Source organism: Natator depressus, chromosome 4 (assembly GCF_965152275.1).
Source record: "Natator depressus isolate rNatDep1 chromosome 4, rNatDep2.hap1, whole genome shotgun sequence".
Classification (NCBI taxonomy): domain Eukaryota; kingdom Metazoa; phylum Chordata; order Testudines; family Cheloniidae; genus Natator; species Natator depressus.
This window is the reverse complement of record NC_134237.1, coordinates 21102783-21246961: the sequence shown is the minus strand read 5'-3', so window position 1 is coordinate 21246961 and position 144179 is coordinate 21102783. Positions and strand designations below refer to the sequence as shown.

Genomic DNA, 144179 nt, shown 5'->3' with positions numbered 1-144179 from the left:
GGAAAATGGTGATTATTTACTCATTGAGCCCCAACAGTATGCTGAATAGAGCACAGACGGGTAGACTGTTGACCCCATGGGTTTATGATCAAAGTCAAAACCACAGACCACCTTCTTGCCGCAGGCCATGCCCTCATTTTCATCCTCGCTGCTCTTTCCCAGGCCAGCGTGAATTTAATGAAGCATTAGGAAAGATGCCCAAGTTGAATTCCCTCTACTTCTCCTTACCAGCCACTTTGCTTTCAGCATGGAGTTTATAACCCTGGCCAACAAAGGAAACAAACCTGCACCTGTGACTTGTTGATTTTGGAGCCAAACACCCATGCAATTCACCATCTTTTCCACTCTCCCTTTCCTTCCTTCCCAAGAAAACAAAAGGAAATGTCTCCACCACCACTGCTGGCCTACTGAAAAGTATTTGTTTTCTATGAATCTCATGTAATACTTCAAATCCCTTTCTTGCTGGTGCACAGCCTAAGGGCTCAATCCTCCAATGTGCTGAGGACTCTGTCTCGGATCCAGCACTGCACTTCAGCATGTGCTTAAATATAAGCCTATGCTGAAGTGATTTGCTGGATCAGGGCCAGAGTTATCAGCATCTTGCAAGACAGAGCACTAAGACCCCAATCCAGCAAAAGATTTCTGAAGCTTCAGCTTTTGGATGTTGGCTCTACCTATTCAGGAGAAAGGAGGACTTGATGCAGAGGGCCAATACCATACAAAAATGCAATGCATTGGGCTGCGTATTAGGGAGTTACAGTGCTACCTATAGAGAATAAAGTCTGTGTAAATGAGGGGTTTCTAAGGAAAGGTCAGGGCTTCCAGTGGTGCTAGAATATCCATAGTGTAATGGTGTTCTTATGTCCCGCTCTTGTCCAGATCAACGTAACACAGAGGATGTTATTTATTTCTATTGACAAATATTAAAAGTGGTAGAGAGAAGCCAAAGGTACGGGTTGGGAATTGGGAGTGGCAGCCAAAAGGAAAGTTTTTCAGTTTTTCCATTCTTGTCAGCTGTGCGTGTATCTCCTCTCAAGTGCCCAGCAGCCCTTCCCCGCACCCAGGGAACCTGCAGACTCTATCACTGCATTTGAGAGCCCTCCAAACACCTGTCTTTTTCTAGGACCCGTTCAATTATTGTCAGCAACTAATAATATGGGGACAGGGTAAGAATGTCATGCTCACTATTCCCATATTTTCCCTCTTCCCCTTTCACAGGCCCTCCATTTACTCTCCTTTTCTCACGCACAGGTAATGAACATGGGGGTGAGGAGAGAAAAGATAATATGACTGACTCTGCAGAGATTTCTGGAACTCCACGGTGGGCCGCATAAACTGTTGCTGCCCTCTCAGCGATAAAAGACCTGCAATAATATAAAAGAGCAATCGTTTAGGTAGGGAGCCATATGCAAATCAACCGATTAATTTTTTTTTTATTATTTAAGGGACCCACCTTGGTTGTTCCAAAATCCTGGTCAGGAATATCAAGAAGGCCATTTCAGAACATTAAAAGAGCAGAAATTTAGTTTAATATTTGATTTTTGTTACCTACCCTGAATGGAACTTGGCTATTTTATATTGTTATATTTCTTCTATCTCCCTTACTTCAACAAGTTGACAGGTGCAAGTGATGATAAACCAATGGGAAAGAGGCCAAAGGATCCAAATTAAGTCTTTTAAAACCTTCAGGTTCATTTTTTTATCACCATGTGTTGCTGCTACCGATGAACCAAATAGGTCTGCCCTATGCAACACAATTGTAGAGGCAAACCAGGCCAATCTTATTCATCACACTCACCATTTCTCAAAGAAGGGGAAAGAGAAAAGACTTTCTGGGTGTGATTATCAGGGAAATATAAGCTGTGGATAATATTTTTAATCATTGAAGGGAGAGAAAATTAAATGTGCTACCAAAAACCTTCGCCTAACAAAGGAAAAATGCATAAAAATCTACTGAATGTATTAACAGTGTGAATTAATTAGGTTTCTCCTGCCTCCCATGTTACTAACCTGCTCATTTTATCTAATTTTGTTTCAATAAATATACCTTTTCCTCCTCATTGATTCGCGAGCCTGCCACTTTCAAGCAGAACTGAAGTATTTATCTTCTCTCCTGCATCACAAGACAATGAACTGTATTTCACTGAGCTACAGTGTTTGGAAATGGTATGGCAGTTAGAGGAATAAGTGTAATTAAATACAAAGGTCTGTGCTTTAAATGACTTCATATCCTCAATGTTGCTTCCATGGAATTTATAGGCTTCTCAGACTGGATTACACAGGGTGCCCTTCACATAACCATGTCTCTTTTAATTGGCAGTTGAATTCCCTATTTTTAGATTGGTCCAGGCATTGCATTGCCTTTTGGAAACTATTCATTCCCCCAGCCAGCCCTGCAGTTGGGGATCAGGTGCCTCTGTAGCACTATCCCCTTCACATAGTACCCCGCAGAGGGATCTTAACAGCGGCTGGGGGAGCAGGGCGGCCTGGCATTTTTGGAGCTCAGAGACAAGGGAGCCAGAGGATTCTGTCTGTCTGCTCATCCTAGAAAGGAGAAAGGATGGTCTTGTGGTTAAGACACTGGACTGGGCTTGAGGAGATCTGCATTCAGTTCCCAGCTCTCCTAGAGGCTTCCCGTGTCACATAGGGGATGCCACTTAATTCAGTCAAACTAGAGTGTGTCAAAGTACACTATGGAACTTTTAGTGCACAGTAGCAGGGTCCACACAGCCAGTTAGTGCCTGGTGCTGCACATTCACATCCTGACATGCTGCTCACTAACTAGCCTTGTAGACAAGCCCCAGGAAGACCGTAAACCCTTCAGGGTAGCAGCCATGTTAGTCTGTATTCGCAAAAAGAAAAGGAGTACTTCTTTCCTTCAGGGTAGGGACTCTCTCATACTGTGTGTAAGAACATAAGAATGGCCATACTGGGTCAGACCAAAGGTCCATCCAGCCCAGTATCCTCTCTACCAACAGTGGCCAATGCCAGGTGCCCCAGAGGGAGTGAACCTAAAAGGTAATGATCTAGTGATCTCTCTCCTGCCATCCATCTCCACCCTCTGACAAACAGAGGCTAGGGACACCATTCCTTACCCATCCTGTCTAATGGCCATTAATGGACTTAACCTCCATGAATTTATCCAGTTCTCTTTTAAACCCTGTTATAGTCCTAGCCTTCACAACCTCGTCAGGCAAGGAGTTCCACAGGTTGACTGTGCGCTGTGTGAAGAACTTCCTTTTATTTGTATTAAACCTGCTGCCTATTAATTTCATTTGGTGGGCCCTAGTTCTTATATTGTGGGAACAAGTAAATAACTTTTCCTTATTCACTTTCTCCACACCAGTCATGATTTTATATACCTCTATCATATCCCCCCTTACTCTCCTCTTTTCCAAGCTGAAAAGTCCTAGCATCTTTAATCTCTCCTCATATGGGACCCGTTCCAAACCCCTGATCATTTTAGTTGCCCTTTTCTGAACCTTTTCTCATGCCAGTTTTTTCTTTTTTGAGATGAGGGGACCACACCTGTACGCAGTATTCAAGATGTGGGCGTACCATGGATTTATATAAGGGCAATAACATATTCTCCGTCTTATTCTCTATCCCTTTTTTAATGATTCCTAACATCCTGTTCACCTTTTTGACTGCCGCTGCACACTGCGTGGACGTCTTCAGAGAACTTTCCTTGATGCCTCCAAATGGTGCATTGTTCTAGATACCGGACTAGGCAGTGCATGTTGTAATTGTTGCTGGCTTTGGACTTACATCTTGCATTAAATTGTCTGTTTCTTCTGGTACTCAAGGAGCTGCAGCTCAACATCCATGTCAAATACATTCCTATCCATCATCACCAGTCCTACTTTACAAAAATTACCCACAACTTCCTGTTGTTATTTCATATATAAAAGACAATATCTCTGCTTTCAGGAGCTCTTAACTAGATGATGCTATTTGCATGCAGCTCCGAAAAAGTACAATGCCTCCCAGGGGGCTCCATAGATAAATTAGTAGGAAGTAACTTGTGGCATTCTTACTGTAGTGCAGCATATTCCCCACATAGCTCCCCAGATGTGGCTCCAACTGCTCCTTATCCTTTTCTGCCTAATTGGAGGCTACGGTAGTTCAGATGAGTTAGAGCAAAGGTGTGAAGCAGAACTTTAGCAGCAGGAACAGAAAGGAAGGGGCAGATTTCATGAAGGTTAGACTGATAAAAGAGACAAGATTTGTTGAGAGCTTAGATGTGATGGTTCAAGGAAAGAGAGGAACCAAATCCTACAGCATATATCAACTGTTTTCCTGCTTCACAATTAATGTTTCATGAGAGAAAAGCCACCAAAGTACAGGAAAATCATTCATTCCCTGAGAAACCCAGACTTATTTTATTCTCCTTCTTTTTCAATAAATGCAGGGTCTGCTCTTCCTCTGGTTTAAATAGGCATAGCTCCAATTAATCCATCCATTTCAAAGAAGCTATTTTAATTTGCTCCAGCTGAGGAGATCTGGCTGTCAGCCTCGAGTGTAGCTCCCTGACTGAACAGTATTAATATCAGAAAAGATGCATTTCTACTTTAATTAACAGAACATTAATTTTGCACTCTGCTAACACTATCCTAGGTTCTGTGCCATCATCCTGTAAACTGACACCATACTGAAGAATTCAGACTAGCATCCCAATGCCAAAGAAACTTCCGCGTTAGCTATGCAATAGCCGATAATGTATATTATTCTGTCTTGAACTGACAGTGCTCTGTAACACCTATTGATAGTAAGGGTAAACTGCTGGGAAAAGAGACTATACTTCTAAAAACTGTTGCCATTTAACAAGTTTATCAGGTAGCTACAAAATGTTGATAATATAATTATGGATTATTTAAATTCACCGCTGTATACAGCACACCACCAAAACTGATAAAGAACCACCTCTCTCTCTCTCTCTCTCTCTTTGCTAGTACAGAGGCTCAGTACTCAAAAGCAATATATCTGAGATGTGTCATGGTTGTGGGAGGCTTTTCCATAGGGGGCAAACTCTGCCTCCCCAGTGGGGTGATAGGAGGAATCTCCGCATGGGAACTTTGATGGAATGGTTGGAAAGGGACATTATTCTTCAGCTGGCATTGTTTTATCAGGGTTTATCTGCCATCCTGAAGTCCCATCCAGATCAGGGTGGAGGCAGCATTATACCTTATGTGATAGATTTCCTTTGGGTTATGTAAAAAAACAAAAATATTATTCCATTTCCATAGCTGTGATAATGGAATCATGCTGAATATCAGAAGGTGAGAACTTTTGTCCTTCTCAGAAACATTATTTCATTGTCCATGTAGTAGACTCTGGCACCAAAGTCCCTGCACATTGTTCTGTTTTCCTGTATATTTGCTAGGATCTTCCTTCCAAATCCGTCCCATTACACACACAGACCAGCTCCATCAGGATAACAAACAAAGGAGCCACTGTGTATCCTTCTAATAGAAATTACAGAATTATCTGTGGTCTAATATGTTTCTTAGAATATTTTTCATAGGTAGCATTACATTACAACTATGCTGTAGAGTCAGGGTGAAATCCCAGCCCCACTAAAGTCAATCGCAAAAGTCCCCTTGGGAAAGGATTTGCTGCCCTTTTAGTGTTTAATACAGTAAGAGTTCATATTTTAGATGCTAATATTATGATAATGCTAAGCTACATTTGATTTAGGCCTGTAGTGCACAGAATGACTCCCCACATTGCAGAATGGTACATCTGGAGCTGCAGGTGTGTTCTCACGCCCTGTTTACATTAGTCAGGAAACTGTATTGGTCCTTTTAGTGAACTATGCTTAAACATGGTTCTTGCTAGACAGGTGTTAGCATAGCCAATAAGGATCTCAGTCACTGTACAAATATCTCAAGTATGAGTTACTTTGTCAGAAAGCTTTCCAAGATTTCCAAAGGTTTGAAATCTTATGGTTTTTATTTTGTTGTCCTGCATTTCTTAAAATACTTTTATCAGCAGCAGCAACATTTTAGGGTGGGATTGGACCGACTGGTGGAGTCAGAGCAAGGGAAATGACATTTTCATGAGTGCCATCAATTGATCAGCTGGAGCAGCATGTGATAGTCAAGTAGGAGGTAAAATGTCGAAGGACTTTGCAGAGCATGAGGTAACTCTTAAAGTTTGAAAGGGAACCCAATGAGGAGTGCACACATAGGTCAAAACAGAACGACATCCAAAACTATGATTGGAAAGCTACCAAGAGGCTACTGTCTAAAAACACTGGAGAGCCTACAGTGAACAGTCCTATAATAAAGTATGGACCAAAGACATGGAATGAAGCCTATTAAAACAGACTAGATTATCCTAATGGTCCCTTCTGGCCTTAAAATCTTTGAATCTCTTAAAATAATCACAAAGAAAGTCTACATTCAGTAGAATTTGTTAATGAAGGACAGAGGTCAGAATCTATCCTCATTAACACCAGGGGTATTCTGGAGTTAATCCACTGAGGTCATTGAGCTTGGATAGTCATCTCACTTTGGTTTTGCAGAGGTGTAAATTAATAATTCCCAGGGTATCACCTCTGATTTACACCGGCTAGAGGTGAATCAAGCTATGAGAACTGTTTGGAAGATGCATAGCCCAAAATATTGACTGAAAGCTGTTTGGCTCCTAAAGATGCCCAATTTAAACTACTGAAACAAGACTATATAAACTGGATTAGGACTGTATACTGTGGGCTGGGAAAAACATAGGAAGCTTGAATACAATAGATGATTCACTAGACAATACAAGGTGTCGCCAGTAGCTCCTTATAAATACTACAGATTATAGACAGTAGTGCTGATCAAATTATTTGTTCAATAGTTTATGTGAACAAATTTCAGTTTGCGTTATTTGTGAGCGGTCCGCTTTGACCGTTCGCTAGTCAGGATTTGTTGTTGGTCATTGAAGTTGTATGGCATCATTTCTGCTCCTTGATTGGATGTCTGAAACTTTTTAAGAAGCAGAATGACAAATAATGAATAGTACACTTCTGGTATGAATGTCTGTATAGATATTTGGTGCTTTTTGGATTTGTGAACAGTTTGACAAGTAATTGCAGTGAGATGGAGGTTTATGAACAGCAAATAATATGAGCCTATCAATAACAGTGGCGTGAACTTGAGAAGTTCCCTCATGAAAACATTCATGAATCATTTTTTTTGTTAGAGAGGATCTCAAGCCACAGAATTTGGATCCAACTCAGTAACAGCCCGAAGCTCAGGTACATTCACCTTTATGGCTGCTGTGTGGCCATTCTCAAAACATGATTTTCTTAATGAATAGTAAAACATACATTTAATCAAATGTTAGCTGCAGTCTGAACCAGAATAAATGATATTGCACTAATAGAGGTGATGTTGTGGCTAGGATCTTGCTACATGTGTCGACTGAAAAGGCCACATTTTGGGGATGAGAGTTCTGGCTATGTTGAAAGAGGCCCCCTATTTAAAATTATTGAGTCAAACTCTTATTTAGTCAAACTGCACAGAACTGCACCTCAAATGCAGAACTACAGTTGTATGATTAAGTAAATATTAAAAGTTCCTCCCGGGAACAGGACTGTAACTCCAGAGCTCAAAATTATCCTCCACCATTTGAGAAAAATGTTACAGGAGCTCCTCTGAGCCAACTCAGAAACATATCGAGCAATTAGTTTTTGCAGTGGCTCTAGCTGTGCCCCTCTGGATTAAGCATTTATCGATGTTGTTAGCAATCCATTTCAATACTGGAGAAGCACAGCTGGTCTAGTCTTGCCAGTTTAGTATTTGAACTCCTAAACTGGTCACTAACAATTCTTTTATTTCTCTCCCTTCACACACACACACCCCATGAATGTTTAGCAAAGGAAACATTAACAACATATGGACTGTCCTGCAGCATAGCTGAGTTCACCTTCTGTTACTGGAACCTTGTATCTGTATGTGTGTGCATAGCTGGGCAGTGAACAGGACCACTATGACCGACATCTAAGAGTAGGTAGCATAATTTAGTGGGTCAGTGAACTTGGTCTTGTGAACTGCAAATGGCTTCCTGAGTCCAGCTCTCAACACTTTCCATGGATTATTTCTGTCTTCAGAGATAAGAGTGCATATCACAGGGCGCCTCAGTTGCGATCCAGTGAACCGCACCGCCTGGCTAGTTCCAGTAGTTTAACAGTCACAGACAGAAAGCAGGCAGTTTATCCTTCACCAAGGTGTGTATTTATTCCTCTCTTACATGGAAATACCATGCCATGAAGTTTACGGCTCCGGCTCCGGCTCCGGCTCCGGCTCCGGCAGCCCTTCCCCTTCCCCTTCCCCTTCCCCATCCTCTGAGCCCCTTTTGAGTTGCCTCTTGCTTTCTGTTTCCTCCCCTTATATTCTCCCCATTGAACTTGTTAGCTGAGTGATTGTCACCCAGGTGCTCACAACCCCACAACAGAAAGTGTATAATTGCCCTCAGGTGGGCCTGTAGCCTTCTGCAGGCTGCAGCAATGTCAGCGATCAGGGTGCTGCTGACGAGACGCCGCACAGTGTGCTTTGAAATTACTAGTAACTGAACCCGTATGCTGTATCACAGGGCAGAACTGGGATCCTCAGTCTCTCCTTTTCTTAAGTGGCAGGGCTGGGCAAGCTGCAGTGGCCAGCAATTTACAATGTAAACAGCGGGAGGGGAGAGCCGGGAATTTAGCTTGATTTTTTTTTTCCTGCTCAGTTTTAAGGCTCAGCTGTCAGACAAGATAATTGCTATACGTAGCTCTGATATGCAATCAGTAAAAAACTAATAGACAGCTTATCAGTGATCGCATATAATTTGAAATGGCCAAGGGAGCAATAGTTATCCAAGAAACCCATAGGTGCATGAAACTTTGCTGTCGCCCATCCTTTGCTTTTAGAGCTCCATTTGCTGCAAAATGATTTCCTAACTACAGCATTTAGATTTTTCTTCCTAGACATGGATGCAGTGAAGCATTGAAATTGAATAATGGGGAGTAATGCTCTGTGCAGCAGTGCATGCTGGCAGTGCTTCCTGCCCAGAGCACAGAACTCTGTGGGTGTGTGCACAGATGCCAACATTTTCATGTTTGAGCACCTACAATAAGGCACCTAAATCCATGTGCAGGTACTTCATAGGGAGCTCTGGGTGCTTAGCACCTCTAAAATTCTGACCCTTTTTTAGGTGCTTAAGTCTGAAAATTTTGGCCTGAGCCCCTGCTGTGGGAGCAGTGCAGGTCTCCAGCAGAACACAGGGCTGCTAGCTCTCTGCTCCCCAGTGCTTTCCTGACCCTCTCCGCAATAGGTGGAAGGGCAGGCTGCTAGGGAGGGCTGCAGACACCTGGATAAAGGGCTTCCCGCTAGTGTTGGGAGTGCTGGGTTTGTAGCCCACTAGCGGACACATACAAAGAAAAGTCTTCTGCTATGAGGAAGGACAGTTCAGCAAGGGTGCCCTTGTACCCTGTGCCAGCATGTAGGAGGACAGTGGGGGTCAGGAGCATCCCTAGCATGGCAGTATTTAGTTTTGGAGAGACAGGAGGTAGGGAATTCTCATATGCATTGGAGAGAATTGAGAGTTGGAAACTGCTCCCAGCGCGAGCTTCTAGCACCAGCTTTCCATGCAGACAGGCACAGCCTTAACAATGATCAATAATAGCAGAGGGAGAGGGTACAATGGAGCTATACCCCAAAAAGCAAAGGTTTCTCTGCATTTCTTGTCAGAAGCCACTAGATGGAACACGCCAAGTCGCATAGCATGCGGGGAGTATGCTGCCTGTAGAAGTCTAACCCCTCTACTCTAGCTAGGGCCAAATTTTGGCTGAGAGACATGCCAAGAACCCCTATTGAGATCAATAAGAGCTGCAGACACATACCTGAGGGCAGAATTTGAACCCTACTCTCTTAATCGTTCCTTTAGTGTTTGTTACCCAGGATACTGCCAAGGAATAGTGTAGTGGTAGAAGAAAAGGAACAAATGGATTGATGGGAGTTTAATGCCTTCCAGGCAGCCAGTGCTCTTAATCCTGCTTTTGTGGCGTGCCTGCTGCCAGCCCTGGTTATCATCAGACTAGTGAGTTAGAGCTAGGATTTAAATAGATTAGATTGTATTAAGGCTCAAACCTTGGAAAGATTCCTGTTTTTTTAAAGACATATTTAATGAAACAGAATGAAATTCAAGACCTGGTTTTATTTAATACTTTTGTTAACAGCAGAGTTGGGGTCTTTAAAGGAGTCTTGGGCTAGATTTACAAAGGTATCCAGGCTCCTCAGGATGCAGATAGGCAACTAGTGGGATTTTCAAAAGCCAAGCGCCTACCTTCCATTGAATTTCATTGGCCTGAGATCAGACCCCTAGAGAGCTCTGAAATACGGACAACAAATAATGGAGGTGCAGCTAAGAAAAATGAAAGCAAATGCATGCCAAGAAAGAGTGGTGGGAAATAATACAAACCACAGATATTAAACAGATGAATGGAAACACTTGGAAGCAGACCCTCAGCTTGTGTAAATCCATGCTTGCAATAACTGACTTTGAAGGAGTTATGTCAGTTTACATCAGCTACAGATCTGGAATTCAATCCTGCCTGACACCAAGTGCCCTCAACTTCCAGGGCCAGGCATCTAAGAAACAGGAATGCTACAAAAAACATTAGATACAATTATTACATTAGATACAAACATTAGATACAATGTGCTTGCCATGCATCTGGATGAACATCAAATGTGAATTGGGCCTTCAAACACAGAGGCCTACCATCATAAACATGGACCTCTTTGCTCTACACAACTCTGTGAGAGAGATCCTGGATTACCTCAGTACCAAAAGATGTAGAAAATTGATATTCAGAAAAAGGCAACAAAAATGATTAAAGGGCTGGAGGGAGTGACTTGTGAGGAAAGATACAAGGAGCTAAATATTTGTCACTGGGGCAGGGCACAGTTATGGTAACTGTGTACAAGTATTTGAGTGGCATTAACACTAAGGAAGGAGAAGAGTGGCATAGGGCGCTCCAGGACCAGATAGCAAGAAGTGACTAGGTGAAAATGGGTAGAGGAGATTTTAAGCTCCCTTTTGGGGAAGAGGAAGTGGTGTGTTGGACACAGCTATTCATCAGGAATTTGGCTAGGAAGGCGAACTCACTTCATTTCATTTCTGATTTCTGTGCAATATTTCAGCAGGACCCGAGCCTGTCAACACCACTAGAAGATGTGAGCAAGCAGTAAATACTGGATGGTTTGATTCAGTAATGCTCCTGGCTTCCATTGTGATTGACAGGTAGCAATCCTCATGGGGTATATCAACATCTGGAACACGGGGTGGAAGCAGGAAATGAAGTGAGAAGATCCGAGGAAAATGCAGGAGTTTCTGATTAGGGCAAAAGGAGAGTGGACTCTCTCTGGAAGGAAGACGTGGGACCTAATTCACCATGTCAATACTCCTGTTTTACACCTGTGTAACTCTATTAAAATGAATGGAGCTACTCCAGGATAAAGCTAGAGTAACACAGTGGTGAGTCAGGTTCATGATATTCATTTGGAATGGTGACAATGAGATGTCTGGCTGGCTCACTGAAATCTCCAGCATCACCATAGGGTTAGATTCATCTGGATTTACATGATCAATTTGATATTGTTCTTTCTGAGACCAAACCCCAAAAGCAAGTTATTTTAAAGCAGCTCTACAACACTAGGGGCCAGACTCTCAGCTGGTGTAAATCTTGCCCTCAGATCTGATCGCTGCATGTGCAATTGGCCAAAAAACACAGGGCAGAGAAAGGGATGGCCCTACAGGTGTCCTGCCTCGTTTTCCTGTCTTAGTACAGTAACAGGGGCCAAATAAATATCTATCTTGACACTTCACAATCTTTAATATAATTATCCTCACAGCACCCCAGTATGGTAGGGAAGTGCTATTATCCCCATTTTATAGATAAAGAATTGCGGCACAAAGACCAGTTGACTTGCGCAAGGTTATTGAGGGAGTTTGTGGCGGACATGAACCCTGGCCTTCCAACGCCTCAGCCAGGATTTTAAACACCCAACTCGCCGCCTTCTCTAATATAATAGTAACTTTTCTAACTGATATATGGGTCAAATTTTTGTGTAAACCTCCCCCCTCTTTCCAGTCAGAAGCCTGACTGTAGTATATTGCCCTCATAACTTTGTAGACCTACCCCACGTACCATAAGGAATACATCGTTCTGCCCAGAATGACTTTGACTTGTGGAAAACATGATTCCAATTTATCCAGCTGAGGATGGAACCAAATTGCGTCACTCTGTTACCAAATTGTGTTACAGCTCTGGTGTATTTTGCCTGGCCTTAAAATAGTGATAACTGATACTTTGAATTTCAGGCTCAAAGATGCTATGAATTTGTATCACAAACAAAAATGCAGCTTGGGGGATAAACGCAACGACAATTGTTCTTCTGAATAGATTTACAACCTCCAAATATAAACAGAGCAGCAGGATTAGAATTAGAACAGAGCATAATTTTTGCATTATATAACGAGAACAACCAGTTCTCAAAAGGATTTTTTTTTATAGTCAGTTCACATTAAATCCCAGTGTGTACCTTCCCCCAGCAAAATGTCTGTAACAGCATCTGGTACTTACAGATCTTCAATTTTATAGTGACACCTACAGTAGTAAGAGAAAAGTACCACTAAATGAGCCGTTCACCTCAGACACTAGCTGCCAACAAATTATGAAAACTATCCATATTGCCAGTTATATAATTATATGCCTTTAACCTATGCATGCACATGGAGATTTTCACGTTTTACATTAGTATGAGCTGCGATACGCTTTGAAGGTAGGTAATGAACCAATATAACATATGATCAATTTTTACAAATCTCAGTCATTACCAAGTCTTTGGGTAACATCCTGGCCCCACAGAAATCAATGGTAAATTCCTATTGACTGCACTGGAGCCAGGGTTTCACCCTGTATATCCTAAGGAGGTAACAAAGGTACTTCATGTGGAGAGGGTGTTCCATACGGCTCTAATCAGGCTATTCTGGAATATAGCAGACATATAGTATTGTACTGCCTGGGCGTTGGTGAGTTTACAATTAGAGGGGTTGGCCTAGAGGTCTAAGCAGTGGTGAGCTGGAGCCGGTTCGCGCGAACCAGTTGTTACATTTTTAACCAGTTTTAGAACCAGTTGTTAAAAATTGTTACGGCTCCCTGAGCTCCCAGCCGGGGAGGCTGCCCCGGCCTCTCCCCCGCCTTCCCCACTCTCGCAGAGCCTCAGCGTGCCGCACCACCGGCGCCAGGGCTCTGGACCGCTCCTGGGCAGCTCGGCAGCTCCTGCTGCTTGGAGCGGCATGGTAAGGGGGTGGGGCTGCGAGCTCCAGCGGGCCACACGGCATCCTTACACACTGCCCTGAGCAGCATGGTAAGGGGGCCGGGCCGGGGCTGGGAGAAGGGGTTGGATAAGGGCAGAGAGCGGTGGGAGGGGGTGGAGGTTCTGGGGGGGCAGTCAGGGGATGGAGAACGGGGCGGGGTTGGGTAGGCATGGGAGTTCCGGGGGGTCTGTCGGGCAGGGCCGGTGTAACGACTAGGCAGCCGCCGAGGGCGCCAAGTGGTTGGGGGTGCCAAAAAGCGGCACCCCCCAAATTCTTTTTAAACAGCGGAGCACAAGGCTGCCGCTGCTCCCCCCCTCCTGGCTCCAGAGGGGCTGCCCGTGACGCAGACAGTCCCTCCACCCGGGGGAGTAGCCGGTGGTGAAGCAGGGCAGGGGAGGGTCTAGCACTAGCAGTTGTGCCTTCTTCCCCGTGCCGCGGGCCGAGCCAAGCTTCCCGCCCCCCAGCCAGCCACGGTCACCTTCACCCCTGCATCAACCTCGGGACCCCCTGCCTGCCATCTCCCTCCTGCCCACTCCTCCCTTGTGCAAACCCTTCCCTGCCACCTTCACCCCCCTGCAAAAACCCTAGGTACATACACACCCCCGCCTGCCAGCCCCTTGCAACAACCCCCTCCTGCCCACTTCTCCCTTGTGCCACTCCCTCCCTGCCACTGCACCCCCTGCAACAAGCCCCTTTTGCCTCTGTGCAATCTCTTCCCTGCCACTACACCCCCGCCCTCTCCACCTCTTGGCACATCCCTTAAATCAGAACTTTTTATAGGGAACCGGTTGTTAAGATTTTGGCAGCTCACCACTGGGTCTAAGCATCAACCATGAACCATCTAGATTCTAGAATTCAGGTTCAAATTTTACCATCTTCAATTCAGCCCTTTGTTCGTCTGAGTGAGGGGAATTGTGTAAAATTCATGGAACTCTCTGGGGATTTCTCAGATGAAACCTTAAAAATGAAGGTCCTGTCTGCTTTGCGTGGACTCTATTTGTGCCAAATTCAGCCTTGACTTCCAAGGGTGCAATTCCTGTTGACTTCTGTGGTAGTTCCATCCATTGAAGACAGGCCTGATTTTGTTTCTGGAAGTAGGGGATTGCCCCTGTGCCTTTGGCAAACAGAGGAGGCTACATTTTAGTGGTGCAGTATACGTAATGGATTGGATTCACTGGAACACTCTGGCTGCTTTGAGCCACAAAGCCCATGTAAACCTGGCTTAACTAGCCAGTTAAAACATGTTTACAGCATCACCGTTCAAGGCAACTGCACCTGTATTTCCCCTCATGGTCTAGCAAGGGCACCCACTCTAGCCATCACCACTCTTGGGCAGAGACCCACATGTCTCTCCAACCTGACCACAGTATTTCCAGGCTACCCAGTTCCCTGGCTACCCTGTGATATTCCCCAGCAATGCAGAGTGCTTCAGCAGGCCTGCTTTGCCTTCCTTCCCCAGAGGGTCTAAACAGAGTGATTGCCCACAGTTTAGTTACCACACAGCTCTTTCTAAGCAAGCACATTTATTCTTCCGATAAAAGCATTACAGAGAAAAGATATTAAACAATAAAAGACTCTACATGCATGCTAATAATCTTACCTGAGATCGTCCCCTCTTCAGCAAGGGCTCTGGCAGGTGAACAGGCCTTCAAACTCCACGTAGGGGTTTTTGTGTAGTTACAAGTTCATAAACCACCTCAGCTCAGAACAACCACCCATTAATCTGGGAGACACTTTTTTATCCAATTTGGGCCTTTTTGATCCATCCTCATGTAACAGGCGATCCGCAGACAATAGGTCTCCTCCTCCTGGCAAAGCTTCAAAGGCTGAATTCCTACATACCGGGAGGCGTTTACATTTGCATACACCTCCCCCTAGAGACTTCCTGGGAAACCCATTTAACTTTAAAAAGATCACAGTGTTTAAAAGAGTTCTTTGAAGCTGATAACACTTCCCAGGATTTAACTTTAGTCAGGTCTCCTCTTTATGTTACCGACAACGCAACAATCACACATGAACTTTTGCATTGTAATACAATGAACGCCTAATATACTTAAATTTAATTCAATAAGGTTTGTCTAGGATATTGATGGAAATTGCCTTGTCACATAAAACTCCTTCAAATCCATGGTATTTAATACCCACTATAATGAACAGAATGTGGATATGCATGGATACAAAGTGAAAAATCTAACCCTGGCAATACATACAGCACAATAGATTCTGAGTCTAAAAAAACATCCCGAAGAAAGATGGGCTAGTTGCAAGTAGCAGCCCCCAGAAGCTGCAGGGTTATGTTTACTATTCATAGTGCATGTTCCTAGAAAGTCAATGCAAACTTTCAGAATTTCACTGCATAGATGTTGCTATGGATTTTTGTGCACACTCCAGCCAGAAACATGGCAGAGAACAGGAGAAAAATATAGATCCATGTATTAGAATGGCAGGGTGCCATTTGTGAAGAATCATTGCCTCTGACACACAGCGCTCCTTTTGGGAGTGGAAGGATGAGCCGGTGGTTAAAAGCAGAGGACTAGAAGTCAGGAGACCTGGGATCTCACTTTATACACTTATGATGATGCTATATTAAAATGATCATAATTAATCATCTCTTACTTGAGGTGCTCCAGGCTTTCACTTCTCAGTGCTTCAGTTGTCTGTGAAGATACTCACAGGTAAATAGCACATTATAAGTCTGAAGTCCTATTATCATCTCTGCCACTTAGCTGCTGTGTGATCTTGGACAAGTCACTTCACCTCTGTGCCTCGATATCCCCACCCTTTGTCTGTCTTGTGTATATATACTGTAAGCTGCTCAGGACAGAGACTCTTTCACACTATGTGACTTCACAGTGCCAAATTCAATGGGGCCCTGTGATAGACTGTACAAACCCTCACTGGAGAGAAAGGGGTTAAGGAGCTACTTTAGACCCAGGCAGCTCCATCCTGCCACACCTGCAATGCATACACAGGCTGGAGGAGGAACTTAAAAGGAGAATGGAGTAGCTTACTTTAGAGATAGCTGGTGCAGGTGAACAGGTCTGTGCTCTGAAGCACTGCAAAAGGAGCACAGTGGGAGGCCTAGCTCCTGGGGTCCCTGACTATTGGTGGTTTACCTGACCTGATGAGGAAAAAGGACTCTGACTGTTTGCACGGTTAGAGACTTCTTCTTGGATTTATTTTGGTTGTGTCTTTGCATTTCCTTCTTGTGTGGGAAGGATCACAGGAAAAGACTGAGGTAGGCAGCTGCATAGCACTCTAGGGTGCAGGACTCAGTGACCTATCTTTGGGCCCTGGGTTGGAATCTGGGGGGATTCTCCTACCTACCCTTGATGAGGCTGGAGGCAAAAAGCCCAAACCTGATACCAGAGACTCAGGATTGGGAAGACTGGATATCCCAGAAAATCCTGACTATGGGGTAGGGTGAAACCTGAAGCACCTTGCTGGAGGGTAGAACTAGCCTTTTGTGGGACTCTTTATGTATCCTGAAAGGAGTGGACACAACTTGTGGGCCAGCTCGAGGACGGAGTCCTACAAGGGGACAAACCACTGTAGGGCTAGAGCAGCTATCAATAGGGAGTACCAAGGACAGAAACGTGCCTGTCATACCCTCATCTGACCATTAGGCAGTGACTGGGGAGCAGGCCCTGATATCAGTTGGGGTCTCTAGGTGCTACTGTAGCAATAATCATTTGATAGGGCTTTTTTAAGGGTAAAAGGGACCATTATGACGCAAGATATAAATGTTAAACAATGAGGACAATTAACCATTGGAAAAGATCCTAAGGGATTTGATAGAATCACCATTACTTGGAAGCTCTAAATCAAGAATAAATACTATGGTCTAGTTCAACCACAAGCCGTTGGGCTAGATGCAGGCATCATTTGGTGAAATCCATGACTTGTGTTATGCAGGAGGTCAGGCTGGGTGATTCTTCTGGCCTTAAAAGAATCTTATGAATCCATGAAATTATTTAACTTCTGTGTCTCTATTTCCTTATCTTGACAACAGCGATAATGGTCATTACTAGAGTTGGGTGACTACTGGGGCAAAGAATCTGTGAACATCTTGCAAAATCTAAAACCAATAGAGTTTCGCATCATGTTTGCACCCCTTTCTTCCTGCTGTCTGTGAACGCTTGTGGCAATGAAGACTTTCATATAAATGTTAGTGATCAATGAATTCCAAGCCTGTAGCCAAAAGGGGTTTAATCATGAAATGAAATCCATTATGTGCCAGATTTGGCCCCCTTATGAATGCTGAGTAGTACCTTGCTCCTGACACCCATCTCCCTGACTTCCAAGTGTAAGGGGGGAGCAGGCCATATGCCAGAATGATGTGCAGGTGTGCTTTTGCACCAGGGAGTACACAGTGCCTCTCAATGCTCACCATGGTGCAGTGTGGCTCAGCTCTGCCCCCTATGCTAGGCTGTGCCCATGTGGCAAGCTCTAAGCTCCAGTAACCTATTGAGATATGTATATTTGTGGGAAAGACCCATGCCCTCTTCGAAGTCTTGTTCTGAGATTGTGGGCCTAATTCAGCATTGAGTTACTTTGAATTTAGAAGGAAGTAACTTTATTAAAATCAGAATAACACCGTGGATTTCACACATCTCACTGAGAGTTGAGGCCTGTGTCTCTGCCTTGGCCTGTCCCTAGGAGGGTTAAAGTACTGTCCTTTGAAGAATCCAAAGCAAGGGGTGTTCAGGATACCAATGCTGAGTGTGCTACAAACACATCTTTCTTCTAATCAAGACTTCTTTCTATGCAGCCTCATAGTAAATGTAGTAAGTCACTCAAGAACACCATCTTCTACTCTACGAAATAGAAGGATGTGTTAAACCTGGAGCAATTATCAGAGAACCACATATAGGTCTTTGTTTTTTCCAAAAGATCACTGGAGTAGGTACCTAGTCTCTTCGGCTGTGCACATAACTCTGCTGCCATTTGAGCTGTGGAGAATAATGGATTTGGCGGGTTGCTGTCAATTCTGGAAAGTACAAAGGTGGTTTTGTGTCAACTCCAAAAGAAAAACTAATCTGAATTTTTCGCAGATAGTCATATTTGTGTCAGACTTTTCAAATGAAATGTGTCATTTAACTCAAAACATTGTTTAGATTTTGAGCATTTTTTATATCAAAGGATGTTTCTGAAGAAGTTGTGTCGAATCAATCCTTTTGGATTTTTAAGGGGGGTTAGCCCAAACAAGTTACTGAAATTGACACACATTCACAAAATATTTTGGGCAACTTGAATCTGTTTTTTTTCCCCTCTGAAATTGTTTTGACCATAATTTCTCCCAGCACTAGTTAGCATTCAGTAGTCTGAAGGGGCAAGTGAGTGTAGAACTGTGATTAAGCCGTGCCAGGACAAAATTTGAATGATCCGTAGTATGTGACTTAAATACCAAACCTCTGTAGCAGGGAATATTTGGGTATTACCTGCCAATGAGGGCCCAAAACTGAAGCCTAAAGGATCTTGTGATCACCATAAATGAGATCTCTGAAAGATTAAAAGTGGAGACAAAACTTAGAGTCCTCTGTTAGATGGATCAGGACAAGAAGCGGAAGCTAGCTTAGAAATTGAGCTGACTCTTCCTGGCTAGAAGACGACAACATCTAGAACTTGCATTATCTAGCTGCTCAAGTTTCTCTAGAGGACTGGTATCTCACATGCAGAGGCAGTGTAGTCCAGTGGATAGATTCCTGGACTGAGACTTGATTGCTATTCTTAGCTGTGTGGCTGACCTGATGTGTGACATTGGGCAAGTCAACTTTCTGTGCTTCTGTTTTCCCGCTCCCACTTTTTGTTTGCCTTTTCTGTTTAGAAGCTCAACTCTTTAGGACAGTCTCTTTAGGTGTTGGTACATTGCCAAGCACAATGAGGACCTAATCATCTGCTGGGGCTTTTAGGTGCTCCCATAATGCATAATAATAATCTGAGGAAAAAGACAAAGTGCAGACACAAGACAGCAGTGGTGTGAGGCTGGGAGTTCCTTTCTCAGGTCTGAAGAAGATCTCCATGTAAGCTTGAAAGTTTCTGTCTCTCTCTAACCGAAGTTGGTCTAATAAGATATTACCTCACCCACCTTACCTCACAATTAAACGAGGCATGTTAGTGTCTAACAACCAGCTAAAAGATGATGGCCACCACTAAAGAGTCAATGTTTGTTCACAATACTATATACAGTGTTATCTGAGTTACCACAATCCCTCCCTGCCACCTCCATTTAGAATGATGCAGAACTGTTGTATCCCAGATTTGCTGCAGGGCAGCTTATCAGTGGCAGCTGGCCATCCTGATAAGCATAAACTAACTGTAGTCAAAATATTACTTCCTTTGTAAAATAGATGTGATGAGGTGTATCAACCCCAATGGGGATTGCTAAGAAATGGGTTAATATGAACTGTCTGGTTCAGAAAGTGACCATGGCTATATTTCCTACGTGCTGGGATTGTCATGAGAGCAGAGCTGGGCTGGCTGTGGTAAATTTAGTAACTTCAGTGGCAGTGGAGGATGCTGGGCACATTGCCAGATGGGGTTCTAAATAATACAACCACACATCTTGCTACATGAATGTCAAACGGTAGAGAATTTAAAGTCAAGTCCAGTCGCTTCAGTGTACAGTGCAACTGGCAAACTCAGAATACTGAGTGTAATTCATTCCTTGAGCCACACAACAGACTTGATGTACGAGTCAAGGGGCACATGCATAACTGGAAGAGATGACAAATGTAGTCCTGTTTATATCAAGCCCTTGGGGGTCGGGGAAGGAACAGTTTGTGAGCTAGGCGCTAATTTGTTTCTGGGCTAAGGCAGGGATAGCAACAGTACTAATAAAGGTTTGCTATTAAATTGGAAACTTTACTATGTTTGTAGAACGATTGCTTTCCTAAGCAGTCCTCTAAAACTAGCGGTGGGGAGAAGAGGAAGACCAACAAGTATTAGTCAGAATAGAATCCCACAGCAAGAATCCCCAAGATGGGCCAAGCTGAACAGAAGAGAACTTAGCATGGTATCTTCAGAAAGGCTTAAAGCCTCAGCTAAAGCAAGAAATTCCTTGGTAGCTAACAGTCATGAGGCTTCCTCACTTGGAAAAAGAGCTAGCCGTGTAGCAAAAAATATTAATGACTCTGTTCAGACTCTGAGCAAGTGAGATCTGATGAGTGTCCGGTTGCTCCAGAGGCTATGGCAGGGCTGTGAAATTCCCCACCTTTGGGGTTCAGTTCATGAAAGAGTTTACAAACTGAACCCCAGAGTGGCGTTCAGAGAGGAGTGGAAAGCAATCAACCAACTAGTCCCATACACCTTTGCCATCAACAGGAGTGTGCTCGAGAGCTTCATCCCTCTGCCAACCCCCAGCAAGCTTGCAGGCGAATATCTTGTAAGGAGCAGCTGCACCTATGAAATATATCAGACTGAGACAGATAGGCTAGGAATCAACTTTTCTAGTGATATTCAGCTTACCAAAAATTGCATCACTATTAATAAGCATTTCTTCAAGACCTTTGCATTCAGAATTTGCAAGACTATCTGAAATAGTGCTACCTGATTCCTATTTAGCTATCCACAGGGCCCCTATCACCAGAACATCTTTCTCCTCACTCCTGGGAGATAGGGAAGTTATGACTCCATTTTATAGCAGGGGAACTGAGGTACAGAGAGAAGTGGCTTGCCCTGGCTCACACAGGAAGCCAGTAGCAGATCTCCTGAGTCCCAGTCCAGTGCCTTAACCATAATTCCATCCTGCCTCCCTGGAAGTCCTGCTAATGTTATACTTGCAAAATTTAACTCACATGCTTGTCTTTGGCCAGTAAGCTTTCTGATGGGCTAGTAGAATATCATTAGCTTGGTTCCCAACATCATCATGGCAAAGGACAATCTAGTTGACAGACATGCCTGTGCAGGTAAACTTTCTATTTATTCCAGGGCTACCCAAGAACTTTCTTTTCTTCAGAGATTGATTTTATTTATATTTTGCAGAACTAATATTTAGCCAAATTTTCCTCCCTCATTTTCTTAGAAAGGGTTTCCTTCCATTTGGTCTTATTTCTGCTCATAATTTGTTTTTTCTGTGCTTGAATTACTATTGTGGTACAGTAATATGTGGGAACCCTATTGTGCCAAGCACTGTACAAACTAGAGACCGACTTGGTTCCTGGCCCAAAGGTTTATTCTTAGACCGCACGCTAAGGAAAGGAGGGGCTCCTTTTACATGGATTTTACTTGGCTTTTTGTTTGAGGTTTGGTTTGGTTTTTTGCTTTAACATACTGAGTCAAAACAATCCGTGTCCGGTAAGCCAATACCATTTGAACTTGCATTATCAAGACACTCCTGTAAATAAACAATGACGTGGTGCCGGCTGCTGCTTTTCCCAGCAGAATAAACTAAATGACTGGAACTTTTTTCAGGGCTGACTGGAGCAGCGCAGCTAGAGAGTATAGATACTATATACCCTCTAAAAGAACAGGAGGACTTGTGGCACCTTAGAGACTAACCAATTTATTTGAGCATAAGCTTCCGTGAGCTACAGCCACTTCATCAGATCCATTCCATTTCCACTGAATGCATCCAATGAAGTGAGCTGTAGCTCACGAAAGCTTATGCTCAAATAAATTGGTTAGTCTCTAAGGTGCCACAAGTCCTTCTGTTCTTTTTGCGGATACAGACTAACACGGCTGCTACTCTGAAACCTGTCTATATACCCTCTGATTCTGAAACTTGCATCTAAGTGAACGCAGATAATGTAGATTTGGAAGTTCACAGGCTGACTCAACAGAATGAAGTTTTGATGAGTCTTGCAAAGCTGAGACTTAATGAGGATTCTCCTGGTAATGAGGGGGAGGGGGTAAATGGTATTGGTAGCTGTGATGTTACACCCCATATTCTTATGATATGAATATGGTATAACGAAGATGTACTTTATGCAAGATGGGTCTTGTAAGATATCATTGGAAAAGTTATAATTTGCTGAATGTGTTTATCCAGTTTGTACGCATCTATCATTTTTGTATCTGAAGCTGGGAATATTGACCATGTCTCTGTATTTCAAATGTGCTATGTTGGATGAGGCCAAACAAGGGTAGTGGCTTATTGAAGAAATGCACATAAGCATAAAGATCACCCCAGGAACTGTGTGCACTAGAAACCTCTCAGATAGCTCTATACAATGAGAACTGTTTGACCCAAGTCATAGCAAAAAAGCTTTCCAGCAAGTGGGGGGAAGATATAGAAGAGGGACAATGACAACATGAGGGGCCCTCGCTCTCCCTACAACACACCTGAAAACACCTGAGGAACAAAGACTGAACTGTGAGAAGTGATGATCCCAGTCTAAGATCTTTAGCTTGTGTATGAAAACCTGGGAAAGCCAAGGCAACTTGTGCCTTAATAATCTGCCAGCCCGTTTATCACTCAGGGTGAGAATTTGCTAATTTGTATCCTACCCATCCAGTGTGTGTTTTGCGTGTTTTGTTTATTTATTAAGATAATCTGCTTTGTTCTGTTTGCTATCTCTTGAACCACCTAAAATCTACCTTTTGTAGTTAATAAACTTATTTTGTTTACATAAACTGGGTTTAATAATTTCACGGGGGCAGGGCAAGAAGTCATGCACATGTCTCCTCACATTGAGGAAGAGAGCAGATTTTTATGAGCTTGCCCTGTGCAGATTTTTCTACTCAAAGCAAGACAGTATTTTGGGTTTCTCCCAAGAGGGGTGTGCAAGTGAGTGCTGGGGGAGTCCTCTCACACAGAGCTAACTTCAGTCTGTGGCTGCAGCTGGGTGTGGCCCTGTATGTGTGTGTGTGTGTGTGTGTGTGTTGCAAGAGGCCAGAGAGCCTAATTCAGCAAAACAGGGAGAGGGAACCCAGGCAAGTTGAGCAGGAGAGGCTCAGTGAAATCCCAGTACATCAGGTGGCAACCCAGTAGAGGAGTCCAACCCATCACAGGAGCATTATCAATAATGCAGAAAAAGTAGAAGCTTTCAATAAACATTTCTGTATAATATTTGGGGGAGGGGGACAAATGATGTAATGACCTCATATGATAAGACACTTTTCCATTTGGCTAGCATCCTGGGAGGATGTTAAACAGCGGCCATTAAAGATAGGCATTTTTAAATCAACAGAGCCAGATAACTTGTATCCAAGAGTTTTAGAAGAGCTTGCTGGGGAGCTTGCTGAACAATTAATATTGTGGGGTTTTTTCAACAAGTCTTGGAACACCAGGAAGTTCCAGAAGACTAGAAGAAAGCTAATGTTTCAAATTTTAAAAAGGGTAAATGGGACAACCTGGTAATTATAAGCTTGTCAGCCTGACATAGATACCAGACAAGATAATGGAATGGCTGATATGGGATTCTTTTTACTAAAGAATTTAAAGGAAGTTAATATAATTAATGCCAATCAATGTGGGGGTTTATACAAAAATATATCCTGTCTAACTTGATATCTTTTTGTTATAAAAGTAAAGATGTTGATGTAATACTTAAACTTCTGTAAGACATTTGCCTTGGTCGTACATGGGTTTTGTTTTTAAATCTAAATTGATTAAAGGCTGGCTAACTGATAAGTTTCAAAATGTAATTGTAAACAGGGAATCATCAACAGGGGTTTCTAGTGGGATCCACAGTAACTTGTTCTTGGCCCTATGCTACTTAACACTTTTATCAATGACCTGGAACAACACATAAATCGCTGATAAAGCTTGCAGATGACCCACAAATTGGAGTGGTAAATGAAGAGGACAGGTCACTGATAGAAAGTGAGCTGGATTGCTTGGTGAAATGGTGCAAGCAAATGTAGGAATGAAGAGTGTAGGCCATGCTTACAAGAAGGGGATTCTATCCTGGATAGCAGTGACTCTGATAAAGACTTGGTGCTCTTGGTGGATTATTAGCTGAACATGACATCTGAGTGCTACACTGTAGCCGAAAGAGCTAATGTGATCCTGGGATGCATAAACAGAGGAATCTTCAGTAGGAGCAGAGGTTAGTTTGCCTCAATATTTGGCACTGGTGTGACTGCTGCAGGAATGCTGTGTCCAGTTCTGGTGCCAACAATTCAAGAAGGGTGTTAACAAATGGAAGAGGGCTCAGAGAAGAGCCACAAGAATGGTTCAAGGGTTATAAAACATGCCTTATAGTGATAGACTGAGGTCCTTGAGTCTATTTAGTTTAACAAAAAGAAGGCTAAGGAGTGGGTTGATTAGCCGATAAGTACCTACGTGGGGGTGAGGTGGGGGGAATAAATACTTGATAACAGGTTTTCAGTCTAGCAGAGAAAAGTGTAACACAATCCAGTGACTGGAAGCTACAACTAGAGAAATTCAAACTGAAAAGGTGGTACATTTTTAACAAGGCGGGTAATTACCTACTGGAAGAACTTAAAGGGTCATAGTGGATTCTCTGTCACTGGCAATTTTAAAATCAAGAAGAGATTTTTTTTTTCCTCTTCCCTAAAAGATGCTCTAGGGATTTTTGTGGGTAGCTTTATGGCCTGTGTAATGCAAGAGGTCAGCCTAAAGCACAATGGTCCCTTCTGGCCTTGGTATCTACAGGGTTTAAGGCAATAAAACAACAGTCATTGGAGCTCCCAAACTGAAGGTTAAGATGTGGTCTACACTACAGTGTTTTTGCAGGCCTGGGCTTTTGTGTGCCTAGAACGAAATGTGAAGAGATTTGGTTCTTAAGCAGCACCTATGTTTCCATTGTTCACTTCCTAGAATCATTTCTGTTCTCAAATATGGGATAAGCAGAGAAAATATTCTGTACATATGCTTCATTAACTCACCTATTAAAAAGCAGTTATTTTTATGGTAGCACTTCAATGTCCCATTTTGCTGGGTGCCTGACAGTCACACAATGTGGGAGTCCCTGCCTCAAAGCTTACAATCTAAATAGACAAGTAGCAAGGGAGATCACCTCAAAAGAGGTGAAGTGACTTGCCTGAGATCATACAACAGGTGATTAGCAGGCATAGCAACAAGGTTTCCTGGCCCTCAGTTCACTGCCTTGTCCACTAGATCACACTACCACACAACATGGCTTTCTGATCCCCTGGCTCTTCCAGAAAGCAGGACTTCAAAAGCCCCAGCTCTAATGTTTGAAAACCCAAAACTGCTCAGTTCAAGTACTACTCCTCCTCCACACACACACACCCTTAACTCTGGGCCCATTAGGATGACACTCTCTTGTGCTATCAGTCTTTCGGGGTGAGTATATTTCCCTACACTACAGGAACCCCCCTAATTTATTGAGCCTGCTCAGTTGTTGTGCAGCTGGAAATGGGAAAGGCAGCTTGGTGCCTACTAGCAGCAAACGATCACTCCATCATGGCTGCTCATAGATGATACTGAAGGTCCCACCAGCCTGTAAGAACTGGAGGTGTGGTGACATGGAAGAAATAACTCTCCTGTCAGCATTATTTTCCATGTGGAATCCCTTTCCCAAGCACTCTTAGCTGAGCACAGGCTGGGTTCCTTTGAGTCCAGTTCCTGAGGTAGCTTTGCAAATGAGGCTTCTCACAGATCTGAAGGGAGGGATGCAGAGTGAAGGGCAATGATCTCAGAGTATGGTGCCCAGCTTGTCTACCAAATGAAACAACTTTTCAACTGAGCTAAAGAGAATCGGGAGGATGGGAGGAGGAAAGTGTTCTGTGTAATGGTCTCTGCCTTATGACTAGATCCACAACGAAAACCTCTAAAACCAGTAATGTATGGTGCAGCTGCATTTTTCCTTCCATAAATGCCAACAAAAGGCTCTTTCCCAGCTACTTGATTTCCTGAATCAGAAGAAAAAACAGATGGATATTGGGGAAACTTCACCTCACCTATGCCCTAAGGGAGCAGTCTTGATAAGAAATCAATGGCAAACTGTTAATCTAGAGAAATGTAGGTAGATAATGCCTGATACTTAATGACTAAAGCATCAGGCTTGCTCATCAGCTGGTGTAAATCCGCATACCTCTAATTTCTCTAGTAAAGCCATTTACACCACTCTCCCTGAGATGGGAAAAGAAGGACTTAGTGTGCTTGCATTGTCTATGAATTGTGGTACCAATATTACTGTTGTGGTTGCTAAACTCCTGCACCATGGGAGGGTGAGAGGGGAATTCCAGCAGCTCTCCATGGAAAACAGCATATTGGATTTTTCTTGTGGAATCTAGAGCTAGCTTTTAAAACACACCCTTAGATATTTAACTCTCTGTGGACTCAACTCCTGAAGATAGTTGCCAAAAATCAGCTGGAAAGCAAGTTTGAGTCCAAACTCTTTTGTTTTGGCGCTTCTCTTGCCAGTCTTGGCCAGAGTCAGGAATTGCAGAGCTGAGCAAGCATGTAATAACAGGACGGGGGGGGATTAAATTTAAACTTCCTGTAAAGTCCATTTCAAGTGACAGATGAAGTTTTAGGTCACTTACTACTCTATCAGAACCAACTGTCTCACTCCAGTTCAAGTCCAGCTAGAAGTTTAGACCTTTGACCGCTTAGAAAACTGAAGTTGAGTGTGGCTTTTGAACACATGCTAATTTAAAAGCACCAAATGAAGCAATTCTAATCGATTATTTCTTGGAGTAGTAACACTTGATTTGCAGCCTTTTATTGTATCTAAATTACAAACTCTGCAAGGTGATGGCTCCGATAACATCTTCCTTGCTGATAGTTACTTGGTAACAATCACCTCCTGCCAGAGGAGACAGACCTCTTGCTGAAAGCCACTTCCCTGTTGATCAACCCATCAGTATTGCATGGGAAGAGAGGAAGGAAAAACAACCATAGAGAATCTAACTTTGAAACAATGATTAAAAATAAGTTAAAACTGCTTGTGTCAGATATAGCAGGTTTATTTTATAAGGACACTTCTGGGGTGGGGTTGGGGGAGACTGCAATTTTGCTGCTTAATGAGAAGTGAATCAACTCCGTACTAAATGTGGGGGAGGAAAGATCATTTTGAGAGGAAGGCGCAGGGCTGAGTAAGGAGGCCTAGGGTCAAATCTCACTGACAACAGTTTTTCATGTGAACTTAGGCAAGTTACCTAATCCCCTTGTGCCTCTGTTTATCTGCCAAATGGGGATAATGCTTAGCTTACACCATCCCTGTAACACTAAATTCATTCATGTTTGTAGAGCATTTGGAGATCCTCAAGCACTGTCACTAGCATTATATAAAAGGCGCTGCTTTCTTCTCTCTCCTCCATTTGTTTGGTTTTTTTTAGTTTATGCACCGATCTCTGAAATCCTCTTCCTTGCTACTTTTGTCATTAACCCCTTCAGTCACTGTAATGGGGCTGAACCTGGTGCACTTTTTGTCAATCAAGGCAGCTTCTCATATAGCAAGCGTCTACAATTGGTGGAGTGAGGTCATCTTGATCCAGGCACAGATATGTGGTGATGGATCATATCCCCATGCTGACATCACCACAACCACAGTACACTGCAGGTCCTCTTTCGAAGCATGACCAACCTACTCTCCATTTACATTGACTTAAAGGGGAACCTGGAGTCAGTGGGGAGAGGCTTGGGGTGCAGGGGAGGAATTTCTCATGATGGCCTTCTCTAAGGAGGGAAGCTCTGCTCAGCAACCCAGACACGTCTATATGCAGTGAAGAGGGCATTAATGTGCAGGACAATGAAGACTATTTGCGGGAGTGTGAAGTGAGTGCAAAGCAGATGTAAAGAGATGCCATTCTGACTTAGTGCCAATCTATACTCCGCACTGCTGAAAATGACTACAGAAAACGCAAGGCAATCAAGCATCAGCCCCACATATCCGTGGTGATATCACCCTCATCACATGGTGAAATATTGCTGGCACTTGGAAAGAACACCATCTTGATCACATCTACAGCAAAATATTCACAGAATTTCTTGAATGAGCGGAGCACTTTTTTCCCTTTACCTGCAAACAGACTTTGATTTTTTTACAGGTTTTTTCTGAAATTATTTGGTAAATGGCTTGTGCACATGGCGCCGCATATGGACTGCTCCTGATTTAACAGCTAAGTGTTTAGCTGACTCCCCCAGCAGGCACTCAGACTGGATTTTGACAAGCTGTCCCACGTTCCAAATAATACATGTGTAATGATGGAAAAAATTGTGTTGAGTAGGAAACCATTTCACAATGGCTACCTATTACAACAAAACTGACATTCACTGCAAAAATGGCTTCAGATATATGATGGTCTTAATTTGCTATTACCTTTGTGATTAGACACATGCTATTGTTTCTGATTCCCATGTGTGCAAACAAGTCTCTGAGAACCCTGTAAATGCTTGTCTGCACCTGTTCACTATACTTTCACCTTCTGTATACATTCTTGCTAACAAAATGTTTCTGTGGGGACACACTTAAGCTAAATCAATACAAGGCAGCTGTAAGCCAATTTAAGTTGATTCCTTACTCACTTAAACTAAATTGATGTGAGCCAATTGGCTCTCCCTTGTTTATCCAATATTTATAGTTTGTACTACAGCTGATCAGATACTAACTCAGTGCATGAGAATGGTGAGTCTGCATTCTGTCTAACTAATGGCCATACCATATCTATTTTTAAAGTGTCAGTCTAATTACTAGTCACCTAGAAGGCTGGGCATGACTCCCCACTGTCATGCAGCATATTTAGTCACTTCCACAAGTGTAAAGCAGTATCATTCTTATTGGGTAGTTCTTTACACTCATATTGCACATATGTGACTCTGTCACATGCAAGGTGAGTGGATCAGGCCCTTTGTATGCTAACTGGTGTCTCTTCTCCTTAACAACAGTCTATTCTCACTATACCTTCACTTTAATAAACTGGAGGTGGGTGTCACACATCAGGATTTATACAATATAAACTACAGTGGTTGACATCGTTGTAATTAGAACATTCTTATTTTTAAACTGATTTTAAAACCAAGTTTGGTTAAACTGATGCTGATCTGTATATTGAAAAGGCCTAACAGATCTGCTGGATCAGAGCTGGAGTAGACAGGCTGGCTGCCACAGGTGTCTTAAGCAAAGGATCACCTAACTCTGCTTAGAGAAGGTGTAATCAACCTAGTGCTTAAATCAGAAGTGTCAGTCTCCCCATACTAGCTCTCTCTCTCTCTGTTCCTGGCACCAGTGGAGCTGAAATTTTCAAATGTTTCCCTGCTCTTCTTAATGCATAAGTCCTCAAATGCAGACCAGGCTTGAGGTGTCTTGACCGCTTTTAGGAGGGGAAAACCCTCAGTAGGATATCAGCTAAGGATGAAGTCCCAGCCCTTGCTAATTCCCCCTGAATTATCTTCCCAATTAATTGTATTTTAATTTCACCCCTTGCCCCAAACCTTTTAAAGAGGACTAAGTTGTTTTATTATGTCAGCATGTTTTTGTCTCTCTCCCCAACATCTGTTGCCAAGGCCCTGATCCAAAACCCACTGAAGTCAGTGAGAAAGGGGGGAGGGTGTCTTCCATTTATATCAGCAGGCTTTGTATCAAGCTGTAAGCATGGTCCCATTAATCAAGAAGTGAGCTGTGTCATAGTTGGGGTGGGGTAAGACAACACATCTCAGCAGTATTTGTTCATTCTTATTCTGTGGCTTGCTTTTTTTCACTCGTGTTTGAATTGTAATTAACTCATTGCCAGATCCTGAGCACTTCTTCCCTCAAAACCCGGCTATCTGTAATGCTGACAAGCATCTCTCTCAGCCTTGCATCTTCATCAGGAAAACATTTTGTAAAGCCACTAGGTGGCACTATTTCCTCTGCTGCTGGTAGTGATGAGAAAGCTATTCGGGTACTGCCGTGCTGCATTCTAAACCATTCCTGAACTTGATGCTGCCAGGAAAAAATCTAATTAGTAGTTTTACCTTTGAGTAAAACGACCTGTAATAGGCACTCATCAGGGCCCACATTTAATTGTCTTCCTCCAAGTTTTTCCTTTCTCGCTACCTTTTTGGGAGCAGATCTTAAGCAGGTGTAAATTTGTATAACCCACTGAATTCAATGGAGCTATATTAATTTATGCCACCGGAGGATCTGACTCTTAGACTAGAAATTCTAGGACTTTTTTTATCTCACAGGAACTACATTTTTATCTCCGCTGAGATGAGACATTCCTGACTTAACAGCTAAGTGTTTAGCTGACTGCCCCAAATAGGTTGAGTCTAGATTTTGACAAGCTGTCCCACCTCCCCAAATACCGAATTTACAATTGTAGACAAAATTATGTAGGGAAAGGAAACTGTTTCATATAACTACTATAAACTGCAACTAAACTGACACACAGTATGAGAGGCTTCCAAAATATTCAGCATTTCCCTTTACCACAGATTATACATCAGATATTGTGATATGCACAGCAACTTGTGGGCCCAGATCTCAGCAATCCTTACTCCAGCAAAACTGTCCACTGAAATCTGCTTGGCTGCATTTCTAGCATGGAGGCTTCTATAAATAGAACTGGCCAAATTTTCTTTACCCAGGCCATGTGAAATGTGTTGGAACAGGCCTACAGCACTGTACCCAATGCATATTGAACACAACAGTATTTTAAGACGTAATGTTTTTCAAGGCACCATGAATTTGGAAGGGGAAGTGGGGGAGATCATTAACTTGTGATTGGTGTTGACTTAATCTGAGTCACTGCTTGTTAAACTGGAGACTCTGTGAACTGAGGTGAGTATTGATTGTGTCCAGTCTACTGGGGGGGCAGGGGGAAAGAGGGCTGGCTTTTTGGTTGGCGGGATGTTCCCTAGCTCTCAAGCCTATTTAAACTGGTGCAGCATCTCTAGATTAAGAGAAGGGGGGCCTGAATACTCGGAGGGTCTGTAAGGCCTTGTCTACACCAAAGAACTTTAGCTTTGCCACCACCCTTGCAGCCCCAGCAGGTCTCTGACTGCATTTGCAATAGCCTTTTTCCCTACACTGGTTAGAGAGCTGGTGGATGTAGAAGGCATCCAGAAGCTGCGGGTGTCCTAACCGCCATGGCATCAGAGCGAGGTCTAGCTGGCACAAGGACAAAATTTCAAAGGCAGTTAGGCACCCAGCTCTCACTCACTTTCAATAGACAGTGAAATGCCTAACTGTCCTTTGTGTGTTTGAAAGTCTCCTCGATTGGTTGAAAAGCCAACAGATCTCCACACCAGCACTGCTATCATCGCTACCATGAGTGGAACAGCACCAGGCTCAGCAATGATCAGTCTCTTCCAGAGAAAAGCACAAGTGTTAACCAGGCTTGACGGTGTCAGCCATTCTACTTGCATAGGTAGCCCTACTTTCTTTGCAATATTCCTTGCAATTCTGGGAACCCTGTGAAACTCTTGGCTTTGCACATAACTGCCTGTTTTGTGTGTACAGCTTGGGGGTAGGGAGTGTTTTCTATCTGGTTATTAAAGACCCTATCAGCTTTAATAAAAATCAAACTTCCACCAAGCTCTGTACTTGTTGTCACAAATAACTAGAATTGCTTTAATGTAGGAAGCAAGGTGGGGGGGGGGGTCCAGCAGAAGTTACAGCAGCCATGCCATGAACTGGGCTGGTCCCCAGCCAGCTGCAGGATCAGGTGAGCAGAGAGAGATGATTTCCAAGCCACACGTGTGCTTGCCTTGCACAGCTCAGCCAGACAGCAGGGTCCAGACTTTGTAACTCAGTTCTGTAAGGTGCTGAACACTTCTATACAGTACTGAGTGTCCAGCTCCTGAAGTGAGAGGGAGTTGAGCATGCTCAGTACCTGGCAGGATTGAGCCACAATGTAGTTGACGTGAGTAGTAGAAAGAAACATCGGTTGGGGTTTTTCAAAAGCGCACAGCATTGGCCTACCTCTGCTCTCATTAAAGTTAACTGGAGTTCTCCCACTGTCCAAAATGGGAGCAGAGTTATGTCTGCCCTGAGCAGTCTTGAAAATCCCACTCATAATGCATACTTGTGGTCTGAATCCTATGCTAACACCAGCAGCAGAGCAGGAGCAGGAAACTGGCTCCAGGCTAAACAAGATTGTCCTCTAGGAAGGTAACAGCTGGTCTCCATGGAGCCTTTATCACAAAATCAATAGTAGTCCGTTCTGATTTGCTTGGTGGTTCTTTACTTTGCACTGCTTTCACTGTTTATAAAAATGTTTATGAGGCTGGCTGTTGGACTGTAGTTAAAACAAAGAGGACTGACTGCAAAAAGGAATCCGACTTAAGGCCATATCCATAGATGTTTGAAACCTTGTGGTTTTGCTTTGCAAAAGGTTTAGCAGATCTTTGGTGTTGGGTCTTATCTTGCACCTCTCTGCGTTTCAGGGTCAAATGAGAAATTCAAAGTGAGACTCTATGCAAACTGACAAGTGAAACTTGGTTGATATGGAAAGTCTGCAAAATTTGAGTTGCACTGAGTTTTGTCCCAGAAACAATCACCTTGGACAAATCCTCTCTAGGATACTATTTTAGTGCTTCCCCATTGACCCAGGCAAGGCCACAATGAGCCCAGTAGAGCTAGGGAGGTGAGGATACTTCTGTACACACCACTGGTGAGGCCACTGCTGGAATACTGCATCTGTTTCTGGTGTCTAATCTTTAAAAGGGATGTTGAATGGAGAGGGTTTAGAGCGGTGCCAGACCTCAACTCGTTCTTGTGGAAAGCATAAGTGTGTTACTTTGTCTCATGGAAAATCTATTTGTTAAGACATGCCTTGATTACAGGCTGAGTACCGAGAAGCTGGGAGGGAAATATCTGATACCAAAGGGTTCTTTAATTTAGCAGATAAAGACATAGGAAGATAGAATAGCTGGCACTTTCAAACTGGAAATGAGGTACAGAATTTTAAGAGCGAGGGAGCAATTTTTGAAGGGATGTGGTAGTCAGCTGGAGCCCTTAAATCGAGACCTTTATAAAGGCTACTGTAGCTCCATTCCCCAAGTTATAGGCTTGAGATGGGAATTATTGGGTAAAGTTCTATTGCCCACATGAAGAAAGTGAGAGTAGATGAGTGTACAGGTCCTCTCTGGCCTTGAAGAGGAGAGGATTCAGATTAAGCTGTCTTCTGAGGTAACCATGGTCTACATCTCCATACCCTTTCTATGTGGTTGGGGATGAGGGAAAACGTCTCCAAGGAGTCGTACCCTATATTTATTCTTCATGGGACTGGCCAATTAAATCTGACTTTGCATCCCAATCCCTAGGATACCTACAGGGGAGTAAACTACTTCTATCCCCTTCCAACAACAAGACCAACAGGCTTGAACAGATCTCATTGCTGTGTAATGACTTTTTATCCCATGCAGATTATTTCCAAGCAGCATGATACATAGTGCAGCTAAGCAAGTCCCATTCCTTCCAGGCCTGATGCTACCCCACTTCCTACACGTTCACTGGTTTTTCCAGCTCCGTCTCACCTTGATCTTCAGGGCCATAACTGTAAGGGAGTTGGGGGTGGAGTGTGCTCCCTTCTGTGGTGGCTGCATCCAAATATGGCAGACCTGCCTGGGAACACTCCTTTAAGGGGTTCCAAGATGTCAACCCGCTACCTTCCGATGGCCCAGAGAACTGAGTCAATACTCCAACCTGTTTTCCTGCCCAACTCTAAGCAGCCAGTACAGGTGGGGGAACTCGACTATCCATTACATAACACTTGACCTAAACAACACGACATTCAGAAATCCTCTTTATCAAGGGGTGAAAGTGGTGGAGGGTAAATCTACTGCAGGGTTTATCTCTGGCACAGGAAAGAAACTCAACGGAAGTCTTTCAGCTATTGACGACAACCACTTGTTCCTTGTCAGTAGTGTTGGTAGCAACAAACTAAAGTGAGTGGAGAGCAGTAGTTCTTCTATACAATGTTCTGGACTCTTTTCCTATGGATCCTGTATTAGTTTTTCCCCTTACTGCTCGTAACAAAATGGGGAAATGAGATTAAAAATCCAATACTGAATGCAAACAGACCATTTAGGGTATACTTTGTTTGGGAGAGCTTTGTGTTTGCTTTATGGATATAACCTTTCCAGACATTGGCTGCTTCTGGTGTGATAAATAAATATTATCTTTTAAAATAGAAGCCTTGCATCACTGCAGACGTAATACAGTTGAAAACATGGATACTTAGTCACCATAAATAACAAATGGCCATTTATAGGCACTCAGCTGCCTGTCAAACTGTGTGCTTTTAAATACACAGGAAGATAGAGTGGGAATGCTTTGACTCAAAACTGCACATAAAAGCATAATTTTCTTGAATGTGGCAGATGATAGAACTGAGATTCCCTTTAAAAACCTGTCTGAAGTTTTTTGTTTCTCAGTGATATTTTTCTGCTCTCCCAAAGTAAGCACAAGCTTTTAGACTAGAGAAAACGTATGCACTTGCACATGATGTGGGGTGTTTTTTTTGTTTTGCACAAAAAGCAAGCTGAGCATGAGCAAAAAATGCCTGGATCAAAAGCCAAACTTCCCCGAAGGATGGAGACTGCTTAGTTCTGAGATTTTGAGCTTGCCCATCCCCCAGGGCAAACCTGTGATGCAAAAAAAAATACAGGGGGATGATACACAGGGCCAGCCCACAACATTTTGGCACCTGAGGCAGGGAGATCAAATGATGCCCCCCTGCCACCTCGCTTGGGCCAAAACTTTGAAAGGTCTTAACTCTGCCTTCTTCCTGTTCTACTCCTCTCATGGTACTGCTCTGCTAACAACTTAAAATGCCTTGTTCAAAAATTTTAAGTGACACTTAACTTTCAAATGCCTGAACAGCAAATGTAACTTTTCTTGTCTGCATACTAAACACTGGCATTTTTATTTGTTTGAATAATCTAAGTGGTGCTTTCCGTGCCTTCTCGGTTGCAAAGGTTTGAACTGCTTCCTGAAGGTCCACAGTCTGGGCCAGTTCATGCTCTATTGAGATGGTTGCAAGACCAACCAGCCTCTCCTGTGTCATTTGTGGAGCGTAGATGTGGTTTGTTTTTGTGTTTTTTTTTTTTTAATTAACTTCAGCTTGGAGGAGCTGCATTCTCCACTGGCAACTGTTACAGGAAGTGTTAGAAGTATGCGCAGAGCAACAAAAGCATTTGGAAAGAGGGTGGTCATCTTAGTTGTGCACATATTCCAGAACAGCCTTAGTAGTTGATCCTGCCAAAATGTATCTTGAAAGGGCTTTCAGTTCATCACCCAAATCACTCACATCAATATCGCGCTTGTCCTCGTGTGTCAACACTGTCTCTAGTGCCCTGCATTGCTGTTGTAGGCTTCTTCGGGTATAGTGAGGAGTTTTGGAATATCACACAACATCCCAAATATACCTCTGTGTTCCTTGAGCTGCGTGAAACTGTCTTCAGCTGACTGTATTGCACAATCTAGCACCTGGTTAAAGAATTCAACTTTGAATTGTTTGGGGTCTCTTATGGGATTATCCCGTGCCTCGTAATCAAAATGTCGTCATCTTCGGTGACTCTTGTATTTTTGAACGGGTGGGAAAATAGCTTCAGTGAGAAGTTCCTCCACCAACTTCTGTGCACTCTTCAGAACGTTTTGAAATCCCTCATCCGACCGGTAAGACTGTAGGTATGACTTTGCTTTGTCCAGTTGTTCCATTGCTCCAGATATATCGAGGTCAACCAACTTGGAGTCTCTTGCTTACAACATTTATTTCAAATAGTATGTCATGCCACAACACTAAGCCACACAGAAATTTGAAGTTGTGTGTGTTTCTGGTGATTCCATTTCCCTCTGCCACTGTTCTCCCACGAACAGTTCCTGTCATAGCATTATCCTCCATAATGGCAACTATAACATGATCTATCTTTCCAATTTGGTGTGTGTTAGGCTTTATCACCTCCACTCGACTTTCCCATCGTGTGGCACTCAGTGGTTTCAGTGTCAGAGAGGATGTTCCCAGATGTTGCTTCAAAATTTGTCATCGATGAGTTGTGGCAGAGAAAAATGCTTTGAATGACATTAAATTCAGCAGCCTCACTAGAAGTTGATGCTGCATCACTGACCACCAAGTTCAACGAATGAGAACTGCATGGGACAAAAAAAGCTCGAGGGTTTAACTCTCGGATCCGTGTCTGCACTCTTCTGTTCTTTCCTCTCATGTTGGCACCGTTATCGTAGCCCTGACCTCTCATGTCAGCTATCACAATTCCCGTATCTTCCAGCTTTTTAAGAAGCACATTTGTCATACCAGCTCCTGTAGTATCAATGTCAATAAAATCTAGAAAATGCTCTCTGACAGTCACCATTGCAGGGACATTTTCACTAGGTTCTGTTACAAAACGCACCATTAAAGTCATTTGTTCCGTATGGCCAATGTCAGGTGTGCAGTCCAGAATAACAGAGTAATATCTTGCTGACTTCAGATCTGCCACAATCTTCTGTTTGACATTTGTTGCCAGTAACTGTATGATCTCATTTTGAATTGTTTTTCCAAGGTAGTGGTGTGTGTCCATTTCTTGGGTGGTGACTCCTCTTAGAGGATCCTGGAGTACACCATCAAACTCCGCCATCAGCTCCACAATTTTAATGCAGTTTCCATTGTTTGGCACGTACAGCTGATCTGAAGTGCCACACAGTGCTAGGTTTTGGGTAGCAAGCATTCTCACAATGGCAATGAGCCCTTTCAGAACATTTTGCCAGTAAAGAGACTCTGATGCGATCTTCTCTTGATGCTGATCATCTATGGTGGCCTTTACCCTTAGTCTCATCTGAAGCTCTTTCCACCTATGGAATGCTCTCTGGTGATTTGCTGCCTTCTCATGGCATGCCAGATTTCTAGCCAGATTTTTCCAGTCCTTTCCATACAAAACCAGTATGCAGCATTCTGGGTTTTGGAGCACATAAGCCATGGCCTCTGCACTTTGTCACCATTGGGGATTTCACGCCAGTAATGTGGTGTTTGGAAACTTCTATTTTCATTGTCTTTGGGGAACATGAAGTTTTTCACTTGCTGTGGCCCATGCAGTACAAGAAAGTCCCTCAGGCTACTGCTCAAGTAGGTCCACAGTCCTGGATCATCTAGACTTAAGGAACTAAACTCAGCAGCAGCTGTTTCTTGTGCCTCCACCACTCTTCTCTGATCAACACTTCTTTCTATAGGAATGTGCATGGTTACAGCCATTGGAGATGGAGATATGGATGCTGCAGTCGCTGCCAGGTCACCTGCACTCTAACTGGAAGATCAGGCATCTCCTCACCATTCACATCCTCGCTGGGGCCAGAAGGCTCACCATGAACATTTGTCTAGGTATCTGAGGAGAGCTCCTTCCTGCTTAGATAGAAAAGCTTCCTTTGCTTGCTTTCTTTTTCTGAATGCTGCCCCAGAGGGGTGCTTTCTTCTTTCACTCATGACTGCTGTTCTGTGCCAGCTGTAGAGACTCTGAACACTCAGTTGAGGGGAACAAATAAGCAGGCTGGTAGCAGGGCCTGAGTGGGGGAAGATATCAGCGTCTTAAGGGCCTAACTGGCTCCTACTACTTCAGTGGACTGCCTGTTCTCCCCTGAACCCACTTGAGAAGTAGCAGGAAACAGGAAGCTCCCTGAGAAGCTGGTGTTAATCAGTCCAGGCTCCTGGGGGTGCTAGAGAGGTACATAAGAGGCTCCTCCTCCTCTCTCTCCCTGCTGCTCCTGCTGCTTTCTGTTATTCCCACTCACCTTTTCGCCTGCCTGTTAAGTCTCTTGTGCCCTCCTTCCTCCAGCACAGCACTCCACCATCTCTGTGCATCTAGAGCAGAGAGAATACTTATGCACCAACAGCAGACACAATTTTCTACACTCTGGGTCCTAGTGGTGCCCTGCCCCCCGTCTGTCACCTGAGGCAGCCACCTCAGTTCATCTCATGGGAAGGCCAGCCCTGACAAACCATCACCTTGGTTCTCATCCCAGGCATTCAATATTGAGCATCTACTTCCAACAAATACAAAACACCATGGGTGAAATTCTGGCTCTGCTGCAGTGACCGCAAAACTCCCGTTGACTTCACTTCAGTGGGGCCTAGGTTTTCACCCCAGGGTGTAACTCAGCTGAAGCTGAGTAATTGCACATGATTTCAGCTCAAGACAATAAATCGTCCATGGTTCTGAAAGCTTTGTGATGCTGGAATGAACTTTGCATTCCTAATGACACCCTGAACCCAGGCAACCTTTGCTCTTTTACAAGACTAGTGATAAAGGATTTACATGATTCTGTTTATAGTACAAACGTCTCTGGCTAGAGGGTGCTTTTTCAAGTGTTGTCACTTACATAAGGTAAACCATGTTAACCCTTTCGTGGTGAGCTATGCAGATAAAATACTGAGGCAGCATTGCCTGATATGGCAGGCTAGCTACTTCAAACTTATTAAGCTTGATCTCTTATATCCCACTGGGCTAAGTGGCAGAACAGGAGAAGAAAACAGGAACTGCATGTCCAACTAAGACATCGTTTTTTCTCTCTTCTTATTTTACAGAGCACCAATAATGCATGCACTCCTTGGAGCTCTGCATACACTGTAGTAAGTTGTTTGAACTAGGACTTGGGTTGTCTGGGAATTAATTTTGGACTTACAATGTGTAATCACCAGCTAATCTGTAGGAACAGGTGACTTATGTTTGGCTTGCTTATGTATATATCACATTTTGGTACCATTCCCATATATTGGGAGTATGAATCTTGAGCGACAGTCCTCCCTCTGTGTGGGTGGGTGGGGGTGGGGACTTGTGCCTTCGAGGCAGATGGCTTCCCCAACATTCCTTCTGCATGGGGAGAGGAATCCTATGGGGTGAGCTCTCCCCCTCCTCCCCCCCGGGGGGACAAGGTAAGGATCTGGCCTTGGTCAGGAGGTCAGTCTGTTTGCATGTCCTCCTCCTTTCCTTCCCCCCTCTCCCCCCATGTCTGCCTTATCTATTTAGGCCTTGTCCACCTGTAGCTCCATGCCACAGAGCAAGGCCTCTGGCAGCGGGGAAAGGCTCTGGGAGCAGGGAGTCAGTGCGGCATCACGCTTCTAAAAAGAGCCGAGTAGACTGGAGAGGCACTGCTTGGGCATGTAGAGAGCCGGGTAGGGCACATCTATACTCCTCTAAGCAGTTCCTCTATGTCTACACTATTTATCCCTGTGTTAGCTGGGTGTGCAGTGTCTGTACTCAACATGCTGCCACGAGTGTAGACGTAACTTTAGAGTGTAAGCTTGCTGGGGCAGGGACTGCCTGCTACTGCATTTAACAATGCCTAACAAAATAGGCCCCCTCTTGGTCAGTCCTTAAGCACTACTGTAATAAAGATAATATTAAAACTACACTCTTTATTCTCCTAAATCCTAGTTTACTGTAGACCTTGTGTATCTGGAGCATGTTAAGTGTGAATCTTAGACCTTTCCCTATACCAGGGGTTGGCAACCTTTCAGAATGGTGTGCCGAGTCTTCATTTATTCACTCTAAGTTAAGGTTTTGTGTGCCAGTAATACATTTTAATGTTTTTAGAAGGTCTCTCTGTATAAGTCTATAATATATAACTAAACTATTGTATGTAAAGTAAATCAGGTTTTTAAAATGTTTAAGAAGCTTCATTTAAAATTTAAATTAAAATGCAGAGCCCCCCAGACCCGTGGCCAGGACCCGGGCAGTGTGAGTGCCACTGAAAATCCACTTGCGTGCCATAGGTTGCCTACCCCTGCCCTATACTTTTACTACAAGGGAAACTTACTGCTCCAGGTCCTCTATTCCAGTTCTTCACCCATGCTGCACTCTTGAACCTTCCATTATCTTTCTTCTGTCCCTACCAGCTGGTCTCCCAGCACTCTGCAAACTCTTCCAAGCCTGCATCAGTTGTCCAGACTATGAGCAGAGTAATACCGAAACTGTTCATGACTATCAGCAGGAAGTCCTGACTCTTCACTACCAGATGGCTCATAAGAGACTCGCAGCTCACAGTAAGAGGGGAAAAGACCGATAACACCACCTAAAACTTGATTATGAGAATACATTTCTTATAACACAACAAACTTGCCTGGTCATTTCCAAGATCACTAATAAATGTTGTCTTAGGTAGATCACCTATTCAGATGATATCATTTTAGCTTCCTTTGGAACATCCTTGAACTTTCATTTCCCTATTCTCTGCATGAAAGCAGAAGCAATGTTGGTGTGAGGGTTTTATTTTTATGGCTTGGTCCAACCTCCTTTTCTAAGAAAACGAATGGAAATTTCATACCCCCAGCAAAATTGGATCGTGAAAGAAGCAGTGCAATGAAAACAGATTTTCTTTGTTCCTAGTGTTGTGGTGTTTTTCTGCCTATCATCACAGCAGTTTGTATTTAGCAACAATATGCCAGTGAGTGTTAGTTCTTGTTCCCTGAAAGGCTTTAAATTGCTTCCTCTCTTCCTTGCTCTCTTAACTGAAGATATTTTTGCATGTCCACTCTGATCTAACATGCCCCCCAAAACCCAATAATGCAGATTGTGATCTGATACAGTATTGGACAAATCTATTGAAGATGCTGAAACAACATGGTAATGCCATAGGGGTTCCACTTTCAATTAACTTAGAATGAGACCTTTGCAAGTTCATATACACGTATAAAGGACTTGTACCAGCTTTGTGTCACTCCAACTCCTTTCCAAGCATTTCTCCCTCAACCTCAAATTGCTATGGGCTCAGTTTGGCAGTGGGAACTGCGAAGCTCAGGGGGTGAGCACAATCTCTCATGGAGCTCCCATGAGAATGCCTACTGCACTGGCACTGGGGATAGTGCAACATGCTCCTCCCTGCATAACTAGCCAGCACTGATAGCTGGTTAGAAGGGGGCAGATTCCTGGTCCCCTCTTCTCCCCACACTTTTTGAGATACTTTGCATCCCAGAGCATGGTGGTGGTCGTGGTTTGTATTACTGCAGTGTGTAGATGACATACCAAAATCAGGGCACCACGATGCTAGGTGCTATACAAACATGTAATCCCATCCCTGCCTCGGAGTATACAATCAAAACAGACAGTGGGAGAAAGCAAGTAGTATCCCCCTTTTACAGATGGCATGGCACACATCATGCAACTTGCCCAAGGTCACAAAGGTGGCACTTAATAGAACCAGGCACTTGAACCAAGTCTCCTGAGGCCTACCCCAATGTCTTAATCACAGGGCCATTCTCCAACTCTTACCTATAAAGGTGAAGAATGAATTAAGAGGAGCTGCATGATGCAGCCCGCAGAGACTGCTAGAAGGAAACATCCAACTAATACCACAATAAAACAAGATTGTTTTTTTTTTCCCTGAGGTAATGCATATCCTTTTTGGCATGAATGCAAATATGTAATTGTCTCCACCTAAACTAGCGTTTAGAGAGATTTTCATCCATTTTCTATTTGCTGTGCAACCCTTATGCAGACATTTATGGATTCAATGGCACTTACGAGCAACGGGCTTTTCCCCCCCAAGACGAAGCCTCCCATGTGGCCTCCATAATTCAAACAGATATACTACAAAGAGCCAGACAGGTATTCAGTGTAATGGGCGCAATACTACAACAGCTGATAGCGGTCATGACAAGATGAAATATTAGAGATGCACATGAGCCAGAACCCAGTGAGCTGGAAGCCAAAATGTATTTGAATAAAGTGCGTGTTGAGCAGTTTAGAATAACACCTTTGTAAAAATCAAAGGCCATCCCTGGGCAACTTGTGAACAGACAAAAAGGGCAAATTCTATCAAACACACTATTGATTAGCAATAACTTGCCCAGCTCTAGTTTCCCTTTATATTAAAAAAAAAAAAAAAGCAAGGGGCGGGGGGGAAGGAAGCCCCTTTAAGACTTTCTAAAAGAAAAGGGGAATAAGTGAATGTTTGTCTTGTCTGAGTAGTATTTCTTCCTCTGAGTCCTTAAACAATCCCTTTTAAGGTATTTTCTCCTAAACTCAGTCACTTTGCAAAAAAATAAACCTCGTCACCGCTGCTTAATGTTGTAGTAGTAAGAAAGGGGAACGAACATCTCGGCTCTCCAGTTGGCTGCTAAGGATATGTCTACACTGCAATAGACGTGGCTGGCCCACTTCAGCTGACTCAGGCTGTGGGGAGGTCCCAGAACCCAGGCTCCAGCCTGACCCCAAATATCTACACTGCACTGAGCCTGAGTCAGCTGCCACAAGCCAACTGTGGTTTTTAATTGTGGTGTAGACATACCTTACTTTAGCTCTGTAGGTAGTTGCTTCATGGACTATGTTCCCCTAAACCTAAAGAAGGTTGAATTACTGGATGTGAAGAAATTTTACAATACGTAGTGGCTGATTAAATTATTTAAATGCAGAGGTTAAGACAAGGACTTTTAATAAAAGTAAATAATTATGCTGGACCATTCTGACCAGGAAATAATGTAAGTAGATCAGAATGGAAAAAAACACTTTGCATCTTGGTATCTAATGTTGCAAAAAGGTCTAATATTTATATGTGAGAACTAGCATGTGATTTAAGACTTAATACATTTTACATAGGCTCAATATTAACATTCCAAAAGCAGCCTTCCACAACTCCATCTTGACTTCTGAGACCATAACCATGCAATGTGTATCTTACTTGGGTATTTATATTGCCTCCGCTACTATCGTATGTGGACACCTCGCAATCTTTAATGCAGTTATCCTCACAACACCCCAGTGTGGTAGGACATTGCTGTTGTCCCCATTGCACAGCAGCACAGAGCCTGTGACTGGCTGAAGGTAACAGGGCGATTGTGGCGGAGCAGGGAAGTGAGCCCAGGCCTTCCAGGTCCCAAATGGGCAGCAGAAGTTTCCTTACACCAGTGCTTGAAGCGTGGCCCCACCCCTCATGCCACCCCACCCCCTGGTTGCTCTTCTCCACCCCTCCCCGCCAGCTCACTCTTACAGTCGGGGGAAAAAAGTGGGAGGGCATGCCCTTGATACAGAGTGTTTGGAGAACAACTGAACAGCCAGTGATTGAAAAACTACTCCAATTCTTTGAATGGCTAGTGCCCTGTCAAATATTAAGGAAGGACCCAGGCCAGTTCTGTATGGCAGGATCCTGCCACATGCAGAGCAATCTGACCTCAGTCCAACAAAGCACTCAGGCACATGAATAGGAGTGAAGAAGCAGACGGTTGTGGCCTGTGCACATTTCAGGTGAAAATCACCTTCTGTGTGAAAAGAGCCCCCACAAGGCCAGTGCGTAACATACCTCCCACTTAAGCCCTCTTTTCCAGGCTTAGGTTCTGTGTAAGCCTCATGCTGACCCTTGTCACAGGGGGTGAATTTTATCCTGGTGGAATAATCTGCTAGCTAGTGACAGAGCACTTCCGGTGGTGGTTTTTCAACAGGTAAAACTCAAATGAGCAGCACTGATGGGTCGTCCTCTTTCGAAGTCTTCATAGAGAGCAAAGAACAGTGCAGTTTAGGGCAGCATTGTTGACACCAGTTGTGAGGCACCAAATCAATCTGAAAAAGAGGAAGCACTACCCCACTGTTCCCTTGGGACTCTGTTTCCCTTCCAGTCTCTGAGTGTTCAGTGATTGTGAAAAGTGCCTTGAAAGTAACTACTTTTCCATAGAGTTATCTTGGCCTGGGGCTGTGGGGAGCAGCACAAGCTTCCCTGACATTGCTCTGTCTAAGGCTATGGCTACACTACAAGGCTTTTAGCGGCACGGGTGTGCCACTGCAGCTGTGCCTCTAAAAAGCATGCAGTGTAGCTGCTGTTTGTCAACAGGAGAGAGCTCTCCTGACAACAAGTAACTTCCACCCCTCACAAGCAGCAGCAGCTTTGTAGGCAGGAGAGTGCTCCTCCTGACAAAGCGCTGTTCACACCGGTGCTTTTCGTCAGTAAAACTTTTGTCGTTCAGGCTGTGTGGTTTTGGGGGTTTTTTAACAACCCTGAACGACGGCGACAAAGTGCCAGTGTAAACAAACCCTAAGTTCCCCACACCTCATCAGAAGGGACCATCTATACAGATAAGGTCATTCGGTCTCCTTGTCTAGTTTACCCTGGGCCTCTCGGCTGAGACTGCTGACAAAGGCCTGACTCCTGATATCAGTGAGCCCTGCATATGAAGGGCTTGCAGGATTTAGGGCCCCAACAACCCATTACAATGATTTTTGTGATGTAGATGTGTCTTGGCTCCCAAGGAGACTGAAACCACTGATGCATTTAATAAAGGCAACTAAACAGCCATCAATGACTTATTGATCTTCGGTGTATTTTTAACAAGTGACATAGTGATGAAAGCTCCTGCGGTCCATTACAATCCCCTCTGCTATCCAGCCTCCATTTTTATTTTTCCTTTTAAATTATTCAGTTGACTTTACTGTTACCAGTCCACCTGTGAGACCTAAAATTCAACATCTGTGAGCTCCTAAGACTGGAACTAAACTATGTAGGTTATATCAGGCTGGTAATGCAAGGATACTGTATGCAGTGACTAACCCAACTGCAGAGAAAATCCTCTCTACTACCCATGTTTCTCTGTAAGCAATGACTCTGTCCTCCACGGCTCCTTAGAATACTAGCATATTCCATACCTTATCCTGCGGGGAACTATAACTACCTGAGTCTGTTTTTTCAAACACGTACAGTTCAACACTTCACAAGCTCTTCTCTTGGAATGGCTTCTGACAGTGCCCTTCTCCCAACTCCTCTCTCAAGATAAAGCCAAGTGAGGGGCTCATTTATGCTATTAATCTTTTTATGACAGCGGAGAACTGGTTATTTGTACGGGGGTAGCACCTATGAGGCCCTCAGCAGACATCCAAGCCCTATTGTACTAGGCACTGTGTGACCATAACGAAAAGGTGGTCCCAGTCAAAAAGCTTAAATCTACGTATAAGATGAGACAATAGGTGGTTACAACAAATGGATAAGGGAACAAAAAGGAAACTGTGATATAGCTAAGATCAGCTGAATAACTGACCGCCTTGGCACACTAGCTGCCTTACCATTGTTGTATGGAATAGGTAGCATGGCAAAGGGGATTTTTAAAGGAGAATAATGTAACAGGCGGGGAGTTTTTTTATGGGGAGCTACTCCCATATGTAAACGGTTATTAACCCGACCATCTTTCTGGACGGAACAATGATACGTACTGGAGAGGAAGGGTGAGCATCCACATTTTGAAAATAACTAAAGTCTTGACTTCTCCTCACCAGAGACTGGGGTTCCTAGAAGATGCTGACACAGCATTGCAGTCCTAAGGCACCTTTGGCGCGGGGAGGGAAGGCTGCATGTCAGAAGTTCCTTACTTATGACGAGAGACTAAACCAGAGTCTCTCCTGCGTATCCAGCTAGAAGTTTACAGTGCTATGGCACTTCCCCAAAAGCTCAAGGGATAATCCCACTTTCCTGCCTAACACTGCCCCCTCTCTCTAAACAGGCACGAATGTTCAAGGCTGTTTGTGATGTGAGTTACTTCCGTGCCCATGATACCTGCCACATTTGTCTGTGCAGCCACTGCATTAACCCTTTCTAATGCATTGCTTTTGCCATGCACTTCGGGATACACTGGGTATGACGGATCCTCTATAAACCCCAGTCTCTTATGGCTGATCAGAGACTCAGTTAGAGCTAAACTGTGAGGGACTCGTACTCCCAGGAGCAATAAGAACACCATGGCTTTAGGTACAACTGCTGGATCCAAGCCAAGATCACTGCAGAAGCTGTTATTTTGCTTCCTGGCACTCTGCCTACTATAACTAAACAAACACTTAATCTTAAGAAAAATAGGACCCAACTAAGCCCCTCTTGTTTGTGAATCTTATAAACTGAAAGGTTTTTCCTCCTCCTGTTTTTAACACAAGTTGATGTAAAGCCAAAAGAGTATGTGGGAGTGGGTGTGGAGTCCAACTTCAAGCCTTAATATCTGATGAGGCTGTTACAAAACTAAAATGCCTGTGTCTTTGCATCCTTCATACTGTCTATAGGCAGGATGGAAGCTGGCAGTTCTGCTTTAATTTTTGACAGTTGATTTATATTAAGGCTGGATCACCTTCCCTGCAGAAACTATGCAACTTTTAAATCTTCAGCACTTACTGCTTTGGACTGATCTTTGGAATCAAGGCTTTACAATTTGATTTATTGCTTGCCAGTGTACCAGGCTTACAGCAGGTGAATGCCAGCAGCTATCTCTTTCCCTGCACTTAAGTCTGCTAAAGGGATACAGCCAACTAGATTTGTTTTATTAAAGGTCTTACAAAACCTGTAAGATGACCAGAAAGATTTTGATTTTCTTCTTTAATTGCAAAGAAACGTCTCATTACCACATTCCCCTGTAGCAAAACAGCATCATTTTCCTAGTGCGCACAAACCAAAAGCTGGAAACAAAAGTGAAACTGTTCATCTGGAATAATTAAATCCCCTTCTTTACTCCCCCTGCACAAAATGGCAGACAGCTTCCATGTGTTATATCTGAACTCAGTCTGAACACGCTGGGCCTACTTCCCCACTCATTTTCACCACCTTTACACTGCTAGGAAGAGGTAAATCCAACTCCTCTGATCCTAGCCAAGGAAGAACATGGCTGGTTAGAATGCTCTTATGCTAGTAGTTTTCCTACTTACTCTTAGGACAACAGTACAGAGTTGCATGGCCTTAACTAAGGGTTTGTTTGACACTTGTGTAACATACTGTGATTTTTAAACTGATTTAGCTAAAAGTGCAAACAGCTGTGTGCACGCTGCTGTTTTGAATCTACTTCATTTCAGGTCGCTCAGATCAATTAGGAATTGGTTTAAGCTCACATAGAACTAATCACATGGTTTAAAAATAAGCACCTATGTAAGCCTTCACAGGCCCTTAGCCTTCACAAGATCAAAGTCACAGCAAATATTTTGCTGCCGTAAAAATTAGATGGTCAAAATAGCATGCAAAAAATTCATCAGTGTTTAACTGAAATTTTAACCAACTTTGCGAAGAGTCAAAAATAGCAAATATTTCTAGCAAAAAACTTTTGTAGTCTCCTGTTCCTCTTTCCACCAGAACTAAAAATTTTGACTGAACTTGTACCAATTTTAACAAGTAATACATTTTTGGACCCAAAAGATGTCCATGTTATGAGCGAAGATGGTTTTGCTCAAAGTCAGATGGGGGGAGGAGTTTTTTAAATGCAAAAATTGTGCTCAGACTTTAGGGAGTAAGAAAACACTTTTTAAAAAAAAAAAAATTGCACTACATTCCTTACAACAAATTCTGAATGTCACAGTTTGAACGGTGTAAATATTCTCAGGTCACAGTGCCACTTCAAATAGCTCTTAAAGCTGCTTGTGGGAAAGTGTCGGAGTGAAAAGTTTGACTGACTAGCTAGGGGCAGGCAGTAGAGTAGGGATTTTCAAAACTCCTAGGAGATCTTGACACTCAGTTCCCATTAATTTTAATGGATCCTGGGAATCCAAATCCCTTGGGCAGCGTTGACTATCTCAGCATTAACTTTACCTGCAGCTCTCCAATCAGATACTGTTTGTGCCTGTCACTGCACAGGAAGAGGAAGTAAATGACAGGCAAGTGGTGCCAACATCAGGCACGCTGGTGGGAAACAAATGTGAGCCAAGGCATTGCATGTCTTGGCAGGCCTAGCAGAACGAATAGCCAAAATACTGCTGGTGGGAGTCTGAAAGAGACAACGGACTTCTAACAATAGCAGTCATGCAAGAGCAAGAGAGCAATGTCCCCAACATCAGAGTGGCGGGGGAGAGCCATGCAGGGCCAGGATTTCACCCAAGTTGTATAGCTTCCTGCTTTTTAAAAACCAACAGCTGAAGTCTCACTTTGACTCTCTGCTCTTGTAAAAGTGGCCGGGGACCTATAAGGACCTGTGGCGGTCAGGACCTCCATTTCATGTCTCATCCCAAAGACCGGAAAGCGAGAACAGCAGGGTGCAAGTTTACCACCCCTAGTCCCAAGTCCAGCCACCGTGTGAGGGGGAATGGGACTAGCCTCCTACTTAGGCAGCGGTCTTGTACTATAGCAGCCAAGAGACCAACTGTTTCTGTCAAATGCGGTGTACTGGGGAAGCAATCACATTCTGAAACCACAGATCACTGTCTAGCTGGAGGTTATAGGTGTACACTAAAAATTAGCAGTGCGGTCATTGCAGCAGGGGCAGCAGTTCAGGCCAGCCACCGGAGCTCAGACTCAAAGGGTCCAACAGGCTTGGAGTTGGGCAGTTAGCCTGAACTACTGCCCCTGCCACAACATCCACCCCATTTTTGGCATGCTCACTCAAGCACAGAGAATGCTCCGGCTGCCATGTAGACATACCTCCAGGGGCTCTCCCAGGCACGGTGAAGTCCTCTACCATATTGCCACAGGCACATGTGCCTGACAATCTCCTGCTCCAATACAGCAGATTGCAAGGGGAATGGAGCTATCGACAGTTTGTACATGGAAAAAGCATTTAACATCCCTTCCAAAGAACTTTGAAAGGGAATGGTTTGGAAGTCTGATCCCTAGTTTTAAATAAAAATCCCTGGGCCGCCCTTTCCACTTAGTGTGTGGTGTTTTGATGTGGCTGTCAAGACCTAAACCAGTCTGAAGTACATGATCTTTCTACAGTAGCTGTTCCTCACTAACAGGGCTCTGATTAGACTATGAATTCACATTTGCTGGTTAGTTTGACCAAAAATCAATTCCCTCCCCACCCTTTGTCCCTCTTGTATATTTAGCTTTGAAGCTTTTGAGGGCAGGGGTTGTCTGTCTCTTACTATGTGTATGTGCAGCACCTGGCACAATGGGGCCATGATGTTGATTAGAGCCCCTGGATGCTACTGTAGTACAGATAATAAACAACACTGTTGCTTTGATTCTTTCTATTTTCCTTCATCAGACCCCTCCCCGCTTTCCATTCTGAGAGCTGGGCAAGGCTAATTGTTGGCTTACAAGAGGCTGATAAAACAGTGACACGCAAGAAGCAGCTGTCACAATCTCTGTATCCTGTCGCCCTCTCTAAGCAGGTATCCTGATAATTGCCATGCTTCTGTCAGACAGGAAGCACCATGGGAGTGGCTGAGCATCAGAAATTTTCCCCTGTTGCCCTAGGCAACTCTGACCGAACTTGCTCAGACCTTTTCTTTGCAAGATGCAGCAGAAAAGACACATTTTTCTTTTTCATACCCCTCCATAACATCATGTCTAACTAGCTCACTTCAGTGAGAACCTCTTCCCACCCCACCCCCATTCTTCTTAAAACTCTCAAGCGACTGATTTGGTCTTTTGGAGTAGAAAAGGTCATGGGGGAACCTAATGCTAAATAACAGCTCGGCAACTTATTGCAGCTGCAGAGTCCCATGTAACAGTGGCTCTCAACCTTTCCAGACCACTGTACCCCTTTCAGAGTCTGATTTGTCTTCCATACCCCCAAGTTTCACCTCACTTAAATTATTTCTTACAAAATCAGACATTAAAAATACACAAGTGTCACAAGGAGTACTTGTGGCACCTTAGAGACTAACCAGTTTATTTGAGCATGAGCTTTCGTGAGCTACAGCTCACTTCATCGGATGCATAGCATGCATCCGATGAAGTGAGCTGCAGCTCACGAAAGCTCATGCTCAAATAAACTGGTTAGTCTCTAAGGTGCCACAAGTACTCCTTTTCTTTTTTCTTTTTACGAATACAGACTAACACGGCTGTTACTCTGAAACAAGTGTCACAGCACACTATTACTGAAAAATTGCTTACGGTCTCTTTTTTACCATATCATTATAAAATCAGTTGGAATATAAATATTGTACTTACATTTCAGTGTATGGTATGTAGAGCAGTTTAAAGAAGTCATTGTCTGTATGAAATTTTAGTTTTACTGACTTCACTAGTGCTTTCTATGTAGCTTGTTGTAAAACTAGGCAAATATCTAGATGAGCTGCTGCACCCCTTGGAAGACCTCTGTGTACCCCCAAGGGTATGCGTACCCCTGGTTGAGAACCACTGTCATAACACTGAAACTGGCAATCTCCTTTTGATCATTATAAATGACTCTGGTGACCTTCAAGAAGCTCTCACAGCTCCATTGTTTGCAGCAGGCCTTGAATATCTTGCAGGGGAAACACACTCAGGCTACAGATGTACCTTCTAAATTTTCCATGAAATTCCATTCAGCTGTTGCTGAGACATAAATTAGTTATATGCCAGCACAAATGTGTGTGGTGCTTTGCAATCACAAAGTTAAACAGGCCTCTGAGGCTATGTCTATACTGCAGTGTAAGCCTAGGGTTCACACTCTTTCTCAGACCTAACACTCACCCCTTCCATCCACATACAAATAGTGTTGACCCAGGGTCCCTGGACCCACGGGTGTGGAGGTTTCAGGCCCTGTGGCTCTGCAGTGTAGACACAGCCCTACTCAACTCGTGCTTTAGGAGTCTGCCAAAAGTATTCCCCAATCCTATGCGCTGACTTTCTCTGGCCTCTGGACCTGCAAGTTTTCCCACACTGCACCAGAAATGGAAAGCACTCCGCTGGTGTGTGGTTCTTTTCCCCTGCCCCCCCCATGTGGGTCAAATTCTCCATTGGAGTGATTGCAGTTACTCCTCCTTTACACTGGTGTGACTGACAGCAGAATATGCCCCCAAGTGGTTCGCAGAAGGTGTAAATTAAAGTAGTGCAGCTGATTCTATAAACTCAGGGGGAACCCTTGAAAAGAGATCCAAACTTAAGGGAATACAAGCTGTCAGGAACCGTATCCCTGATGATGCCACAGAACCTGGTTGCTGAGCTCTGTGACTTTATCCTGCCGCACAATTATTTCAAGTTTGGTGACAATATATACCAGTGGCACTGCTATGGGCACCCGCATGGCTCCAGAATATGCCAACATTTTTATGGCTGACCTGGAACAACGCTTCCTCAGCTCTCGTCCACTCACGCCCCTTCTCTACCTATGCTACATTGATGACATCTTCATCATCTGGACCCATGGGAAGGAAACCCTGGAAGAATTCCACCTGAAAGATTTCAGTAGCTTCCACCCCACCATCAACCTCAGCCTGGACCAATCTACATGGGAGATCCACTTCCTAGACGCCACGGTGCAAATAAGTGACGGTCACATTAACACCACCCTATACCGAAAACCCACCGACCGCTATGCCTACCTTCATGCCTCCAGCTTCCATCCCGGACACACCACACGATCCACTGTCTACAGCCAAGCACTGAGGTACAACCACATTTGCTGCAACCCCTCAGACAGAGACCAACACAAGATCTTCACCAAGCTTTCTCAAAACTACATACCCACATGAGGAAATAAGGAAACAGATCAACAGAAGCAGACGTGTACCCAGAAGCCTCCTGCTGCAAGATAAGCTCAAGAAAGAAACCAACAGAACTCCACTGGCCATCACATACATTCCTCAGCTAAAACCTCTCCAATGCATCATCAGTGATCTACAATCGATCCTGGACAATGATCCCTCACTTTCACAAGCCTTGGGAGGCAGGCCAGTCCTCGCCCACAGACAACCCGCCAACCTGAAGCAGAGTCTCACCAGCAACTACACACCGCACCATAGTAACTCTAACACAGGAACCAATCCATACAACAAACCTCGATGCCAACTCTGCCCACATATCTACACCAGCGACACCATCACAGGACCTAACCAGATCAGCCACACCATCACCGGTTCATTCACCTGCACGTCCACCAATGTAATATACGCCATCATGTGCCAGCAATGCCCATCTGCTATGTACATCGGCCAAACTGGACAGTCCCTACGTAAAAGGATAAATGGACACAAATCAGATATTAGGAATGGACACAAATCAGATATTAGGAATGGCAATATACAAAAATTTGTAGGAGAACACTTCAATCTCCCTGGACACACAATAGCAGATTGAAAGGTAGCCATCCTGCAGCAAAAATATTTCAGGACCAGACTTCAAAGAGAAACTGCTGAGCTTCAGTTCATTTTCAAATTTGACACCATCAGCTCAGGATTAAACAAAGACTGTGACTGGCTAGCCAACTACAAAAGCAGTTTCTCCTCCCTTGGTGTTCACACCTCAACTGCTAGAAGAGGGCCTCATCCTCCCTGACTGAACTAACCTCGTTATCCCCAGCCTGATTCTTGCTTGCATATTTATAACTGCCTCTGGAAATTTCTACTACATGCATCCGACGAAGTGGGTATTGAGCCATGAAAGCTTATGCTCCAATACATCTGTTAGGGTATGTCTACAATACAAAATTACTCCAATTTTACAGAAGTTGATTTTGGGGAACAGACCGTATAAAGTTGAGAGCACACGTCCACACTAAGCACATTAATTCGGCGGTGTGCATCCACAGTACCATGGCAAGCGTCGACATTCCGAGCAGTGCACTGTGGGTAGCTATCCCACAGTTCCCGCAGTCCCCACTGCCCACTGGAATTCTGGGCTGAGCTGCCAATGCCTGATGGGGCCAAAATTTGTCACGGGTGGTTATGGGTAAATGTCGTCAGTCAACCCTCCCTCCATGAAAGCAATGGCAGACAATCATTTCGCACCCTTTTCCCTGGATTGCCCGAGCAGACGCCATAGCACGGCAAGCATGGAGCCCGTTCAGTTCACTGCAGAAGTTATGACCATTGTAAACACCTCACGCATTATCGTACAGTTTATGCAGAACCTGAAAAACCAGGCAAGGAGGCGATGGCAGCACGGTGACAAGAGTGATGAGGACATGGACGCAGATTTCTCTAAAACCGCAGTCCCTGGCAATTTGGAGATAATGGTGTTAATGGGGCAGGCTCGTGCTGTGGAATGCCGATTCTGGGCTCGGGAAACAAGCACAGACTGTTGGGACCACATGGTGTTGCAGGTTTGGGATGATTCCCAGTGGCTCCAGAACTTTTGCATGCATAAGGGCACTTTCATGGAACTTTGTGACTTGCTTTCCCCTGCCCTGAAGCGCAAGAATACCAAGATGAGAGCAGCCCTCACAGTTGAGAAGCGAGTGGCAATAGCCCTGTGGAAGCTTGCTACGCCAGACAGCTACCGGTCAGTCGGGAATCAATTTGGAGCGGGCAAATCTACTGTGGGGGTTGCTGTGATGCAAGTAGCCAATGCAATCATTGAGCTGCTGCTATCAAAGGTAGTGACTCTGGGAAATGTGCAGGTCATACTAGATGGCTTTGCTGCAATGGGATTCCCTAACTGTGGTGGGGCTGTAGACGGAATGCATATCCCTATCTTGGGACCGGACCACCAGGGCAGCCAGTACATAAACCGCAAGGAGTACTTTTCAATGGTGCCTCAAGCACTGGTGGATCACAAGGGACATTTCACCAACATCAACGTGGGATGGCGGGGAAAGGTTCATGACGCTCGTGTCTTCAGGAACTCTGGTCTGTTTTAAATGGCTGCAGGAAGGGATTTACTTCCCAGACCAGAAAATAACTGTTGGGGATGTTGAAATGCCTATAGTTATCCCTGGGGACCCAGCCTACCCCTTAATGGCCTGGGTCATGAAGCTGTACACAGGCACCCTGGATAGTAGTCAGGAGCCGTTCAACTATAGGCTGAGCAAGTGCAGAATGGTGGTGGTGTGTGCATTTGGACATTTAAAGGGTCGCTGGCGCAATTTACTGACTCGCTCAGACCTCAGCGAAACCAATATTCCCATTGCTGTTGCTGCTTGCTGTGTGCTCCACAATCTCTGAGAGTAAGGAGGAGATGTTTATGGTGGGGTGGGAAGTTGAGGCAAACCGTCTGGCCGCTGAATACATGCAGCCAGACACCCGGGCGATTAGAAGAGCACAGCAGGAAGCACTGAGCATCAGAGAAGCTTTGAAAACCAGTTTCATGACTGGCCAGGGTACCGTGTGACACTTCTGTTTGTTTCTCCTTGCTGAAAACCCACCCCCTTGGTTGACTCTAATTCCCTGTAAGCCACCTGCCCTCCTCCCTTCGATCACAGCTTGCTTGCAAAGGAAATAAAGTCACTATCATTTAAAAACCATGTTTTCTTTATTAATTGATTATAAAAATAGGGAGAACTCACAAGGTAGCCCAGGTGGGATGTGGGAGGAAGGTAGGAGGGAAGGAAAAGGCCACTTCAAAATGTGTTGATGATGGCCTTCTGTTGCTTGGGCTGTCCACTGGGGTGGAGTGGTTGGGTGCCTGGAGCCTCCCCCCACCTCTCTCCCCAGCGTTCCTGGGCGTCTGGGTGAGGCGGCTATGGAACTTGGGGAGGAGGGAGGGTGGTTACACAGGGGCTGCAGCGGCAGTCTGTGATCCTACTGCCATTCCTGAACCTCCACCAGACGCCAGAGCATGTCCATTTGATCTAGCAGTAGCCCCAGCATTGCATCTTGACGCCTCCTGATTTTCCTGCCACCACCTCTCATCTCGATCGTCCCTCCTGTCCTCACGTCCATCGGCCGCTTTCCTGTACTCTGCTATTGTGTCCCTCCACACATTCTGCTGAGCTCTGTCAGTGCTGGACGACTGCATGAGCTCAGAGAACGTTTCATCGCATGTGCGTTTGTTTTTGTTTTTATTTTTGTTTTTTTGCTGCCTTATCTGAGAGAGCCTTTGGGATGGAGGAGGGAGGCTTGAAACATTTGCAGCTGCAGGAGGAAAAAAAAGGGAGTGAAGTATTTTAAAAGATACATTTTACAGAACAATGGCTATACTCTTTCACAGTGAACAACACTTCACATTACATAGCACATGTGATTTTTGGTACAAGGTCGCATTTTGCATCTTATATTAAGTGCCTGCGGCTTTGGGGGTAGATGTGCAGGTGAACATGCCCCTGATGGTGTGGCTGATGTGGTAAGGTCCAATGATGGTGTCCCTTGAATAGATATGTGGACAGAGTTGACACCGGAGTTTGTTGCAGGGTTTGGTTCCTGGGTTGGTGTTTTTGTTGTGTGGTGTGTAGTTGCTGGTGAGTATTTGCTTCAGGTTGGGGGGCTGTCTGTAAGCAAGGACTGGCCTGTCTCCCAAGATCTGTGAGAGTGAGGGATCGTCCTTCAGGATAGGTTGTCGATCTGTTACAGCAGCGAAGGTTCAGTTACTCCTACTTGCATCCACTTACTGATATATATCTCATACCATCTTCTATATTGCCTCTCCATTTGGCCTGCCAATTTAAATGGTAACAAGCTCAGACCCGTGGTCCCTGACTCAGAGCTTGCAATTTTCTTTGAAGAGTAAGGTACTAGGGAGAGCATAGATGGAGGTAGCAGCTGGAAGGCTAACTGCAATGACCATGTTTTAAGGAGAGATTTGAGGGATGCTGGCAGACAGTGTTATCACTGATCAACATAAAGCCAGGCAGCTATTAAAACAGGCTTTTGCCTTATCCCATTCTATCTCTATGCAACACAACATGCATTCACACCCTTGAAGAAAGGGACCTACACTATAGAGACCAATCACTGGGATGCGTCAGAGGCAGCCAATCAGGAGCCTATTCCATGTTGCTAAATTAAGCAACAGAACAGGGACCAGAGCAGACATGGAAGGTAGGCTTCATAAATCAAATTCCGGACAGTGTTACAGCCTTGCAGTTGAAAAGCAAACCGTGCTCGCTCAACCCCATTCATGTGGCTCCAGGCTTCACTTAGAGTTGCTGAACATTGCAGCAGATTTTTATTACACAGATGATGAGAGCAGATACATTATTACATATTTGCTAAAGCCAATTCATATTTTTGTACATTAAACAGGTGTTATACATATTGGACCCCTTTATCCCTGACCCTCGAGTCATTCCACTGACTGCAGTGGTGTTCTACAAGAGAAGAATTTGCACCATTATATTTATTGGGCTTAATAAACCACTTCATTATTCCAGTTTTATGCCAGTATGATGCTATTGACTTGACGGTGGTGAATCAGGCTGTGATGGCCTATGTACCCTCACACTGGCAGTGAAAGGGTTAATTGTAGCCAGAGAGCAACTAGTGCAGCTCGAGTGCAGGGGCATTAGGAGGAGCTGGTACCAGGTCAGGCAACTCATACAGAAGGGACTTCAGACAGCAGAAGGAAGGTGGTTGGGGAGAGTAGGAGTTTGGACCCTCTCCCAAGCACGGAGCTCTAGCAAAGGGTCAGGAGAGAGACATGGCCCTGCAGACTAGGAGAAAGCTCTGGGAGACATCCCAGGCTCTGCAGCGTTCTTTCCTGCTCTCATACACACGGAAGTGGTAACGGGCACATCCACAAAAGGCCCTTGGTACATAAAGCCCAGATTTAGTGGCCACTCCAATCCACAGAACTCCCACTCCATTGCCACCCGACCCCATGGGTCCCTAAATTCACTCCAGGCCTAAATTTTTGCTCAAAAAGTTATTTGGGGCCTAAGCTTCTGCTATCTTGGCCCCAGTTCTGTTTCACTTCAAACTCTGGGCTATAACTAGAAGTGATGGAACAGGAAGAAACTCAGAAAAGGAATATGTAGGCTGGCAATACCAGGAAACTTCCATATCAGTGGCATCAGCAGAATAGTCTCCCAAGGGAAGTAATGGATGCCCCAAACTTGAGCTACTTCCAAGTGGCCAAAGTACTGGAAATTACTACACGGAGAGGAATAATCCAGCCCTGCAAGGGATGGATTGTTAACAAAGCTGATGTTTTAATTTTCATCATTCGGCTGTTTAGGTCATATCCCCATGACATGAATGGAAGCAGTTCAAACCTTTTCTTAGGGCCAGACTGTGATACCCTTCCACAGTTAGTAACACCTTACCCTCACAAGATACGCCAAAGACTTCAAGGACATCCACTCCTCATATAAAATACTACTTCACAGGTGGAATCTGGCTTTTGGGGCTTTCAGGGCCAGATTCTGGCCTCATACACATTAGTGCACATGGGGAGTGAATCTGCTCAGAGTGCAGTATTAACTAGTCTTTTGTCATAGAGACGTTCATTCACATAGACAGTGAAGGATGCTCGGTCCTAGCCACTTCCCCTTTTTTGCAAAAGGCCTATGGGCTGCATATGCAGCCCAGACGAGACCCAGAAAGGGGAAGCCTCTCAAGAAGCTGCCTTTCCTCTCAGCACAGCCCTCTCTGCACCTTTCTGTTTGTGGTTAAGGTGGTTGTATGCATCTCAGCACTACACAGCCTAAGTGAGCACACACTCTGTGTTCTTCTTCCTTCCCCTCCCAATTCCTTCATCTGTATGAATCTTTCAGGAACTAGGTCCTGGAGGGTAATGGTTGGGGCAGGTTCAAGGTCACTCTCTATGGAAAGCAATCATACTTCTGCCTCCTAGGGAAACGAGATTAAAACAAGTTGGCAAACACCACACGCTGTGCTAGAAAGATTCCCACTGCTAACCCGTATGGAAAAGCACTGTGCTGATTACACTACAAACACACTGTATCACTTTTCTGTATGGGAAACTTCAAATTAACTCATTTATCCCAACTCACTTCACAATCTTAACATGAATTAATGTCTGGGTAGAATCAGTTAAAGCTATTCTAGCAAGCCTCAGCATATCCAATGAACAGGAGCTTTTCTAGAATTGTCCACATAACCATTACCCGTCCTCCCCATATACAGAAAGATGTTTTTCTTATCCAAGCTGAGTCGGTTACAGATATGGAAATTCAGTCGGAATATGTTTGGAAATTCAGTGTTTTCTGGGAAAAACTGCTGCTACTCTGTCTTTTTTGGTCAGGGAAGTATTTGTTTATCAGTATGTGGGTGTTGTAAAGAGATTGCTTTAGCGTAAATTGTAGCTGTTACGAGGAAGCTACAGAATTGTTATGGGGAAGTAACTTGTGCTCTAGCACTACTGTGAGACTTTCCTAGTGGTTGGGTTTTTTTATCCTGGGTCCAAACGTGCTCTCAATGGGAACAGGAGCAAAGCCTCTATTGTCTCTTTCCAACTTGGGATTCAATCTGGTAGTCTCTTCAATAACCTTTACTCCCAGAAGGCTAGAGTGTGGCAAGCTCTTACACCAGTGCATGGGGAGGGAACCATCTGAGGAGCTTTTCAGCCAGACTGTACAGCCCATGCACGGGCTCTTCAGAGTTGCAGCCACTATGCTCAATGGATCACAGGGACAGTTCCCTCAGAGTTCCCCAAGGGCCGTGCAGCTCACCAGAGGGGCAAGGAGGAGGCAAATTCATGGTCCTACACCACCTTCAACGCTGGCCCACAGAGCAGCCTGGCCACATGAGGGAATTAAGTAGCACCTTCCTTAATGGTCGTATGGCCTGTGCAGATCCTCATGAGGTGGTGTGATTCAGAATTCCCTTCTGCTCAGCCCACTGGCTGACCACAGTGAGGCCCACAAGCAAGTTCACTGAGGTCACTGGGACTACTTCTCTGAGTGAAGCTTGCAACTTGAGCCCGAGCGCTGCATTGTTTATCCCTTGGCATCACTACATGCACTCTTTGGAAACTCACTGGCATGGAAAATTAAAAGGGTGCCAGCAATAACACACATGCACACGTGTCACAGGTAACATGACCCAACAAACACTGGGAAAGCCCCAGATCAGCTGGGGTGTTCACTACCAAAGGTAACACTCACAAAACTCACGGAAATGAACGGGACAGAGATTTCCATTTGCTTTCAAGTGACTGGAACATGAGAGAGAGAAATAGAATGAGGGAGTGAGAGCTTTTTCTCACTGGGGCTCTGGTTCTGCTCTTAGTGCTCTGTCGATTTAGCACTGCCTGGAAGGTACATTCAGAGTATAAATCTTTTTATCTAAATGTAAACGTTTAGGCTATTTCAAAGAAGGCCAAATATAGACCCCAATCCTGCAAGGGTTAATTATGCCTACGGGGTAGTCCCAGCCTGAGACACCTCTAAGGCCTGATTTTCAGAGGTGCCGAACATCTGCTGTAGCCGCTGATTTCATTTGGAGTTGTTAGTGCTTTGAATAACCAGGTCCAAGGAATCTCAAGCCACTGATTTCCAGGGACTATATGTTTGGTACCGAGACCTGCTACTGGCCCTGGGCCTGCCCCTACTGAAGTAAAAAGCTAGATTCCAAATGACATAAATGCACATCTGGCTGTGACAAGTGTCTTTAAAAAAAAATAGATATAATGTGAATTTAGTGAAGGTGAAAGATGCCTAACGGAAAGACCTGGAGAAGGAATCCTCTGTTTCTCAGCACTGTATTGTGTTTAGAGCTCATGCATGGATATCTTACACCCCTATCTGCAGATGAGGTAAAGCATACACAGTCTCTCAGCCCTGCACTGGAGGGATCACCCCATGGGCAGCAAGGTCCATCTGTGCAATAATGGAATACAGGTGACTGGGAGACAGAATAACACTTTCATCAACCTGGCCTCTTTTGAGTCAATACTGGTAAAGGAGCAAAGAGGGCTTGGTTCTCTCTCCTTTAGACTGGTGTTCATCCATGAAGTTACCGCTGATTTAAACAGAGGAAACCAAGAGCAGAATTTGGCTCTGACTGTGTAAATCAGGAGTAGCTCCACTGAGATCAGTGGAGTTGCACCAGTGTAAAACCAGGGTCCGGTCACAATTGACCCCAGTTTTGTTTACAGATTTTAATAAAAAGCCTTAAGGGGATTTTTTTTAATGCAATGGAGGTTTTGTTTTGCTGTTTTGTTTCCTATTTTAGGAAAGTAAGTCAGTTCACCCTTAATACCCAGTGTATTCTTCCAGTTGTAAATCATATCCTCTGTGAGATACCCATGGCCTTTGGCAGAGGTATGAACAATTCTCCTGCTACCTGTTAAAGTAACTATGTACTTATACATACCACAGTAATATCCACTTTGCAGAAAAGTAATTGAATCTTACCAATATCTCATTGAATTGTTTAGCTAGTGCTTGATGTGTGCAATTTCTGTGGGCAGAAGAAGTTGAAGAGGCACCAGTGGCTAGAAGAGTGTATGCTGTATGCTCCTTTCATGTGCTAGAAGAGATGCTTCAGAAAGCCATCCTCAAGAAAAGCCAGGCTGAGAGGAAGATGTCTGTTTGCTTCATCTTACTTGGATCATGCTAGCTCTTAGGACTTCAGATTTCTCAAAATTTGCTTCCTGTTATGCATGCACAGCAGGACGTGGAAAATACTGTTTTCAAAAAATTGAGCCAGAACCTCAGTTGGCATAAATCAGCAAAGCAAGCTGAGTTGATAAATGGAACAATGCCAATTTACACCAGCTTAAAATCTGGCCCATTACTTTTAGAGTGGCCTAGCCAAGACACATTGAGTGCTATACAACAACTAAAACACACTCAGTACTACTGTGAGAAGAATTTTTTGAAAAACCCTGCATGCGCTTACAATGACACAATAAAAAGCAAATAGAGGGAATCAAACATTTGGGGCAGGGCGGGGGGGAGGGAGAACATGACTGGCCAGGCAGAAATATATTTCAAAGTTTAAACAAAGGGGCTGACTCTCATGTACATCCTTTCTACCACTTTAACTATGCCGGTGTGGTTAAAGTGATACAAGCCACCTAGTGTGGATGCAGTTACACTACCATAAAGGCTCTTCCCATACAGGAAGGGGAATAAGCTAAACCAGTATGAGACACCTTTATAGCACTGTGACTGTGTCCACACTAGGGATTGTACCAGTATAACAACTATGGTAAAAAGTTACACCCTTCACCAAAATAGTTACCCTAGTACAAAAACTGTGTGCAGACCAGGCCTAACGTCCCTTTACACAGCTACAATGTACATTACATGCCAGAGTATAAAGGGGCCTTAGTATAAATGAGAGTCAGACTCAACAAATGTAATGCTGTGTCACTTAAGACAGCTACTAGAAATTCAACTCAACTCAAACTTCAGACGTTTGCTCAAAAGCTTTGTGAATGTCCTAACAAATATAGACTGGGTCATATGTGCAGGGGGGCAGTTGTGAGTGGTTCAGACTCCTCCCCAAAGAAGACCAGTGGATTTTAACAGGGTTGGGGGTTTTTTGTGATGGAATGATCTGAGTGTGTGTTTATATCTGTCTACACATGGGCAATCCATAATGTTTCTGAGGGCCTGGACCTACCCCCATTCACATGAATGGCAAACTCCCATTTACCTCAACTGGAGTAAGAGCAGTCCTGACCTCAGTTACCACTGCTATTCATCTAAACAGAAAACTTCTGATGCTGAGTAGTCCGGAACTCAGCCATTAATATTGTTGTTTGCTTATTTATGCATTAAGTGTTGACGCTGTGTTTACCTTTTGTAGAGAGGGTAGAAAGGACAAGGATCGTGCCCTAAGGAACTCTCACGCTACAGATGGTGATGGCTTCATTATTCAATATGTTGCTTAAATAGCTGCATGCAGAGAGTTGCAGGAGGCTGACTTCCCAGCCCCTAGAATGAGCCACATAAATGCTAGCCAGCATTGCAGCTCCTGTTCTCAGGGGAACTCATAGACTGCTTCTCCCAGAGCAACTTGCCCCAGAGAGAGTGTGTAGTAGATTGCAAAGCCCTAGTACAAGTAGAGTCCCCAGCGGCGCTGTGTCTGAGATGGAATGGCTCCGGTGTCTCTCACTGGAAAGCAGGCAGCACCGCGTACCTCCTTTGCTTCAGGCTAAGTGCTCTCGGTACAATCTAGCTACTAGGGACGCTACTAGGGACTAGAACTGACCAAACAATATTCCTCAATTTTTTTCAGTTGATTCCACAATATTATTTGGGTAAATAATTCACACTGTTTTAAAAAAAAAATCGTATGCCCATCTGTAATATTAAACTGCTCTCTGCTGAACTAAAATGATAGTCAGACTGTCAAACATAATGGCACCGTGGGCTCTATAATATGGTTGTGGCAAAATAAATCGAACAGTAGAGTTGTATACAATATTTGCAACATTGCAGTTAGTAGCCTCTGGCTTGAAATAACTGTAGTTTAACTTACACCTCTCTCGTGCAAAAGGTTACTTGGTTTCTGAGGTTTTCTCAATGAGCTTCTTAACTTTAGCATGTTTCCCAGAAAGCGACACAGTAAATCTTTGGGTTTAAAACTGAGGAAGTGATAAGAATGTTAAGCCGTATTTATGCTTTTTTTTAACTGATTAAAAATGATTCATGTCTTGGACAAAAATTTGATATAAAAAGACCCTTGTACATTTGTTATTCCAGAGATAAGTGTACTATTTGCCTAGAAACAAGAATACACTCACTCTGTGTATTCCAAAAAGTGAAGAGCACGAGGGATTTACAATTTTCAATAGCATCTTTGAAACTCATAGGGACCTGATCCTTGGTTCTGGCTGAGCTGCAATGTATTTTGTTGGGAGCAAAGGTAGATTTATGCCACCTTTGCATTCCTCTGATCCCTATGGGTCCCAGGGGCCAGTTCAGTGCCCAACATAAAGTAAAAAGAAAAGAAGTACTTGTGGCACCTTAGAGACTAACCAATTTATTTGAGCATAAGCTTTTGTGAGCTACAGCTCACTTCATCGGATGCATACTGTGGAAAGTACAGAAGATCTTTTTATACACACAAACCATGGAAAAAAATGGGTGTTTACCACTACAAAAGGTTTTCTCTCCCCCCACCCCACTCTCCTGCTGGTAATAGCTTATCTAAAGTGATCACTCTCCTTACAATGTGTATGATAATCAAGTTGGGCCATTTCCGGCACAAAGCCAGGTTTTCTTCCCTCCCCCGCCAAACCCACTCTCCTGTTGGTAATAGTACTCCTTTTCTTTTTGCGAATACAGACTAACACGGCTGTTACTCTGAAACATAAAGTAAAGCAGTTTCAGGGCTACTCTAACTTATAGCACCTGCTTTGGTCCTCAAGGGGACACTGCAACAACCAAGGATTGCCAGAGAGCACTGTTCTTGGTCAATGCCCCTCCCCTCAAATAAGCCCCCAGCATGCCCCCTTTGAGGGAGTGACCTACAGCCAGCTGGGAGAGGTGGAGAGCAGTTGGGGATTTCCTTACCCCAAGGGCATTCCCAGTGAACCACTTAGGACAACTTTAAAGCTTCTGTGCATTGCTTGGGACAGAACCTCAGCTGGTCTAAATTGTCATAGCTCTGGATCTGTCCCTGGAGAAGCAAAAAGCAACCTTGTTTGGAGCACCAGTACGGCTCATAATGTAGGCCTTTTCTAAAAAAACAGCATGCACTCCAAGACCTGATTTTCCTCTAATTTACAGCTGTGTAAATCAGGAGCAGTGGCACTGAAGTTGCTGGAGTTGTATTGGTTTAAAGTTTGAGAGAGGGGAAAATCAGGTGTAGATTTTTATTAGCCAGACATTAATGCAACGTTAGGAGTTCTGCATGCAAATCAGGGGTGAAAGCGGGCCAGTATGGTGTACCACTAAGAAGCCGGTACCGGCCCGTATGCAGCCCATGTAAAAGCGCTGCCCCTTCCCTGTCAGTGGCCCTGCTGGTAGGGACCCTACCAGCAGGGCCACCAATGTGGGAGGCAAAAGGGGCAGCTGCCCCGCAGCCAGCAATTTAAAAGGGCCCAGGGCTCCTGGCTGCCGCCGCTGCTACCACAGCAGCAGCCGGAGCCCCGGACCCTTTTAAATCACCGCCGGAGCCCCCAGGGCCAGGGCCAGGCAGCGCAGATAGGCTGGCTAGGGGAGGCCCTCTGGAGCAACAGCGGGGTGAGGTGCACAAAAAAAAGGAGCAACATTAGAAACACTGAGCCTTAAGGTGGCTCTGAGTAATCAGACTGTTACTTTGATAAAGGGACATGAAAACTCTGAGCACAAAAGAAATAGTTTTCCTTATGTAAAAATTGATATGGCTAATATAATGTTATAGAAGTTAAACTATGAAAGGAATGTGCATTTTTCCCAGGCTATGTGCAGTGTATATTTTAGAAGGGGTAAAAGAAATGCAAACAAAACATGCTACTTAATTAAAATCCTGGTAGGGCTCTAAAGGGAGCCACAATAGGTTGTGTTGTCTTTTTCAGATCGCTGTGTGTTTTGGAAGCAGGAGTTGAAAGTGAAAAGAAATCAAAACTCAGGTGGAAGTTGATTGTGTCCCTTTTAAGACAGAGTCTCTGAACTGCTGATGGCTTTAGATCCAAAAACAAGCCAGAAAGCATCTGTTTTAATGCAAATTAACTAACAGATAGAGGAAGGAGAGAACTGCAGCATGGTACCATTGGCTGGCCCAATCTCATTTGAAGAAAACAGATAACCCAGAGTAGAAGTCAGTTACAGTGATTGGTGTAAGAAGGTCAGACCCAAAGCCTGACAATAAAATTCATATATTTATGGAGAGAGAGCGAGATCAACACTCAAAGACCATCCAGAGCTCTGAGATGATAATAGAGAGCCCCTGACTAATTCAGCCCTAATTACAGAATGGGCCCCACCTGAGAGAAATTAGGTGATTCCAGGTTTTACTACTGAGTGGGCGCAGCTGAGAAAGGGCTGGAGGAAAGAGAATGCAGGGAGTCAAAAGGTGCCTGCAGGGTCTTCAGTGAACACCCAGGGAGCAGATTGGGAGACCTAGAAGGGAAGTAAAGAGGTGAGGAAGGAAATGGCGCAGGGAAAACTGCACTATGGGTAGAGGATTTAACTTAGCTGTGCAGTACAGGGCCCTGGGCTGTAACCCAGAATTGAGGTTGGGACTGGATTCCCCTACCAACCCCAAGGAAGTGGCGTGCAAGGGGGCTGCAGGCTGAATGTGACCACGGTTTAGAACCGGTTGTTAAAGGGGTGGGCAAACTGTGGCCTGCAGGCCACATGCGCCCTGCGGGACCGTCCTTTCCATCCCGCCTGAGCTCTCAGCTGGGGAAGCTCCCCTGAGAATTTTTACTCACCCAGCGGCACCCCGGGCCTTCGGTGGCACGTCCTTCACTCGCTCCGGGCCTTCGGCGGCACTTTGGCGGCATGTTCTTCAGTGCCACTGAAGACCCTGAGCAACTGAATGACGTGCCATCGAAGTGCTGCCGAAGACCCGGAGTGACTGAAGGAACCGATTCTGGCAGCTTATCACTGGTTGATGGGGTAGGCCACGTAATGATTCCCTGTTCTCTTCATTCCCTCTGAAGCACCTGGCATTGGCCACTGTTGGAAGACAGGGTACTGAGCTAGATGGACCTTTGGTCTGACCCAGTATGGCCATTCTTGTATTGAATAAGTTTCATAAAGATGTATTCAGCTATTGAGGATCTAATCGTCCCAGAAGCAATGTAACATTTTCATGGACTCTCATTTTGCTGGCGCCTGACTCTGGCCACAAGGGTTTCACTACATAGTTTTCCTCATTCAGCTGCTTGATGACCTTAAAGGGCCCATCCTGGGCAGCCTGTAGTTTGTTCTTTCTGACGGGAATGAGAACCATCACCTGGTCCCCGGTAGCATAGGAGCAGGCACGCGCTGAGCGGTTGTACCAGAACTTTTGCTTCCCTTGGGCCCTTGCTAAATTCTCCCTGACCAAGTCCGGAGCTCAGCGAGCTTTTCCCGGAAAGTCAGTACAGACTCCACCTCTGATTTTTCATTGGGGGAGGCCTTCCCCTCCCATTTGTCCCTCCACAAGTCCAGAGGTCCCCTCGCTCTCCTCCCATACAGCAACTCAAAAGGACAGAACACAATTGATTCCTGGGGCACTTCCTAGTACGTGAACCAGTCCTGTAGGTGCTGGTTCATAAAGGTTTTCAGCATCATCTTTAGGGTCCCATTGAACCTCTTCACCAGCCCGTTGGACTGAAGGTTATACGCTGAGGCCCAAGTGTGTCGGACCCCACGCTTCTCCCACAAGCACCAGAGCAGAGCTGGCATGAAGTTGTAGCCCTGGTCTGTAAGGACCTCCTTGGGGAACCCACTCTGCTGAAAATGGTCAGCAGTGCGTCTGCCTCAACAGAGGACATGGCCATCTCCTCAGGATAGGGAGTAGTGAAATCTACCACCATCAGAATGTATTTTTTTTTCCCTGTCCGAGTTGCCTTGCTGACGGATCCCACTGCGTCCACAGCCACCTTCTGGAAGGTTCCTCTACGGTGGGCAAGGGCCTCAAAGCTGCTTTCCCCTTGTCCCGGGCCTTCCCCACCCTCTGGCAGCAGTTGCAGGACCTGCAGTACTGCTGGAGGGCATCAAAGATCCCGGGCCAGGAAAAGTTCTGTAGCAGCTTCTGCTCTTTGAGCAAACTGTCTCCAGGGCAAAAAGCTTCCACAGCTTCTACCTTCCTGGGTCTGACCTTGGAGCATTCAGCATCCCCTTTTCACACCGTGCGCTTCCCACAGTGAGACCACACAGGCAAGGCTGCTGGGGAATCCAGAGGGCCCTGCACCCCAACTCCGCAGTCTGAAGTGACTCTTAGCCAGCCGGTAAGAGAGAAGGTCTATTCGTCAACAGGAACACCAGCTAGAACAGAGCTCGCTATTACAGACATCTGTAACTTTCAGCCACATCTATCTTAGGAATCCAGAGGAGGGGGCCGGGCCAGCCCGCCGATGGCCGCAAGGCCAGTAAGAATTTAATATTGCTGTCACCCCTCATGCAAATCCTTGCACAATTTGATGGATGGTGTTGTTATTTCTTCTTACACCATAAGGAAGTTGTAAAGCACAGAGGGTTTTATTTTGTCTGGTTGCCTCTAGTTTTGTTAAGTGGACATTGTGAATCCTGTCTTGTGACAATGTGCAAGACCTTGCATCGTGTGTGATGAAAAGGGAAGCAAAGCCACCCCCAGATTTTTTCAGCTTGCTCTCACCAGGATGGGAGGGAAGATCTGACAGCAAGAGAGCTTGGGGAACTTTTCACCGCTGGGGCAAAGGTGAGGGAAGGGAGGATTTCATGAGGTGAGAGAATTCTCACTAGAAGCTTGGGGAAAATGGAGCCAGCTAGAGGGTCAGTGTGCTTCTGGGGTGGGGAAGGTTTTGGTAACTGGAGGGATCAGAGCACAGGGCAGGTTTTGTAGCTCCAGGAGATGGGGTGGGAGGCCCCAAGAATTTGGCACCAAGGGGAGCGGGGCTGGGAGTGTGTCCCTGTAGCTGCCCCAGAGGGCTCTGTAAGGTGGGGTCGCTAGTTTGGGCCACTTGGGTAGAAGGTCCAGTTTGTACTCCCGAGCAATCTAGTCTCTTCTTCCACTGCATCAAAGGGGAAGAGCTCTCATCTCCTTTATGCATGAATTTGAAATCTTCCCTGTCACCGAGCGGGGGTCAGTCAGGGCCCTACACCCCCACTTCCTGCGATTCACTGTGACTCTCAGCCAGCCAGTAAAATGGAAGGTTTATTGGACGACAGGAACACAGTCCCAAACAGAGCCTGTAGGTACAACCAGGACCCTTCAGTCAAGTTCTTCTGTGGGGCAGGGAGCTTAGACCCCAGCCCTAGGGCTCCCTCCATTTCCCCAGCCAGCTCCAAATTGAAACCCCCTCCAGCCGTCTCACCTAGCCTCCCTCTGGTTCCTCCTCCAGCGTTTGTCCAGTTTCCTGGGCAGACAGTATCACCTGGTCCCAAACCCCCTCCTGGGCTCTCATGTTACATGCTCGGGTATCTTCCCTCAAGGAAAGTCTCCCATCCCCAATGCAGACAGTCCCAGTCCCTGCAGCATTCCCAGGTCAATACTCCCCACTCCCTGCTGCGTCATATCCCGTTTGTAGAGCCCAGGGTGCAGCCTGTCTGTGGGCATGACAGCTTGCAAGAGGATCGGAGATGCTGCACAAAAACAAAACAAACAGTCCCAAAAATGTAGTCTCCAGTGGGGAGAGTGGAAATCGGAGCACGAGGGCTTTACTTGGAGGGAGCGGGAGAAGAAAGGGGAGTGCCACATGGGTCGTTATTAGCCAGCTTTTCATTAAGTTGATCACAATTAACCTGAAATATCCCCCTAGTCAGGATGTTCATGGTGAAGAGGGGTGATCGCAGCCTGATGTCTATGGCAAGCCAGCCTCCTCCCTCTGCAAGTGTACTGGGGTCAGCTGCTTTTCTGACCCCGGGCAGCCACAAACTCAGCACGTGCCTAGGTGGGTAAGAATTAATGATGGAGGTGCAAGTAATTTCATGCACATAACCGGTCATGTAGACAGTGATTCTGTCTCTGTGCTTTTCCCTACACTAGAAAGTGGCGTTTGTTTGGTTTGTTTTCTTCAACATTCACTATAACAAAATATTCACTAAAGGTTTTAAGTTGGAACATTTTACTCCTCACTGTCTTGCTCCTGAGCTTCGACACATCAGCCCTGAAGAATGATCCCTGGCTTCTCAGTGAGCCGGGAACTCCTTGTAACCTAAGGAGAGTTAACTAACCAGAGTAGTTTTCCCAATTCTTTCTCTAACACCAACACATTAAGAGAAAAGGAATAAATTACTGACCAGTGAGTGATATGCTTCAAAATGTCTCCAACGCATAGCGGTGTTAGAGGCCGGGCGAATCTGATTAAATGGAACTTCTAGTGGTGTCATCCCATTTACGAGAAGGAAGATGCCCTTTTGCACATGAAACAGGTCTCAAATGGTTTCCTTTATTCATATTGAACCTGCAGGTTCTCTAGAGAGTTAGAGGCAGCACAGCTGCCACTGATTTTCCCCTAATTGAGGAAAAAATATGATTGAACTAGAGAGAGAGAGACCATGCCATTAAGTTTCTGAGAAGTCTCTTGAGGCCACCGGAACTGTACTCATTTACAGCAGCTGAAGATCTGGCTCAGGAGACTGTCAGCTTATGTGCTGGCTGACTTTACACCATGCTTTCCAGGGATCATTAAGAAGATTTTCTTTATTTCAAGAATGACCATCACCACAGCATCTAGGCAGTAAGGCCAAAATTTTCAAAAGAACTCGGCATGCAAATACCTTTGCACCAGAACAGCAATGTGTTATCTTCCAGCATCTTATCTCCTGTGAAGACTTTCTGTATGTGTGAAGATGTACTACGGGAGTGTGACTTAGCTTGCGGGGCGGGAAGCTGACTTAATCAAACGTCCGTTTGCTCTTCATTTTACCATTTGTCTAGGTTCCTTTACTCCTTCCAACTGCAGATCCCAAAAATGGTAGAAATGTAAGTTAATCGTGATGATTTCAGTTTCAAATCCACCTTCACTCACTGTAGCATCCTAAAATTTAGTAGATGTAGGTGACCTGCAGAGTGTGGCTCATGTAGCTTATTCCAGTGAGTCTCCTCTTGATTTTAGATTCTCAAGGAGAGCATTAAAAAGAACAAGAAACATCACAAAGGTTCAGTCACTTCAAAACAAACAGTCTCTTAGCACTGGGCCAAAGGAAGAGATGCTGAGTTAATTGACTATTGACTCCCTTAAAGCCTGGGACAGTAAACTCCCATTGAAGGTACAGGAGGAAATGAGTTATCTTTCCTGTGCTGTGATGCATTCAAACTCTTATCCGTATATAAGAGAATAAAAGATTGGTGAAAGTCACTGAACCTAATCCCAAATCTCCCTTTGTCTGGTCAACTAGAGTCTACCTACTTTTTAGCTCAGAGATGAGATTAAACTGTACTAACATTATTGTAAGGGACTCTAGCTTCAAATATTCCCAAAAGTGTCCTGCTCTGAACACACAGTTCTGTTCACCTGGCATCTGAGCTACTAAAATGGAAATAGAATGTGTTTGCTTTGATGTCTTGCTTGATCTAGCTTCCAGTGAAGTCAGCAGAAAGACTCCTATTGATATGAATGGGAGTTGGATTGGGCCCACAGAAAGTGATCCGTGCTCCTACCCTGCTTAAAAAGGGGGAAAGTGTTGTGGCTGTGAGCCATCTAGCAAGCCTATCACAAGCTCAGTGAGCCTACTCCGCAGGGATGTCCTGCATCTCACAAAAACAGCACTCTAAAGAAAAGCTGGCAGTATAGATGATGATGATTGTGTCATTTTTGAATGCAGGGCTAAATTGATCTTGTCTGGCACAGCCCTGCATTGGGGATGGTGCAGAGATGCACCACAGATGTGCCATCTCAGTAGGGCAAAATACTTCCCACAGCTCCCTAGTGTGTGAGAGATTGCACAAACCCCACCACCCTTTGGAAACAGCTCTGCAGTCCCCCGAAAGAAAAGGGTGCAATTCAGGTCTGCCTTGAGTAAACCACGGAAAGGTGTTCAGGCTCCTTATTCTCTCCCCACTCAATGCACAGCCAGAATCTAACCTAAGACATGACCATTTTTCTTGTACTATGTTATATTAACTTGCCATGCTTCCTTATAGGATTTAGCATACCTATAGGTCACCCTATATGTCAGATACTCAAACTGCAGCGATTGGTGTGGTATAAAACTCTAAAGAAAGTAGAATTTTGATAGCTACCCCAAAAATAGTACTTGGCCCACTGTAAAGTTTAAAAACTAGACAATTAGAAAATATGTACTTTTATTCAGTTGAACCAAAATACAGATAAAATAGCAGATATGTTGACTACTGCAACACATTTAATGTAATCAGTGTCTGTTTCATCAGTGTTTTCATAAGTGTTAACATTCTAGAAAAGGGGGTCTACATAACAGTGTTTGCAGATGACATGAAATGATAAAGTTTTGTTCAAAGTAGAATGAACTGCAAAGAACACCGGAGGTGGCCTAACAAAGCTAGATGCGTGGTAGATAAAATTGCTGACTAATGCAAAGTAATCCACATTGGAAGGAATAATTTGAAGTACTCCTAAAGATTGCTGGGTTCTAAATTACCTAGCTACCCTGCAAAATGTCCTAGGCATCACTGTGGACCACTCAATGAAAACATCTGCTTGATTCACCATAACAGCTCTTAAATTGTAAGGATGTATAAAGAGAGAAAATATGTGTTATAATTCTACTTTGGCCAGGATGGTGTCCCTAGCCCCTGTTTGCCAGAAGCTGGGAATGAGCAACAGGGGATGGATCACTTGATGATTACCTGTTCTGTTCATTCCCTCTTGGGCACCTAGCATTGGCCATTGTCAGAAGACCGGATACTGGTCTAGGTGGACCATTGGTCTGACCCAGTATGGCCGTTCTTATGTTCTTATATTTTGGTTCCCTCACCTATAAATAAAGGTATAGCAGAAACAGAAAGGGTTTTTAATATTGTGGCACGTTTGGTTGGTTGCTTGTTGCGGATAACTTGTAAGCAGCAGCTACATCTAAATAAATTGTTCTTCATGAGAAAGACTCAGGCAGAACAGACTTTACTGCTTATATGCACAGTTTGTAAAAATAACTGCATCACAGCTGACAACAAGCATTTATCCAAGATCTAACTCCTATTCACTCAGATAAATAGAGCTAACATGACAAACACCAATAGCATTGTCTGACGACAATAATATTTTGGGACTGGACATAATTAAAGGCATGGAAAGACTTACCTACCAGAAGAAATTGAAAAGATTGGGTTTGCTTGTTTGGAGAGGAGATGAATAAGAGGGGACAGATGAGGTATACAGAATAAAGAATGGTTTAAAGAAGGTAAATGAGGCACATTCTCAGAATACAGGAACAAGGGAACATCCTGAGAATTGGCAATCTGAAAAATTAAAAAGAAATACTGTTTTACACAGTGCAGAATTATCCTGTGAAATCTTGCCACAGACACCACTGAGCCCATAGCTTAGTAGGATTCAAATGAGGATTAGACATTTGTATGGTGAATAAGAACACCCATAATTACAACAGATAGGATAAAGTGTTCTGAAGAATGTAAAGCTTTATACTTCAGGGCACTAATTGATGGGGTTAGGAAGAAGCCTCACATCTGGACAATTTATTTTATTCATTGGTCTTTCATCTTCCTTTGAAGCAGATGGTTCTGGTATCTGAGACGAGATACTAGACTGAATGGGTCATTGCTTTGATCTGTTACGCCAGTTGCTATATTTCTGTGCTTAGCTCCTCCTTCCTCATGCCAGATATGGTTTTTGATTGTAGGATATAGTTTAGCTCAAACTCAAGGGGTTTTTGCTGCAACAATTATCACTGGTATTTACAAATCAAGGTTGATGTGTGAGCATTGCCTTGGGGGAGGGGATGGCTTCTAGTAACCTGCACATGCAGTCTTCTCCCTGGCCTCACCAAGAGCCTCTGCGCCTGTTCAGATCTTTCATTCTCATTCCCCCTTTCAGGTCCCCTCTCCCTACTACTCATGGATTTTTGTCCTCTATGCTTCCCCTACGGTATTTTCACCTATATGTTCACCCTTCAGCATCTGCTCTGGCTCCTTTCCTCGCAGGGTGTAACTGGCCTAAGAACCATGCAGTGAGGCCTGGACAGGGCAGGCAATGATGATTCAAGGTCACCCTTCCTGGTGGTCCAGCCAGTGATGCTGTTGGGCGCAGTGCGAGGGGAATCCCTATCCTCCTCTCTCCTTACAGCTCAGTGGTAGCTGAGTTGGAAGGGCAGGAGGTAGCTGCTACTGTCTGGGAGACACATTGCAGGCAGTAGCAGCAAACATAGGCCTCACCCTCTGGTAACAACTTGTGTCGGAAGCTGTACCCGCACAGCGCATGGACCAGCCCTGAGGAGGTGTATTCATATGCAGAGCTATACTAACGCTTCTAATTAATGGATTCATGACCTGAACTTAAATGCACACGATAGACGTGAGATTTATAGTGCCACGATATCATGGATTTTTTTAACTACCCAAATTTATATTTAGAAGCATATGTATTTTTAGTTTACAGCTCCCTACATCACTCCCAACTGCCCCTTAAAAGAGTCCCTAGCTAATCTTCCTGTTGCCTAAACCCATCACAATATCAAGAGGTTTTCAGTCATGTATAACCTACATTGTGTAATGAGAGAGATCTGTTAGGCAATCTAGGTATCTTCCTGCCAATGCAAGATTGTTCCCAACAGTATATAGCAATAAAGGCCCTGGCCTTGCACAGGCTGACTCCTCTGAGGCCAAGATAGGGTGCGTCTATGCTACAATTGAAGGTGCGATTGCAGAGTGGGTAGGTCGGCCTACCAACGCTAGCTATAAACTAACGTGGCTAAATTTAGCAGTCAAGACATGGCAGCACAGGCTAGCCCGGTTAGTACATACCCAGGGTTCCAAGCAGGCTTATACAACCTGTGCTGAAGCCCATGCCGCTGTGTCTTCACTGCTATTTTTAGCCACGCTAGGTAAATTAAAGCTGGAGCCACTATGCCTATATGAGCCGCAACCACACCTCCAGTTCTTGCAGTGTAGACATACCCTGAGTTACACTGCTGTAAAACCAGTAAAACTAACGAGAGTAAAATTAGACCCGGACACTATGGTTTTTATATTGCAGGGCTGTAGTACAAGATGACACATCAGGAAGGCGTATATAGTGTTGGCCTAAAAGTGAAATGTTCGCTATAATTATGGTTCTTTATCATGCTCTGATTTTTTTCTCTAAAAAACCAAGTTAGCTCCTTTTTCATTTCCATTCAGGAGAGAAGCAGAATGGAAGTGTACAAGAGGCATGCATCAATCAGTCAGTCAGATTTTTATATAGATGGCAGCACTATGTCGTCAGATTCCAATCAATACCAGTTGATTCCTGTGCAGTGATGGCAATAATTCAACCGCAAGGAATTCTAAAGATAGACGTGGTGGTTACTGTCTAGCTGGGCAATCTGTCTAAAAGGTTTTCAGTGATGATATGCCAAGAGTGACTTCTGTTCAAATAAATGTTGCACTCGGTTGACTTGCGGGATGAAAACAAAATCTCAGTCTTTGACAAAGCAGAATGACGTCATCAGAAATATCTGGACATCTCCCCATTATGGCCATGAATTTTTAAAGTATGACAGGTTTTTGTTTTAAAACTAACATTTTAAAGGGAAGGTGAATTTATAGCTCTGGAAAAAATTGTTATTCCACTTTAATGAGAACATCAGGAAAGAGATTTACAGATGTGATCTGTGGAAATACACTTGTTGTCTATCCCAGTTCTTTCTGGGTTCATGCAGCAAGGTGGTTGCATAAGCAGGTAGGTATTGTGGCCCTATTGTTTGACCTTGGTACTGCTGCATATGTACCAACATACCATGTGATGGGTGCATAAGAAATCACTGCATAATGGAATTCAATTTTGTTGACACAATCAGAAGTAAACAGTATAAATTACTGACTCATCACATGATTGTTTTAAGTCATTCATGAGATGGGGGATTGTTTTGTATGGCATGTTTCACATTTAACAATATTGAATATGCAAAATATGTGTGAAAAGGAAATAGCAGAATGTAGAATCAATCATAGGTAAATACACTACACAACCAGCTACAGTGACCCCATAAGTGTCATGACAGAGTGACCAGAAGATTCCCATCATACCAGAGAAACTGCAGCCCAACCAGAATCTGAAGTTGTCAGGAGACTTATGCTGAGGGTCCACTGTAGCCCTTTGTTTCTTCAAGTATTTCAAAGTGAAATGTGACATTGGTGTAAGGATTTGCAGAGTTAATACAACACAGTGGAGTTGAATAATTGTAGACTGTGCTCGTGTTAGCTCCTCATTTCATGTGATATTTTTTTTTTAACCCAGAAGGTTTAAGGGGAGAAATTCAGAAAATTGTGAGGAAAATGTTGTCAGCAGTACCCACACTCCCCCGCTATAAGCTGCATTCTCTCTCCCTGTCTAATGGTATAAGAGTGCTGTTATTGTGGCTGAACTGTGCATCCATTTGTGAAATGTCTGGTACAGATCATTAAGTATGTGAGAGGGGAAAGGAGCGTGAGATGCTGTGAAACACGTGGAATGAATATTTACTGCACTCTCTGGGTTGTGTGGAGAGTGCATGATCAGAGAAGGTACACATACCACACCACTTCACGTATTTTCTTTCTTGATGCACTTGGCTCTAATGGTACGGTTATCGCATAGCACAATACAGCTGTTTCATATCAGGGAACACTACCATCTTCCCACTGTAAAGAGAATACATTTCTTTGTTCATGTATGCATTGTTTTTAGGAAGGGGATGAGAACCTACATAAGATCATTAAACTTTACTATTGCTAACATTGTGTTTATGGTGCTTTTCAGCACAATCCTTAATGGGAGTTTTGCCTGATTAAGGAGTGCAGGATCAGGCACGCAGTGTGTGCCTTTGGGCTCCTTTCATTTACTTTTCAAAATATTTGTATTCATTTTCTTGAACACACAATGTGCTGTCTAAAACGTACTTGGATATAGTTATAAGACAGTATTCATTGTTAGGTACCTCAGAAAAAGCTGTACAAAGCACTATTATATAAACAGTATTACAAACAATGGACCAGATCTTCAGCTGGTGTAAACTGGTATAGTTTCATTACCAACAATGTTATACTTTTAAATTAGAAAAATTCTCAGTTATACCATATCCTATTTTTTCAGTGACAATAAATTCCTTTCATTTCTTTCAGCAGCTTGGTGATAAACTTTTTACCTCATATTTCTGGTACCCTTCTATGACAGATATGGCAATTTCCTGCAGTAGCCTAGACAAACCTTCTTGAATTAAGTGTAAATATCTTAGGAGTTCATTGTGGGACAGTATGTAACATCTCTAGTGGGGAGACATGACTAATGTAAACCCTAGGAACTGTTATGAGCTACAAAGGACTCTCTTAAATAATGTGCCAAACAAGAATGAACTTTTACTTTAGCGGTTTCCTAGGAAATACTTGGAAGGAGGAAAGAAACCCATTGTCAGCTGATTACCTGTTCCTAGGCTCCCAGGATCAAAGGCCCAAACTATACAGTAGTGACTTTCCAATTCATGGGGGTTCCTGTTCTGAGCCAAAGGTGTTATGAACTTGTAACCACAGAAAAACCTCTTATTGAGGTTTAAGGTTTGACCACCTGCCAGAGCCCCTGTTGGAGTTGGGTTGATCTCTGGTAAGTTTATTAGCAGGCATGTAATATTTTATTGTTTTTAATAAGTTTTCTCTGTAATGCTTTCACCTTAAGAATAAATGTACTGGCTTAGAAGTGGCTGTGCGCAGGCCTGTTGAGAGAAATTTTGAGCCCCAATACATCATGTTCACCGAGGCCACAACCCCCCCATTTCACTTAATTTACACTGACATTACAGGTACTGTTATCCGCCCTTTCCTCCCGTCTTGTCAGCAATATGGGGTAACTTCTAACTGTGGCAATTACACTGTTTATAGTCTCGGAGGAGGAAGCAAAGCAGGTCTGTTTAGGCAGTCTGACTTGCTGGGGAACTCACAGTGAAGGCAGGGAACCATGTGGCCGGGAAAAACCCCAGTAAGGAGGGAGAGAGAGGTGAGTCTGCAGCCAAGACAGGTGATGACTCAGGAACCAGAAGCCTAAAAGTGGGTGCCCTGGGTGGACCGGGGGAATTGCAGGTGCAGGAGCCCTGAACTGTGATACCTTCCTTGTTCAATATCCTATACTAGCCTTCAAAACACTATAGACACTCTGTTGAAACAGTGCATTATTATATGTATTACAGTAGTTTGTAGAAGACCAATCAGGATTTCTCACTCAGATGCTCAGAGTCTAACTGGTTGCCATATGTGGGATCAGGAAGGAATTTTTCCCCCGGGTCAGATTGACACTGATCTTAGGGGGGTTTAGCCTTCTTCTACAGCATGTGGGTGCAGGTCATGTGCCAAGATTAACTGTGTATATCTCACTTAATCATTCCCCTTCCATTGCAGAGGCCTGGAGCACTGGTGCACCTCGGTTCCTCCTATTCTCTGCCTGTGGCATGTAATCGCCTAGTCTTCTGTGGTCTTGTTTCGATTATTGGGTTTAGTGGGTGGGTGCTGGATGGTGTTGGCTTGTGCTATGCAGGAGGTCCGCCTAGATGATTTCGTGTTCCCTTCTGGCCTTAAACTTTTATGACTCTACTATTAGGTCCCTATTGCACTGTGAAAATACATATTAGAAGACAGTCCCTGACCACAAAAACTTTCCGTCTTAAGATCCCAATGCAGAGCAAGCTTGTAAACATGTCCTTAAGTCCATTCCTATACTGGACAGCTCTTAAGCATGTGCTTAAAGTTAAGGGGTATTAGAACTCAAGAAAACACATGGGCTGGACTGTGAGAAGCACTTGAGCGTGTGTGTGTGTGTGTGTGTGTGTTTGCCAAGGGAGGGAACAAGGAATGCTCTTCCCCCCCCCCTTTGAGTGCCCCATGATAATTTGGATTATATAGTATCCCTCAGTCTTCCTTTTCTCTGATGTATTAGGATGGATGTAGTGAGAAAAAGCACTTCAAGAATACTGGGACTTCAATGACACCAAGGATAGGTAGCTCAAGACTTCCTAAAGGAGTCTTCCTGCATTGTATTTATGCTACTTGTAGGCTATCCCTGTATATTAGTTTTTTCTTTTCAAAATTATACTTAGCCCATTTCAAAGAAGGGCAGATTGAAGTCCGATAGGGCCTGATCCAAGCCCACTGAAGTCAGTGTGAGCCTTTCCGTTGTCTTTAGTAGGCTTTGGATCAAACCCATAATTTGGAAGGCACAGAGAACATTTAAGAAGTGTGTACATGTCCTTGTATGTTTAGCTTTGGATTAAGGTTCCTTCCACATAATTTTGTTCACATTTCTTTTTCAATCAGACTTAAGGTTGGATTCCAAAAACGAGGTAAGCGTCAGCTATAAATACAAGAGATGAAAAATTTCAGTTTCCAAAAAATGCCAGAGTTGGGATAAGGACTGCCCTTACATCTTTACATGGCGTGTGATTTCCTGCTGTGCACAGAACATAGCTGTAGGAGGGAATTAACTAAGATTTTAAATTTGAGTTCAAGATGGGTGGGAGAGAAAAGCCCAGTCAGGAAAAAGGAATCATAGAACTGGAAAGGACTTCAAGAGGTCTTCTAGTCCAGTGCCTTGCACTCATGACAGGACTAAGTATTATCTAGACCATTCCTGACAGGCATTTGTCTAACCTGCTCTTAAAAATCTCCAATGACAGAGATTCCACAACCTCCCTTGGCGATTTATTCCAGTGCTTAATCACTCTGACAGTTAGGAAATTTTTCCTAATGTCCAACCTAAACCTCCCTTGCTGCAATTAAAGCCCATTGCTTCTTGTCCTACCCTCAGAAGTTAAGAAAAACAATTCTTCTGTTCTCCCTCCTCCTTGTAACCACCTTTTATGTACTTGAAAACTGTTCTGTCCCCTCTGTCATCTCTTTTCTAGACTAAACAAACCCAATTCTTTCAATCTTCCCTCATAGGCCATGTTTTCTAGACCTTTAATCATTTTTGTTGCTCTTTTCTGGACTGTCTCCAATTTGTCCACATCTTTCCTGAAATGTGGTGCCCAGGACTGGACACATTACTCCAATTGAGGCCTAATCAGGGCAGAGTGGAGCGGAAGTATTACTTCTCGTGTCTTGCTTAGAACACTCATGCTAATACGTCCCAGAATGATGTTCGCTTTTTTTGCAACAGTTTTACACTGTTGACTCATATTTAGCTTGTGATCCACTATGACCCCCAGATCCCTTCCGCAGTACTCCTTCCAAGGCAGTCATTTCCCATTTTGAATGTGTGGAACTGATTGTTCCTTCCTAAATGGAGTACTTTGCATTTGCCTATATTGAATTTCATTCTATTTACTTCAGACCATTTCTCTGGTTTGTCCAGATCATTTCAAATTGTAATCCTGTCCTCCAAAGCACTTGCAACCCCTCCCAGCTTGTTATCACCACAAACTTTATAAGTGTACTCTATGCCATTATCTAAATCATTGATGAAGATATTGAATAGAACCGGACCCAGAACTGATCCCTGTGGGACTCCACTCATTATGCCCTTCCAGCATGTCTGTGAACCACTGACATGATTACGCTTTGGGAACGGTTTTCCAACTAGTTTTGAATGATGTTAAAGGGGTGATGGAGAGTCTGCAGTGGAAGACTGGGGATCACAATCACACTTTAGCAGCTGAAAGCCCAGTACAGCAGTGGCTCTCAACCTTTCCAGAGTACTGTACCCCTTTCAGGAGCCTGATTTGTCTTGTGTACCCCCAATTTTAAGGTCACTTAAACTACCTGCTTACAAATTCAGACAAAAATACAAACGTGTCACAGCAAACTATTACGGAGAAATTGCTTACTTTCTCATTTTTACCATATAATTATAAAATAAATCAATTGGAATATAAATATTGTACTTGTATTTCAGTGTATATAAAGTAGAATAAACAAGTCATTGTTGGTATAAAATTTGTTTGTACTGACTTCGCTAGAGCTTTTTATGTAGCATGTTGTAAAACTAGCCAAATATCTAGATGAGTTGATGTACCCCCGGGAAGAGTTCTGCGTACCCCCAGGAGTACACGTATCCCAGGTTGAGAACCACTGCTGTAGAGAGTAGCTAATTGGGGTAAAAGTGAATTTACTGCCAAGGGCATCCCATGTGGTGGTAACAAAAATGTTGGTCCAACGGTATATGGGCCTCTATTAAAAATCCAAACAGGGAATCTTGCAACTTCAAAAAAATTAGGAAAGCTGCACCAGCTTTAAGGTCTGCCACTACTGAGGTGCATCTGAGAACTGGGAGGCCGCTTGTAGATGCTAGGTCTACAAGTGCTGGAGGCTGGCTCTTTTTTAACAAATGCAATCGCTGACAAAGGGAAATTGCATCCTCCAACCTTTCTTCTTTGACAAGTAGGGGAAGCTTCACGGAAGTACAGTTAGTAGCAGCAGGATAAATTTTAAGCCATTGGTTCTGTATAAATAAGGCTGGTCATTTAGCAGAAAACTAGGGAGGAGTCATGCTTTGACTTGATATTTAGGCACATAAGTAAGTGGCCTGATTTTTTTCAAAATCACTGAGCAAATACGAGCGGCTGAGAGGTCAGCACTTGCAAATCCGGCCACATTTATCTGTGTCTCTAACTGGATTTAGGAGCCTGACTTTAGATAACCAGGTATGAAAACCTGGGGTGAAATTTTTAAATGTGCCTAGGGCCCAGATGGTTAAAGGTATTTAGGCATTGCTGCAGTCAGCGTTGCAACACCTAAATCACGTTTTCAAAAGGTGATTTAGGCACTGGAGCCTAAATACCCATTGGCTCCTAAATGCCTAAATTCCTTTTGAAAATATAAATATATTAGGTATTGCTGTGGTCAGCACAGTGACCCCCAAACACCTTTAAAATCTGGGCCTATATGACTTAGGAGCCTGTGTTTCATTGACTTTCCATGAGACACAGGCTCCTAAATTACATTAGAAATTTTACGCCTTGCTCTTTAAAAGTGTCCCCCTCGGTTATTGTTGTACACTTTCCCCTGCCTCCAGGGAATGAGTTTTAGTAGTTGGAAAATTGGACGGTTAAAATAATGGCTGTTGGCTTTTGGCACAAGTGTAAAAAATTGATAGTAATCATCAAAAATATATCTTGGATTTCACACTGTTATATAAACCCAGAAAGCCATAGTCTGGAATAAATCCTACTACATAAATATGTGCTGATGTTTATGGCCACTGGTGGGATATAAATAGAACATGCAATTGGAGGGGGTGTAATAAGTGTTCCATTTTTTCTGACTCACAGATGCCTACTTTAACTCATGAGAGGGAGAGAATCAATACCAAGCCCTAAGGGGTTTTCTGCAGAACTGTGGGTGGAAGCTTTTGTTGTGTGTGTTCAATGCAAACACTTGCATTAATATGGATCAGGGAAATGTGATTTATTGTTCACATCAGAGATAGAAAAGACCAGATCACCTACTCCAGTGTTGTTTAAACTTTTCCATACTGTAACCCCATCTTATAACAGAATCCTTCCTGCTTTTAACCATAAAGCATTTGGGACCCTACCCTCATTTAGCCATAAAGAAAGGGAGGATGGTTAAGAACCCCTTTGTTGAGAACCCATCATTTATTTTGTTCCCTGGCAGCGTAGAATCATTGTCTCCAGTTTGCAGTAAATAGATATAGATAGTATTTCCTTCTTCCTAGTAGTATGAAATTCTATCTACAATTTTTAGACAATTTTAAGAGCAACTTTTAAATGCAGAAAATCTACAGGTATGCTTGCCACTACTGCAGAGAGCATACCTGTTTTTTCTGGTTCACGGTGGGCAAGTTGGGCAGAATTTTCAAAGCAGAGACCAGATTTGTGTATGGAAAAAGTCACAGCAAAAGTTTTACCTTTCTTCACATACACATTTGTCACAATTCTAGAAGTATATTGTATAGCTGTGCAAGCAAGTTTCTAGTTAGATACCTAAATAAACAGCTGTTTGCAGACAAACTTTCCTAATTTGCACAAGTAGCCCTAGTAAATGCTTATGGATTTAATATGCACGGGTCTCCCTCTTCCCATATAAAAATGATGGCCTGCTATGTCCACCTGTGTCTAGAATACAGAGAAAGAGTTTCACTTTAGGAGCTAGAGAGAACAGATACTGCTCAGGCCTAATAGATGATGCAAAGCAACCCTCCCTGAGCACCCTCAGCAGCCCCAGCCCCAGCCTAGCTGCTGCTCCATGCAGCTCTATCTCTGACATTTCTTGCCAGTGAGGGGAAAGTCACTAATCCCTTCCCCACCACCACTGGGGCGCTTTGCAGCCTCCTTTCCCATGGCTGGGAGAAGCAATAGTGTCCGCTGGCAGCAGGGAGAGCCCTGGGGAGCAGAAGTGGGGCTGGTACGTGCTGGGGACAAGCTCGCTGAGTGGCAGAAACCAGGCGGCCTTGGGGAGGCAGCACCTCCAAACACATCCCTGGCATTACCTGCCTGCCCAAAGGACAGGGGAAGCGATAGGAGGTAGCAAGACAGAGCAAAATGGCTCACCCACCATCCCAGCTAGTGGGCAGAGGGGCTCGGTCCCCACTCCCCTGGGGGCAGATGGCAGAGGTGGGGGGCAGAGGAGCTTGCCCCTCCCCCGGAGACAGATGGCAGAGGGGCTCGGTCCCCTGCTTCCCTGGGGCCAGATGGCAGAGGTGGGCAGCAGAGGGGCTCGGTCCCCCGCTCCCCATGGGGCAGAGGGGCTCGGTCCCCCCGCCCACGGGGCAGATAGCGGAGGTGGGGGGCGCAGGGGCTCAGTCTGCTTCCCCAAACAGGGGCGGGCGGGGGGGGGGGGGTGCACGTGCAGTAGGGGGAAGAACTCCCCCCCCCTTGAATGTAAAGGGCCAGCTCTCTCCTGGGGGGCGAGCCTGACCATCCCCGGCCAGGCAATGGCGGTGCGGGTGCGGGCTGGCAGCGGCGGATCCCACCCGGCGTCCCGGGAGGCTCCGTCGTGCGCGCCGCTACCCACTCCCTGGCCGCCCGGCAGCGCCAGCAGCGGCGATCTGCGCTGCCGGCCGCGGAGCTCCCGCCCCGCCCCTGCAGCCCCCGCCCCGCCCCGCCCCGCCCCGCCCGCGGGCTGCGCGGTCACTGGCGGGGCTCGCGCTTCCCCGCGCGTGTTGCCAGGGCGGGCTCGCCGCTCCCTGTATCGATTTGCCTGGCGGGAGCGCAGCGGGGGCTCGCCCCCGGGATCTCTGCGGCCGCCCCCCAGGGAGGAAGCGCTTCCTTTGCTGCACAGAGGATGGATTTCTCTGCAAGGTCATCTGTGCCTTCGGCTGAGCTGCGGCGGCGGCGGCTGCCCGGCGGCATTGAAGGTAAGGGAGGGAGCCCAGGGCCGGTGGCTTGCGGGTGTATGTTGATTGTACGTGGCTGGTGCTTGGGGTGGTGTGGGTGTCACACGGTCATCGGGGCCGGTCCTGCTCCCCCCGTCGCTTCAGTGCAACCTGGCTTGCTTTGCCACGGAGGGAAAGAAACCACCTTGCGCCTGGAGACGAACTCTGCCTGCAAGTTTGATCAGGGCAAAGCAACCCCTAGGCATTGCCATTTGCAGAGGGCTGGGGACGGGCATAATACCAGCGAGGCACAGCAGGGGATGCCTTGCCTGACAGTGGAAATCGGGGCTGGCAAATGGGGTGAATACAAAACGCCCCCCCCCCCGCCCACCCAAATGCTTTGCTGCATGCGCGAGGAATAAGCAGCAAAACCGGTCTGGGTGAGGGGAGCGCGGCGGGGCCGGCGTGGGGGATGCGTCTGTGCCCTGCATGTCTGCAGCCCAAGGTTGTCGCTGTGAATTCTTAAGAGGCTGAAGCGTGGACAGGAGGAGGGTGACCCGTGCAGTTGGATGGGGGACCGCAGTCTGGGTCCTCTTCTCTGTCCTAGTGCAGCACTGGGGAAGAACCCGTTCCCATCCAAAACACTTGGACGTTGTTTGCTAAAAGCTGGTATGCCTTTGGGATTATTTCCCCCTCCAAGGAGTCTGGGTCGTGGCTGGGGCTGGAAGAAATGTTTACTACAGCAGGAAGATAAACAAACAGAACGGATGGGATGCAGGCCCAGATTCATAACATATTTACACCCCATTTATAGCAGGTGGAGGGAATTGCTGTTGAATATTTGACTCTGAAAATACGTTGCAGGCATTTTACCAGATACCAGCTCATGGTCAAATCCTGAAGTCTTTACAGGGAGTGTGTCTTACTATATGTCTGTACACTGTCTAGCATAGGGCTGCTAGGCAATACTGCCATAAAAACAATAACAAAATAATTAGGCAAACCCTCCACTGAAGTCAGAGGGCCTAATTCTGCCTTTTAATTACACAGACCGTGTAAGAAGGCAGAATTGTCTTCTCAGTGGCTTCAGTGGGAGTTTTGCCTGAGTAAGGAGTGCAGCAATGGGTCCAACCCATTTATTTTTTTCCAGTCACAAGTGCTGCATGTTGTTTTTTTAACTTCTTATCATGTGTGTAATGGTCACCTCTCCATCGTAGATCTGGGCAGAGAGACCCAGATGAGTCTTGAAAAGATAATTGCTCAGTTGTTTGTTGATTTCAGAATTATTTTGTGTTTGCTTTTATTTCTGTGGTTTGTCTCTGGGAAGATGTTATGGTTTTTGGTTTTCAAAATGAAATAAACAGAATAGTCGGATGTTAAAGGAAGAGAGGAGGGAACAAGGTGCTATATTTCCATCTGTAAAAGATGGGTTTGAGTGGCAAAAATGAGTTTTGCTGCAATGTTGCTTTGCTATTCAACAGGGGAGAGTAATTACCCTAGCAACAGCACTGTTGCACAGTAAAAATACTTGCCCAGTACAAATACTTGCCCAGACACAAGTGATGAAAAACAAAACACTCCATATCTTTTTGCGGTGTCATTTGTTTCAGAACCTTTGATTTTTTTGCACAGATTTTTGTTTTTAAAGGAAGGGTTGGGTGGAATAAGAGTGAGGTGGATGACAGAATGAGGCTTCACAGCAGTCATCCTAAAAGAGACTAGAAAAAAGCCTGTGAGCAATAGTTTATATCCCCTTCCCAATCTCTGTCCTTGGGATGTACTTTTTCCAGGAATGAAAATACATGTTACCCTACCCTTCCCCTTGTATTTCCTAAACCAGAGGTTCCCAACCTGTGCATTCTGTGGAAGTCTGCTGAGAGCTGGCTGGTCACATGATGTTAGTTCTCTTTGTTTCCAGTTGCTAAAGTGAATTAAAAGAAATTAACATTCCATTAAATACTTTCCGAATGTTACTTTTTCCTGTAAGCCAGTGCTGTAGTTGCCATGCTGTAGTAAAGCGGTTGCCTGAGGGAGATGTCGTTTGTCCTTGCAGGAATAGGAGTGGGGGTGTGCAAAGGACAATCACTCTGAGATGTGGGCCACGCTGTAAAAAACGTTGAGATCCCTGGCTTTGAGCATTATTGCCATTCCATACCTCAGGGTTCATAAATCTTCCAAAATCCTGTTCCTGCTCCCACTGAAGTCAATGGCAAAACTCCAGTTGACCTCAAAATCAGAGACTGATGTATTACAATGGGGGAATCACAGTTCTTCACATGAAGTTCTTCACACTTCCGATGAAGTGAGCTGTAGCTCACGAAAGTTTATGCTCAAATAAATTTGTTAGTCTCTAAGGTGCCACAAGTACTCCTTTTCTTTTTGCGAATACAGACTAACACGGCTGCTACTCTGAAACCAGTTCTTCACAAGTGAATCTGCATTTTTTAAATCCCATCTTCTTTGCCTTTCCTGCATGTTTCTTCTCATCTCAGAAAGGGAGGACTAACTCTGCCAATGGATTTCACAGATTTTTAAAGCCCGAAGGGATCATTATGATCATCTACTCTGACCTCCTACATAACACAGGCTATAGAATATTTCCCGGGAGTCCTGCATCTAGCCCGACAGTTTATGGTTCTTCTAAAGTATATCTCTTAGATAGGTATATATCTTGATTGAAAGACTCAAAGTGATAGAGAACTTAACACATTCCTTGAGAATTTGCACCAGTAGTTAATTACCCTCACTGTTAAAAATTTACGTATTCTTTCCAGTTTGAAATGTTCTGACTTCAGTGTCCAGCCATTGGATCTTGTAATGCCTTTGTTTTGTTTGTCATCTTAAGTAGCCATCTGGTATCAGATATTTTCTCTCTTGGCATGTGCTTATAGATAGTAATTGAATTGCCTCTTAACCGTCTCTTTAAGCTAAACAGATCAAACTCCTTTAGTCTTCCCTGGAAGGTAAGTTTTCCAGAACACACATGTTCTGTAGCTGTTCTTGGAACCCCTCCACTTTTTCCAATCTCCTTTATAAAGTCTGAGTACCAGGACTGTATTCAGTATTCCATTAATGGTCTCACAGATAAAAACACTTCCTTGGTCTTGCTCAGTATTCACCTGTTTATTCATCCAAGGATTGCGGTAACTCTTTTTTTCCACAGCAACACAGGGGGAGTTCATGTTTAGTTGGTTATCTACAGTGACCCCTATGTCCTTTTCAGAGTCACTGCTTTCCAGAATAGTTTCCTAGTCTGTGAGTGTGACTTGCTATGCATCTAGGTACAATGAATGCTTTGCATTTGGCAATAGTAAAGTGATTTGTTCTCCCCCCCCCCCCATCTCTTCATTCACTGGGGGGTCTGCAATTGAGTAATAACAGGGCACTGCTGTTTCCTTCTCCAGAAGTCAGATAGAGTTAGCCAGTGACTTCATTGTCAACACCATCCGCCCATCTTCTCCTTGTAATATTTGTTTCATACATACTTCAAGGTTGTATGGGTGCAGACATTTTACATCTGGAGAAGAAGCTAGGGGTTGAGTATTGATGATGTGCACCTCAGAGCATTGGTTTTATAATTGATTTCATTCATACATGTCTACAGCTGTTGGTATGGTGCTTCCCCATTACACCGAGCTTCGCTCTTTTCTTGCAAGTGCTGTAATTTCATGTTCTGCTCTGAGGAAGTTTGTATCTGTAACTGATGTTTAATGACAAGTGAATGAGTAGTGGCACACTGAATCTTAATGAAAAATTACTGCCTTCAGTACGTTAGTGTCTAAACAGGGATGTGTAATGTATGGGGGGGAGCATTGGTGAACTCTGTATGGCTGTAAAGAGAAGCACAGTCATACCAACCACTAAATTAAGCCCCTCTAGTGTTTGGGGTAACTGAAGACAGTGTTTTGTCATGGATGACTGGATTAGAGCTATGGTGCTCGTGGCCAGTTCTACTCAGGTCCACATTCGCTCTAGCAGACTTTAAAATATTAGAAGGGAAACCAATCTTGGCGCAGGAGAAGAAATCAAGGTATGGATCCTGTGTGAGGAGAGGTAGCCAAGGTGTAGGGGTAGATGTTTCAGAGTAGGTTGGCTGAAACTAGGAGTACTGAGGGATCTGTCAAGGCCTGGGGAAGCCTACAGAGCTTAGGAGCTCTGGTGGGCAGCAGGGAAGCCCTGCTGGGCAGCAGGGAAGCTCAGGTGAATTTTAAGACTACAGGAGTCACTGAAGAAGCATTACTCTAGCAGTCAGTGTTGGGTTCTGCTGCTATGGAGCTGCTATTGCTTCTGCCTTCCCTCTATTCACTTGTGTACATTATATCAAACTCTGAATCCCAGAGCACTCTGCTTCTCCATGAAGATGGGAGGAAGCTGTTTCTCTTCCCCAAAATATGGCACAGGGTTGGAGATAATGCATTTCCTGGTGTCTTCTCAGCACTCCAAAATGACTTTGGGGAACTTCCCCCTCGGAGGGATTTTAGGAGGGATGGCAGGGAGATGAGGTGTCTCAAGTTCCAGGTGGGTGGATATGGATAGTTTTCCAATTTATGTCACTGACTGCCCAGCTGCTGTAGCCAGGAGCACTCACCTGGAAGGAGAGACTGGGGACAATGAAGATTGCACTGATACCTGTCCCCTCTGGGGCGGACTGTCTCTACAGTGGTTCTGTGAACCTGAGGAAAGATGGATTATGAGCAGCATTGTGTTTTGTTGCTAGTTCAGTGAAACATGAATGGTGCTTCTCCACGCTTTCTATTTTTTGGGGGTAAAGAACTAGAGGTGAGCAGAAGAGGTTAAGAACTTTGATCTGCTACCACTACTTTTTCTTTTTTCTCCTTTTCCTTCTTCAGACACTTTTGTTGAATGGTTGAGATTCTTGTCCTTTCCATGTGGAAGATGCAAGCCTTCCTTGGCCTGTCATGTGTTGTTGTGGATCGTGGGATCATAGAAGTCAGAGAGGGAAAATACTTAACAAGCAATTTAGTCATATCCCCTGCCAGTGTAGTATAATACATTTTGCTTTTGTATCTCTTTTTATGCTGCTCTGTCTGACATTTCAAAGCTTTGCCTCTTGAACCAGTGTGAATGGTAGTCCTTATTGTTGGCCAAGCTAAGAATGAACAATTTACCTCTCGCTGAAGTGTTGTATTATTATGTAAAGAGTTTAGCCTTTCAGATTGTCATTAATTGGGCAATTCATTATAATAAATGCTTGTCCCTACCAGATACGTAACTTTAGGATGGCACGTTCTTTTAATGGTGGTGCATAAAGCCATCCATAGAAGAAATAGATAAAAGTCCACTGTTTCATGCTCTTTAAAGCTAACTAGAAATTAATAAAAGTCTACGTTTTCTTGCTTCTCAAATAAAGATCACACCAAGGAGTAGATTTTTTTATTTTTATTTTATTTTATTTTTTGTGTTAAAGGAAGGTAGAGCATGGGCATGGTAACTAAATTATGTGTGTGTAACTATAAATGTAGAAGGTTATAATGAACTAATTCAAACATAAGGACATGCAGCTCTGTTAAAAAGATACTGCTTATTTTGCTGGTCTTTAGAAAAAGGAATTTGCTTTGTTCTCTCTCATAAATTTACAAGTCCAATGTGTATGTAGTGATGTCTGAGATCACTGCGGCACCTGCTTTGGGTTACCTCTTAAACAGCAAGTGTGTGAGCACAGATATTCGCTATATCTATCTATCAGTCCCTCATCACCACAGTGACTGACTGCCTCCCAAGTATTTAAAAATAGGAAATGATATATGTCAAATCTATTCTTGGTGAAATTATAAAGTTAGTACTACAGCAATGTTTCTTTGACAATTTATTAAATATGTGAATTTTTTAAAGGAAATAACGACCTCCTTTTTATATCCTGTAAGAGCAATGGCTTGATTGATGTTTTTAGTTTTGTGTGCGTGCCTGCGCCCATGAAGAACTTGTTTCTGCAGGGAAGCAAAGCTGGTGAGGGGGCAATGAATTTTTCCTTTTAGTTGGTTCCGTTAGTCTTCTCTCTTGCAGGAGTGAGTTCTATGGTCCATGTCCAGCTACTGGCAAAATTCTTTGTCTTTCACACTTGAGCCTCCCCGTATTGTCTGAAGGCATAGGTGCTGGAACTAGAGGTGCAGGGGGTGCTGTCGCTGGCTTGAAGTACTAATAACCCAAATAGATGGTTTCCACCTTCAGCACCCCCACTATAAAAATTGTTCCAGCATCACTGGCTGACACTTTCATCGTTCCAGTGGATCACGTCTGCCATGATCATGGTCAGAGAAATGCTCTCTCAGGCATTTAAGTGCAATCCCATGTGTGGTTTCCATACCAGGGCAGAGACTTTTAAGAGGACTCAGTTCAATGGAAAGCCAGGGCCAAGGATGGAGCCCAGATGATGCATTCACAATGACCTGTGTTGCTAAGTGGTTGGGCTCCTGTTTTGTACCCATTGGAGCTTTATTCGGGATGTGTGGCCTCATTATTATGTATTATGAGTTGCACGCTTGGAGGTCACACGTATGTGGATCAACGTGAACAACACTGAGTCTGATGTGATGGGGTTCAACTTTCTGGCAGAGGGAAGTGGGTATTTTTGACACTGGCTTTTTGAGCAACCAGTGACATTTAGCAGTGTAACAGGACTGAAATGCTTTGGACTGTATTAACAATCTGAGGGCAGATGCCTTCAAGCATGAGGGACATTACAGAACAACTTGAAGACTATCAGTTACTATTTTTAAGTTATAAGAGTAAAAAAACATTACTGGGCTAACCATCTTCTCTTTCTCTTTCAAACTACAAAAGATTGCTTCATTTGCAAACATTAAAGGCCCAGACATGAACTTACTCCTGCAAGTCTTCCCTCTGGGGATGGGTTAGAAGCAGGTGGATTATATTAGTACATTCTGGGAATGGTAAAGTAGGTCAAATTTGAGGAGTAAAAACCTTGCTATTCTTATGGTTTTTATTTTACCATTTAACCAACAAAATACCACACATTACAAAAATTGAAGCTGAGGCACGCAACAGATCATTAATATTCAGGGCCAAATGCTACTTGTTGGTTTCCTCTCTGGCGCAAAAGGCAAAAGCAACCTGCTACTTTCAGAATTACAGATATAGACGGAGAGTGAAACTAGATAGGATAAAATAGATAGGAACCTAGAGTGAATTTTTACTGGTGACTTGCAAAACATTGAAAACAGTCTTTTAACGCATTGCACTGTGTTCTTGGTTTCATTTTATTTCTTTGTTTTATGACCAGGTGCTCTCTCTGGCCCAGTGACTGTTCCACTGTGGATAAATACGTAAATCATTGAAAGAGGGAGAGAGAATGGCAATAGCTCTGTAGCCCAGTGGTTAGGGTCCCTACCTGGGAGGTGGGAGACGCTTGATCCAGTCCCCGATTCCAATCTCTCTCATTATTGATCCACAGTGGAGCAGCTTCAGCAGGAGACCAGAGGGAGCCCCACATCAGTATAGCCTGTTAGTTTGAGCACTGTCTTGAGAGGTGGGAGACACCTGTTCAAATCCTATTTCCCACTCTGGCAGAGAGAATTGAACTTTGGTCTCCCATATCCCAGGCAAATGCTGTAACCACTGAGCTAAAAGCTATAAGGTGGGTACCATTACTATCTCCTCCTCCAGCCGGATTTTGAATGGGATATGTTCCTATAGGCATGCTCAGAGGCCACCCGTGACTTAGAGTGTGTCATGCACATCTTCCCTCAATTCATGAATTGCCCTGAGGCTTAGGCGGGAGGTCAGACTCCTGATGCCTATAGTGAGCAGCAGTGCGCATATCCCAGGGTATAAAACCTAGGCACGTAGGGAACTTTTACAGCAGAAAGTTAGGCACCGAGTGAGTTTAGGCACCTGCAGGATGAGGCAGCAGCTGAGTGGGAGTTTTGTGGATCGCAGTGGTGCCACACCCCAGGACAGCAGCGCCGAGGCTCCTCAGTTGCTTCCTGGATTACACCCCACCATCTTACAAGAGACTTTATGACAGGATGAGGTGCAAAACAATGGCAGTAAAAGATGTTTTACTGGAATACAATCATTCCTGGTACTTTCTGAGTCAAATAAAATTAATTTCCCCCTCCCCCCATAAAGAGAATGCTTTAGATAGTGTCTCTGAATAAATGTTTTACATTCATTTCTAACAAATTAAAACGAGGTGTATGTGTGTGTTTTCCATTGTGTTGTACACGTGGACTTTGAACTCGGAAACTGTTCTATAGCAACAAAGACATGCACTGATTGATATTTGAATCGTAGCGATTCAGTTACTTATTAAAGGTGAGCAACTCACTTCTTGTTTAGAGTCAGTGGCCAAATGTTTGAGTTTGCACATTTGTGACAAATATGAAAGGGCAGAGATGTCGGTACCCTGCTGTGTAAACATGGAAAAAGTGTAATCGACAACACTCACGACCCCATTCAATCTATTAGTTTGAGAGAGAGAGAGCGAGCTTTGTGGCTAAGAGGCAGTTTAGTACTGCTTCACGCTCTGATCTGTCCGCTGCTGAAGAATGGACACGTTTACTTGGGTACAACTATTTAATTGAGGTGGAGGAGAGGGAAATGCCAAAATGCACAACAAATATTGCTCACAATGAATTATTTCACCAGTTATAGTCCCCCTGCCCGTGTACTATAGCCTATCCTCTTGGAGAGACCAACTTTGTGCTGACCGACCACCCCAGACTAATATGATATAAAAAGTAAATGGTGGAAAAAAGAAATCTGATATGTTGCTATTACCAAGTTTTCCAAGTACAAGGAGTAGTTCACATTCAAAAAGACAAAGATTCTACTATTTTAAGAAGGATCCAGCTGCAGGTCACATTTTTTCCAACATGATGTCTGTCTGGACTGTAGATAGTAGTAGCTCCAGTTGCTTTCTCTATTCACTTTACTATACACTAATAGTAGCATCATGGGATGTTTAGTTCTATTTATTTGATTTTGCTTTCCCAAAGTGGTCTCTCTTACCACGACATAAAGAAGCTTCTTAAGGGTGCTGAAGCATTTCATGTCATTCTGATGACAAGATCATGAGAGTTCAACTCTTCAGAAACAACGAGGAGTTCTTGTGGCACTTTAGAGACTAACATTTATTTGGGCATAAGCTTTTATAGGCTAAAACCCACTTCATCAGATTCATGGAGTGGAACATACAGTAAGAAGGTATAAATACACAGCATATGAAAAGATGGGAGTAGACTTACCAAGTTGGGGGGGGGGGGTCAGTGCTAACAAGCAATTCAATTAAGTTGGAAGTAGGCTATTCTCAACAGTTGACAAGAAGAAGTGGAAATCACTTTTGCAGTGTTAATGAGGCCAGTGTAAACAAGGTGGCCCATTTCAAACAGTTGACAAGAAGGTGTGAGTATTTAGCAAGGGGAAATTAGTTTTTGTAAAAATAACGCGGCGTATTTGTGGCACCTTAGAGCATAACAAATTGATTTAGTTTTTGGAGTGACCCATCCACTCCCAGTCTTTATTCAGGCCTAATTTGATGGTGTCCAGTTTTCAAATTAATTCCAGTTCTGCAGTTTCTCATTGGAGTCTGTTTTTGATGGTTTTTTGTTGAAGAATTGCCACTTTTAAGTCTGTTATTGAGTGACCAGGGAGATTGAAGTGTTCTCCTACTAGTTTTTGAACGTTATAATTCTTGATGTCAGGTGTCCATTTATTCTTTTGTGTAGAGATTGTCCGATTTGGCCAATGTACATGGTAACTCTTCAAAGTATGAAATACAACACTGCATGCTCACGTAAGAGACAGCATTTGTTAGCCCTTGCTTTTGGTAAATTAGTGTAGTGGAGAATTTAGAGATATAGTAGAACACCAGAGTTACGAACACCAGAGTTATGAACTGACCAGTCAACCGTACAACTCATTTGGAACCAGAAGTACGCAGCCAGGCAGCAGCAGCAGAGACACCTCCCTGCCCTGCGCTTGCCCTCCATCCTCCCCCCCCCCCCCCCCAAAAAAAAGCAAATACAGTACAGTACTGTGGTAAAAATTAAGGGGACGATTTGACAAAATAATGAAACTGTTTTTCTGCTCGTTTCATTTACATTAAAGATGGTTAAAAGCATTTTCCTTCTGCTTAGTGAAGTTTTAAAGCTGTATTAAGTCAATGTTCAGTGGTAAACTTTTGAAAGAACAACCATAACGTTTTGTTCAGCGTTATAAACATTTCAGAGTTACGAACAACCTCCATTCCCGAGGTGTTCATAACCCTGAGGTTCTGCTCTAGCTCTTTCCTTGCTTCCCTGTTGAAGGACTCAGGGCAGGTCTACACTACGGCAGGGATGGACGCTCTGAGATCAATCCACCGGTGGTCAACTTAGCGGGTCTCGTAAAGACCTGCCAAATCGACTGCAGATCGCTCTCCAGTTGACCCCTTTACTCTACCCCCGACGAGAAGAGTAAGGTAAGTCGACGGGAGATTTTTCTCCCACGGTGTAGACTGTGCAGTAACTTGACCTAAGGGACGTCGACTCCAGCTACGTTATTCATGTAGCTGGAGTTGCGTCATGTAGGTCAACTTACCGCGGTAGTGTAGATATAGGCTTAGTTGAAGCTCTAAGGAGCACATAGTAGTTTGCAACCTACCAAGTTGCTGGTTGGACAAGCTGGCAAAGAACACACATGGGTGGTGGTTTTATTTTCATAAATTCTGTTTGGCAGTGCTGCCGTAAGTAGAGGTGGCTGCATTCAGAGGGCTACCTATTGGATAAAGGCATGTGGATACCAAGATTATAATACTCAACCATCTTGTCTTAAGAATGTATATTCAGAAAATAGTAGTTTTTTGATAGGAGGAGAACTAGGGAGCACTAAGGAGAGAGGATTGAGGGGGGCATGAGGAAGAATGTAAGAGGAAAACTTTGGCAGTGGCAGCACTGTCTTGAAGGTGGAGGATAGAAGCTTAAAAAAGGGGGTGAGGAGGAGAGAGGATGATACGGCTGCTCTGGTAGAAGTGGAGGATAATTTTAGACTGGAGTTGAGGTGGGAGTCTAAAGAGGAGGTGGTGCAGGTTGGTTAATGGACTAGCCTTCTATCCCAGAGACCAGGTTTCAAATCTTCTTTCAGTCAAAAGTGACAGCTCGGCAGTTCCCTCTTAGTGAGAGATCCCAACCCTCCTTTCTTGCGGTCATGGTATATAACACACTCCTTTCAGAGGGAAACAGATTTTTCCAGTTTTACTTTTTCCCTTTGGTTCAGGCCAAGATTCTCGAGTGTCAGACACAAAACAAACAGGGTTTCCCTTCACTGACCTTAAAAAATTAAGGTGACTGGAATCCTGCCCTGGCTTCGTTTTACTCTGTTTTATTTCACTGTCTCCTTCCTGGTATTATTTTTTCTTATTCTCTTCACATCCCCAAGCACTGGTCTGTTCAGCATGTTTGGTAAAAGGTTTGCCAGCATCCACGCTGAGCATACGCTTATCTGCAGAAACCCATGGCCCCTGCTCTATCTTCTTTTAACCATCTCATGTCACCACAATTTTTGAAAGGGCTAATTGTTTAATTAGCGCTGAGTGGCACAGCAAGCAAGCAGAGCTGTCAGAAACAGAGCTTTATAAAATAGGTCATTTTACATGCTCTGCTATTTATTTCTCAGAACAGCCAGCCCCACCCTTGAATTCTTCAGAATCTGGTTCCTAACCAGTCTGCGTCCCTCTTGAAACTTGGCTCTCTTTTTCCACTTCCACTCCTCCTGTCCTATAAGGGATGAATTATCTTGTACAGCAGAGCTAATCAACACAGGCTGAAAGGGTGGCGTTGGAGACTTGGTGCATTGGACAAGATAGAACCCATTATAGATTCATAGATTGTTGACTGATTTTATGCATAGTAACACCATTACTTTAGTACTGGTGTTCACCAACTGAAATTTACTGCAATAAAGTGCCACATACAGTAATGTGATTTGTATCTATTTTATCACTGCTTTTTTCAGAGAGTTTATGTAGGTAATGATAGAGCAGTTTCTTGCAGTGTTTTAACAGTTGGAATTAGTCCAAAAAGATTGGCAGCTTTCCCACTGTGTTTTGCCTCTCGACCTGGCTGACGTGCTGAGCGGAGAGAAACATGGGATATTTTTAGCTATTGCTCGGGTCTGAGTCGAGGAAAGCCTGACAGGATGGTATTTTATGGACATCTAATTTAACAGCTTCCTCGGCCCCAGGTAAATAAGACCATTAGCATAGAGTTACTCATGGTGGATGAGACAACTGGGTCCATCTGAACTAATATCCTGCTCCTAGTGGTGCCAGTGAGGGATACTTAAGAGCAAGACAAAACCCAGCCCACAATACCCTCTGCCAATTGTGCTATCCTGGATGCAGGATTCCATCTCCGCTTCCTCGGTAGAGCTGCTTCAACCCAAAAGCTTTGTAATATTGTGATCTAATTTCCTAGCTAAGAAGATACTACACATTATGATAATCTATGATAGCACCTAGAGGTTTCAATCAAGATAGGGCCCCATTGTGCTCGGAATTGTACATAGATAGTTGTTTATTGCTATCTGTATGTTCAGTTCCTATCTCAGAGTTCAACAAGGTTGGTTGGTTGGTTGGTTTTTTAATGTGAGATTGCCCCAAATCTATGGTCTCAGTCATGTAACTGACTGCACTTAGACACAGGGGTGCACATGCACACAACTGTGGGCAGGATTGGGGCCTCTGTAGACAAGACAGAAGGTGGAGGTAAAGGTATTAGAACTGAGGTAGGGGAGAGAGAGAGAGAAAATCAAGTTCATATCATAAGGATCCTGGAAAGCCAGGCATATAGATCCAGATCTCAAGTGTCAGTCCAGCTCTTGCACTACAACACACCATCCAGTTCTGGTGCAGAGCCCCCTTCTCACCTGCTAGTTAACAGATGACATACATGTTTTAAGTGCCTTGGTTTTAGAGTTTGGGTTTTGTTTTCTGAATGCCTAGTTGCCTGCTAGCAGTGATCTTTCAAAGTAAATTAATTCAGGCCAGTCTGCCCCAATATATTTCATTTCTTTGTGTAAATCGTCTGCAAGGTCAGTGATGTAGAACTCATGCATCATGATTTGACAGCCAGCGTGTCCAAGCAGCAGAAGCCTGTAGAGCAGTCAGTAGCTACAGAGAACAAATTTCTAATGAACTATGCCCATAGATCATTGGCTATTAACACCATTACACACCATATTGATCTTTTTTTTTATGTCCTCCCGTAAATCAGAGCGGGTTTATTATTAGAGATCTCCAAATAGGTAGTGAAGGATGAAGTCTCTGTGTATGTAATCTACACTGGGAAGGCTTGCATTTCTTTGAAGGAGTAGCAGTCTGCCTAGTTGAAAGGCTGGAAGAGCCATATTTCAGGATTATTGTTAACTACAGTTAGGTACCTGTTCTTTCAAATGTAGGCAGAGAGAGAGAAGCAAATAGTATATAGTGACCTGCTTGAAATGAAGGCTGAGATAAGCAGTACTGCATCCCTGGGATCAGAAAAAAACCCCAAACCATGAGCATATGACAGGCAAAAAGCACCGAAAAGGGAGCAGGTTTTCTCTCTGCTAAAGGGAGCAGGCATTTCCTGGAATTTAATTCTCTGTGAAAGTGATAAACCTTTGTTTGAATATATAGATATAGATAATGATATGAATTAAATTATATCCTGCTATAACTGACCCAAGTTAATAAATGTCACGGCCATCTCTTGGCGAGGCATCAAGGTCATGCTATAACATTAACTGTTGTTGTGATCCAGAAAACAAATAGGCTATTTTTGTATGTATGTGTGCGGGGGGTTTCTTAAGAGAACATGACAGACAAATATTAGTTAGCGTGATCAGGATCCCAGATTGCCTTCTAGTGACGAAGATCTTTTGGTTCATCATTTCCAGTGACGTGAATGTGACAGCAAACAAAGAGAAGCCAAAAAATAAAACAAACAACCTGTACAAGGTGTTACGCAGTCAGTTTTGCTGCTAAGCTTTCCTTTGTGCAGAAGGACTGCTGGTTTGGGTAGGGAACACTAATACTAACCGCTGCTGGGGACTGCATGCGGTAAACAGGTACAGCTAGAGAAGATGACTAACTTTAAAAAGGGTTGTAAAAGAAAATAGCTTCCTCTCAAATTATGATAGCAAACATTTGTAGGGCTTGATCTAGCATCCATTGAGGTCAGTGGAGTTTGCAGTAGCCCCATATAATACAGTTCAGAGCATTTTACAAACCTGAACTCTCACAACTACCCCCCGGAAGGAAAACAAGGCAGAGAAAGTAAAGTCATAATCTTCAACTTTGTGTGCCTAAAATTAGGCAACTAAATTTATATTTAGACACCTAAGTAAGTGGCTTGAGGTTCAGAGGTGCTGAGCACACATAGTCAATGGAAGATGTAGGCATTTGGAACTATGACTGGGCCTCTTGCCTTGGCTGACAAGTTTTCCTGCAATTCCCCCTTAAAACCCACTACTTGCACTTAACATTCACACATGAACCTGATCGCTAGTTCTGCCTCCACCCATTATTCACCCCAGTTATTTGATTTGTATCCTATTTATCAGGATTGAGTCCTGGCCCTATGAATTCATGCTAACCAGGGTAAGACTCACTGGGAGAACTTGCCGAAGTAAGGGCTGCTCACAAGAGTGTGTTTGAAGGAGTGGGCCCTTCAAATGCCAGGGGGTAGAGACCTTGTTTGCTTGCTAGAATCTGATATACTCTTAGAGGCCCATAAAAATAACTAACCATAAACAGCCAAAGGATACAAAAAAAGAACACTGGGGTGGACTGAGAAAAGGATGGGGGGGTGGGGGGGGTATCCTCTGTTGCACAAGTAGGATAGCTCTATTAGAACAACACAAAGGAGACTTATCAGGGCTGGGGATCCGGCCCAATGAATTATCTCGCTTCTGATCCATGTTACTTACATCACCTTCTTCTCATCCCAAAGGATCTTTAGAGACACAGAGAGTAGTATAGCATCACCCTTTATTCCTGTCCATGGCTTGTTCCTCCATTAAGCCCAGCCCGGTTATATACCTGCAGATGACACCCCACCATATAGTTGGTGGTCAGTTTCTAGTTCTGACAGACTGGTTAGATTTCCTTTTTTTGGATCCTTTCATCTGTTTGTTTTCTGCTGTATCCCCATGATCATAATCTTTTCAGTTGCAGCAAGTCCCATACCCTGATTTCACATCCTACCTTCCCAGCTTCTTCTTTTGCCTTAAAAATCATTCCACTTTACACATGCCATCTTCCAAGGAATTCATTCCTACTGCCTCCAGCCTTCTGATGTCTGTTTCATTTAACTCAGTTGGTTCCAAACCGTAGAGTAATACTGTTAGTGCACTGGTTTGATAAGATTTCACGTTGGTACCAAATTTAATGTTTGTATCCATCGATAATTTCATCAACTTGTGTGCAGCTAAAGCGTATCTTCTTGTAACTCCTTGTCAATGTAACCATCAGCACTGATCAAGCTTTCTTGGTATAGCTAAGATTTTCCTTGTTGTACCACTTAGCTGCTGCATTTCCACCTTTGATCTATGGTCCCTTTTCCAAAAAGCAAACACTTCGTCTTCTTGGCATTTATTTTAAACCCAAGTGGACTAACCAATTATCTGAGGTAACTAAGAGTATCTATAAATTGTATGAGGTCATCAGCACAAGCTAGAGAGCTTAACTCTCGATCACCCTACACCAACTTCAGCCTCGTCTGATGCCACAGTTTCTTGCCTACTACTTCCTCTAAAACTGGCCTTAATCTGTTGACAAATTGCAGTACTTCCGTCATGATTTTTCCCAGTACTGATGATAAACTTATACTTTCATAATTATTCAGATCAGGAGACGCTCCTTTCTTCAGGTTTGGTACAACTATAGCCATTAGCCAGTCGTCTGCTACCTCTTCTTGCTCCTATTCTTTCAATGCTTTGAGAGCATGTGTCCCACCAGCTTTTGGAGTCTACAGAAATGCTGAGTGTGGCAGTGATCATGAACTAATGGGAAACATTACGATTCAGGTAAAGTCAAACCGTATGAAAATGATATACGAAAAGATTAAGTTGTATGGAAACACAGTCAGGCCAGAGAGGCAACAAATGAACTGACAACAAATGACAAGAAGTGCTGGAAGTATGGAAGGATCGTCTTGGCAAATTGCTGAACTCTGCTGTTCTTCCAGATGCAAATATTCTAGGCATGTGAGATGACCAAGGCACCTTGCAAGGTAAAATGGATATCCTCACTGAATTACCCTCAGAAGGTGCAGCAGTTAAAAATGGAGACGCGGCAGGAATAGATTACATATAATTAATTTTAGTCGGAGTTGCTTAGAGGCTATGGGGCCCAACTCCTTGAATCTTCTGTGGTCATTTACACTTGTGCAAATTGGGTATAAACCACTATGATTTGGTAGCGTTTGATTCCTATCTTGCACTGTTGTAAATAGCTACTCAAGGGGTAAGGGAGTGGGAAATCAGACCCTGTAGGTTTTGTTTGATTGTATTGGCAAGGAATTGTATTTAAGTCCTTTCTTGGAATGTATAACGGGGCGGCTGCTGGCTTCTGACTCTGGTGCCTCCTAGTGGCCCATCTGGGGATTAGTTCACCAAATAGTCTGGCGCCCCTTCCTGGGGTAGCTCAGCCTGTTGTCCCACTTACTTGCTCTATGGCAGTGGTCACCAACCGGTAGATGGCGATTGACTGGTCAATCAAAGAACCTCTGCCAGTCTATCACAATGTCCAGCCACCAAAAGTCCGATCATGCAGCAGGGCTCAGGCAGGCTCCCTGCCTGCCCTGGCCCCACGCTACTCCCGGAAGCGGCTGGCATGTCCAGGGCCATCCCTACCCATATGCAAAGTACACAGCTGTGTAGGGCACCAAATTTCCTGGTGCCCTACGCAGCTGCATGCTTCTCCAGCTCCTGCTCTGCCCCAGCCCCGCCTCTTCCTGCCCCTGCTCTGCCCCAGCCCTGCCCCCACTTCCCTGAGGACTGCAGCAGGGGTCGGGCCTGCAGTCACCGGCAGCAGTAAGTGGAGCGTCCTGGCCCCAGCCTGTTCTGCTCCCCTAGCTCCCAGCTGCTCTGCTGGTGGGTGCTGGGTGGAGCAGGCTGGGACCAGATCACTCCACTTCCAGCCACCCCATGAGTGTGGGGTTGGGCCCACCCTGCACTCACTGGGCAGCAGGAAGTGGAGCGACCCAACCCCAACTCAGCTCGTGCTGAGGGGCGGTTCTCCCTGTTCCCCAAACCACAAATCCCCCCACCTCCACAGAGGGCTGCATAGCGCACCAAAATGGATAGGGATGGCCCTGGGCACGTCCCTGTGTGGGGAGGGTGGCCAGCTGATCTCTGTGTGCCGCTCCTGCCTGCAAGCACTGCCCCCATAGCTCCCATTGGCTGGGAACGGGGAACTGCGGCCAATGGGAGCTGCAGGGGCGGTGCCTGCAGGGATAGGTAGCGCACAGAGCCATATGCCCCCCACCCCTTGGGGCCATGGCGCAGGGACATGTTGGCAGCTTGCGGGAGTGGCACAGGGCTGGGGCAGGCAGGGAGCCTGATTTAGCCCTGTTGCACCATCGCCCGAGGCAAGCACCGCCCAGCGGGAGCCCGCACCCCAGCCCTGAGCCCCCTCCCGGAGCCAGCACCTCATACCCCATCCTGCCCCCCACCCCCAACCCTGAGTCCCCTCCCGGAGCCAGCACCCTGTACTCCCTCCTGAAGCCCTTACTCCCTCCTGTACTCCAACCGCCAGCCCCAGGCTCAGCCCAGAGCTCCCTCCCACACTCTGAACCCCTCAGCCCCAGTCCAGAGCCCGCACCCCAACCCCGTGCCCCAGCCCGGTGAAAGTGAGGGAGAGCGAGCGGGGATGGAGTGAGTGGGGCGAGGCCTTGGGGAAGGGGTAGGGTAGATCCTGGGTTGCCCTTAGATTCAAAAAGTGATCCTGTGCTTTAAAAGGTTGGAGACCCCTGCTCTATGGCCTCTCTTGTGCCCCTGGAGCTCCAGCACTTTCCTCTTCGTGGCTTAGCCTTATGGCCAAGTCACATTGATGTGTCTCCTCCTCTCTTCCCTCTCCCCCGTTCCAGGGTATTTTCCTCAGCAGTCCCCAGATAGGTTGCCTCTAGGATGCCACTCCCGCAGTGGCTTGTAGGGGAACCTGGGTCCACTCTCTACACCAGGTTCAAAACTGAAGTTTAGGTTTTAATTCTCCAGGCCCTTACTTCTCCTTCCCTGGACTGCTCCCTACTTTCCCCCCTTGTATGAGGCACTGTGACTGCAGGCTTCCTCACAGAAGTCCTCCCTCCCTGTTGCCAGCTCCTTGGCTTTAAAGAAGCCCTGCCTGTTTCTGCCCAGGTGAGTTTCATCCCCTATTAAGCCTCATTGCATCTGGGCTCTCCTCCAGGTACAGCCTATGGCTAATTTGGCCTCTCTTGCCTATGTTAACTCCTCCAGGGCTAGTGTGGCTTTAATAATCCCTCTTAAAATGCAGATATGTGAGGTGTTGACTGAAAGTCTGGCTCCATTCTGGAGTTCTGTGGTGTAAGAGATCAATCCAGTGGGTCTTCTCCCTGAGTGACAAGGAGGTGCAAGAAGTGAGAAGACAGGTCCCTAGTAAAGATTCTAGTTGGAAATTTTCAGCTAGTTGCACTAAATTCCATCTAATCTAGTAGGTTTTGGAACACAGCAACAAAGCCCAGTGATGAGTCGCTCCCTGAGACTACTGGTTGTCCATCAGAAGCCAACAGAGACATAGAGACTAAGTGAAGGATTATAATAGAATCTACTGGAATTTCCTGTAAAGGGGATACTCAAAGGGTCTGACTATTCTCTGATACTTGTGTAATTCAGGAGTAGCTACATTGAAGACAACATGTAAAAAAAAAAGTTAAGTGAGAGGGGAATTAAGACCAAATTTTTCTTGGGGGTGAGCAGAGGAGAGGGGAAAAAAAGCTGTGTGAAAGTATTGTTTCAACCCAGACTGCCTAGGACACTTATCTGATTTCACAATCCAATACACAAACGCCTGGAGGAAGGGGTGAGAGGTTTTTCAGCCAAAGGGTCTAGCTTACATCAGAGAGGGATAGAGCCGAACTGTAGTTTTGTGGGGTTAGGGAAACGCTGGGTCTTGCATTTGAACAATGGAGCAAGAATTAACCAATTAAACCCATGACTAAACTCACTGAGCCTGATTTCCCAGTGCTTTTTCATCTTGTGTGGTCATTTACACCTTCATAAAGTGATTATAAAACACTCCCAACTCAGAAGGCTTGTGTGTTACACCCACTCTACGCTTACTCTGCCAGATTCAAACCAGGGTGATCTGAGTCCAAATAAGCCAATAATAGAGCCTTTCTGCTTTAGGGCTGTAAGATCTGGCGCATGGTATGTTTCCAAAAGCCAGGTTTATGCTGCTACACTGGTTTATACCAGCTGAGGATCTGGCACATGAATATTTTCCTAAGGAGGCAAAAACTTCTGTTTTCTGTTTGTTCATAAGGATAACCCCAGCTTCCAAATCCATGCACCCCTATAACTTTTGTGACTGCTTTAATAGAATTATCATTAGGCCATAGGAAACCTCACTCAGGTCAATATGAGAGGAAAACAGTAAGTGTTCAGTCTTTACATGTTGTTGGGAACTCCTGTATTCATTGGCAGGTTTTGCCAAGTTATATTATAATACAACCCAGCAGCAATTTGGCATGAATTAAGGAATGTTCTGCTATGAAGGAGAAACCACCATTATAAGAGCTCTTGGAATGGATACTAGAATATTGTTTGGTATGATCCTAGAAGTTGCAGATAGAGAAAGACCTGTTTAAAATCACTGAGTCCATTCCCTTGCAAGGGAAAAGTGTACAGTGTCAGATATCTGGCTGATCCTACTCCAGAGACCTATATTTAAAGTTAGTTACTCAAGTCAGACGATAGAGGGTTGGAGCTAGATGGATGAAATTCTCCACTCTGTCTCTCCTCTCTTGTGTATTCAGACTTATTTCTTCTCTCTCTCCTTTTAGGGTGAATATAAGAACCAGAGGGCTACATCCTCTGCAAATCCAATGTACCTGGCTATGTGGGGATTCCTTTAGTGTAAGGGCATGTGACAAAGAGAAAGATGGTATAGTCAAGGTGCTTCTGCATTCTGGTAATCCCTGGCTGTCAGAACAGCTCCTTGTGCGGGGGAGCATTGTATCTGACCACAGTTTAGAGCTGCTGTCAGAGCTACTCTAAATTGTACTGGGGGGACAAATGGGACCACAGCCAATCCCGCTGTCAGAATGTCAAGGGCTTAAAGATTGGGTAAATGAGTTCTCCCATCCCAGCGGTGCTAGAAACCATACTGGCACAATTGAGGATCTGGCCCTGAATCTAGACAGTTTCGGGGGGGAAATTGGCCTTTAGTATTTAACATCTTAACCTTATTCTGTTCAAATGCCACTCTCGTTACTATTAATTTTTGTCACTTTTAAGCACCAGTTTCACAAGAAACGTCCTGGTTGATACTAGGTTCAGCCTCAAAGATGAGTCATTCGGAAAATGATAAAACATAAGTATATGCAGGGTGGCACTGGAGGAGGCAGAACGAGTGTGATAAAACATTTATCTGGAATAGGATACTCAGCAAAATTGTATGGAAACATGATGACAGAATTATACCACCCTGGAAATCTAGTATCTTACAACAGTAGTTAAGTTTTATAACACTGTGTCATGCTGAGTCATCTGAGTATTGTTAAAACAAAATGCTAATTCATCCCGCAGGGTTGATAATTAGTGAAGGGCTTAAATTCAGCACAGGATTATGAGAAACCCACATTTTCATCCAGGCTTTACCCCTAATGCCTCCATTTTTAAAGCTCCCCTGAGTAATCCTGGTCGGTCACTACACTTCACTGAGTTACTGATCGCCATCTAGTTCCTGAGGATTACAAGAAAAAAAATGCAGAAGTGTTCAATGACTATTACTGTTTTGATGTGGTGGGAAGATGAAATAGTATCATATGGCGATAACACTCTTTCCATTCCATTAATAGCTCTGGAGGATTCAAAACAGAAGGTCCGAAAGTTACACATTTTCAAATCAGCAGGTCCAGATAACTTGCACCCAAGAGTTTTTTTAAAAGAGCTGGCTGAGGAGCTCCCTGGACTGTTAATGCTGATTTTTCAATAAGTCTTGTTCCAGAAGACTGGAAGAAAGCTAAAATTATGCCAGTTTTTAAAGATGTTAAACAGGATGACCCAGGTAATTATAGGCCTGTCACCCTGACATTGATCCTGGGCAAGATAATGGAGCTGCTGATATGGGACTCAAGTAATAAAGAATTACAGGAGGGTAATGTAATTAATGCAAATCAACCTGGGATTATGGAAAATAGATCCTGTCAAAATAACTTGATGTCTTTTTTTTGTTGTTGAGATTATAAATTTGCTTGATAAAGGTAATAGTTGACGTAATATTCCTCGACTTCTGTAAAGCATTTGATTTGATATCATGCGTCATTTTGATTAAAAACCTAGAATATTATAAAATTAATATGGTGCTCATTAAAGGGATTAAAAACTGGCTAACTAATCGGTCTCAAAAAGTAAATGTAATTGCGGAATCGTTATTGAGCAGGTCTGTTTTCTGTGGGTTCCTGCAGGGATCAGTTCTTGGCCCTACGCTAGTTCAGCTTTTTATCGGTGACTTAGAAGTAGGCATGAAATTACCAGTGATAAAGTTTGCAGATGACACACAAATTGGGTTAGTGGTAAATAACGAAGATGCCAGATCACTGCTACAGAGTGATTTGGATTGCTTGGTAAAATGGGCACAAGCAAACACTGTGTGTGTGTGTGTGTGTGTGTGTGTGTGTGTGTGTTGTTTTTAATACAGGTAAATGTAAGTGTATACATCCAAGAACAAAGAATACTTGCAGGATGAGGCACTCTAACCTGGGAAGCAGTGACTGTGAAAAAGATACTGAGGGGTAAGGGATAGAAAATCAGCTGTACATGAGCTCCCCGTGTGAAACTGACTGAAAAAGGTGAATATGATCCTGGAAGGCATCAACAGGGTACTCACTAGTATGAGCAGAGAGATGATTTTACCTTTATATTTGGGACTGGTGCACCTGCTGCTGGAATACCATTTCCAGTTCTGATGCCCACAATTCAAGAAGGATGTTTATAAATTGGAGAAGCTTCAAAGAAGAGCCATGACAGTGATTAAAGGATTAGAAAACCTGCCTTATAGTGATAGACTTCAGGAGCTCAATCTATTTGGCTTAACAAAGAGCAGGTTAAGGGGTGACTTAGATTATAGTCTGTAAGTATCTGCATGGGGAACAAATATTTAATAATGGTCTCTTCAGTCTAGCAGAAAAAGATAACACATGATCAAATGGCTGGAAGCTGCAGCTAGACAAACTCAGACTGGAAATATGGTGTAAATTTTTAACGGTGAGAGTGATTAACCATTGGAACAATTTACTGTCAGTTGTGGTGGATTGTCCATCTCTGACCGTTTTTAAATCAAAACTGGGTATTTTTCTAGAGGGTGTGCTCTAGGAATTATTATGGGGAAGTTCTATGCTCTGTGTTATACAGGTCAGACTAGATAATCACAATGGTCCCTCCTAGCACTTCTAATCTACAGATCTCAAAGCATTCTTACAGATCGTGAAATCAAGGCACAGAGAGAGTGTGACTTTCCTGAGGTCACCAAAGAAGTCAGTGGCAGAGCAGGGAATAGCATAATCCAGGTCTTCTGGCTCCCAGTCTGTTGGACCATGCTGCCTCTCACATTTGCACAACTGGCACTAATTGGCACTCTTGTTAATCAGCAGTTTCAGCCAAGGATTGAATGGGCAGAAAGAGTCCTACCCTCTGGAGCTGAATGCTTCAGGTCAGATTTGAGGCCCATCAGCGAGATAGTTTTTAGGCATTTGCACTGCTCCTATTGCACCTGTTCTGTGCACAGACTGTTTTTAGGACTAAATTCAGCCTTTAGTTTCACCCATGCTGGTTCATTCATCTCTAGGCAGTGAGGTTACTCCACTGGGGCTGAGAACAAAACCTGGTCCTTAGTCTGCAGGAGGGTTGGACAAGTTGGATCGGTGGTGACCATGGAAAGGTTTCATAAATAGGGGGTTCAGTGGGATTGATCTGATTGGCTTAGCCATCCATGCCCTTTTCCACACACGAATTAAACAGTAAGGGCCAGATTGTGTCTGGCCTAGCAGATGCACAAGAAGGGGAGGGCACAAGCAGTCTTCTCCCCCTCCTCCTTGAGCATCCCAGACACGAAGGCCTGACAATAATCGTCTCTGTTCTGGTGAGGATAGGAACTGTTCCCGCCTCTTCCCCCATCCCCTCCATGGATGCAAATCACTCTGAAGGGGACAAGGAGGAGGTGAGGCACAATCCTAGCCATTGTGGTGGTACAGCTTTGCATCATCTGTAGTCATCAGGATGTCAAATTGTACAACCAGGCCATAAGAAAAGAGGCCTGCAAAGCCTTCCCTTGAAAAATTTCTGTGTAAAATGGTTCCTTTTGGAAGTAAATTCCAAACAGAAAATGCCTGGTAATATCAGAAATACACATTGGCATGATACTGGGAAATTGCTGAGTAATATGCATCCGACTCAAGTGGGCTCCGGGGAATATCCTCTGGAAAATGTATTTTTATTATAAATTGGTTCATTTTAGAACTATACTCTTCCCAGCTGGGCAGGAAGGCCGCCTTGCCAAAGCAATGGCCATTAAGTACACCCACACTTTGTCCCCAAAAACAAGACAAATGTACTGGATGTCTTGATGTAGCACGCAAGGTTTCCTCAGCAGGGTTCCTGTACACCGTGTATTTGTGGGTATTCGCATGATCCGTAACATCAGGCTTGTGAGAATGAGAGCAGAAGTTACTGTTGAGAGTCAACCCAAATAGGCAGACGAAAGGAAAGAATCCAAACCATGACTACTGTAGCCACACAACAGTATTGCCCAGGAGGAAAAAAAGGTGAAAGGGGGACAGAGGTGGTAATATTTTTAAGTAGCTAACAAGCAAGGCAATGGCAATTCAATTATCTTCTATTGCATTTCTCATCATATTTTTAACAGTCAAGCATATAACAAGAGTTGGTTACCTTCAGTAATTAACTGCATCCTGGACTCACATGCCAAGATAACCCACTTATCATGTGCTCCCCACTAAGACCATCTGCCACCTTCTAGTGAGTAGTGAATCTCACGTACTTAGCATTTTACCCTATGTTTCCTGTAATTGTCTTGTGAGTGGTCTAAGCTTTGTTTAACAATCAGACTAGCCTCTGGCCACCAGTTATTTGACCACAGGAGTTTAATTAGCTGGCAACCAAGGCAACCCCAATTACTTTAAAGCAGGTTATGCTGAGTAAAGTAACTAGCAAGCAAGACACTGCCTAGCATAAATTCAGTGAGTGAAATTGGCCTGTTATAAAACGGTGCAATCCTCTTGAAATCAATGGAGTTGCACTAGCTCATAGTTAAATTTGGCCTGTTAACGTAGGTGTAGAGACAGAAATATTAACATATGTATCCAAAGCACTGTAGGTTCCTACAATCCTGACACAGGAAGTCAACCAGAAATGTCCTGGCAGTCAGCTGTATGTAGGTAAGTGATTCAGAATGAAGGGAGGGCAGATGAGGTAGAGATGATTTGATGGGATGGCTGGACTCTACACTGTATCTAGTGTGTAGGATGTCACTTTAAATCCCTATCCTCTTATTCTACAGCCAAATGATCCTAAAAAGGTTCCTGGAATTTACAGGGAGACACAGGTGTCTCCATATAGCTGCAGATAGTGCAGTAGCAAGGCCTAAGTTCTAGGTGAACACTGAAGAGTGTAAAAAGAAAAGGAGTACTTGTGGCACCTTAGAGACTAACAAATTTATTTGAGCATAAGCTTTCATGAGCTTCAGCTCACTTCATCAGATGCATGCCATGGAAAATACAGTGGGGAGATTTTATATACACAGAGAACATGAAACAATGGGTGTTACCATACACACTGAGAGGTAAGGTGAGCTATTACCAGCAGGAGAGAAGAAAAACCTTTTGTAGTGATGATCAAGGTGGGCCATTTTCAACAGTTGACAAGAACGTGTGAGGAAACGGGGGGGGGGGGGGGGGGAATAAACATGGGGAAATAGTTTTACTTGGTGTAATGACACATCCACTCCCAGTCTTTATTTCAAGCCTAATTTAATAGTGTCCAGTTTGCAAATTAATTCCAATTCAGCAGTCTCTCATTGGAGTCTGTTTTTGAAGTTTTTCTTTTGAAGAATTGCCACTTTTAGGTCTGTAATCGAGTGACCAGAGAGATTGAAGTGTTCTCCAACTGGTTTTTGAATGTTATAATTCTTGACGTCTGATTTGTGTCCATTTATTCTTTTACCTAGAGACTGTCCAGTTTGGCCAATGTACATGGCAGAGGAGCATTGCTGGCACATGATGGCATATATCACATTGGTAGATGTGCAGGTGAACGAGCCTCTGATAGTGTGGCTGATGTGATTAGGCCCAATAATGGTGTAAACAGTAGTAGGGACATTGACTGGATATGTAGCTTGTTGTATCATTTGTCCTTGTGGACAAGTTGCTGGACCCCCCCATGCCCCCTCCTGGCTGGATGTGGTATTGCAACACTTTTTGACTCACCTTCCCCACCTTCTTTTGGCCTACTATGGTGCAGGGGTTTCCTGGCCCCTGACTGACCACTTCACAGAGTCCAGCCTCTCCCTGGGCCCCAAAGTCCTTTGGCAAAGTCCACCAAAAAAATGTAAACAAAACAAACCTTCAGCCTGGGCTCCTCGGGCAGTCCTCGGCAGAGGCATACCTCCGTCCCCCAGTCTAGAGGCTAGCGCACCTCTTCCCTTACTCAGAGTTTTTGGTGGGCTCCAGCTCATCTGTGTCCCCATCTTAGTCAGGCTTCCACCTTGCCTCTGGAGAAGTCTGTCTGGTCTGTCTTCCTCAGCCTTCTCTTCAGGTGGTGGAGAGAGAGGGAGACCACGCATATACGGGCACTTCCAACCTTCTCTCCTCTGAGTCTCCTCCCCAACCAGACTCACCCAACTCTTCTTGGAGACAAACCTGCTCTCCCCCAGCTGGGCTTTGCTTCTAACTAGTCCTTGCCCACCCTCTGCAACCTGTGTTGGGTAGACACCCTGTGATACATGAAGCAGGGGGAAGTAGCTGCCTCTGATGGACAGCCAGCCAGTTAGCTGTAAAATCCCTCTTGGTCTGTTCTCTGCTTGCTTTACCTGTAAAGGGTTAACAAGCCCACAGGTAAAAGAAAGAGCGGGCACCTGACCAAAAGAGCCAATGGGAAGGTAGAACTTTTTAAAATGGAAAAAGAAACTTTCCCTTTGTCTGTTGTTATCTGGGCTGCAGGGACGGAGCAGCAATGCTGTGTAAGGCTTGAACCAGGTATGAAAATTCATCTTCCATACCTAAAGAAATTATCTGGATAGGAAATGTTTAGTTCGACACAATCAGGTTTATTTTTAATTTTGGCTTGTGAATCTCCTCTGTGCTAACCCCTCATTCTTTGTTTGCTTGTAACCTTTAAGCTGAACCTCCCAAAATCTATTTTGGGTGCTTAATTTCTGTAATTGTTTCTTTTAAGATCTAGCAAAAAGCCAAAGTTTCAGATGTAATTTTTTTCCTTTTTGTTTTTAATAAAATTTATCTTTTTTTTTTTTTAAGAACAGGATTGGATTTTTGGTGTCCTAAGAGGCTTGTGCATGTCGTTTGATTAGCTGGTAACCACACCTACTTTCCTTTTTTTTTTTTTTTTTCTTCCCCTTAGCTCTTCCCTGGGAGTGGGTGAAAGGGCTTGAGGGTCCCCCACAGGAACGAATTCCCAAGTGCTCCTTCCTGGGTTCAAAGGGGTTTGTTTTTTTTTGCATTTGGGTGGTGGCAGCATTTACCAAGCCAAGGTCCGAGAGACGCTGTAACCTTGGGAGTGCAATACAAGCTTGGAGTGGCAAGTATTAATTTTTAAAATCCTTGCGGGCCCCCACTTCTGCACTCGGAGTGACAGAGTGGGGATTCAGCCTTGACACATCCCATCACACTTGGCAACAATTTATGCCCTGATCCTGCAACTCACTCCACAGGGGCAGACTTCATTGACTTCAGTGGGGCTCCCCAAGTACATAAGGATCTGCCCACCCAGAACAGCTTCCAGGATCAGGGCCTTAGTGAGTTCATGCACAAACGCTGATTTTGATAGAATCTTTTTGGGGTGCTCACATCTAGCACAGCCTAGAGCTTTGGTTGTACCAGTGTATTCTGGGTGTCCTGAAGAACCCATCCCATTACCATTGAAAGAAATTTTTGAGACCTTCCAAATGCCAAGCACTATATTATGGGATGGCGTTAAGAAGACTAGCTGAATAAGTGTAGCTATGCTGCTTTTGTCTTCTGTCCACACTGCAGAGAAAACATTGTAGACTGCACTGGTTTAGTGGAACCTGCGCTAAAGACTTCATCCCATGTTTTGCAACAAAATGGTACGGCCAATGTTTGTAAAGCATGGTAGTTGTGTTGCATGGACACTCGAAGCTCAAAGTATTCCAAACAATGGTTTGTCTCAACATCGTCTCACGAAGTGTAGGCAGCACCACCGAAGAAAAAGGCTTTGAGAAGGAAAGTTGAGTGGGCTTTTAGCCCTCTTCTCACTCTTGATTTGGCTGCAGGGAGCAGTTTTCCTGTCAGCTCACTGGATTTTTTTTTTCTGGCCAGTTATTGAATGAGCTTCTCCTGCCCACATCTTGAATTAAAACCAGTCAGTGAAAAGTCCTTTCTTTTGTTTTCCTGGCTGACTCTGCTCTGGCAAGGCTACAGAAGAGGACTTGAAAAAAAAAGGGGGGGGGGGGATGGGGGGGAAGCTCAATTTGATGGAGGCTATATCCGGTTTGTGGGGATCTTTTGGTTTCCCTTTGGAAAAAATGGGAAAACATTTTAATGTCCTATTAATTTGCTACTGTTCCCTCTCTTGTTCCCCCTTTTCACAGATTCTAAGGCCAGAAGGGAGCATTAGATCATCTGGTCTGGTCTGGCCTCCCGTATATGCAAGCTGTAGAATTTCACCAGTTACCCCATACGGAGCCCCACGATTTGTGCTTGACTGAAGTACATCTTTCAGAAAAACATGTGGTCTTGATTTGAATCCATCACTTCTCTTGGTAGTTTGCTCCAGTGATTAGTCACCCTCACTATTAATGTTTGCATATTTATAATTTGAATTTGTGTGGCTTCAGATTCCAGCCACTGGTTCTTCTTACACCTTTCTCCTCTAGATTAAAGAACCCTTCAGCACCTGGTATTTTCTCCCTGGGAGGGTATGTATATGCTGTTGTCAAGTCACCTTCTCTTTGATAAACTAAACAGGTTGAGGTCTAAGTGTCCCACTACAAGACTCTTTCCCCATTCCCCCCCCCCCCCCCCAAATAATTGTCAAGACTTTTTTCTGTTCAGTTTTATCCATGTCCTTTTAAACATTTGGACACCATAATTGTATTCCAGCACAAGTCTCACCACTAGCAGGTACACAGGTGAAATCTCCTCACTGCTCCCCTGTCCGTACATCACATTAGCTCTTTTTGCAGCAACATCATACTGGGAGCTTGTGTTGAGTTGTTTATCTACTATGAGCCCTAAATCTTTTTTTCAGAGTCACTGCTTTGCAGGCAACAATCCCGCGTTCTGTAGGTCTGGCCTGCACTCTCTGGTTCTAAGTGTGTATACACATTTTTATTTGGCTGTAATTAAACTGCGTTTTGTTTGAATGAGTCCAGCCTATTCAAGCCATCCAGACAGTTCTGTGTGACTGCCCTGGCCTCATGATGGTTTATCTTTTGGCCAATCTTCATGTCCTCCACATACATTATCAGCACAGATTTTATTTATTTATTTTATTCTCCCCTTTTTCAATTTGACTTCCCTACCTTAGGCCAAATTAATCAGTTTCTCCTGTCAGGTGCCAATGACTGAATCTGTCCTTATTGGGAAAGTATTTCCTGTCTGTGATTGACCAGAGAGCAGGCTTTGCAGAGATGGGATTCCTCTTCCTTCCGTTTTTTCTCCTTGCTTTTCTCTTCTATCTGTTACATCTCCTTCCTTTTTCTTTTTGTCTTCCATGTCCCAGAACAGAGAATCACTTTCCATATGGCAGGAGTACAGCTGCATCTGGATTATTGCGTTCAGTTCTGGTACCACGTTACCAGACAGATACTGATAGATTAGAGGGAGTTCAGAGAAGGAAAAAAACAATGATGATATGGGTCTCAGAAGGACCGAGTCATGCTAGAAAGGTTTGAAGAGCAAAATATGTAGCGCTTGTCTGTGTGACGCACAACTGCAGAGGTGGTAACAGTGGCAAATATTTGAAGGGCCTTAAGACTAAGATTGGAGGGTACAAGATGGGATAATTAAAAAATAATGAGCTGAAACTACAAAAAATTGTCCATTTATACTGAACATCATGAATAGCCTGTTGGCCTTGAGATATAGTAAGCTGTAGAATAGTCTGGCAAGGGAAATGGAATAAATGACAGATAAGGAATAAATGCAGAAAGAGCACTCAAGCCCAGGGCCAGAAGGCCAACACATTTTTGTGTCAAAGGGGATGGTTTACATTCTTCCTCTTTGCTCCCTCTTTCTCTTTCAGCTGTCTTTGTTTTCATGCTGCCCTCCTGCCTGCTTACCAACCACAAATTCATTCACAATTTGTACAAAATATACAATATAAATGGGGCGGAGTTCATCGGCCCAGTACTGGAGAATTATAGTGTTCCAGGGATCAAGGGAACAAACATTTCAGGACAAGTTTCCTGCTCTGACTTGGTGAAATAGGATGACTATCGGATAACCATGGAACTTAGCTAGATGCCTTGCTTGGCTGTGAGTCCCCACGGAGCAGACATTAGAGCTAATGAATTTCTATCAGCCTCAACCTGATCTTTAAACTAGAGGGCAAATTCCCCACAATTATCAGGGGAAAGAATCAGCTACATGTTCTGCTGGGAAAGAGAAATGGGTGAGAGGTTTGAAATGGGGCCATGGGATATTCCTGTCCATCTGCAACGCTAGCTAAACGCTGACTCTTTCTAGCCACCTCCGTAGCCTGTCTGTATTCACAGAGATGTTTGTTTTCCCAGTAACTCGATGTACAGTAAATCTAGGAGTTTTCCCACAGCCGCCAAAGCTTGACGTCTGCAATTTTTAGAAAACCAGGGAGCAGAGTGATTCCGTGGGACCAGTTTGAGTCGGGTTAGAGAAATTGTCTTTATTGATTAATGGGTAGATAAGAACTCTGGGGATAGCACAAATGAGGCTCTTGAGCTTAGTGACAACTAACCGCTTTGGGACAGGACCATCTTTTTGTTCTGTTTGTACAGCACCTAGTGCTATAGAGTGCTGATCCATGGCTGGGGCTGCTGGGTGTTACAGCAATACAAATAATAAATAAGTTTCTCCTCGTTTTTTCCAGGTCTCCAGCCTGGGATTACTGGGCCGTAACTTTCTGAGCCACTTACCCCTGTATCTGCTCACGTCCTTCATCCATTCTTGGTCTCCTTTTTGTCCCCTCCACTCCTGCCAGCTGTCTGTGAATGTACAAACAGTCCATTTAGAAACCAAACACAATCATTGGGCTGTCCGTACCTTGTAAAAACTAAATAGTGTCTGTACCAAAAATACACATGGCTGGTCACTAACTCAGTGTCATGACACCCGATGTTTAGTTAACATTGGATATCATCTCTCCAGTTACACTGTCATTCTTGATCCCCTGCCTCCCTATATCCAGCAGCCAAGAGGTGATAGTGTTGTGCAGCAGCATAAATGGGGCCATTCTCAAGGCTGCCTGCTTAATTCTTGCTCCCCGTTGGGACCTGTTATAGAGCCTCAATAGCAGCAAGCACTTCCCCCAGGCCAACTATCGTTCCTGGTCAATGGCGTCTAGTGCTTGTGCGGTTACGAGGGTAGCTTCTTTCGTGCACTGCCATTCTTAAGAGAGTCAATAGCAGGTCAGTAAGTCCCTCTGTGGCAGCTTTCTCTGTAAGCTACCCATTTGTTTTCTCAGCTTCAGCTTCAACCCACCCTGAAGCATTGCAAAGGCAGCTGGTTGACTGGCCCAGCACTGATCCAAGTCATTCCTTACGGCAGCAATCCAGCTGCAGGAAACCCCTCTAGATCTTCATAAATTGGAAACGTTTTAAAAAATGAATACGTAAATGCAGATTCCTATGTCCACATTTAGGCACCTAAGAAAGTGGCATAAATGAGAGGAAGGTTGGCCTTATTAAGGTACTGGACTGGGACTCAGGAGATCTGAGTTCAATTCCAGGTTGTTTTTCAGACTTCCTATGTGACACTGGGCAAGTCACTGGGTCTCTCTGGGTCTCGGTTCCCTGTCTGTAGAGTAGGCTTCAAAATACTGCCCACTCTTTGCATGTTTAGACTGTGAGCAGCAACTGTGTGTGTGTGTGTGTGTGTGTGTGTGTGTGTGTGCGCGTGGGTTCTCAGCACAACAGGGCCCTGATCTTGGCCCTTCTTAAACATGGGAGACCAGAACTGCACACAGTATTCCAGGTTAGGTCTCACCAGTGCCTTGTATAACGGTACTAAAACCTCCTTATCTCTACTGGAAATACCTCGCCTGATGCATCCCAAGACCGCATTAGCTTTTTTTCACGGCCATATCACATTGGCGGCTCATAGTCATCCTGTGGTCAACCAATAATCCGAGGTCCTTCTCCTCCTCCATTACTTCTAATTGATGTGTCCCCATCTTATAACTAAAATTCTTGTTATTAATCCCTAAATACATAACCTTACACTTCCCACTATTAAATTTCATCCTATTACTATTACGCCAGTTTACAAGATCATCCAGATCCTCCTGTATGATATCCCGGTCCTTTTCTAAATTGGCAAGACCTCTCAGCTTTGTATCGTCCGCAAACTTTATTAGCACACTCCCACTTTTTGTGCCGAGGTCAGTAATAAAAAGATTAAATAAGATTGGTCCCCAAACCGATCCCTGAGGAACTCCACTGGTAACCTCCCTCCAGCCTGACTGTTCACCATTCAGTGTGACCGGCTGTAGTCTCTCCTTTAACCAATTCCTTATTCACCTTTCAATTTTCATATTGATCCCCATCTTTTCCAATTTAACTAATAATTCCCCATGTGGCATGGTATCAAACGCCTCACTGAAATATAGGTAAATTAGATCCACTGCCTTTCCTTTGTCTAAAAACTCTGTTACTTTCTCAGAGAAGGAGATCAGGTTGGTTTGGCACGATCTACCTTTTGTAAAACCATGTTGTATTTTGTCCCATTTACCATTGACCTCAATGTCCTTAACTACTTTCTCCTTCAGAATTTTTTCCAAGACCTTGCGTACTACAGATGTCAAACTAACAGGCCAGTAGTTACCCGGATCACTTTTTTTTCCCTTTCTTAAAAATAGGAACTATGTTAGCAATTCTCAAGTCATACGGTACAACCCCTGAGTTTACAGATTCATTAAAAATTCTTGCTAACGGGCTTCCAATTTCATGTGCCAATTCCTTTAATATTCTTGGATGAAGATGATCTGGGCCCCCCGATTTAGTCCCATTAAGCTGTTTGAGTTTCGCTTCTTCCTCAGATGTGGTAATATCTACCTCCATATCCTCATTCCCATTTGTTATGCTACCATTATCCCTCAGATCCTCGTTAAAGACTGAGACAAAGTATTTGTTTAGATATTGGGCCATGCCTAGATTATCCTTGACCTCCACTCCATCCTCAGTGTTTAGCGGTCCCACTTCTTCTTTCTTTGTTTTCTTCTTCTTTATATGGCTATAGAACTTTTTCCTGTTGGTTTTAATTCCCTTTGCAAGGTCCAACTCTACTTGACTTTTAGCCTGTCTCACTTTATCCCGACATGTTCTGACCTCAGTAAGGTAGCTTTCCTTGCTGATCCCTCCCATCTTCCACTCCCTGTATGCTTTCTGCTTTTTCTTAATCACCTCTCTGAGAGGTTTGCTCATCCAGCTTGGTCTACAACTCCTGCCTATGAATTTTTTCCCCTTTCTTGGGATGCAGGCTTCCGATAGCTTCTGCAGCTTTGATTTAAAGTAATCCCAGGTCTCCTCTGCCTTTAGATCCATAAGTTCTTCAGTCCAATCCACTTCCCTAACTAATTTCCTTAATTTTTGAAAGTCAGCCCTTTTGAAATCAAAAACCTTAGTTGCAGATTTATTTTTGTTAATCCTTCTGTTCAGTTTGAACTGAATTAGCTCATGATCACTTGAACCAAGATTGTCCCCTACAACCATTTCTTCTGTGAGGTCCTCACTACTCACCAAAACCAAATCTAAAATGGCATCCCCTCTTGTCGGTTCAGGAACTACTTGATGAAGGGATCCATCAGCCATCACATCTAGGAAAATCTGAGCCCTATTATTATTATTACTAGCACTCGAAGTTAGTCTCCCATGATCACGCAGTTTCCATTAGTATTTACTTCATTAGAAACATTTAAAGAGGGCTCTATCCATATCCAAATTTTAGATCCCGGCAGTCTATAGCACACCCCACGCAGGCTCTAGTAGTTTTCTTGCCCAGTGTAATTTTTGCCCAGACAGACTCTGTCTTATCTATTCCATAGCTTCTTATTTCTTTACATTCTACCTCATCATTGATATACAATGCAACTCCACCACCTTTACCTTTATTTCAGTCTTTCCTAAACAGCACATACCCTTCAATACCTGTAGTCCAGTCACGACTACTATTCCACCATGTTTCTGTTATCCCTATAATATCTGGTTTCACTTCCTGCACCAGTAGCTCTAGTTCCTCCATTTTGTTACCTAGGCTCCTCGCATTGGTGTACAAACATCTTAATTTTTGCTGTTTGGCCTCGCTCACATTCTGTACCCAATTAGGCACGGTCATTCTACAGCCAGTATAACCTATTAGACTGGTATCCACACTGCCCTTCCTCCTTATGTCCATTCTCCTACCCACGGCTGTATCCTTTCTTTCTTCGTTTTCTTCCCTCTCAATGCTAAAATCCGGCTTAGAGATTACCTGGACATCTCCCAACCATCTCCCCCAAATTCCTAGTTTAAAGCTCTCTTAATCAGTTGTGCCAGCCTCCATCCTAGAAGTCTGTTTCCTTCCCTACTCAGATGAAGTCCATCCCGAGAGAACAGTCCTCTGTCCATGAATGCCTCCCAGTGGCCGTACATCCCAAAGCCCTCCTTATAGCACCACTGCCTAAGCCATCTGTTTATAGTCATAATCTTGTCACACCTTTGTTGCCCTTCTCTAGGAACAGGCAGACTTTTGTGGTAATAAAAAGTTGCCCATTTTAAAAAGCACATCAGTAAAAAGAGATGGTGTTACCAACCCCTTCCTGATCCTGACCGAGTGAGGGATCATTCGGTCACTTGGTGCTGCCCTTCTCTCTTTGGGCCCCTGAGTGTTCTCCTCTCTAAACCTCATTTTAAACTCTTCCTTTTCTCTGTAACTGGCAAGGGACGTGTGAAGCATCTGGTGATAGTCTGCAAGGAGGTTACTCTATGAAAATAAATCACAGTATCTGGCTATTCATAATGGCTGTATAGTTGCCATATCTTTTTCTCACTGCCTCAGGTAAGCATTTGTCTGTATGTCATCTGCTTTTCATTTGAGGCCAGTAATTGAGCTCTAAGCTGTGAATGGTCTGCTTTCACTCTCTGCTAGGTTCTGTTCCAGCAGACTTGGAAACAAGGAAAAGAAATTTCACACAACCTTGCTTATTCGCAGCTGTTCTCTAGCAAGATGCAGCATGACCTCAGGTCACTCTTAAGATTTACAGACTAAGTGGAAGAGCTATTTGAGTGGGGATAGCTAAAACTACTTGAAAGCAGGGGGAGACACAGGGTTGTCTAGATTGACAAGCAATTGTTGGATGTTAGCTGACAAACTAAATACAACTTTAAGGCCACATTAGTCTCGCTTTTTGGACATTTTGGTGCTCATTTGGCCCTCAGAGGACGAAAGAATTGCATGGTAGTTTGAGAATCCATCTGGAGATGGGCTAGTTGTGTGGCTGGCTCACTGGACTGATGAGAGTATACAGCTTTTCATCTGTAGGTCACCAGTTTGAAATGCAGTCCAGGGTAATGATGGACAAATAATGTAACTAAACATCTAAAATAAATCTCACAAAAAGACAGGCCAGTCCTTGCCTACAGACAGCCCCCCCAACCTGAAGCAAATACTCACCAGCAACCACATACCACACAACAGAACCACTAACCCAGGACCCTATCCTTGCAACAAAGCCCGTTGCCAACTGTGCCCACATATCTATTCAGGGGACAACATCACAGGGCCTAATCACATCAGCCACACTATCAGAGGCTCGTTCACCTGCACATCCACCAATGTGATATATGCCATCATGTGCCAGCAATGCCCCTCTGTCATGTACATTGGTCAAACTGGACAGTCTCTACGTAAAAGAATAAATGGACACAAATCAGATGTCAAGAATTATAACATTCATAAACCAGTCGGAGAACACTTCAATCTCTCTGGTCACGCGATTACAGACATGAAAGTTGCGATATTACAACAAAAAAACTTCAAAACCAGACTCCAGCGAGAGACTGTTGAATTGGAATTCATTTGCAAATTGGATACAATTAACTTAGGCTTGAATAGAGACTGGGAGTGGCTAAGTCATTATGCAAGGTAACCTATTTCCCCTTGTTTTTTCCTTCCCCCCCCCCCCCCCCGACGTTCTTGTTAAACCCTGGATTTGTGCTGGAAATGGCCCACCTTGATTATCATACACATTGTGAAGAGAGTGATCACTTTAGATAGGGTATTACCAACAGGAGAGTGGGTCTGTGGGGGGAGAGAAAACCTTTTGTAGTGGTAAACACCCATTTTTTCATGGTTTGTGTGTATAAAAAGATCTTCTATACTTTCCACAGTATGCATCCGATGAAGTGAGCTGTCGCTCACGAAAGCTTATGCTCAAATAAATTGGTTAGTCTCTAAGGTGCCACAAGTACTCCTTTTCTTTTTGGTGTGAAATGAGCATTTTCCATTAAAGTCCTTAAGTCATTCATTAGCATTTCACACGATTTCTTTGATGGGTAATTTTAATAGCAAGGGTATTTACCATGTAAATGTTTGCTATTACATTGTGACAGGAATAAACAAGCTAAAACAATACAAGTAACCTTCCATTAATTTTATGAAGTGCAAGCATCCAAAACACTTGCACGTTTACAATCGCTTTGATCTAATACACAAGTGAATTGACCTGAATAAACTGTAGCATGACCCGGTCAGCCATCATCATACTCGCTTCACTGAGGATGGAAAAAATAGGGGCAAATTTAGTATAAAAAATGAACACATTACTTTGAAATAAACAGATAATTAGAAGAAGAAAGTAATCAGAAGGAGAGGGGTTGGTTCAGAAGGTTGTTAATGGGATATATAGTCTTCTAGCCCTAGGTCACCGGTCCAAATCCATTACAGGCAGTGACTGAAGTTCATTACCATCGGATGCCTTTTGGGTGGAGTATATGTCATGAATTGTAGGCCCAGTTGCTAGTGTACATATGCTCACAGCACAGACGGGCACAATCATTAGTACCTGTGTTCGTCGGCAGAGAGGCCAATAATTGAATGTGCACAGAGAAAGAACTATCTTCTGGTCCTTCTGGATGGCCCCACCAGCCACGCATTGAGGCATATGGGTGGGGCAGGGTGGGGGAATTTTCATTGCCACTGCCTATAGGGTAATTGTTCTCTGGATTCCGGTCCCCAGGGCCGCCAGTACAGCATCTTTTACTGTTACAGTACTCAATTCCCCTTTTATTTTATTTTATTTTATTTTTGGTTTAAGAGAGGGATCTGACCAGTTAGTTTCCTCCAATCAGTCTTATTTTCTCAGGGCTGCCATGGGGGCAAAGTCAGTGTAAGGTCTTTCAGAGGAGACCTTTGAAACCAGAACCCTGTCAGCTGTGTGTGGATACTGAAGATGCAATGGCACGTTTTGTAAGGGTAGGGATTTTCCTGGGTGCCCTTGTCTAAAGCGTTCTCTCTTTGGGAGTCAGTGGTAGATTCGCTGTTGCCTTCAGGCTCAGGCAGGGCTCTGCCACATTGTATATTGTTAGGCCCTGACCCAAAGCCCACTGGAATGAATGAGAAGACTCCCATTGGCTTTGGTTCAGGACCAAGTGCTTTGGTGCCATGCTGGGGTGAAAGATGCTCTGGTGAATGTATAGCTTGGTAACTGTTATGCATTCATTTATCATTGCAACAGACATATATCATTTCCACCGGCACAGTAGGGGGCCTCGCAGGCAGGAAGAACTTTACACTGTCTCATTTTGTTTCGAACCTTCAATGAGTTCTGTTGCACTGCACAGTAATATGTAGTGGGTGCTTTCAGGAGGTGCTAAGTATTCTGGATCATATGTTGTGAAATAATAACGATAAATTATGTTCCCCAAAATAGATTTTGATTGTGTACCAAAATCAATGCATAGAAACTATGTGCAATTAAAAAACAAATATAATAAAAACTTCTGAAATAAATGAAAGGAACAACACTAAACACGGAAGGAGCATTCATGTCCATTTTGGCTACACATACAGCAACTGTGGCGCTCTCAGGTCAGTGTATGTGAAGCTGTGTCCATACTGTCCCCCAGCATGGAGGGGTAGGGGTGCGGCCCCTGATGCCACATGGAATGGGGAGGGGGAATGCTAAAACAGAGTTCTCCACTGACTGCAAAGGGAGGCAAGTCCATGCTTGTTGAACCTCTAGATCCATAAGAATTGGCAAGATCTGTATTTTCCGCCGGAGAAGGTCCACTATGTCCTGGTGTATCTCCCAGCAGGAAAAGGAGAGGGACTGTTGGGCTAGGGACTCCTAGCTGCTCTTTCCTTCTCCTTACAATCGGATATATTCACCCTCCAGGGCCTCTGTTCAAGTCTGACACAGCACTGCTTTGCGGGATCTCAGTGAACATGTCATCCCGAGTTGCATTTTTCTCTCCTCCTTGTCGTGCTCAGGCATTCCGCAGGTGTGGGGGGGACACCCCGCAAACCTGCAATGGCAGCAGCTACAGATAAAACACACAGAGGTACTGTTGTCAGTCTAGTCACAATGGACAGCGGACGCTAAGATTCAGAGCGCCTTTCCCTTGCTCCCCTGAAGTTTTAAACAAAGCATGGTAATTGACACTTCAGAGCATCTGCACATGGCACTGTTCTCCAGGCCTAGCCATGGTGAGTATGGCCCATCAGGGAACGAAAGTCAGGGGCTGGAGGGAAATGAGAGATTTATTTTGTTGCATGAAACAATATGAGTCTAAGGAAATGGCACTGAATACTGGCCCCATTTTTTACAGGCGATGATGATTGTAGCAGATACCTCAATTCTGAGGGTAACAGAGGCACTGAGCACACAGCAGCTGCTGACATCCCGAAGCCACTCGGGCCCACATGCTACTAGCCCGTGTACTGCAGTGGTGCCTGCTGAAATTATTGCCAAGTGGCATGGGAAAGTGTCCTACCATGGAGGAAGAAATAAGGCCGCCATCCATAGAAATTTTCAGAAGAGGATAGCAGAGTACCTCCATGAAAGCTTCATACTGGGGTTGGGCGCCATCAGTACGTTTACACATTGTAATGGGAGGTGCATTCATATGCTTACCCAAGGTTTCTTCCCTTGAATCAGGTTCACTGGTGGTCAGCCACCGGGATTCACTGCGGTGGAGTCTCAACCAGGTCCTGGCTCGTGGCATAACTGGACCCCCTGGTCGCATGTCCCCTCCTCATCCTCCTCCCTGTTCATGGCAGGGGTCTGTGTCTTGGGCTCCTTGGATATATCATTGGTGGTCTGTGTGGTGCTGGTGGGGTCTCCGCCAGGCATACAGCTTGTTGTAACAGCAGCAAGTCTGCGGCTCGGCACCAGATTGACTGTTGGCCTCCCTGTCGCAGTTCGTTCACTTTCATGCAGCACTGCTGCTGGTCCCTGTCGTACACCTTTGCCTGCATTCCCCATGCAGTCTGCTTGCAGGTGTCAATATTTCATAGCTGTGCTTTCCCAGCCTCTTCTCCCCACGAGCCCAGGAAATCCAATACCTCTTATCTACTCCAGGCTGGAGCATGTAGCCAGCACAGTCAGCTGGGCAGTTGCACACAACAACGGAGAGCTGCTAGGTGTGCTTGCCAAGCTGGGCAATCAGGAAAAAGCATTTCAAAAATTCACATGGTTTTTAAGGGGGAGTGGATGGGACTTCTGGTCTCTGTGACCCCTAGGGCAGTGGAGTTCACAACTGTGACCGGAGTGGTCAGTGTCAGGGGTTGTGGGTCATCTGCTGGAGGACTGTTTGCATCGGCATAAGTCCTGAAGTGTTTACACTCGCACTGCGTCGACCTCAGTACGCATCCATGGCTCAGCACTGCTTGGGGAGGTGGTGGTGTTGCATTATCATAACTACATTGAAGGGAGACAAATTTAAGTGTAGACACATGCACAGACAGGTTGACACAAGGCAGCTTACATTGACCTAATTTTGTAGTGTAGACCAGGCCTCAAAACAAAAGACTATAGGCAAGTCTTAGGTCCAGTGTAGGATAAAAAATGAGCAGCTTTTCTCCTACTGTAGGTTCTTCCAATGGCAGAATCTCCTTACAGGTTAGAGTTACACAGTGGCAGGCAGGTGCTGCTATGGTACTTTTCTTGGTGCAGTAGCAAATAGTCCAGATTGAATAGGATGCTACCATCATTTCTGGTTTTCTTTCTCCACAGTTTGTTGGGTGTTTTACTTGTGACTCGCTATTGGATTTTTTTATTTTATTTTTTAAATTTTTTTTAATAAATGCCATTGGAAAAATGTAAATGTTGGCAATTTACATTTAAGAACTGAAAATTTTAGAGATGGATGGCACCTTTTATCTTTTAGGGCATCAGTTCAAATCCGACCCTGATCAGTAGTGACCAAAAGTAATTATCTTCTCACGTCGATACGGAATGTGGTGTTGGTCTCAGTCCAGAACCCAGTAGACATGTGCCCACATCATAAAAGCCACCATCCTAATTGGCACAGCATTAGCAGAGAGAACAAGACTTGTACGGTCATTTCACCTCTGAGGTGATCACTCTGCATTCAGATTAAGGCACATTGTCGTTGCAGTGTGGGGAAACTTGTATCGCTACTTGCTATTATTGTAGCTGCTCTGTGGAGCTATAGAACGTCAGTTTTCAGTGCCGTCACCTTTCAACTGCACCAAATTTCATGCATTTTTTTTAAAAAAGGTGTTGGGTGGTGCTTTTAGATTTCATCACCATTTTCATCTTTAAAAGAAAGCGGGGGGGAGGGAACGAGGCAGTGCAGTCACTGCTTGTATAATAGGTGGCTTGTTGTGCGCACACATGTTCGCTCCTTCAAAACCGTATCTACCCCAGAAATCAGCCATAAACAGAATGATCCCATGCTGCCTTTGAGAAACCTCATATGTGAAATTATTAAATTGAATAGAACATGCAGATAAGTAGTAGGATAAATGTAACAATGTGCAATAAAAAGAAACCAAATAGGGTTTTGCCAACCAATCATGTCCCTGCTAGGCTGGCAATGATACGAATGTAAGTGTAACCTTAGCTGATATAACTGTTGTAGCTGACTGGCAGTTTGTCTAGTCATTGTTTGATTTGGCTATTTCTATATACTTGTAAACCATTTATCCTTTCCTTTCACCTTGAAAGAAAATGACTGTTGAGCTTTTAGCAGTGTTCTGTAATGAGCTTGTTTTCTGGCAAGGAATTTTAAGTACCTTGCAAAAGGAATTGTTTTAACAAGCACTGTAACCTTGGACAGAGAGCATCAGGAATGAGGCTTTCCAGTCAAGACCTGTTGACTGAAAGGCAGAAGTCACAGCTTTGCCCACTTAGGGGACAATAGGCAGAGCTTTACTAGCAAGGTATTGCATTTTCTGACATTACCTCCTGCCAGCATGGGAGCACACAGGGGTGAAACAGAGATGAGGGAATGCAGGGGTTTTGAGTGGAAAATGGACCATGTTTTCAAAGGAAAACGTTAAACGTCTGCAAAATCAGAACATTTTTTGTAAACTTAAAATGAAATACAAACTCCTCTAATTTCAGGTTTCAGATTTCATTGCAAACATTTCACAGCCCTAGGCCCCGATCCTGCAAAGGGGTCTGCTGACATGGACCTTCACCAGCACATGGAATCCCCTTGACTTCAATGGGGGAGACTTCATGGGTATAAAGATCTGCAAAGATGGGTCGTTTTGCAAGATGGAGCACAAGTTTGTAGCCTCATACATAGAAACCTGAGTGTGCAACTGGTGCAGTCATCTGTAATCAAGTGCAATATATGAAGATGCAGCGAAGTGAAGAGAAGCTGATTTTAACCCCTGGGGAATTTTATTTGTTATGGTATAATATTGGCTGCCAGAGTAAAAAAAAAAAAAAAAAAAAATCTAAGAGTGAACTTTGGCCCAAATTATCTGCACCCAAAGGGTATATATCAGAGAATTGCTGAATAGCAAGCAAGTTCTCAGGAGGACTGTGAGAATATGAGCTAGAGCTGCAAGGGACTGTTGTTTGTATTCCACTGGCATAAGGAAAATTGGTATAGCACACAGTGAACAGACTGGAAGATACAGTATTAAGGCAGAAGTTACACTTCCTTTTAAATTACAATCAATTAAGAAGACTTCATTTACCCCTTCTGGAAGGGGGGTAAATAGGTGGGAAAGTTTTCAGATGAAACAAAATTACTCAAGATAGTTGAGTCCAAAGCTGACTGTGAAGAGTTACAAAGGGATCTCGCAAAACGGAGCGACTAGGCAACAAAATGGAAGATGAAATTCAGTGTTGATAAATGCAAAGTAATGCACATTGGAAGATATAATCCCAACTATACATTCAAAATGATGGGGTCTAAATTAGCTGTTGCACTCAGGAAAGAGATCTTAGTCATTGTGGATAGTTCTCTGAAAATATCCTCTCAATTTGCAGTCAAAAAAGCTAAGAATGTTAGTAACTGTGAGGAAAGAGAGAGATCATAAGACAGAAAATATCATCATGCCATTATGTAAAGCCCTGGAACACCCACACTCTAAATACTGCGTCCAGTTTTGGTCGCCCCGTATCAAAAATGATATATTAGAATTGGAAAAGGTACAGAAAAGGGCAACAAATGATTAGGGGTATGGAACAGCTTCCATATGAGGAGAGATTTGAAAGACTGGAACCGTTCAGGTTAGAAAAGAGACCACTAATGGGGATATGATCGAGGTCTATAAAATCATGAATGATGTGGAGAAAGTGAATAAGGAAGTGGTATTTACCCCTTCTCATAACAGAAGAACCAGGGGTCACCCAATGAAATTAATACACAGATTTAAGACAAACCAAAGGAAGTACTTCTACACACAATGTACAGTCAATCAGTGGAACTCTTTGCCAGGGGATGTTGTGAAGGCTAAAGCATAACTGGGTTCAGAAAAGAGTTAGATACATTCATGGAGGATAGGTCCATCAATGGCTATTAGCCAAGATGGTCAGGTATGCAGTGCCATGCTCTGGATGTCCATCAATCTCTGACTGCCAGAAGGTGAGGCTGGATGACAGTGGATGGATCACTCAATCAATTGCCCTGTTCATTCCTTCTGAAGCATCTGGCGCTGGCCACTGTCTTACACACAGTTTTTGAACTTCTATGACTATATCAGTTTAGGAACGGATCTAGTTAAAGAGGTAGAACCCTCTAATGTGCATGCAGTTATACCGATATAAAGGTGTTTATCTCCGCACTGGTTGTACAGGTATTACTGCCTCCTGACTAGGGGTTGTACTGTTTTGACTGTATCGATTTCTAAACCGATATAGCCATCACAGTACAAACCTGTGTAGACCAGCCCTTTCGCTCAATGCCATGTATTTAATAGCTCTACATTCAAGGGCTCAATCCATAAACTGTTGAGCGCTCCTGTAGGGTGCTGAGCACCTTAAATGCCCATTGAATTCAATGGGATCAAGGGCACTTAATGTCACACAGGAAACACTACGCATTTTGCAGCAGGAGGCCATAGTACAGCAGCTAGGGTAGCTAACACCTAAACAAACTCCGAGCACTCAGCATATGGTCTGTAGGAACTGCTACAACTGTGGAAAAATTGGAATTTGAAATAAACGAAGTTGCATTGCGTCTGGTCTACTGGGATTAATCAGTTACAGAATGTCTTTCTCAAAAAGAAAAGGAGGACTTGTGGCACCTTAGAGACTAACCAATTTATTTGAGCATAAGCTTTCGTGAGCTACAGCTCACTTCATCGGATGCATACCGTACTCCTTTTCTTTTTGCGAATATAGACTAACACGGCTGTTATTCTGAAAGAATATCTTTCTGTTCATTTCACTGTGCTTTGGATCAGGCCCATAGCATATAGTGCTATTTTCCAGGGATCACTTAAGCCATTCTTTCTTTAGCATTGAGGATGGCAGAATAAAGTGAGTTTTCTCCCATGATATTTATACACATAGACACAATTTCATAATTTGTGTGTATTAGGGAGCTACTGGTCGCAGCTCTGTAATTCAGGTTGTGTTCTGAAATGGGCTTGGGGGGGCATAAATTCATGTTTTTTCTTGATGTGAAATTTCACGTTAGTTTTTGTATGTGTGAATTTTTTATGTTTTTTTTTTTTTGTTTTGGTTTTGTGTAATAGATTTTTAATAGAAAATGTTTTAAATTGACTTCTGGCTAAAATCTGTCAAGTTTCAGCTATCTTATTATTAATATACGTAGTTGAGGGATCCAGAGGAAGGCAGCGAGCGCTATGGCCGGGGGGTGGGGTGGGGGGAGGGAATGGGATGTGGGTACAGAGGAATGTAAAAAGCAGGCATGTGGAAATGGGGTATAGCTATAGGGGGGTGTAGTGGGGTACAGGAAAGAGCCTGAGGAAATAGGGGAATAGACTTCAAAGGGACTACTCCCATGCATTAAAGTTAAGCATGTGCATAAGTGCGTTGCTGGTTTGGGGCTAGAGTGCTCAGCACGTTACAGAATTAAGGTCTCCCTGTGCAGTGGGAGTTAGGGAGAGGACTCAGCTGTCACAAAAACATGTTTCTTCCACTTATGCTAAAGCTACTCCAGAAAAAATTCCTTCAGAGTGATTGGTAGCTGCTCCCTTTCAGTCAAAATGGGAGTACTGTGTTATCACATGCTTTGTTCCCAGCATTTTGCCCTTGGTTTCTCACCTATTTTTTCACCTGCTAACTACCATTACAAAGAAAGCATGAGTACAAGCTGACGTTTTTCTGAAGCAGTTTTCCCCAGTTGTTCCTCTCAAGTTCATAACCTATTCCTTTTCTCTCCTTTATCACATCTGAGTATCCTGTCATGACAGTGGCATCAGCCAATTGTGAGATGCTACAAAGTGCATCTCTTTATTCAGACTTCGGGGAAGGAGGAGCATGAGAGAGGTTTTGTGAGGGGGGCTGTTGATGGGGTTTTTTTGTAATTTATGTCAAAGGCACTTAGAGTGCTAGACCGGTGCTCCGTGTTTTGTTTTTGTTGTTGTTTTTAGTTGGATGTTTGTGGGCGGGGGGTTGGGTTTTATTTGGTGAGGATGGTTCTTTCATATACTACAAATTATTGGGCCAGATTCTCGGTGTAACTTGGCAGAGCTCCATTAACCTCCATGGAGCTATCCCAGTTTACACCAGATGAGGATCTGGTCCCTAGAAAGCAACAATAGGCAGGACATTCACATTTCCTCTGATCGCAGTGCTCACCTCTGATCATAATACACTCCTTTTGTAACGGTTACTGTATCGCCTGACCATTAAAATTGTATAGATCTCAGATTTAACCCTCTTCTAGCTAAAAGCAAGTTTTCACGGTGCACAGAAAGCATGCTCTAAACTCTGAACAGCATTATTTTTCCAGACTCAGAAGGGTTTGGGGTGTAGCCTGTCTTTGTCCTGTGCTACATACAAGCCCTTTTAATACATTTAACAAATGACACTGAAATAAGTTTCCCTGTTTGCAAAAATAACATGGTCTATAATAAAGGCTAGAAAAGAATCCGCTAACGATCCGTGATCTGTAGTATCGAAATTCCGGGGCGGGGAAAGCACTCATGAGAAGAAGTGCTTCAGTATTGCTCCGTATCATCTGATCCGTACAAATGGGGAAGGATGGTGCAGCCTCTGCTCTCTCCCTGCACATGGGAGAGCTCCCTGAAGAACAGTCACCCAAACTACTCCTGTGGCAGCATGGCTCCTTATTGCTTCCTGCTTAGGACTATGCCTAAGGGTACGTCTACATTGCAAAGAGAAAGGGGGATTGTAGCACGGGCAGGCACACCTGTGTTCGTTCTAATCGAGGTAGCATGGATGACCATAGCAGTGTAGACATGATGGCACAGGCTTCACCACGGGCTAGTAACCAGAGTACATACTCATGGTCCCTGGAAGGTTTTGGATTCTCTGGGGATATCTTACTGAATCATTTCCCTGCCATTGTGGAGAACTTAGGCAGTGGTGCACCTTGGTCCGTCCTGTTCTCTGTCTGTGGCAAAGAATGGCCTAGTGTCTTCTGGGCTGTAATTTTTTGATCTAATTTTGGTTGTTGGATTTAGTGTGCGGGCACTGGGTGGGGCTGGTGGCCTGAGTAGATGCTCCGGTGGTCCCTCCCGGCCGTATTGTACAATTATGACTTGGGTAAGGCAGGAGATAATACAGCAATCAGACAGAGTGAGCGTAGCCGAGTGGATAATGGGAATGTACCTCGCTCCCAGAAGAGCAGCCTTGCAATATTCTACCCATCCTCTCACCTGGGCTGAGTAAAACAATTTTTTCGGTATTAGTCCTCATGATCAAGGGTGAGCCAATAAATTCTGTGCAAGGGTTGGTTAAGTTTACATGTAAAATTTGCTGAACTGCAGCCTAGTGGATAACCTTTGATCTCCATTGTTAATCAGAAGCAACCAACAGATAGTCACATGGGTTTCATGTAAATTCTTACAGAAATTGTTGGTGCCGTGTTCTAACATATCAAATCTGTGCATGCCTCTGTCAGCTTTGAAACAGTGTTCTCCCTGGTTTTGGAAATGCAGACTCTGATTATCATCAGAAATGTCAGCAGCACAGCAAAAGAAAGAGATCATGTCTGCAATGGACTTGTAACTCTTTCAGAGACCAATTTGTCTCAGACACAATTCCCCTGCACTGACGAAAGCAAACGTGAACGACAAATGGCACACATCTCGATGCATACAGGTTCCAACAGACCTGTACTGTAGCTACCAAATCAGTATGACCTATCACAAATAAGTCCCAGTGAGTGTGTCACCAGCCCATCCTGCCAGTGCACATTGTCCCTTCAAGGAGTAATGTCTACACATCAGCACTAATAACAGTTGTGTTCCCATGTGCATAAGGGAATGGAGCTTTAAATACTTCTTGCTTACAGTTTGGCTTTGCTTTTGGACTGGAGCCTGCTAAGTGAGAGATGTGGCTTTTTGGAAAGCTATACCCACTTTCCCTACAACGCACATGAAACACAGGGAATCCAGGTGCATCCCATAATATCATCCATCACCTTCACATGATGGTAGCGTAGGATGGTATCTTACTTTGAGCATCTTAATTCCTTTCTTTCAACTATGTATCCCAAACCAGGCAGGATGATATAAGTCCAGAGTGTCTTGAGTTAAGATAATTCCTTTCAAACTACTTTACTTTCTCAGCTGTCATTTGTCTATACTTCTCTGTCTCTCATTCATAATGACAGATCTAGGTCCCTCAGATACCATGAGAAAATAAACTACAACCTATTAATAGAAGCCCCTGGAGAAAAAAAAAACAAAACAAACCCTCCTATGCTAAGACCATGAAATTACAGCACTCCCATGGAAAGACTGAAGTGGAAATAAGTCTTGGTATCAGAGACATGTATGTATGAAGCTAAATATCAAAACTGGTGCTCTGTGATTCACATTTTCGGTACTCCACAGCAAATTGTAGAACATCCGTGTCTTCTCCAAAATTAAAAGCCCAGAGGGAAGGCTGATGTTGCTACTGGGGCAGAGTACATGTTGTCAGAGTGTTGTCAACTCTTGCAGTTTCATTGTGATTCTTGTTATATTTTATGCTTTTTCTTAAAGCCCCAGCTCCTGGAGCCATGTGATGAGATCAGACTCTCAGCTTTCATTTGAAAAGTTTCTAACCCTCATGTTTACAAAGCAAGGCTTGAAAATGTGAACCCTAAAGACTCAAAAACCAGATAGCAAATAAAAAATCTTGTGACTTTTAGGTCAATTTCATTATTTTTTGGAGGCCTGACTCATGACTTTTGAACCTTGGGATTTGGCAGTATTGACAATGTTAACTAATCATTGGCATACTTCCACATGTTTGCAGATTATTTGTAAAGTAGAGCTTTAGCTTGCAATTCTCAGGCTTTTTTAACATTTGCAAAATTTTTGTTTTTTGACAATAGAGGAAACTATAACATTGTTTTAAAAGGGGGATATGCTGAAATAAGTGGTAGATTCTTTCCACCTTGACTTGAAGTTAACAAAGTTGTTTGCCTGGGAAATGCCTTAGATTTTAAAAAAGACGCGCAAACCACACAGGGATTCTGTCTGCCCATACAAGTCATATATGGACTCTGGCAGGCTTTCAAAACTTTTTTGTGTTACTTGTCTCAAGATGTCCAGGAAAATTCCACCCTGGAATAAGATATGACATGAAATTTTCAGGTGGATTGATTTTTGTTTGAAAGAAATGATTTTGGTGTTGAAAATTCATGGTTGTTACTGGGAACTGCTTTCCATCTTTATGGTGACACTAACACCTCTTCCTCATAAAATTAAATTTCAGATGATTTCTCCAGGTGAAACACTGAACACATTTCACCTGAGCAATTCCACAGAGATTTCGGTTTGTCTTGGCATGTTTTCCTTCCTAATATTGGGTTTTATTTTCATATTTCCTCCAGTGGCTGTTTGCCTGCCATAGGTTTTGTTTGTTCCTGTGAATTTTTCACTGCAGTGCCTGTCGGACAGTCTTCGCATAGTTTATTCAAGGAGCCCAGGATCAACGTGTGCTTGCAAGCAGTAACAAAGATAACTTCCACATGCTGTAGTCAGTTCATTTGGTCTCCTTTACATAAAGTTTCTATTGGCTTCTGATTTTGAACTGTCATACTCTAGTTCCCGTTGGTTTGTTGTTCTCTGACAATATAAATAGCTTGGTTCAAGTTCTGCTTTCGTTTACACTTGTGCACGCCCATTGGATTCAGTGGGGTTTCACCGGAGTCACTGAGCGTATGTCGACTCTGCAATAAAAAACCCGCGGTGCTGAGTCTCAGAGCCCAGGTCAGATTACAGGGGCTTGCAGGACTTGGCCTACGGGGCTAAAAATTGCAGTGTAGACAGGTTCAGGCTGGAGCCTGGGCTCTGAGACCCCACAAGGGTCAGGGTCTCGGAGCCTGGGCTCCAGCCCCAGTCCGAATGTCTGCAGTGCAGTTTTATAGTCCCGCAGCTATAAAGCCATGAGCCTGAGTCCGCTGACCTGGACCAGCCGCAGCTGTGTCATTTATCACAGTATAGACATACCTTGAGTGGAGAATTTGACCCTTGCCTAAATTAGATAGCAGAATAGTTCCCATTTGGTGATAGCAGAGTCAGTTTTTCCCCATTGTTTTAATTAGCCGTTCCTTATAAATTAGGTCATTGATATCTGTTGTCATTCTAGCAGATGATTGTAGCTCCCTTTCAAGATCTTTCATTCTGCTCTTGAGTGCCCAGAAACAGAAAAGATACAGTGTTGTACTGTAGATGGAAATAATACCCTTGCCTGCCATATACAGCTGGAGCAGCGAAGTGATCATCACTCTGGGTATGCTGTGACTAGAGTCAGTGTTCCTGTACAGCCTTTGTCACAATAGGTGGAGAGCAGCCTGTTGGACAGATCACAGAGGGCCAGATTCTGCTTCTGTACCTCACTTACTCCTCCAGCAGTTCCACAGATGTCCGGAGAGCTACTTGAGGGGTAAGGTATTGTTTGACAACCTTGCCTATTAGAAAAGGGCCAGATTGTGGAGCCATCACTCATTTCGGGGGGCACTTCCTCACAGGAGTATTCTCATTGACTTCCCATGAACAAGTGCTCACAAACATGAATCAAGTCTCCACAACCTGAGTCTAATTAAATGTATTTAATGTTCTGAGGTTAAGTGAAACATCTGGGTTAAGTTCTGTTACCCCACTGAAGTCAACAAGGCGTCCTGGGGATAACTGAGGGCAGGATCTTGTCCCTCTGCAGTGGCTATCCCTTGGATAGGCAGTGGAGTATAGTTTTAGTGATCACGACTTGACAGGTCATTTGAATGAATAGAATAAAAACAACTTTCCAATGCCATTTTCTATAGGTGCTAATGCATTTGCACTTCACTTTTGCAGATCCCTGGGAATTTGCTTATATGCTTCATTCAGAAGCAATTTCTTTGATGTTTTCAAAGCTAGGAAGGAATCTCACCTTTTTGAAGGGAGTTTGTAGCTGAAGACACTTGTGGGAGGGCCAGACAAAGCCAATTATAAATAACCTTATAGACCTGCCTGGGCATGAAGAAGCTTATTAGAAGCTGCTTTCTTGGCAGGGATGAATCAAACATACCCATCAAAACAGGGGTGGACCAAACTGATCCTTCTGCCAAGTTTCCTCTAGTGTGTGTATGTGAACATCCAGTAGGCAAATACATAAGGGTTGGGAGATGAGAAATATTTATACAAGTTAGGAAAGAGCTAAAATTCATGTGGAAGTCTGCAGAAGAGCTACAAGTGAGGTATACCCAACAAGCAAAAATATTTATACAAGCTGCCAACATTTTATTTTACGTAATATTCTACAGAGTTTACTTTCCAGCGTCCAGAAGTACGCATTGCATATGTGTGGTCCATCCCTCATTAGCTCACGGGCAGTTTCTATGGCCATTTTACAATCAGTACCAACAGAAGCGTGAATTGCCAGTAGCATTTGGCAGGATGGACCAAACCCTCAGAAAATTATTTGGGAAAAATAAGTGAATAATTCAGTCATATGAACACACCAGGGACCAGATTATTCTCTCCAGAACACAGGGGACAGGAAACTCCTTGTGAATCCCTGATCATCCACTTCTCTTTTCTGGATTCCTGTTTCAGGGCTTGTGTTCCACTCAAGTGCCCTAACGCGTGTCCTGATAAGAGAGAACAAGGGAGTATATGTAATATATCTGGTTGCCGTTTTTAGATACTATATCAATTTTAAAAAATAACTTATCCTAACTTTTGGAAGCCATGGCTGAGGGATCATGCTCACTAGTGAGAAGTTTTATTGTTTCAGCTGGTAGGTGATGGGTACATTTTTGAAGCCCTGTGTCAAAAAAATGAGATATTACATCCAAGTGTAACTCCTTTGGAATAGACAAAATATACATGAGGTCAGACTAGATGATCGTGATGGTCCCTTCTGACTTTAAAGGCTATGAGACTTGCTCAGTTTTTCCCAAGAAGGTGTAGGTTAAAGCAGTTCCTAAAAGAATGGCCCTCCCGACCCCAGCGCCTCCAGTGGGCAGGTTTAAAAAGTAGGGAGCCAAATCTCAGCAGGTTAGTTTTCAATAGCATGCCATGCCCCCAAAATTTTGTATCTAAGCATTGCCTGTCACTGAAAAGAGTTTTCTCTCTCTTTCTTCCTTCCACCAGCAAGTCACCTAACAAAATCTCTGACGAGCAGAAGGGAGTGGTCCTGATTCTGATCTGACTCCACCAGCTTTACTCTGTTGTGACTCCATTTACTCTAGTGTCAAAGGAGAATCAAGCCCAATGGGTGAAGCCTGTCTGGTGGTGCTAATGATCAAATCATGAGGGAGGACTGCTTAAATCCAGCCTTTTCTTCGTTAATTTTCACTGGGTCTGCGAGAGGAGCTGGCAAGTACATTTGCTTGCTTCCTAGACCAATTGATAGACCTAGGGAGCACGATCCTGCTCTCCAGAGTCTCTAACTCTCCTAGCCAGACTCACATACACTCTGTAGCAATCAAGGCATTGAACACCACCAGGGGGACTCCCCTTTAGCAAGACTAGGGAGTTCTCCCAGCCCTCATCAGTGTAATGTGAAGGCAGGTTCTTCACCTGCTCAGCTGGAGAAGAGCTGTAAAAGGTCCTGGGTTGTAGTTTTGCTGTGCTCTTTCCGTCTCATACAAATCTATTCCTGAGGTCAGCCAGGGAATATTGCATGCAGGTAAACCTGGAATTTCCATGTTGCTCACACGGACCTGCATCCGATATTTATGCTGAAACTTATTGTCATGAGATGTAGATTTTTGCAAAGGTTTTGGAGATCCCCTGCAACCATCATGAGATCAGGGACCATGTTGATGTCAGTTTTATCTGCCACTGACTCCCTTGATATTGATCATATTTGGAAGGGGAAGGAGGAGGAAAACAAGAAAATTGGAACAGGAGCTGCCAAACCTGCCCATTCCCCAGTGCACAGCCACGAAGGACAATTACTGGTGTCTAAAGCTGGGATAACTTTCATTGTGTACACAGTGATGGCTACTGGCTTTACATCAACTGAGAAATGAGGACTTGTGGACTCACGCAAGGAGTTTTTTTGGCTTATTTTATATAAACTCCCCACTTCCTGCTCAGCTCATCAGAAGTTGTACTTGGAGCAATTTGGTTTGTGAATTTGTATGCGATTCCGCAGCAAGATTCCTGTTAAGAAGTTCAATAACCATTGGGACCAATAGCCATGGTATTTTAGGGCTGGCTTAGCCCTGGACATTTTTGGTTGGGTAGAGCCCAAAGGCACGCCAAATTAGAGATACAGAGTTAAAACGATAAATTATGAATATCTGGAGGACATCAAGTTAATGAATTCGTAATGCGTCACCATGTTTTCCTGTGTGCAAAACTAGGTTTGCTGTATTCATTTTGATTTTGTTTCCATTAAACCCCTGGGGCCTGCTTCTCCTCTCACTCTCAATGCACTGCATCTCAGGGGGAGTTTTACTGAAGTCAGTGGCAGAGTTTCACTAACGCAAGTCTGGTGTACAATGAGGGGAGAATGTGAGACCTTTTGTTGAAAAGGGCATTGCTGGCATCAGTATCCCCACTTTACAGATGGCAAAATTGAGTCCCAGAGTGGTGGTATGACTTGCCCAAGGTCACCTAGCAGGCCAGTGACAGAGATGGAAATATAGAACCCAGTTTCCTGAGTCCCAGCCTAGCACTCCACTGGCAGTGGAGATGTGGGAGGGGCTTTGAAATGAAAGCCTCCTGGGGGAGACAGACAACCTACAACATAAAAGAACAAGGCAGGGATTTTCCCAAGTGCTACCATTGATCTAGCTCTGCTTCCATTGTCGTCAATAGGAATGTTACCAGTGAATTCAGTGAGAGCAAAGTTTTGACCAACACTGAGCTCTTTTGAGAATCCCACTCTAAAAGCACATTTTAAAATGTATTCCGAGTTCAAAATGAGAGTTACCTTGAGGTTCAGATAATTCTGCTCCCTCTGTTTAAAATTCCTCCCTGCTGTTTCATCTGGAAAGGGTATTCTTCTTGATCTCCCGTTCTGTGGTGGTACTGAGTTTAGCTGTGTTTCACCGGATAAATGGCTACTCTTCAGCAGTGGGCAAACAGATGTGTATACAGGATCTACCTGTAGTTCGTAAATCAGTTAATACATTTTGTCAAGAATGCTTCTGGAAGATTATAAATGCAGAATTGTTTTCCTTTATGAACATAAGTATACATAGTACTTCCAGTAGCACAGCCAGAATCAGTTCTGGTGTTTTTCTTAACATTAGTCCACAGTATTTCATTCAGCAGTTCATTTTAGCAGCCAGGTTTTACTTCACAAATATTACTCTGAAGGCATAGGCGCCAACTTCTCATGGCGCCGGTGGGTGCTCGTGCCCCCCAGCTCCACCCCCATTCCAACCCCTTCCCCCCAAAGTCCCCACCCAAACTCCGCCGCCTCCCCTGAGCATGCCGTGTTTCCCCTCCTCCCCCCTCCCTCCCAGCAATTGCCACGCGAAACAGCTGGCAAGCACTGGGAGGGAGGGGGAAAAAAGCGGGCACGCTCACGGAGGAGGTGGAGGCGCAGGTGAGCTGGGGCGGGGCAGGGAGCTGCCGGTGGGTACAGAGCACCCACCAATTTTTCTCTGTGGGTTTTCCAGCGCCTATGTCTGAAGGTACTAGAAACTTGACACAGAGACCTGTCTATCTTCAATAATTCTATTGCAATATAAAGCACCTCACAATGTTTAGTGTATTGGTCCTCCACAAGTCGGTGAAGTTAGAGAAGTATTAACCCCATTTTACAGATGGGGAACCAAGGCACACAGAGAGACTTAGTGACTTGCTCAGGGTCACATGGGAAGTGTGGCGCATAACAGGAATTTGAACCTGGATTTCCCATGTCCCAGGCTAGCCCCCTCGTCATGGGATCAAACTTCCTTTCTGCAGGTTCTTGTATCTCTAGCTTTGCATTACTTAATGTTATTTATTGAATTCTGACGGCAGAATATTTTCCACAAAGCATCCACCCAGATCCCACTTCCCTTTTTTTTTTTTTTTTTTTTAAATAGCTTTAGGTGCCAGGTCAATCACCTGACTGACTGAGTGCACAACATTCTTATTCTTTTCCATAAAATAGTCAACAACCAAGGCAGATTTTGATGCATTTGTGGCTAACGGCTACCTCTGCTTCTCGATCCTACCTTGGAAATAATCGTATGAAAAATATTTGAAATTCAAATACTTTTTATTCTGCAAGTGAAAAATTACTTAGGGGGAGATTTTCTAAGGCACAAAGGGGAGTTAGGAGCCCAACTCCCATTGACTCAGTGTGAGTCAAGCGCCTGACAGCTCTTTGTGCCTTTGAACATCTCCCTTAAATATTAAAAAGTATTTTCCCTGCTTAAATCCGATTGCTGTTAACGCTGTGTTTCCTTCTTTAACAGATTGGCTCTAAGGGAAAGTTGTTCCTGACCACATTCCCCTTGATACAAACACTGCTCTGCAAGAGTATTGCTGGAAGAAGCTGACTGCAAGCTACAGCTCAGAGAAATTCCATGGGGACGGTACCAGATCCTCTGAGGTCTGCCCAGCTTTTGTTGGTTGCCGCTTCTGAAGAGAGTGAGTGCCTGGGAGATCCGCAATCCACTAAGCACCAGCACAAACAAGCAAGCATAGAGAGGAGCAGTAATGGCATTTCTTACACCAAGGCTGAATCTGCTGGAGTTTGCTTGTTTGACCTGAACTGTACTGTAGTTTCCGACATCCAAAGGGATGAGCACCTCTACGGGGATGATACTAGCCAGCAAGACATGTTTTTGCCTGGGTCCTTCAGCCAAGCTGAAGAAGTGCCTCCTGCATGTACCAAGTCGGCCAGTAACTCGGAGCAAACGGGCAGCCGTGACGCCACAGTGCAAGCACAGGTTGTAGCAAAAACCTCTGCAGCTGGACATGCAACAGATATGATGCCAGCTACCCACAATTCCAACCAGCTTATACAAAGCGACCTACCAAGGATAAGGTCACTGGCACAAGTTGATGACTGTGCAGTGAAGGTCTGTGGGATGAGTGATCCAGCGGAACTTCAGGAGTTAAATTATCCATCCCTAGACAACACTATCAAGGGTAGTGAGTCCTGTCACCGTTCTTCTCAGGCAAATACCCTGCAAAGAATAGACATGGAAAAAGAAAAAGCATTGGAAATAACTGACCCTGGCTTCTCTCTGGCAGCCACTGCAGTGAGGGACTTGGAAGCTATTCCTGATCTGGGGATCAGGCCGCAGGTTTATTCAGAAGCAGAGATAAGGGATGCAAATGATGTGAAATCCTGTCCCACTTTTAGGACTGCACTTGCGCAGAGCAATAAGGCTTTGCCACAATCCAGCTTTGAGGGGACACAGCCCTTGTGTGAGGCAGAGACAGAGAAAACAGGACCAGTGCTGCCCCAGCTCTCCAGGTTCAGAGAAGTAGGTACAATGACAGTCCAGCCTGAGAGCACATCTTTAACTCGGGAGGCAGTAATCAGGACATGGCGTGATGCTGAGGTTCAGGCAGTGGCCAGTATGGAGAGCAAATCCGCTTCCACCAGCCCAAGTATCGTTGCTGCATTCTTCAAGGGGAATCCTCCTTCAGAGGCAAAGGAGCAGTTGCACGTCATTTATCAGAGTGGTGGTGGGCAGAACCAGTCAGAACTTGTTGACAACTTTGCATCACTCCAAAAGCCAGCCTGGTGTCCTGGTATCATGCCAGAAGGGTACGCTCTGACAGCTGCGATGGATGCAGTGAAAGCTCAGCCTGCCCAACTGCAAAAGCATCAAGGAGACCCACCTGACAACATCTGTCCAGTGCTGGCAGGTAGCATAACACCTGCCTGTCCATACCCACAAGGAGCCGGGAACACCCAAGGAACACCGGCTGATAGGGCAGAAACCCAAGGAGCCTGCTTGGCCAGAGACAGCACAGACATTCCTCCACTGTCATCAGATGCTGCAGTCTTACTGAAGGCAAAACCTGTGTACCAGATTACGGTTAACACCAGTAATCAACCTGCAGCACCTCAGCAGTCTGGAGATGGTGAACCCCACCCATCTCCATTTACAGCCGTCCCTGAAACAAGCAACAACTTTCTGCACCAAGTCAGTGATTCAGAAAGTAACCAGTCACCTGGACACGGACACGGCAGTGTACCCCATGGAACTGAGCAGACAGAGACCCTGTGCAGCGCAGCTGGTAGCAGCACTGGTAGGAAGCCTTGGCAGTTCCCGCGTGTTGATGAAGTGCGAAGCAGTCCGGTTAATGTCAAAACCGAGAGAAAGCCAAAGAAGGAAGAAAAGTTCATGTTGCTTGAGGCTAAAGGAGGCGTTAACATCGGCACTGGAGCTGCTGCTGGCTCTGTGAAGGTATATGCACCACGTCCGGTTAAAACGGAGCAGGATAAGATGTTGGAAGAAACTAATCAGGCAAAGAAGTCCAGCAGCCCGAGTCTGCAAGCTGGATTGACACCTGAGTTGAATATGAATTCTACCCACAACACCCATAGGCTGGGGACCCCAACAGCTCCACCATGTCAAATTAGCAAGGCCAGTGAAACCAGGAAGGAACCAACAGCTGTTCCTGCCTCTGCTCCACAACTGCCACATCTTGGGGAAAAGAAGAAAAAGCCCACTGTGGCCACGGAGGCCAAAGTACAGGTGCAGCAATCCAAGCACGTCAGAGATGTTGTGTGGGATGAACAAGGCATGACATGGGAGGTATATGGTGCTTCGCTAGACCCGGAGTCACTGGGGATCGCTATCCAAAATCACTTACAAAGACAAATACGAGAACATGAGAAACTGATCAAGGCACAAAGCACCCAGAACCGGAAATCGATTTCCTCGGATACATCTTCAAATAAGAAACTTAAAGGGAGGCAGCATAATGTGTTCCAGTCCATGTTGCAGAACTTTAGGCGACCTAACTGCTGTGTCCGACCTGCTCCTTCTTCTGTGTTAGACTGATAGGGGTTTGTGTGTCCACAGGTACAACCCCCTCTCCCCAAAGGTGGAAATAAACCCCACTGCTCAGTTGTATTATCTGGGATTATAATGCAGTGACCGTGGAAATTCTTACCGGAAATTTTCAGAACAGTCACTCCATTGTCCCTTGATGAGGTATCACCCCTTTGTTATTTCCATAGTAGACCCTCACCCAGTCTACTGTCAAATGAAAAGCGAGGCACTTTGCAAAAGCACAATTTTAAATTGCCAACTGACTGCAGTGAGAATGGGATCTCCTGACAAGACATGAGGCAGAGAGAAGAATCGTATAAGTGTTTATAAAAAGTCATTTTTTGTTGTATCACAAGGACTAGCATAAGGTGTGGTGGTGATTGTTCTTTTTAATTAAACTAACCTTAAATAGCTGCAAACACACACATGCTCTCCAATACTAACAAATACAGATTCCTTTAAAAAAAAATCTGCATTGAGTTAAGTGCATGAAAGGAATAAGGGGTTAAAAGCTTTCAGTGGTAACATAGAAAAGGGGAATTTTCAAAAGACACCAAAGTAGGTAAGTGCTCATCTCCCCTTGAAATATAACAACATTTGGTTTCCTAGCACCATTAGGCTTCTTAGGAAATCCCAGCATTAACTAATAAAAGATGTAACTGTTGATGAGGGGAATCACTAGAGCTAGCCATTAAAATTCAGAAGTAGAGAAGTAATTATGAGGAATGCTCTGTAGTCCTTTTAGAATTCTGTTTATTTTAAAAGAAAAGAGCTTTCAGGCATATTCTTTCCAAAGAGAAGAGTGGTGAGCAAATCAAATATGAGCTCTCAAATCATTCTAGCATCCACTGAAACATGTGAGATTTTCTACTTACAATTACTTGCATCTGACGGCAAGTCACCTTTTTGTGTGACGGTAAATCTTCGTTTCAAACTCCAGGGGGAGAGAACTGGCTCAGATTTTGAACACGTAAAAACTGACTTGAGCCCATATTGTGTCTCAAGCCTGCAAGTTGGTAGGAATTCCAAACTGGGAGAGCTTGAAGAATTCGCCACAAACGTACAGATAAATTATTGCCCAGTCCTGCGAATCTATGGGAGCCCCTCCTGTGGAGGGCTCACAGCATTGGGCCCTTAGCCATGAACTTGCAGATTCCAAGTAATTTAATTGTGTTGCACTAACATTAATGCAGTTGAGTTTTACACAGATGCTCATGAAAAATGAATTCCAAGCTTGAACACCTAAGTGCTCGTAAGTAACAAACCTTAAAATTACATGCATGAGTACTCGGAAATAGTAAACTTTATATGCAGTTTGACATGGCTTGTCACTGCAGGGGAGAGGGTTCCACCAGACAAAACTAAGCGAGGTATGGAAGGAGTTAAATCAGCCAGCCATGCAGATCTGACTGCACCTTGGCAAGTCGGACCAAGCATAGTCATACATTACTTTTTATAGTAGCAATGAGAAAAAAATATATTTAAAATCCTCACCCAGGTAGTAAATTTTAGAGGTCTAACTTGTATAGGAACAATGCCTCCAGCAAGGCCTCTGAGGGATCCAGGACAAAAAAAGTTTAAAAAATTGATCTAAAAGTTCCCAGGTATTGCCGCTTACCGGTTACCTCTCCCTAAACTCTTACCTGTCCTTGAGAGAGTCAAAGCCTCAGTAGCGTTTTCAGACACTTCCTCTTGATCCTAAAAGTGCTGCTCAACTGGTCAGAGAGAAGAGCCCCAATTAGCCATCACAGCCCCAAATAAATATTCACAGCCAGCTATTAGCAATCAGTTAATAAAGTAAAGAGATAACTATATGCTGAACAAATTCAAACAATTGGAATAAACCTGAGAAAATCCTGATCTACTTGCTGCATGTCTACAGTGCACTTAGACAACTGTGGTTGGCCCGTACCAACTGGCTCGGGCTAAGGGGCTGTTTAATGACAGTGTCGATGTTTGGGCTCAGGCTGCAGCCCAAGCTCTGGGACCCTCCCACCTCACCAAGTCCTGGAGCCCGGGCTCCAGCCCAAGCCCAAACATCTACACTGCCATTAAACAGCGCCTTAGCCCGAGCCCCATGGGACCGAATCAGCAGGCACAGGCCAGCTGCAGGTTTTTAATTGCAGTGTAGACATACTATTGGAGGCTAAATTAGTTGAGTAAAGTATTCACTTGGAATTATTTCAGCTCCAGTCTTCATGAGCCAGATTCACAGCAGGTGGAAATTGGCATAACTTCATCCAAGTTAATGGATGTATGCCAGTCTTACACCCTCTAAGGCTTTGGCCCCATGTTTCTTTCAAACAGATGTCTAGTTTAATATATACAGACACAATATACTGTGCATGCAGCATTATTGGAACTAGATAGGAATGTTTCTAGTCATCCTCTGCTGTGGTTCAAGGTAGAACAGACTGTAACTAAAATCTGGTACTGGGCCCAGTGCTGCAGTCCTGTTCAAGCAAAACTCCCATTCTGTTTATGAATGTATGATTTGTACCACTGTTGTGGCCTGATCCCTCACCCATCGTAAGCAGTGGCAAACCAGTGCAGAACCAAGACCTTAGTGAACTGAATACCAAAACTCAAAGGTAGCAAGTACTTTCCACAAAATACGGGGCTACTATCCGAAATACAATGGTGACTCAAAGTGACAGCTCTGCTCTTGTGATAGTGCAGTGTAATTCATGTCCTACGTGTACTTACACTGTGATGTGCAGAATAACTAGTGCAACACAATGATCTATATGTACATGTACTGCAACCTATTTAACGTCATGTAAATGCACATACTGAAATCAAACTTCAGGGCCCAAATACTCCACTGGCGTAAATTGGAGCAGCTCCATTGAAGTCAATGGAACTTTGCCGATTTGCACTAGCTTAACAATCTGACTCTTTATGTATAAATGATCACAGGGTAATAGTCTTGTGTGTTACAGACGCTCAGGGTGACCACATAACTTGTGAGAAGTTTGGTGAGGCCGAGTTGCAGGATCATTCCAAATGAGTGAAAAGAAATGAAAAGGAGGACTTGTGGCACCTTAGAGACTAGTCTCTAAGGTGCCACAAGTCCTCCTTTTCTTTTTGCAAATACAGACTAACACGGCTGTTACTCTGAAACCTGAAAAGAAATGATTTATTCTGCTCTTCATTGGGATGTCCCCTGAGGGGAAAGTGGTTGTTTTTTAAGTTTTATTTTGTGATTTGTAAAGTTTTTGCATTTTGATCCTGGCTGAGTTTTGGGGCTCAAGCAGCGAGCTGTGGCAGTGGACTTTAGCCAGCAGGATGTCTTATCCTAGTCTTGCTGTTTGTTTGCCTTTCTGCAAAGCAAGCCGCTTCGACATGATCTTAACACACTGATGATAGAAGGAGTTCATCCTTTGTAATAAGCTGTGGTTCTGCAATCCGCTGCCTTTTTAACCCTGAAAATAACAGCCCAATTAAAAAACCATGAATTCTGATGCATTGCAATTAGAGAGCAAAGCTGTTACCTTGCGTCACTGTTACGTTTTGTAGGTTATCTGCATTTTTAATGGAAAGGGTTTTCCCACCTTCAGTTTTGGCACTGAGGCTCACCCAGGGCCTGATGCAAAAACCCGTGAAGTCAATGGAAAGATTCCTAGTGACAGTGTGCTTTGAATCAGGCCTCAGGTGAGTTGTATGACTGATACATATTGAGTGTAGCATCCTGTGAGAGGAAAGGTATTAAGTACTTTGTCATATATTTCTCCTGAATAAGAGCTTTCTCACTAAGAAAGGTGTATATGCTTCCGAGTGCAGCTTTCCATATTTATCAGATGCTATTTTGGGTGTTCCCAGCAGTGTCTGTAGGCCTTGACCCCTCCCCCACTTTTCATTTTACATGTTGGGGCTAGCACAGGAAGGCTCAGTACCTTTTTAACAGAAGTCTGATGACTTTGCCTTTGATTTAAAACTCCTGAAGATAAGAGTGGGGATCCAAGTTGAGACACTGTCAATTTGGGGAAGAAGTGACCTAAACAGACATGGCTTTTGAGCACAAAACAAGAAGTGAGAGAGGAAGAAATAGATTTTTACTGGCATTTAATTTTTTTTCAGCTGTGCGCACTGAAAATAAGTGGAGTGTGCATACAGGCAACATGGAATGATGCTTACCTAGACTTACCCCTGGCTAATGAGAGTGCATGATCACTCGCGCTACAGTATTTTAGCCAAGATTTTCAAAAGTAGCTGGTGGGTCTTGGTGCCCAACTTGAGTCAGTGTAAAGGGAGCTGATTCTCAGAAAGGGCTGAGCACCTGCCTTGTGTAAATCACCTTGGAAAATCTTGGACTTGGTCTTTAATGACACACACTAATATTTTGAGGTTAAAAGAGGCCATGCAGCTCATCTGGATCTATTTGCCTATCTGTCTAGTGTATACACACTGTGTTGATTTTCTTCCTGACTTCTTCTTTAAATCTTTGTTTTTCCAATAGGTTCACAGTTCTGTTGCTGCCTTTCATTAAGGCCATTCCATTTAATTATCCTGTGTATAGGTCATGTTTTACATGGCACGCATTATAATCCCTCATATTGTAAATTTGAAATCATTACCATGCAGCAGCAGAAGCCTTTGAGACAGTCTTTACTGTGTTTATAATATTAGAGTAGTAGTAAATAGCATCTGCTAATAAATGGTAACAAAGTGACTATTTCCCCAAAAGCGTGATATACAATAGTGTTTCCAGTGTATGTTTCCACATTTGTAAGATTAGCAATATTCTCCAAGCTTGAGCATTTATTTCCCACTAATTTTCCTACACTGTCCACTACCGTCTGTGGGATATTTGGGGGAAATTGCTTTGATTTGTAGAAAATCCTGTCTTCAGCACTGTGTGGCTTTGTGACTTTGGTTTTTGCACTCCCGCCGAGGACGACTGTTAAATAGGAATTATTTTGCTTCCACCAAAGACTGATCAGGAATCGTGATGATCATTTATTCCTGTCTGC

General features: G+C 44.1%; 1 protein-coding gene across 1 annotated transcript; it reads left to right on the top strand.

Annotated features, from left to right (window-relative positions):
- The first annotated feature begins 82379 nt into the window (after positions 1–82379).
- On the top strand, positions 82380–142216 carry GPRIN3 (GPRIN family member 3). Its single transcript, XM_074950589.1, has 2 exons — positions 82380–82598; positions 136663–142216. The coding sequence occupies exon 2, from the start codon at positions 136774–136776 to the stop codon at positions 139213–139215; it is 2442 nt and encodes an 813-aa protein (XP_074806690.1). The 5' UTR covers positions 82380–82598; positions 136663–136773; the 3' UTR covers positions 139216–142216.
- Positions 142217–144179: the final 1963 nt, after the last annotated feature.

Bases quoted from the DNA above. Each gene is read 5' to 3' on its own strand.
- GPRIN3 (XM_074950589.1), top strand. From the start codon at position 136,774: ATGGGGACGGTACCAGATCCTCTGAGGTCTGCCCAGCTTTTGTTGGTT.